Source organism: Oncorhynchus mykiss, chromosome 8 (genome assembly GCF_013265735.2).
Source record: "Oncorhynchus mykiss isolate Arlee chromosome 8, USDA_OmykA_1.1, whole genome shotgun sequence".
NCBI classification, from domain to species: Eukaryota; Metazoa; Chordata; class Actinopteri; order Salmoniformes; family Salmonidae; genus Oncorhynchus; species Oncorhynchus mykiss.
In genome coordinates, this window is record NC_048572.1 from 70,661,084 (window position 1) to 70,805,262 (window position 144,179).

Below are 144,179 nucleotides of genomic sequence, written 5' to 3' on the forward strand. Positions count from 1 at the left end.
AACTCAAATTACCCCTGCACCTGTCTAATGTAAACTGAAATTACCCCTACACCTGTCTACTGTAAACTTAAATTAACCCTACATCTGATGTCCAATACAATCTCGTTTACCCCTTCACCTATCTTCTGTAAACTCAAATTACCCCTAAACCAGTCTACTGTTAACTCAAATTACCCCTGCACCTGTCTACTGTTAACTCAAATTAACCCTGCACCTGTCTACTGTTAACTCAAATTACCCCTGCACCTGTCTACTGTAACCTCAAATTACCACTGCACCTGATGTCTACTGTAACCTCAAATTTCCCCTACACCTTTCTAATGTAAACTTAAATTACCCCTACATCTGATGTCCAATACAATCTCGTTTACCCCTTCACCTATCTTCTGTAAACTCAAATTACCCCTAAACCAGTCTACTGTAACCTCAAATTACCACTGCACCTGATGTCTACTGTAACCTCACATTTCCCCTACACCTGTCCACTGTAACCTGAAATTACCCCTGCACCTGATGTCTACAGTAACCTCAAATTCCCCCTGCCCCTGATGTCTACTGTAAACTCAAAATACCCCTGCACCTGTCTACTGTTAAATCAAATTACCCCTGCGCATGTCTACTATAAACTCAAATTACCTCTGCACCTGATTCCTACTGTAAACCCAAATTACCCATGCACCTGTCTACTGTAAACTCAAATTACCTCTGCACCTGATTCCTACTGTAAACTGAAATTACCCATGCACCTGTCTACTGTAAACTGAAATTACCCCTGCACCTGTCTACTGTAATCTCAAATTACACCTGCACTTGTCTACTGTAACCTCAAATTTCCCCTGCACCTTTGTCTACTGTAAACTATAATTACCCCTGCAACTGTCTACTGTAACCTGCAATTACCCCTGCACCTGATGTCTACTGTAACCTCAAATTACCCCTGCACCTGTCTACTGTAAACTCACATAATACCTTCACCTGTCTACTGCAAACTCAATTTACCCCTGCACCTGTCTACTGTAAACTCAAATTACCCCTGCACCTGATGTCTACTGTAACCTCAAATTACCCCTGCACCTGTCTAACATACACTCAAATTTCCCCTGCACCTGATGTCTACTGTAACCTCAAATTACCCCTGCACCTGTCTAACATACACTCAAATTTCCCCTGCACCTGATGTCTACTGTAACCTCAAATTACCCCTGCACCTGATGTCTACTGTAACCTCAAATTACCCCTGCACCTGATGTCTACTGTAACCTCAAATTACCCCTGCACCTGTCTAACATACACTCAAATTTCCCCTGCACCTGTTAACTGTAAACTCAATTTACACCTGCACCTGAAATATACTGTATCCTCAAATTACCCCTGCACCTGATGTCTACTGTAATCTCTAATCACCACTGCACCTGTCTACTGTAAACTCACATAATACCTGCACCTGTCTACTGTAAACTCAAATTCCCCCTGCACCTGATGTCTTCTGGAACCTCAAAATACTCCTGCACCTGATGTCTTCTGGAACCTCAAAATACTCCTGCACCTGATGTCTACTGGACCCTGAAAAAAACCCTGCAACTTTCTACTGTTAACTCAAATAACCCCTGCACCTGATGTCTACTGTAAAATCAAATTACCCCTGCACCTGTCTACTGTAACCTCAAATTACCCCTGCACCTGCCTACTGTAACCTCAAATTACCCCTGCACCTGATGTCTACTGTAAACTCAATTTACCCCTGCACATGTCTACTGTAAACTCAAATTACCTCTGCACCTGATTCCTACTGTAAAGCAAAATTTCCCCTGCACATGACTACTGTAAACACAAATTACCTCTGCACCTGATTCCTACTGTAAACTCAAATGACCTCTGCACCGCTAAACTGTAAACTCAAATTACCCCTGCACCTGATGTCTACTGTAAACTTAAAATAACCCTGCACCTGTCTACTGTAAACTGAAATTACCCCTGCACCTGTCCACTGTAACCTGAAATTACCCCTGCACCTGATGTCTACTGTAACCTCAAATTCCCCCTGCCCCTGATGTCTACTGTAAACTCAAATGACCCCACAACCTGTGTACTGTAAACTCAAATTACCCCTACGTCTGATGTCTAATGTAATCTCAAATTTACCCCTGCACATGTCTACTGTTAACTCAAATTACCCCTGCACCTGTTTACTGTTAACTCAAATTACCCCTGAACCTGTCTACTGTTAACTCAAATTACCCCTGAACCTGTCTACTGTTAACTCAAATTACCCCTGAACCTGTCTACTGTTAACTCAAATTACCCCTGAACCTGTCTACTGTTAACTCAAGTTACCCCTGAACCTGTCGACTGTTAACTCAAATTACCCCTGCACCTGTCTACTGTTAACTCAAATTACCCCTGAACCTGTCTACTGTTAACTCAAGCTCTTTACCTTTTCGTTTAATCTCTCACTGTATGTGTTCATTAAATCTGATAAGAGCTTCACAACTGGAGTTATATTGTTAGTGTGAATTTAGAAACTTGAAGATGTAGTGGGGTACAAATCCAGTTCACTGCTCCAGAACCCTATTCATTGTTAACTGTCTCAGACACTAGTTTACCAGTTGAATCATCTGTCCTCTGCACAGTCTAGTCATAAAGCAGGTGGAGTTTGCTGGAGATAAAATCAGTCCATTTATAAAATTCAGTTTATCGATAAGGCCCGTTATTTGCCTGAACTGTTAACCATAGGAAGGAGATTCATTGTTTATAGAGTGAAAGGTGCTGTTGTCTGTATAGCACCAGTTGCTAATTATTCACTGTAAGGAGAACTAAAACGGTGCACTAAATGACATGATAATGTCCTCTACCATGTAGACCATAACCCTTGTGAATTATCAACATGTCTACAGTACAGCTTCCCTTCAACTTCCCTTCAGTTTCCCTTCAGTTCAAAGTTAGTGTTAGTACTCATCCAAAGTCTACTTTGTATTAATTATTGTGCTCTTATTGGTTGCTGTTTGAAACCACCAGATCTTCACACATGACGTAGTGTAGGCACCACATACACATGACGTAGTGTAGGCACCACAGACACATGACGTAGTGTAGGCACCACAGACACATGACGTAGTGTAGGCACCACAGACACATGACGTAGTCTAGGTACCACAGACACATGGAGTAGTGTAGGCACCACAGACACATGACGTAGTGTAGGCACCACAGACACATGACATAGTGTAGGCACCACAGACACATGACGTAGTGTAGGCACCACAGACACATGACTTGGTGTAGGCACCACAGACACATGACGTAGTGTAGGCACCACAGACACATGACGTAGTGTAGGCACCACAGACACATGGCGTAGTCTAGGCACCACAGACACATGGCGTAGTCTAGGCACCACAGACACATGATGTAGTGTAGGCACCACAGACACATGACGTAGTGTAGGCACCACAGACACATGACGTAGTGTAGGCACCACAGACACATGACGTAGTGTAGGTACCACAGACACATGGTGTAGTGTAGGCACCACATACACATGGCGTAGTCTAGGCACCACAGACACATGGCGTAGTGTAGGCACCACAGACACATGGCGTAGTGTAGGCACCACAGACACATGGCGTAGTCTAGGCACCACAGACACATGGCGTAGTGTAGGCACCACAGACACACAGCGTAGTGTAGGCACCACAGACACATTACGTAGTGTAGGCACCACAGACACATGGCGTAGTGTAGGCACCACAGAACCATGGCGTAATGTATGCACCACAGACACATGGCGTAGTGTAGGCACCACAGAACCATGTCTCTGTGGTGCCTACACTACGCCATGTCTCTGTGGTGCCTACACTACGCCATGTCTCTGTGGTGCCTACAATACGCCACGTGTCTGTGGTGCCTACATTACGCTATGTGTCTATGGTGCCTACATTACGCCCTGTGTCCATGTCTGTGGTGCCTACACTACGTCATGTGTCTGTGGTGCCTACATTACGCCATGGTTCTGTGGTGCCTACACTACGCCACGTAGTGTAGGCACCACAGACACAGACAAGGCTCACAGAGTCAGCCAGCAGCCGGGAGGAGAGCAGAGGGATGAACAGGCGGTGTCCCCTCCAGACTGAGCACAGAAGCATACGTGTGTGTGTGTGTGTGTGTGTGACTGAGGCATTCTATTCTCAAATGACAAAGGAGAGTGGATGAGCAATAGAGGAGGGAGAGAGGGAGGGAACAGGGAAAGTTGTACGGAGGGAGAGAAGACTCACCTTGGGAGTGGCTAGCTGGACTTCTGGGACAGGAAGAGGTGTTGGGGAGACTGGAGAGGACACCAAGGTGTGGAGGACTGGGCACAGGGGGGCAAGCCAAACCATGGTGGTAGTAGTCTAGAGTGGAGAACTGTGTGGGGGCTGGGGGGAGTAAGGGGGTGCCGATGTCTCCCCAGCGTGATGCATCTACCTTCAGGGTGGCAGCAGGCGTGGAGTGGGGTGCGGTGGAGCGAGCACAGGCTCACTGGCGCGGTCACCTAGGGATGCTGGAGCTGCTGTTGCATGACTGATAGTTATTCCTTGGGAGAATTGGGAGATGAGCCCCATTGTATTACCATCTCCCCCCCACTACCACAACCCAAATTGTATCAATGCTGTTGAGCCTTGAAAGTGTGATTGTTTTAGATGTCCAAAGAAATTGTGGTATCAACAAAGCAAATGGTGTATTCCATTTTTCTTTAAATTATGCATACTTTTTAACCATATTATATAATCAATAATTTAATTTACAGTATGAATGTCAATGAAAACCATAGTAGTATGAACGGGGATGTATCGCATAATTTGGTATCTCAAAGCCGACTGAGTTAGGCTGAGATACAGCATAGAACTGGTGTATTCATGTAAAATATAACTCCCATAGTAAATTCCCTTGGCAACAAGGACCTACCAAGCCTTTGAATTTTTGCCACTACTTTTGTTTCTGACTCTCGCAGTCGTATCTTCTAGAAAATTCTCTGTGTTTAATATGGTCAGCACTCCCAATTATTCACTCCACTGACAAGTGAAACAAACAGGGGCTAACCAGTGCATTCTGTATTATCGACTCCCCTTGGATTCCTATGACAATAATTAATACAATGGCAAGCCGCTGTTACCGAACCCGGCGACATGAGCTCAAGAACATAAGCTCTCCCATTTACAACAATTGTCGAGAGGAAGGAAACTACTACCTCCAGCTACACGTGAGGTTATAACTAATGATGTAGTCACCACACAGTCCGTGAGGTCCTCATAGCTAATGATGTAGTCACCACACAGTCCGTGAGGTCCTCATAGCTAATGATGTAGTCACCACACAGTCCGTGAGGTCATCATAGCTAATGATGTAGTCACCACACAGTCCGTGAGATCCTCATAGCTAATGATGTAGTCACCACACAGTCCGTGAGGTCCTCATAGCTAATGATGTAGTCACCACACAGTCCGTGAGGTCATCATAGCTAATGATGTAGTCACCACACAGTCCGTGAGGTCATCATAGCTAATGATGTAGTCACCACACAGTCCGTGAGGTCCTCATAGCTAATGATGTAGTCACCACACAGTCCGTGAGGTCCTCATAGCTAATGATGTAGTCACCACACAGTCTGTGAGGTCCTCATAGCTAATGATGTAGTCACCACACAGTCCGTGAGGTCCTCATAGCTAATGATGTAGTCACCACACAGTCCGTGAGGTCCTCATAGCTAATGATGTAGTCACCACACAGTCCGTGAGGTCCTCATAGCTAATGATGTAGTCACCACACAGTCCGTGAGGTCATCATAGCTAATGATGTAGTCACCACACAGTCCGTGAGGTCATCATAGCTAATGATGTAGTCACCACACAGTCCGTGAGGTCATCATAGCTAATGATGTAGTCACCACACAGTCCGTGAGGTCATCATAGCTAATGATGTAGTCACCACACAGTCCGTGAGGTCATCATAGCTAATGATGTAGTCACCACACAGTCCGTGAGGTCATCATAGCTAATGATGTAGTCACCACACAGTCCGTGAGGTCCTCATAGCTAATGATGTAGTCACCACACAGTCTGTGAGGTCATCATAGCTAATGATGTAGTCACCACACAGTCCGTGAGGTCCTCATAGCTAATGATGTAGTCACCACACAGTCCGTGAGGTCATCATAGCTAATGATGTAGTCACCACACAGTCCGTGAGGTCATCATAGCTAATGATGTAGTCACCACACAGTCCGTGAGGTCATCATAGCTAATGATGTAGTCACCACACAGTCCGTGAGGTCATCATAGCTAATGATGTAGTCACCACACAGTCTGTGAGGTCATCATAGCTAATGATGTAGTCACCACACAGTCCGTGAGGTCATCATAGCTAATGATGTAGTCACCACACAGTTGGTGAGGTCATCATAGCTGATGATGTAGTCAGCCGTCTGTGAGGTCATCATAGTTGATGATGCACAGTCCACACCATGGACAGACATGCCTGTGCAGTCTGGTTTCCAGTCCATAGAATGGATATAAATCCCATTACAAGAGCTCATTAATAACATCAGGTTATTACCAGATTATTACTCACACCATTACATAGCTAATGCTGTGGCTCTGGTGGATGGCAGGAACATATGAATACAGCCTGACCATAAATATACAGTACAGTACATACAATTTCCAGCAACTCAAGCAGGGTCACCACTGACCATCACAGAGGCATGGTGCTGTACATACAGGCGCATAGGTAGCACAATCACACATAAGAGCACAGCATAGACAGACACAACACAGAAATATAGGACATAAATATAACACACGCTCAAAGTACAAGCACACAATCACAATATCAACACACAAGACATAAAGTTTGAGGGGTTGTGGTAAGAGTTGCCATTACACTTCATGCAGATAAAGCCTTTCCTATATAAAATCAAAGGATTACTTGTAACGTGTTCATCAGCCAACCAATATCGGCATGCAGTTTTACCATGGGACATTTTGAAAGGTTTATTAAAAAAATGGTTGTGGATCACTTTTTGTCCTTCCAACATCCATTAAAAGAATGTCACACCATGTTTAAATCCTCACAGCAGGACTTGGCATCAACAGAAAGAGTGGATGGGTTTCTCTTTAACAGCTGTAATTTGTGTTTTCCAATCACCATGCTGATTTCTGCTCATTATACTCTGGGTTCACATCGGTAAGTGAGCAAAGTTTGGATTGATTGACTCTAATTAACTAAAAAATGTTCCGAGCCATGGATTTATTATCATGCTAGCTAGCCACAATGTCACAGACATTCACAAATTACTATCCTGTTAAGATAAATGTCTTGGAAATCAAAGGAGTGTGTAAACACAGGGAACAGTAGTATTATTTCCGTGATCATTTTTATTTGGCGTGTTTTCCATGTGGTTACCACACAATGAAAAAAGTAGCCTACAAAGCTTGTATGCAGATTTCACATTTATTCTCAAAATATGAATATATTGGTAGTCATACAAGATTGGTATTAGTATCAATGAATGGAAACTTGTGTACTATCCAAACTTCAGTTGTCTAAGTCGTACAGTGTTTCCCAACTCCGGTCCTAGAGTACCCCCAACAGTGCGTAATTTTGTTGTGGCCCCAGGCAAGCACACCAGATTCTACTTGTCAACTAATCATCAAGCCCTTGACAAGTTGATTCAGGTATTTTTGTCCGGGGATACAACAAAAAGGTGTGCTATTGGGGGAACTCGAGGACCGGAGTTGGGAAACACTGGTCTAAGAAACAACAAATTACAATTTGTAAATGGTTTCCCACTGAGACGATGGGAAGACAGAAACGGACAACCCTGCTTAGCTCAACTGTCTGCACGACTAAAAGTTTGAAACAGTTCATCTAGGAACCTTCACAGTACTATTTGGCCGTCTCTTTGTCAAGTCCAGGCCCTATCCTTGTTGTGTCCACTAAAAGAAAGCAGTGTCTCCCTCATTGATATGTTAGACACAGTAGTACCTCTCTCTATTATTACTTTGCCCCCATGGCTCAAATCTCTACTCTTAGAAAAAAGGGTTCCAAAAGTGTTCTTCAGCTGTCCCCATAGGATAACCCATTTTGGTTCCACATAGAACCCTTTTGGCTCCCAACTCTGGCCATTTTGAAAAGTACATAAATCCATATTGTGCTCTTTCTGTAAATAACCTGATGAAGGCTTGCACTGAAACACGTTGGCTTTAACAATAAATACATACTTTTTTAAGCAACATTCAAATGTACATTGTATATATTTACTGTACTTTGTATGGAAGTGGTGTTGGAGGGCCAGTAGGAGGCACTCTTTCCTCTTGTCTAAAAATTATAATAACCCAATGCCCCAGGGCAGTGATTGGGGACATTGCCCTGTGTAACGTATTGTCTTTCACACCCAGTAATAGATAACCTGTAAATCAGGTCCTACCACAATATCTGTACAACCTGTCTGTGTGCTATAGTGAAAGCCCCTTCACTGACTGGCATGTCACAAATGATTACAATGAAATACCAGAGGTACTGTTCAGTGTATGCCCGCTGTGTTGTTTGTGACACATGTTCTGAATTTTGTTTACTCATCATAGACTTTACATAATAACACCCGTGTGTATAACATGTAATAAACATAAAATACTGTACAGTAGGCCTAGCAATTTTTACATCAATATCTCCACACACTACAGTAGTACACACACACACCCACACACACACACACACACACACACACACACACACATACACGTACACATCAGTACACCCACTAACAAGTAGCAACATTCAGGTGTGTGTACCTAGTCTTGTCTCCAGACAAATGTGATGACAGCCAGCTCTGGTTCTGTGTCATTTATTATGGGGGATTGATTTGATGCAAGGAAATTAGATTAATGTTTTGGGAAGTATCCTAAATTTGGATATTGCTATAATGTTTAAGAGATACAGATGTAGGATCTTGATTTGATCACCCTGTTGCAGAATAACTTTAAAACGTGTAGTGTATTTGACGTTTAAAAAGGCTTTTGAAGCAAACAGGCTCAAATTAGGATCATACATCTGTAGCAGAGTCAGTGCATTTTTCTAAATACTCCTATTTCCTCAAGGTGTTTTGGGGGAAAGAGCTGGATCCCAGCTTAGTAAGGCACTGATCTGAAAGACTGTGTTAGATCCATTAACCTGCATGGCCATCTTAGACAACAGCCCTGTTGAGGAATCACACAACACAACAAGTAAACTAAATTGCTACCCTTGACATGTGATGAAAAGAACACAACTCAGTAGTAGTGTGTCCAAGATGGCTAACGCCACTGCCACGAAGCTAGCACCAGTTAGCCGTGAGCCAGGCGCATCTCCCGGCCAGCAAACAAAATTCTACAATACCTCTTTCGCCATCTGGCTTGGATTCTCTGTTGACACGGCGCCCCGCCGCACCACCACGACTGGTCTGCCGACGAATACTCCATCCGCTGTGCCTTCAACCGGCCTCCGTCGGAGGGCTACTAACCTTGTCGCCTGCTAGCGTAGTGGCGGGTTCCCTGTTCCATCTACTGCTGCCCCCTGGACACTATGATCACTTGGCTACATAGCTGATGCCTGCTGGACTGTCCATTAATCACGGTACTCCATTCTGTTTATTTATTTTTTATCTGTCGGCCCCAGTCGCAAACTCAGGCTCTGTGTGTAGTTAATCCGACCCTCTCTGCCTAGTCATCGCCATTTTACCTGCTGTTGTTGTGTTAGCTGATTAGCTGTTGTTGTCTCACCTGTTGTTTTAGCTAGCTCTCCCAATCAACACCTGTGATTACTTTATTCCTCGCTGTATGTCTCTCTCAAATGTCAATATGCCTTGCGTACTGTTGTTCAGGTTAGTTATCATTGTTTTAGTTTACAATGGAGCCCTTAGTTCCACTCTTCATACCTCTGATACCTCCTTTGTCCCACCTCCCACACATGCGGTGACCTCACCCATTACAACCAGCATGTCCAGAGATACAACCTCTCTTATCATCACCCAGTGCCTGGGCTTACCTCCGTTGTACCCGCACCCCACCATACCCCTGTCTGCACATTATGCCCTGAATATATTCTACCATGCCCAGAACTCTGCTCCTTTTATTCTTTGTCCCCAACGCTCTAGGCGACCAGTTTTGATAGCCTTTAGCCGCACCCTCATACTACTCCTCCTCTGTCCCCAGGCACCCTCATTTGTTGACTTCTGTGATCGAAAAAGCCTTGGCTTCATGCATGTCAACATCAGAAGCCTCCTCCCTAAGTTTGTTTTACTCACTGCTTTAGCACACTCAGACAACCCTGATGTCCTTGCCGTGTCTGAATCCTGGCTTAGGAAGGCCACCAAAAATTCTGAGATTTCCATACCCAACTACAACATTTTCTGTCAAGATAGAACTGCCAAAGGGGGAGGAGTTGCAGTCTACTGCAGAGATAGCCTGCAAAGTAATGTCATACTTTCCAGGTCCATACCCAAACAGTTCGAACTACTAATTTTAAAAGTGACTCTCTCCAGAAATAAGTCTCTCACTGTTGCCGCCTGCTACCGACCCCCCTCAGCTCCCAGCTGTGCCCTGGACACCATTTGTGAATTGATCACCCCCCATCTAGCTTCAGAGTTTGTTCTGTTAGGTGACCTAAACTGGGATATGCTTAACACCCCGGCAGTCCTACAATCTAAGCTAGATGCGCTCAATCTCACACAAATCATCCCACCAGGTACAACCCTAAATCTGTAAACAAGGGCACCCTCATAGACGTTATCCTGACCAACTGGCCCTCCAAATATACCTCCACTGTCTTCAACCAGGATCTCAGCGACCACTGCCTCATTACCTGTATCTGCTACGGGTCCGCAGTCAAACGACCACCCCTCATCACTGTCAAACGCTCCCTAAAACACTTCTACGAGCAGGCCTTTCTAATCGACCTGGCCCGGGTATCCTGGGAGGATATTGACCTCATCCCGTCAGTTGAGGATGCTTGGCCATTCTTTAAAAGTAACTTCCTCACCATCTTAGATAAGCATGCTCAGTTCAAAAAATGCAGAACTAAGAACAGATATAGCCCTTGGTTCACTCCAGACCTGACTGCCCTCGACCGGCACAAAAACATCCTGTGGCGGACTGCAATAGCATCGAATAGTCCCCGCGATATGCAACTGTTCAGGGAAGTCAGGAACCAATACACGCAGTCAGTCAGGAAAACAAAGGCCAGCTTTTTTCAAGCAGAAATGTGCATCCTGTAGCTCTAACTCCAAAACGTTCCGGGACACTGTAAAGTCCATGGAGAACAAGAGCATCTCCTCCCAGCTGCCCACTGCACTGAGGCTAGGTAACACGGTCACCACCGATAAATCCATGATAATCGAAAACTTCAACAAGAATTTCTCAACGACTGGCCATGCCTTCCTCCTGGCTACTCCAACCTCGGCCAACAGCTCCGCCCCCCCCCCCCCCCCCCCCCCATTGTCGCAACCCCTATTACCAGCCTGTTCAACCTCTCTTTCATATCGTCTGAGATCCCCAAGGATTGGAAAGCTGCCGCAGTCATCCCCCTCTTCAAAGGGAGAGACACCCTGGACCCAAACTGTTACAGACCAATATCCATCCTGCCCTGCCTATCTAAGATCTTCGAAAGCCAAGTCAACAAACAGATCACTGACCATCTCAAATCCCACCGTACCTTCTCCTCAGCCACGCTCAAGGTACTAAACGATATCATAACCGCCATCGATAAAAGACAGTACTGTGCAGCCGTCTTCATCGACCTGGCCAAGGCTTTTGACTCTGTCAATCACCATATTCTTATCGGCAGATTCAGTAGCCTCGGTTTTTCTAATGACTGCCTTGCCTGGTTCACCAACTACTTTGCAGACAGAGTTCAGTGTGTCAAATCGGAGGGCATGTTGTCCGGCCCTCTGGCAGTCTCTATGGGGGTGCCACAGGGTTCAATTCTCGGGCCGACTCTTTTCTCTGTATATATCAATGATGTTGCTCTTGCTGCGGGTGATTCCCTGATCCACCTCTACGCAGACGACACCATTCTGTATACTTCTGGCCCTTCCTTGGACACCGTGCTATCTAACCTCCAAACGAGCTTCAATGCCATACAACACTCCTTCCGTGGCCTCCAACTGCTCTTAAACGCTAGTAAAACCAAATGCATGCTTTTCAACCGTTCGCTGCCTGCACCCGCACGCCCGACTAGCATCACCACCCTGGATGGTTCCGACCTAGAATATGTGGACATCTATAAGTACCTAGGTGTCTGGCTAGACTGTAAACTCTCCTTCCAGACTCATATCAAACATCTCCAATCTAAAATCAAATCTAGAGTCGGCTTTCTATTCCGCAACAAATCCTCCTTCACTCCGCCAAACTTACCCTAGTAAAACTGACTATTCTACCGATCCTCGACTTTGGCGATGTCATCTACAAAATAGCTTCCAATACTCTACTCAGCAAACTGGATGCTGTTTATCACTGTGCCATCTGTTTTGTTACTAAAGCACCTATACCACCCACCACTGCGACCTGTAAGCTCTAGTCGGCTGGCCCTCGCTACATATTCGTCGCCAGACCCACTGGCTCCAGGTCATCTACAAGTACATAATAGGTAAAGCTCCGCCTTATCTCAGTTCACTGGTCACGATGGCAACATCCACCCGTAGCACGCGCTCCAGCAGGTGTATCTCACTGATCATCCCTAAAGCCAACACCTCATTTGGCCGTCTTTCCTTCCAGTTCCCTGCTGCCTGTGACTGGAACGAATTGCAAAAATCGCTGAAGTTGGAGACTTTTTATCTTCCTCACCAACTTTAAACAGCTGCTATCTGAGCAGCTAACCAATCGCTGCAGCTGTACATAGTCCATCGGTAAATAGCCCACCCAATTTACCTACCCAATCCCCAATTGTTTTTATTTATTTACTTTTCTGCTCTTTTGCACACCAGTATCTCTACCTGCACATGACCATCTGATAATTTATCACTCCAGTGTTAATCTGCAAAATTGTAATTATTCGCCTACCTCCTCATGCCTTTTGCACACAATGTATATAGACTCCTTTTTTTTCTACTGTGTTATTGACTTGTTTATTGTTTACTCCATGTGTAACTCTGTGTTGTTGTCTGTTCACACTGCTAAGCTTTATCTTGGCCAGGTCGCAGTTGTAAATGAGAACTTGTTCTCAACTGGCCTACCTGGTTAAATAAAGGTGAAATAAAACATTTAAAAAAATTAAGTGCACCTAGAGTGCCTTATTTCCCAAACAGGAACATCTTTAAACTACTGGTCTTTATAGTCAAAAGGTCAAAATGATCATAGTAAACACACACTTTCATAAGGCCAACTTGACTACCAGGTGATTCAATAAGATGCTATTCTATGGCATGGCAGTGGAAATGGAGCATGTGTTGCTAAAGTCAATGGTGATTTCAATAACCACATTTCCATCCATAGTTTTTATGTGAGTAAAGTCATACTGTATTTTTTTTTTTAAACACAGCTGTGATAGAAACAGGAAGTTTCTGTACAATTTTATAAATGGCAACAGATAATTCCTTTGTTTTACATCTTTTTATCTGTAAAATTAATTATGCGAGAAATGGACGTGGAAATGCCTTTACGCACAAATATTGATATAATAATCATCATATCGAAGTAAACTTGGGAGTCATGCAATATGTTGTGTGGTTCAAACACTAGGACTTGGGAAACCAAGCAGTTTATTAGGCTACAGATTCAATAATTTATGACTTCACAGGGTGGTGAAAGTGCACGGTAATCTTGATGCTCATTTTCAATAAATATCGATGGTCTGATTCTGGTGACATGATGATGCCGTTTGACAAATAAAAATATTCTGTCTCTTATCCATAATAATCTCGTCATGTAGGCCTAGACCACCTGTTTCTGCGAGTTGACTAGAGAGCAAGTGCTTACTTAGACCAGAGCAGGCAAATGTTCTATTTTAATGCAACAGAGTTGAAAATGTGAAGGAAACTGATTGAACTTTTGAACATATTTTCTTTATGCAGATTTTTGAAAATTCGCATGAAAATCTTTCGCCAATTGGATGGAAACCGAGATACTGTCTCCCTCTCTCAGCTTGTTGTTTCATACTGCCCCCCTCTGCCCTGGAAGGGAGGGAATAGGCCTCGGTGTCATCAACATACAAACGTCTCTATCAACCAGAAGACTGCAGACCCGGACCAACAATATCTATCACCTGGCTGAGTGACCTGATAGGAAATCACTGTCACTACTTGAGGTGAGTTCAAGAACATCTTGTCGAGAACAGATCTTACATGAATCCAATGGCCATCTCCATAGCTTAATAGTCCATTTCAGCCATAGTCTGAAATTGTCCCATCACAATAATCAAAATATAAACAATGCTGTGGTAATAATACTTGTATCACTAATATTTATGAAAGAGGAAAATAAAAACTTTTGAAGTGTGTTTAATAAATATTAATGTGCCACATCATTATTGGGCCTATGAAGCAATGCTTAATGTTTGATGAATGCTTGATGAAATAATAAACATTTGTTTTCTCTTCCAAATAAATACTACGTGTGATTCAGGTGAGATGTGGCAAATTGAAAGCAGCGTTACCTGGGGGTTCTTCCGTTAGAAAGCCAGTTGGCTACTGCACCCCGCTACACAACATCCTTTTGTAATGTGCACACTATTTACCCCTGGAATGCTCCAGGCTAATGTCTCAATAATGTTCACTCCTTTCTCAGGTCCTTCCCACAAAGGACTTAACTAATGATCCATGGACAAAATGAAGCATTTAAATTTATTCATTAATCATTCATCTCCAGCTCATTGAAAATGCTAAACTTCCACAAAATTAAGATTGAATATTGAAAAGTGATTGAGGGAGACAGCTTTCTAGAAGAGGGAGAGAGAAAATGAGAGAGGGATAAAAAAAAAATGAAACAACAACAACAACAAGTGTGCTTGTCTCCTGAGAGGAAGTGTTTTGCTCGGACATTGGTCCGGGTGGTCGAGGTAGTGTACTAAGTGGTAGTTAAGGTCACGGTGGGTTTTAGTAGTCCTGATTAGATCTCCAAATCTGGAGAAGCTTAGAATTTCTGTCAACACTGCCTGTAATTATTCTCTTTTCCAATTAATGGTGACATAGATTAATTATCTGATGAGGCAAAGCCAATTGCAATCATTCACCCTGCTAAAATTAGATCAGTCCTGGCAGCAGCATGAAAGTCACCTGTTTCATTGTTATGGATCTGCTGCTGGTGAGAGAGAGAGAGAGAGAGCGAGAGAGAGAGAGAGGGGGGGGGGGGATAGTGAGTGAGTGAAGCGTGCTGGGGTAAGTAAGTTGTCTGGCACCAGGTGAATGTCCAATTACACTGTTATCTGAACTGTAGGCATCTTCTTCTTGTTCAACCCAATGGCATCCAGACCCACTTGTTTGTTCCCTGCTGCTGTCTCCATCGTCGGAGCATCCTCACTGGTTGTTGAGTCATCTGCCAGAGAGTGCAGAAAGGCAGAAATGCGCCGGATTGCTTCTGACAACTCCTCCTGTTTGAATAAGAGAGCAAATAGAATCAATGAATACATTCTAATTAAGAAAACAGAGTGACGACAGTAGTCAGACGACGTTGAGTCGGGAGATTAGAGAGGGAGAACAGCAGCTTTGACGACAGACATACAGTAGACAAAGACAACTCTAGTGTTGATGTGATGCTTTCTCCGTTCTCTGTCTGTTTCACTACTTGCTGCTTGCTCGACGTACTGTCTAGAGATAGTGAGAGTAAGTTACGCCCAGGGTCTTGTTCTTTATTTTGTGGAAGGAGAGAGCGAGAACAAGTACAAGAGAGAGAGGCTCCTGGTTGAACCATGGTCCAGGTTCAGTGCGCCTGTGTTTTAAAAATCTCAGCATCCAGTTTTTCTATTAAACTGCCTTGCACTGTCAACCAACTTGGGAATCTGAACCGGCCTAGCCATGCAGAAATTCTCTGACTAACAATTATATCAGAAACAGGATCTTGGATTACTGTCCCTGGAGACTGGGGCTAGTGGGCGTCTGCTACTATCATTACTGGCCATTCAACAAGCACTCTGCACTGTGAGCCTCGCCGCTGTTAGCCATTGTCAATTATGCCATCCCTGGTGTAAACTGGCAGAACACAAAAACTCAACTGCCAGTTCTGGCAGCGGTGTTACAGGATGACAGCGCCCCCACCACCACACACACCCACCATCCCACATCGCCCATTGCCTCCTCCTCTGGAGCTACTGCAAAGCAAGAAAATAAGTTACATTTGGCTTCATAATGCTAGTGTGGTGGAAGTGCAGACCTGATGCCTTGGTGGTGGAAGTGCAGACCTGACGCCTTGGTGGTAGAAGTGCAGACCTGACTTTTCTGATCTTCTGCCAAATAGGTGGATGGATTAGTATAGTACCCAGCAGGATTCAGTCCATGAAGAGTCCATTTTGGTACATTTGTTTCATTATGTTTTGTTCTGTTGGTGCGAAGTGGGAACTGCTATGAGGCCATCACCATCAGTATGTAAAATATGCAGTGCATCACTGAGGGGCTTTGGTTTTAACATGAACGTTACTCAGAGGGGCTTTCTGTTAAAAGTATGCACTGCTTTATTTGTAAGTGTGCACTACTTAGAGGGTCTTTGATTTTTAAGTGTGTACTACTCTAAGGGGTCTTTCTAAGGGGTGTGCACTAGTCTAAGGACCCTGAGTAAGGAAGCTTAGTAAGGAAGCTGTGCGTAGTGCGTAGTAAAGCCTGCTTTAGTCTGCAGGAGCCGGGTTGGGGGTTTAATGTGAGTAGCTGCTCTGCTCTGAGGGACCCTGTGCTGGGCTGTGACGGGTGACGGTGCGCTGCGCTTCAATACACCAGCTCTTTTGTCCTTCACACTCTGCAGCTCCCTGATAGCTCCTCCCTCCTCCTCCTCCTTTTCCTCCTCCTCCATGCTCCACTCCTCCCTGCTCTGCTCTACCCTCTGCTCTGTGTTCAGCTGCCTAGGGCCTCCCCTCCTCTCTTCGGGGCTAGACCTGGGAGACATGACTGCTCCCTCCCGCCGCTGACTGACTGGCTGTAATGTCTGGCTGGATAAGACCAATCAAAAAGCATGTCGGAAATACAAAGGGGGAAGGAATGGATGGATAGGGAAATAATGACTGAATGTGTTATTGCTCACTGTGTAGAGAAGACTAGACACAGAGGGTCTGAAATGATGTCAAATCAATTCTATCTGGGAAGAAGTCTGATCGAATCAAATCAGTTGAATTATCATTTGAATTGCAATGAAGACCTAGACAAAACTTGTATTGTCTAAGTCTGTGGGACTGTGACATAGGTAATGGTAGTGCTAGCTTGGGAAAAGCCGATAGACGTGGCTGGCTGTCACACCTGGATAGAAAGCAGGGGCAAGGAAAAAATGCTGAATGTAAACACCTCTGTATAAAAAATATAATGGGTGAGAGAATGTGAATGGTTCCATGGTTGAATGGCACCTGCCTGCTACACTATGATGTTTGGTGAGGGTGCTACAGGACAGGACATTTGATAAAGATTCATCACTCTCCTTCTGTCCGCTTTGACCTCCTCTCACATCTCACCACATATTAGCCACCCATTATCCAGTAATTGAAGATCTCCACTTCTCCATGCACCCCTGCAGATTCAGAATTACGTGCCTACTACTTTTTCAGGAAAACATGAGAAAGGTAGCTCGGGGTTATTCAACCTAGGAACACAGGAGGGTTTGTAGTTGTACCATAGATAGTTATCCAGTAGTAACAACACAATAAACATAAGGCAGCCACACAGCCAAACGTAATGTAGTGAATAAATATGCACCCTAACAGAGTGAATGTATAGTTCTCTGGAGAGGAGAAAGGGCTAGCTTCAGATGCCGGGTCGCAGCATGTCATAGGCACTCGCACCGAAACATCGTCAATCACGTCACTGTGCCGGCGTTGTGACGACTGGATATATGGAGGAAGGGTGATGGTGGCGTGTTTAATAACTGTAATGTGATGACGCTACAGACGGCTGTGGTGACTGGTGAATGTTTTACTGTGGGTTAGTGGACTGGTTAGTTCCCTGCCAATGGAGGCATGACGCTCAGCTCAACATGTTTTAACTTTGGGATGCTACACATGCTCAGCATTACATGAAGGCATTACATGAAGTCATTATGCTGTCATAAATTATTATACTCCCATTAAATTAATAAAATCTACTCATCCCATGAATCTTCCCAACACTTAAAAAAATGATTGTGATATACTGCAGGACTAGGCAGGCGGATTGGAGAATTGAAGAAAACCCCATCGAACTGGAATGGTTGTAATGTTGTATGTGTGTGGATTCATCCTGTGAAACATACATACCTGGACAGTTTTTATTTTCTGGTTGTTCTCATTAGAGAGGGTCTGGAAGCGGGCCAGTTCAGCCTGGCTATAGAGGCTGCGTTGTCTGAAGTATTTCACCACAGCTTTGTGCATCCTCTTCTGCAACAAAGAAATCTAGGAGGGGGCAGACAGGGAGAAAGAAGGAAGGGAAGAGAGAAGAGAGAAAAAGGAATTGGTAAGGCAGGAGAGGAAATTAATGGCAGTGTTCAAGAAGAATGATGGAGGGGAATAGAGAAAGCAGTCAATAGCCCATTCTGCAGTACACAGGCCTGACAGGAATTTCACAGTCTCTTGGTTTCTCTGCCCACTCGTGTGCAGTCATCAGAATCCAGTCACATCTGGCTGCCAGGATGGGGGGTTAATTTTCTCTAAATGCTTCAGCAGTTTTGTTCTAGCTGAGGCAAACTCTGTGACTGCAAAGCTGATGAGTAAAATATTTCTACTTCACCCAGTTTAACTTTATATCAATCCCCTCAAGACATATTTTACACATACACACAGAGTCATGAACCCCCCGCCGAAACTAGAAATTATTCCTAGTCTATTGGAAAGACATGATGCTCGCTCGCTTTATTATTTGAACACAGTTTCAAGCAAAGGGGTTTCTTTCAATTCTGATAGATGCCATTGCTTTTTCTCCCTCCATCTCTGTTTTCTTCCTGCAAAGCTTATCATTGCTTGGCAATGTGTTCCCCAGTGCATAGAGAAACTAAAGCGAATTAGCTCAGCCATCTACTGCTGAAGGACAGACAATAACAGGAATTCTCTTCATAGCGTGCCCTGTTAAAAACCTCTGCTGAGAGCTCCATCCACATAAACAAAACAATGCTTACATGCAGTGATGAGGCCACTTATATGAACCATAAGGTAACTGATGCTACTGGAGGAGAAATAACACATCGCAATTGAAAACCACTTTTAGGTTAGTTCTATCCTAGTAGATGGGGGTAGGTATGGTAGGTAACCATTATACAAAAAAAAGGTATTTTGATATTGCCTAAAATTTGAGGAAAGTGTTGGGTTGGAGCATTGAAGCATTCAGCTATGTGCAGGTGATTAAAAAATGTACCAATTGTAACATTGTAACTTACTGTATAATGTCAACTAATAACAAATGCAATACATTCAGAATGTATCTTTGTGTACAATGTCTTATTACTATGGTGCTAACTACGTTTGTATTATAACAGGCAAAAGACTATAAACCTTGGCTTGATGAGTCAGGCCAGTAGAGCGCCTTAGCAGGAGCTTCCATTGGCTCCCTCTGCTGAATATCAAACATTTTACAGGCTCTTCAAACAACTGAGAGCTTCTTCCATGTTTGGAGTGAACCAAGTCATTCCAGTACACAGTATTGCTATGGGCTGTCAAAACATGTGTGCTATGATATGATCCCACCAGTGTGCTGGGTCCTTTGAAGCTAGTCTTTCTTCTCTGGGACAGAAGCAGGTTAGTTAGCCACTATGAATAAAACCCTGTAACATTGGGTATTGAGAATAACAATTGATAGAAATGAGATTGTCAGAGGGATATACAAATCAGAAACCAAAAAACTAAAAGGAATTACATGACATTAAATCTGTTTCTATTTAGAATGAGAAAATGAGAGATGTTGGTAGGTGGTTCTGTACTAAATGTCTATGTCTAGAGCTGAAACAAACAGAAATGGTTAAGGAAGGCTAAATACAGAGTAAAAGAAAATCAGGCTTTGATCACAAGCGTGGAGAATCCTGCCCACAGGATTTTATTTCTGCATTTTTTTACTTGATAACATTCATTCAGTCAGATGAGGAATTGCTCAAGTAAAGGTATTAGTCATTTTGGAGAAACAAATAATGTCTATTGCTTATTGCCTGAAGCAGTGCATGTTTTATTTCCTGTTTAGGCTATAGAATATGGTCTTCATCTGCAATTCCTTTTAAGATCAAAGTTAAATTGCGTCCCGGACCATAAAAACCGAAACGGTTGAAATGTTGTTTTCTGTAGCTTCTCTCACAACTATTCAACACCTTTAGGAGTATACGTTGTTCTGTAGTTTTCATTCAACACCTTTAGGAGTATACGTTGTTCTGTAGTTTTCATTCAACACCTTTAGGAGTATACGTTGTTCTGTAGTTTTCATTCAACACCTTTAGGAGTATACGTTGTTCTGTAGTTTCCATTCAACACCTTTAGGAGTATACGTTGTTCTGTAGTTTTCATTCAACACCTTTAGGAGTATACGTTGTTCTGTAGTTTTCATTCAACACCTTTAGGAGTATACGTTGTTCTGTAGTTTTCATTCAACACCTTTAGGAGTATACGTTGTTCTGTAGTTTTCATTCAACACCTTTAGGAGTATACGTTGTTCTGTAGTTTTCATTCAACACCTTTAGGAGTATACGTTGTTCTGTAGTTTTCATTCAACACCTTTAGGAGTATACGTTGTTCTGTAGTTTTCATTCAACACCTTTAGGAGTATACGTTGTTCTGTAGTTTTCATTCAACACCTTTAGGAGTATACGTTGTTCTGTAGTTTTCATTCAACACCTTTAGGAGTATACGTTGTTCTGTAGTTTCCATTCAACACCTTTAGGAGTATACGTTGTTCTGTAGTTTTCATTCAACACCTTTAGGAGTATACGTTGTTCTGCAGTTTTCATTCAACACCTTTAGGAGTATACGTTGTTCTGTAGTTTTCATTCAACACCTTTAGGAGTATACGTTGTTCTGTAGTTTTCATTCAACACCTTTAGGAGTATACGTTGTTCTGTAGTTTTCATTCAACACCTTTAGGAGTATACGTTGTTCTGTAGTTTTCATTCAACACCTTTAGGAGTATACGTTGTTCTGTAGTTTTCATTCAACACCTTTAGGAGTATACGTTGTTCTGTAGTTTTCATTCAACACCTTTAGGAGTATACGTTGTTCTGTAGTTTTCATTCAACACCTTTAGGAGTATACGTTGTTCTGTAGTTTTCATTTAAGACCTTTGGGAGTATTAGCATTGAGAGTGTATTCTTTTTTTCTATTATTGACAATGTGCCTGCTATGTGTCTCCCTCCCATTGGCCAACCTAGCCCATTGGCCAACCTAGCCCATTGGCCAAACTAGCCCATTGGCCAACCTAGCCCATTGGCTAACCTAGCCCATTGGCCAACCTAGCCCATTGGACACCTAGTGAACAGAAGCAAACATAATGAAACATGTCACCTTGGAACACCTGTATAGTGAGCTTAGTCTTTATGCGTTTGCATGAATTACATCCACCTATCCTCTCTCTAATCTCCCCCTGGGCAGAAATACTACTATATCACATCCATCATCCTCCTACACTAAGGTTATCTCATCAAGATCAGATTACTGCAGTCATCTCATTGGTTACCCAACTAAAACAATCTGAAAATTACTGACCATGCTAAGAAACATTTCAATCAAACGGCAAACTGGATATAATATAATTTAACATAATATCATATCATATAATGATTTAAATGTATGATTCAATGATAGTGATTATGATTCAATATGTAAAGCTCTATCACTTTATAACATTAGGAAGTAGACACGTTCAGTAGAGAGCCTACCTGTTTGTGATCATAAAAAGATGCCTCTGCTCGATTCCTCTCGTCAAACACCCCAACAGCCCCCTGCTTGACGATCATCAGGACTTTCTGAAGGGCTCTGTACTCATGGGCCAACTCAACGTTCTCTCTTAGGGCTACCTTTAGGTCGGACTACAACACATACACATACAAACACATGTTCAGTTACAAGGTTTCACATATATTGATAACAAGGTGTCCTGACAATTTTAAGCACTTGACAGGACTTATGAGTGTGGTCCACAGTCATAAAATATTGAGGAGACATGGCAGGTTGCAGCACAGTATGACTGAGGAGGTCCATCATGGTGGTTAGTTCCATCAACCCCTAGTGGAGGATAGCTGCTACAGTCCTACCAAGGAACAATGCATGCTGAAGCAGCAGTTATACTGCACTGTATACAGTACATGTTGAATGTCAGCTACTGTATGAGCGATCAAAGACATGGATCACTGTCCCAGGCAAGGCTATAGAAAGGAGAGATAAACATTGTAGGGCACACAGGGACAAGTAGAGACAAACACTGACTGGACACTATTCTGGAAATCAAAAAAATAACAATGACTGAGTAACTGTCTCTCTCTCTGCCTGCCCTCTTCTCATGTCTCAACCCAATTCATTCCCAGAGTATTTGATCATTGTGCTGCTGTATCCTGGTGGTCTCGACTGTACTGTGCTGTACCTGCAGAACGAAGGAACATAATGAAGTGTGTCTCTGCAGTAAAACACAACAGCAGCAGCACTAAGGTGATGAGTTTAACCCAGCAGAAAGAGGGGAGGGGGGGGCTGTAAACATGACAAATGCTTTCTATTGATTCCAGTTTTAATTACAGCAGGCAAGGCATGCAGCACTTCTGACTAAGCCCATCTGATGGCTGCTGTTATCTGAAGTGTAAATGGAACGAATTACACTTCATTGCCCATAAGAAGTCTGTAGTTTGGTTGCGTTGTTTACTTTATCCACGGTGACAACTACACAGAACACCAGCTAGCTGCTTGATTACATTAATGAAGGAAGACACTATGTTGATGGTGGAAACGCTTTGGAAACGTTTGGGTTTGGAGATCATGACAGACATTTACAGTGCCTTCCGAAAGTATTCATACCCATTGACTTATTCCACATTTTGTCATGTTGCAGCCTGAATTCAAAATGGATTAAATAAATAAAAACATTCTCATCCATCTGCACACAATACCCCATAATGACAAAGTGAAAACATGTTTTTAGAATTTTAGCTAATTTATTGAAAAATAAATACAGATATATCTAATTTAGAGTATTCACACCAAAGTCCATATATGTTAGAAATACTTTTGGCACTGATTATAGCTGTGTCTTTCTGGATAAGTCTCTAAGAGCTTTGCACACCGGGATTGTACAATATTTGCTCATTATTATTTTCAAAATTCTTAAAGTTCTGTCAAATTGGTTGTTGATCATTGCTAGAGTCTTGGCATAATATAACGACACAAGGCCAGACCCAGATGCAGACACAAGAGGCAGATGGTTTGAGTTCTGATATTTATTATAGTCCAAGGGGTAGGCAAAAGGGAGGTCGGGGACAGGCAAGAGTTCATAACCAGGTCAGAGTCCAAAACGGTACAGGGCGGCAGGCAGACTCGAGGTCAGGGGCAGGCAGAATGGTCAGGCAGGCAGACTCAGAGTCAGGACAGGCAAAGGTCAGAACCAGGAGGATGAGAAAAACAGACTGGTAAAAAAAACAGGAGCTAGTAGAAAAACGCTGGTTGACTTGGCAAACAAGACGAACTGGCACAAACAGACAGAAAACACAGGTATAAATACACAGGGGATAATGTGGAAGATGGGCGACACCTGGAGGGGGGGGGGGGGGGGGGGTGGAGACAAGCGCAAGGTCAGGTGAAACAGACCAGGTTGTGTCAGGTATAAATACACAGGGGATAATGTGGAAGATGGGCGACACCTAGAGGGGGGAGACAAGCCAAGCACAAGGTCAGGTGAAACAGACCAAGTTGTGACAATAGATGTCAAAGCAGATTTATGTCAAAACTGTAACTCAGCTATAAAATTGCAAAATTACAGATAGATTGTGGATTCTATCAATGTAATTGTCTGCATAATTTCCAATCCCCCATATATACTGTATATATTTTTTTATTTACTGTCTTCTTGGCAAGCAACTCCAGTGTAGATTTGGCCTTGCAGTTAATGTCCTGCTGTGTCTGTTGGAAAGCAGACAAACCAGGGTTTCCTCTTGGATTTTGCCTGTGCTTAGCTCCATTCTGTATTTGTTTTTATCCTGAAAAACTCCCCAGTCCTTGATTACAAGCATACCGGATGACATGATGCAGCCACCACTATGCTTGAAAACATGGAGAGTGGTACTCAGTAATGTGTTGTATTGAATTTGCTCCAAACACAACACTTTGTAGTTAGGACAAAAAGTGAATTGCTTTGCCACATTTTTGCAGTATTACTTTAGTGTCTTGTTGTAAACAGAGTGCATGTTCTGGAATATTTGTATTCTGCACAGGCTTCTTTCTTTTCACTCTGTTAATTAGGTTAGTACTGTGGAGTAAATACAATGTTGTTAATCTGTTCTCAGTTTTCTCCTATCACAGCCCTTAAACTCTGTAACTGTTTTATAGTCACCATTGGCCTCCTGGTGAAATCCCTAAGAGGTTTCCTTCCTCTCCGGCAACTAAGTTAGGAAGGACGCCTGTATCTTTGTAGTGACTGGGTGTATTGATACACCATCTAAAGTGTAATTAATAACTTCATCATCAGGCCTCCCGGGTGGCGCAGTGGTTAAGGGTGCTGTACTGCAGCGCCAGCTGTGCCATCAGAGACTCTGGGTTCTGGGGGGGCGACGCACAATTGGCCTAGCGTCGTCCGGGTTAGGGAGGGCTTGGTCGGTAGGGATGTCCTTGTCTCATCGCACACCAGCAACTCCTGTGTCGGGCCGGGCGAAGTGCGCGCTAACCAAGGTTGCCAGGTGCACGGTGTTTCCTCCGACACATTGGTGCAGCTGGCTTCCGGGTTGGATGCGCGCTGTGTTAAGAAGCAGTGCGGCTAGGTTGGGTTGTGTATCGGAGGACGCATGACTTTCAACCTTCGTCTCTCCCGAGCCCGTACGGGAGTCGTAGCGATGAGACAATATAGTAGCTACTACAACAATTGGACACCACGAAATTGGGGATAAATAAATAAATAACTTCATCATCCTCAAAGCAATATTCAATGTCTGCTTTTTAAAATGTTTACACATCTACCAATAGGTGCCTTTCTTTGTGAGGCATTGGAAAACCTTCCTGGTCTTTATGGTTGAATCTGTGTTCGAAATTCACTGCTCGACTGAGGGACCTTACTGTCACGTCTGCTCCCGCTCCCCCTCTCTGGCGCTCGAAGACGCCAGGCTGCCCATCATTATGCACACCTGTCACCATCATTACGCACATCAGCGTTTCATTGGACTCACCTGGACTCCTTCACTTTGTCGATTGCCCCCTCTATATCTGTCTGTTCCTCAGTTTGATCCCGTCAGCATTAATGTTGTTTTGTTTCCCCTGTCCAGACGCTGTCCGTGTTCTGTTTCATGTCCGTTATTTATTAAATGTTCACTCCCTGTACTTGCTTCTAGTCTCCCAGCGTCTTTCCTTACACTTACAGGTAATTGTATGTGTGGGGTACAGAGATGAGATAATGTTAAACACTATTATTGTAAACAGAGTGAGTCCATGCTACTTATTATGTGACTTGTTAAGCACATTTTTACTCCTGAACTTATTTAGGCTTGCCATAAGAAAGGTGTTGAATACTTATTGACTCAAGACATTTCATCTTTTCATTTTTAATTCATTTGTAACAATTTTGAAAACCATAATTCCACATTGCATTATGCGGTATTGTGTGTAGGCCAGTGACACAAAATCTAAATTAAATCTATTTTAAATTCAGGCTGTAACACAACAAAATGTGAAGAAAATGAATACTTTCTGAAGGCACTGTACCTGATGAATAACTGATTTTGATTAATTTAATTTCAATTGACTCAGTGTATGGGGCGACTTCATGAGTTGAATGGAACTGTTTGTGGATACACAACAGTGTTTTGGTGAAAATTAGGTTAAGATTAGGGTTAAGGGTTTTGTTAAGGTTAGTGTTAAGGTAAGGGTTAGTTATAGATTTTGGCTAGTTGGGCTGTCAATGGGATGCAGGTCAAAAAGTCCCCTTAGTGTCTCCCCACACACAAACACAAGCCTCCTCTGAGCTGTTAGCAATACTAATGTGCTCTACCTGACAGTTAACATCCCAACAGTCAACATCCATGGTGACCTCTGGGGCCTTCCAATGATAATATGAGGTCAGCATCTTTCTCCTGTGTAATTTGATATCTCAATGTGTCCAGTCATTACTGTGTTTCTCTGAGTCACGCACGGCAGTTTCCAAATGCTTAGTGTGCTTATTACGTTATGCTAATGTGGACATTATGTGTGTGCTGTATATTCAAATCGAAGTGTATTGGTTGCGTATACATATTTGCAGATGTTATTGCAGGTGCTATTTGCAGCTTGTGTTTCTAGCTCCAACAGTGCAGTAATAATGCCTAGCAATACAAAACGATTACGCACATAATCCAAAAAGTAAAAAGAAAGAAGTTAATACATTTCAGAACGCGTATAGAAAGTGTGGACAGTATATGAATAGAAACTGTGTACAGCAGTAGTTATATAGGACCTAATGAACATAATGATCAAATTAACCAATTTCCTTCTAACTTAACAGTCGCTCTAACTCTTGATCTTTTTATTTGGTGAGAGGGGCGATAGGCCTATTGTTGTTTCCATTACATTTTTTCAAGTGAAAAAGGCTAAAGCTATTTTTGCATGATTGCTTTTTATCAGGCTAATGGGACTTGTGTCTATGAGGAAGACTTCCTAATTCTTAAATTGTCTCACGCCAACAACTTCTTTAAAGTTGCTGCGCTCGCGGATGCATGGCGGCCTAGCTCCATTGCCTTTTCTTGTTTTGAACTAATGCATTCTTGATCACCGTTTAATGAAACTCTATACCACATGGCGATTTCACATTAGATAAGCCATGTGAGACTCCCATCAGCCACGAGGCGGTGGCTGGGCTGATAATCCTGCATGCTGCAGATGAAAACCTTACAATAAATTGGGCTCTCCCATTAAAGGGGCAATCTGCAGTTGCTACATCCATTTTTGGATTCATAAATTAGTGATATATACCTATAAGTTTCTTGAAGAATATAACTGATAAATGCCTCATGAGCTTAATTCAACTGTCTTACCCCATCAGAACCCAAAATATAAGCTTGTTAAACTGCAATGTTTGTAAACAAAGTAAATGTAAACAAACTCTATAGCCTCTAAACATGGTTAAAACTATAATGTTGATCTCAGTGATGGTCACTCCTTGCATCCATAGCTCTGTCTATGAATTTGAGAGTGGTAACATTTCTCCAGTCCCATTCCTCACCTTTTTACCGAAACAGGAGCGGGGACACCCTTGGTTATTCTTCCAACTGCTGATTGCCACATTAAAACAAGGCTTAAATATAAAATAATGTACACCACAGACATTTTTTACACTCATTTTGAGGTGAATACAAAAAACATTACATTGGTAAAAATGTGTTTTGTCAATGGTGTGAGGTTGGGAAGAATAGGCTTGTGTTTAAATTAATATGATGATTAAACATACAGGTAACTGAATACAGCAAATGTCCAACCAAGAAAGATTCACCAATACAGGAGAGGCCTTCCCACTGGGCACAAACTGGGTGAATCAACGTTGTTTTCAAGTCATTTCAATGAAATTCCATTGAACCAACGTGGGATACATTAATTGAAGTCTGTATTCAGTTGGTTTTCAGTTTGGAAAAATACTTTCCAACAGTTAGTTGTCACTTCTTTAAAAAACACAACACGATTGACCTTGGCTTGTAATTCTAATTGCTTAGGATGCTGTTGTGGTCTTCTCACAACGGATTGTAGCGAGTAATTCTAGTGACACTAATCCACAAATAACTACACAATAAGCTGAGGACCCTTTCAGACTTTCTCTTGTGTTTGTTACCAATATACCACTTTGAAGACAATTGCCATGTTTGAAAACTAACAAATATTTTTAGCCTACCTGCTTTTAGCCTACCTAAATGTTACTGTACATGGTCTCAATTCCAGTAAGATTAGCTGTATGAGGAATAGCAGTAACACTAACATCCAATAAAATGAGTACAACATAAACCAAACCACCTTGTATTAACCAAATGACCCAGTGTTTTACCTTGGTTTCCTCCATTTTTTGCTGTCTGGTTGTGAATAGAGTAGTGTGAGTTTGCACTGCTTGCTCAATCCGTTGTTGACAGTTGGTGATATCACGTTCCAAGGTGTTCATGATCAACGTAGCTGTTTGGTTTTTGAACTCTACGGCATCAAAGACGGACCTGATAAATACAGGTGAACGGCAATCAATTGATTTGGAATAATACCAAGCTGATTCCTGTGCTAATATCAATGATGGAAAAGCCAAGGCTTCAAAGTTAATGGTGACGCTTCACGCTCTGAGAACAGCATGAATCAAACTAATAAATTCAAGCTTTCCGGGGTCTCTGGTGCAGCAGGCTTACAATGATAATACATTCTAAATACTCTAGATAGGGTAGAAGGCCTATTATATTATATTGGCAGAACAGAGGGTGGTTGTGAGGAGAGGAGAGATTCTTACTGTAGTTCTTCAATGACATCTGGCATTGTGGCTGCTGTTTCCTCCATCCTGTCAGACCCTGTTCTGTACTCTTTGGACTTAGCAGTGAGGACTGTGATTCTGCTCAAGGCGTGGTCAAACCTCTTGGTAACATCTTGGTGTAATTCCTGTCAACAATAAACAAGATTGAAATGAATGAACCATGCGCCACAATGAAACTTGGCAGCATGATTTCAACATCAATAACTTTTATTAAGTCCCACCACCCACCTTGTGAGTTCAAATACATTACACTATCACTTGTAAATCATGCGTGTGTATTAGGTGTATTACATTATATCATGAAATGTGTTGTGCTAATATCAATTACATTTCTCACATTTAAAAAAAAAAATATGGTGACTGTGTGTAAATCCTTGCTTTATCTTACCTTGACTGTATTTAGATGGTCAAGTTTCAGGTTCCTTTCCTTTTCCAGACAATTTGTAGTGTTTTTGTGTTCTGTTAGAATATCACAGAGTTTCTCCCTTAAACGTTCAATTTTCTGAAACAGAGAAATGAATAATCAATTGAATTTAAAACACTCAACATATCTCACTAAAATGTTTGAAATACAGTCAACTGAACATAAAATGTTAGATTACCTCAGATTTATCATTGTAAACCTTTCTCAGTTTTTCCATTTCAATTTCCAGTTGTTTTGTAGCTGATGACACCTCTTCAAATTCCTTATGAAGTTCCCATCTGGCGTTTTCTGTGTTGGTTTGCTCCTGGTGTAATTCTGCTTTAAATGTTGTTAATGTATCCTAAAATACAGTTTAAAAATTTAACAAAACTGTTGTACACAAGGAATCATATCACCTTCCAAGATCAGTTTTACGAGATTACTGGTTTTAGAACACAGCTGATTGTAAAAAGCTGCTTGGCAGAACCAACCAAAAACTCTACAGAAGACAGACAGAAGAGATTTACCTTCAGAATGGCCATGGCTTTCATCTCGCTCATCATGTCTTTCTTCAGATTCTCAATCACTTTCTGAAGAGATATGTATATGTGTTGCATCAGTAACACTAGTAAAGAAGCCCACTTCATCATGGTACATGAATCTACTAGTACATATCTGAATGTCTATCTGCAAGGGCTCTTTTCACAAACCCACCTTGATAGAGACTCCAAGCATGGATGAATCTCTAAAAGCATGTGCTTCTCTCACCGACAACTAATGCAGATTATGTGATTGACAATATCTAACGGAATTTGAATCTAAACATCAAACACTTGTGTCAATGAGGATATGCAACCTCATGTAGGATTCATTTATAAATCAGTGTCTCTCTAACTTACCCTCATAAATTCTGATAAAATGGATCTCTACGTGTTATGAGCATGTTACTACAGGTAAGAGTGCATGGATCTCTACAGATGTAAGATCTTCATTTGAGCCAGTTTGCTACAGCAGGAAATTAATCCTGCAGCGACAAGAAATGTAAATGATTCTGTGGATTATAATTCATTGAAATTTTTGTAGTGGTTGATACATTTTTCATAAGGCCTTTTTAAACCTCAAATACACCACAAGTTTTAAATGTCCTGCATTGCAAATTAAGATCTTAACATCTGTAGCCTTGATCATACTACAGTTAAAAGTGTGTGGATGTCGAGATGTCGAGTTAAGTGCATGTCTCTTTCCACACGGACCCTCATCCTCTGCTCCTCCATGAAGGTCTGCTGCTCCAGCTCCTCCAGGTTGACCTTGGTGTTAGCGTGCATTGCTGCCACCTGGGACAACTCCTCCTTGGCCTCTTCTCTCTGTTCCTCATTCACACTGATCTTCTGTAGCATGCGCTTCCTCTCCTTCTGAAGCTGCTTCACTGCCTGCTCACTGATGGATGGACACACACACACACACACACACACACACCCACGTAAGTATGCACACACACACAGCTATGTAAGTATGCATACACCCACACACATACGTAAGTATGCACACACACACAAATTACATACAGTACCTCTCATAGATCGTGTTACTGTAGTCCTCAGTCTCTAGTTCATACTCTTTGTTTTCCTCATGGAGAGCCAAGATGTCCTGATGCTTCTTACAGAACACCTCCTCGGAGTGAGAGACCGCCGCTTCACCTGCAAGTCTCTGGAATATGCCCCGGATGCAACGTTAGGAAGCAATAAATATGTAATAAGTCGTATGCAATAAATAAAGTATTGTGAGAATTATTCAACGTCAACAATAACTATCATCACTTACAGTTGCATGGATTTCTTTCTGCAGCTCTGAAATCTCTTCCTTTAATTGTGCAATTTTTCTACCTTCAACCTCAATAAATATGTTCAACTCCACAACCTGTGACCAAAAAATAACTATACATTGTATTCTCAATATGTAAGGAACATTGGTGCATGTTTCAGCATATTCCTTAAGTAAAATTCCTCATTCATTTGTTCATTCATTAATTATGATAAATGCAGTTGTTCACAGTGGTGAAAATCATTTAAGTTAAAGACTGGCTCACATGTGCTGACGTAACATACAGTACACAGTTAGCACAGTACAGTACTCACCAGATCATTGACTGCAGTCTCCTGCACCTCTAGCACAGGGATATGTTGTGACATGTCTCCCCACTCCTCCTCCTTCAAAGCTACCCTCTCCTCTGTCTCCTTCAATGTAATGCAGTAGCCATCCCAATAATCTATCAGCTGCTGGAACTCAGTTCTGGACAAAATAATACAATCATCTTTTGAAGTGAAATTATTCATAAACTTTACATGTATGTCTAATTGCGCAAACTGCAAGCATGGCGCAACAGTTGTAAGTACTTTATAACAACACTGTCAGGTTAAGTTACCGCGTGATTACAGAGATATTTGAGATTTAACAGGACAGATTACTTGGACAATTATTCCTTGGTTCCTTCTGGTTCCTTTTAACCTAAAAAAAACCTTTGGGTAACTATCAGATACTGTATGTGAGGACAGACGCTGGGAGATGAGAAGAAGGTACAGGGAGTGAACATTTAATAAATAACAAACATGAAACAAAACACGGACAGCGTCTGGACAGGTGAAACATAACGACATTAATGCTGACACAGGGATCAAACTGAGGAACAGATACAGTTAAAGTTAGAAGTTTACATACAATTATGTTGGAGTCATTAAAACTTGTTTTTCAACCACTCCACAAATTAATTGGTAGCAAACTATAGCTTTGGCAAGTCGGTCAGGACATCTACTTTGTGCATGACACAAGTAATTTTTCGAACAATTGTTTACAGACAGATTAGGGTCAGAAGTTTACATACACTAAGTTGACTGTGCCTTTTATTAGGGCTAGGCCCCTTTTTTCTAAATTTCTGCCTGAATGACGTGCCCAAAGTAAACTGCCTGTTGCTCAGGCCCTGAAGCAAGGATATGCATATAATTGGTACCATTGGAAAGAAAACACTTTGAAGTTTGTAGAAATGTTAAAATAATGTAGGAGAATAACACAATAGATATGGTAGGAGAAAATCCAAAGAAAAACTAACAATAATGTTTTTGAGAGACCATCCTCTTACAATAACAAGAATAAGGTCATACTGACAATTAACCCCCTGGATGCAATTCCTATGGCTTGCACAGGGTGTCAGCAGTCTATGTTCAACGTTTCAGGCTTGTAACTTCAAAGACGAATAAGAAATATTAGTTTTAGGACAAGGACATACATAGTCTTGGAAATGTGTGTTTGGGCGCACCATGAAGACCTGCTAAAATTGGTTTCCTATTGAACATACTTCTTTCCGTATAAATATTATAGTTTGATTACATTTTAGGGTACATGAGGAGTAAATAGAAACGTATTTTGACTTGTTGAAACAAAGTTTAGGGGTAGATTTTCAGATTCCTTTCTCTGCATGTTGAACGAGTGGACTACTCAAATCGATGGTGCCAACTAACTGCCTTTTTGTGATATAAAGAAGGATTTCATCTAACAAAACGACACTACATGTTATAGCTAGGACCCTTTGGGTGACAAATCAGAGGAAGATTTTCAAAAAGTAAGTGAATATTTAATCGCTATTTGTGAATTTATGAAACCTGTGCCGGTGGAAAAATATTTTGAAATGGGGCGCCGTCCACAAACAATCGCATGGCATGTTTTCGTTGTAATAGCTACTGTAAATCGGACAGTGCAATTAGATTAACAAGAATTTAAGCTTTCAACCGATATAAGATATGTACCTAAATGTTTAATATCCATAATTTTTAGGATTATTTATTTGAAGTGCGCGCCCTCAAGTTTCACCGGAAGTAAAAGGGCCTTTAAACAGCTTGGAAAATTCCAGAAAATGGTGTCATGGCTTTAGAAGCTTCTGATAGGCTAATTGACATAATTTGAGTCAATTGGAGGAGTACCTGTGGATGTATTTCAAGGCCTACCTTCAAACTCAGTGCCTCTTTGCTTGACATTATGGGAAACTCAAAAGAAATCAGCCAAGACCTCAGAAAAACAAATTGTAGACCTCCACAAGTCTGGTTCATCCTTGGGAGCAATTTCCAAACGCCTGAAGGTACCACGTTCATCTGTACAAATAATAGTACGCAAGTATAAACACCATGGGACCACACAGCCGTCATACCACTCAGGAAGGAGACGCATTCTGTCTCCTAGAGATGAACGTACTTTGGTGTGAAAATCAATCCCAGAACAACAGCAAAGGACCCTGTGAAGATGATGGAGAAAACAGTTACAAAAGTATCTATATCCACAGTAAAATGTGTCCTATATCGACATAACCTGAAAGGCCGCTCAGCAAGGAAGAAGCCACTGCCCCAAAACCGCCATAAAAACAGACTACGGTTTGCAACTGCACATGGGGACAAAGATCGTACTTTTTAGAGAAATGTCCTCTGGTCTGATGAAACAACAATAGAACTGTTTGGCCATAATGACCATCGTTATGTTTGGAGGAAAAAGGGGGAGGCTTGCAAGCCGAAGAACAACATCCCAACCGTGAAGCACGGGGTTGGCAGCATCATGTTGTGGGGGTGTTTTGCTGCAGGAGGGACTGGTGCACTTCACAAAATAGATGGCATCATGAGGTAGGAAAATGATGTGGATATATTGAAGCAACATCTCAAGACATCAGTCAGGAAGTTAAAGCTTGGTCGCAAATGGATCTTCCAAATGGACAATGACCCCAAGGATACTTCCAAAGTTGTAGCAAAATGGCTTAAGGACAACAAAGTCAAGGTATTGAAGTGGTCATCACAAAGCCCTCAATCCTATAGAAAATCTGTGGACAGAACTGAAAAAGCGTGTGCGAGCAAGGAGGCCTATAAACCTGACTCAGTTACACCAGCTCTGTCAGGAGGAATGGGCCAAAATTCACCCAACTTATTGTGGGAAACTTGTGGAAGGCTTCCCAAAACGTTTGACCCAAGTTAAACAATTAAAGGCAATGCTACCAAATACTAATTGAGTGTATGTAAACTTGGGGATCTGATGGAAAAAATAAATGCTGAAATAAATCATTCTCTCTACTATTATTCTGACATTTCACATTCTTAAAATAAAGTGGTGATCATAACTGACCTAAGACAGGGAATTTTTACTAGGATTAAATGTCAGGAATTGTGAAAAACGGAGTTTAAATGTATTTGGCTAAGGTGTATGTAAACTTCCGACTTCGCCTGTAGATATAGAGGAAGCAATCAACAAAGTAAGGAGTCCAGGTGAGTCCAATGAAGCGCTGATGTGCGTAATGATGGTGATAGGTGTGCATAATGATGGGCAGCCTGGCGCCCTTGAGTGCCAGAGAGAGGGAGTGGGAGCAGGCGTGACACTGTAATACTATTTAATATGCTGTATACTGTACTCACAGTCTGTCATTTAGCAGATTCCTGATGCCCTTAAGTTCATTGAACATCAATCCTCTATCCTCATCTGCTTTCAGTTCTTCCTTTCTCATCTCTTCTTGAAAACTCTTCAGTTCACTGAAGGTCTTTGAAAATGTCTCAAGGGCCTAAAATAAAAATATATATAAATATATGCAATATATATGTGACAATAACAGTGTAGAAAAAAACTTGAACAAAATGAATTGTGAACAGTACCTTATGTTGAGCCGTATTAATTTGGATCATGAAATCGCTCTCCAGCTGCAGTTTTTCCTTCACCAGAGGCCCATTTTTCTTGATGAAATCAATGTCCTCATTTAACCGCCGATTCAGAACTTCTGTCTTGATCAATCTATCTGTCACTTGGTGAAGTTTATCTCTTCTCAATTTCAGATGCCATTTCAATTCACTGATGTCTCTGGTACAGGCCTCATGCTCTGGAGAGAAACAGCACATATCCAGGTTTCAAGTAAAGTTGCACTATAAGCAATATATAAAGAACTTACCAAACCTACTAGATTACAGTTTATTTTGTCTTCAACAACAAGTGTTGCAAAATAATACTCCTAATAAAAGAGTGATAACAACATGAATGACCTTTCTTTAAGGGATCTTTGTCTTTTGCCACTAACTGACCTTTCTGGACAGCTACAGGGAACTCCTGCTGCTTCCACAGTGAAATACTATACATTTTCCTCCCTAAAGTTCTCCTTCTTTTCTTCTCCGACTGTAGAGCCTCCTCTGCATCCTGGCGATCAGCTTCCAGACGTTCAATCAGATACACTACTTCTACCAGGACGTCCGTGGTTTCCTTACGCAGCGGAGACAACAGGTCACCCTCTGTATGAAGGAAGAGAGATGCTCGTATAGTATACCAGTAGCCTTATCTATTGAAAAATATTGGTAATTGTCAGATGACCTAAGCTAAAATAAAATAAACTACAAGTGGACTCATAGTACAGAAAGCGTCTGCAAACAATAGGGGCTGTACTGTATATGGTTGATTCAAAATAGTGCGCATGTTATAGATGCCATTATAGATAGATGCCACTGTATCCCTCTCATTTGAGAAAATAAATAAACACATAAAAAATATTCACCTCTCTCACCTCTTGCACTTAGTCCAATGCCTTCGATGTATAACTCTGTAGGTATCATTGAAGACACAGATTCACTGGAATTCAATCTGGAAAACATGGAACACATTTCTTCACAGACCTGAAGAAATAGGAACATTCATTGCTGTAAATGTAAAGCTTTAAATGAAGACTAATAACAATAAATGAATCAAACTGTATTCATCAGGTACACAGTTTAAAGAAGGTTTGAAAGGTGCAGCAAAATGCTTGTGTGCTAACTACCTCAACATTACAGTACAATAATCAATAATAAATATCAATAATAAGAGTCAAGTTAAAAATAACAAGTAATAGATCAGTATAGATCATGAATGTGCTATGTCCAGTACGACTGTATTTACAAATATTGTGTCTTGGTCACGCAGTTGACAATAGTATATAATAGAACACCAACGTTGACTGTGTTTGTGTGGGTGTGTGTGTATCTTTGTGTGTGAGTCAATGTGCATGTGTGTGCTTGTGTGGGTTTGTTAATGGGTTGTTGTGGACGTGTTAAACTATACCCCACAGGAATAGTAAACAAACAAAAATTTGACCAACAGTGGACATTTTTTTGGTCCCCACAAGGAAAAAGGCAATTTCTAGCGTGTTTAGGTTAGAATTAGTGCTGGGGTTAGAATTAGGGTTAGGGGTTAAATGTTAGGGTTAGGAGTTAGAGTTAAGTTTAGATTTTGGGGTTAGGGAAAATCGGACTTTGAATGGGTTGGAGGGTTGGAGTTGGAGGTGACACATAGGATATAACATAGGACCAAAAATATACATCTTACCTAAAAGTTTTGCTTTTTTGCTGTTTTTCATGAGACATCTGATGCTGAACATTTCCTGACTGGTAGAGGAGACAGGCAGACAAATTACAGAAATGTATTTTTTTTCTTCATATTTTTAACTCATAATAATGAACTCAAAAAGCTTTTTTTTGCATGATCACACTTTGAATCTTACCTGTTGACACCAGCTCTCCACTTTCCTCTTCAGCTCCTGAATATGGCAAACAGCTTTGTTGACGCACGGCGAGGGGGTGTTAACCAGGGCACAACTGCGACGTCTGCTGGGGCACACTGCTTGAAGATCTACCTGATCTTAAAAGATATCAGAAATGACCACCCGTAAATCAAATTCATGATAATTTGGGGATGGCTTGATGAAAAGCAAAAAACACATAACTGCTTTCCATAAATATGATACATACAAACAACAGTATGACAGTATAACATAACGAATAATTCATATGACATTTGTATCCCTTAAAATCTGACACAAGAATATAGTATATCGGACACATATTCCACTTTGTGTGAAAGAGACTTACTGTACACAGTGTTATGACAATAAGACAATGATCTTATGTCATTTCCACTATCACCCATAAATGTCCATATAACCAATCACTGTATTGTAAGCATCAGGGAATAGGCCAAGGGCCAGGGAAGCCTAATTTGAGCCTCCTGTGGCAGACTCAAGGACAATATAGGCTTAGCGGTGGAAGGGTGCCATCTGGCTGCAGTATGGCTCCTGGCCTAAATGCACAATATTGAAACAGATATCCTACTCAGTCTAACATACACTTTAGGCCAGTGCTTTCAAGGCACAACATAGCCTACTCTATGTAAGATGATGCTGCAGCTGGAGCGCTCATATGAAATATGATTAAGCAAGTGGGCGACTTTCACCTTTTGTCATGGACTGTAATGTGAGAGAACATTACCTGCTGTTGTGGCAATCTGTCTCAAGTGTCTCTTTAGAAGCAAGACAATGTGCGATGACAGACAGTATCCCCATTGTATAACAATGCTACCACCTGTATCTCTGTTCTGTTTCAATTGCCTTTCAAGTGTTAAGGTGTGTGAGGGGGTTATTATTTGTGCAAAATTTCATTCAAACCTTGTAAACTTGGCCCGTCCTCCCTTGATGGAAATCTGAGTGGTTCAACTTCAGGCATTGTCGCAATATGCAATCTCCACAATACTATGCAAAAAAACAAATTATTGTTAGTTAGATCAATGTTGGTGAAATTAAATCACTTATTTGCTACCTTTACATCTTGCCACTGTGCAAACTAATGGCAAAGCTGTGTGTCATGTCTTATGTTATGGCATGGAAGAAAGTCGAAGCGTGAGCGAGTTGGCTATCAACTTACTTGTTCCCAGAATGGATAGGCCTTCGTTCTTTTAAAATTTTAACATCCTGATTCAGGCGCTACTGTAACTACCACCGATACGTTATCTGGAAACAATATATCCGATGAAATTTTCAACTAACTTTATTTTATGACCAGAAAGTTACAAGAAAGGAGTTGTAATGTCCCGTGTGATTCTATTCAGCGTTGAATGGCTGCATAAACTTCCCGTGTCACATGGTTGCTAAGCAACAAGCAAAGGGCTGCATTCAAGAGCAGTAGTAGAGGTTTGTTCACTGTACTTTATAATATGACAAATAATAACCCCTCACGGCTTCTCGAGGCCCCTTTATAATATGACAAATAATAACCCCTCGCGGCTTCTCGAGGCCCTTTGCATGGCACAGGCATTGCTCGTCTGCCATCTAAGTTAGTGGGACATATTATGCGTTGTATTAATTCAGAGGAACGTTTTCACCAAGGTTAGGCTAAAGTCTAGACATTTTGAGACACTATAACAGCATTTTAGGATGATAAGTTGCATGAAGTTTCCCAGTGAAACTGTTTGGCTGACTAGAGGAATAACAAATGTAATTATACTAGGGTAAGTAAGGCTTGTTGTAGAAATGAGTCGTAAAGCAAGTTAGCCTATGAATGAAAGGACAATGGGGCATCACATTTGTGCTTAAGCAGCAATTGCACATGCATTTATTAAAAGTACAACATACTAATTATCTGTTTGTTGATCATTAATTGATGAGATACCAACACAATACATGTTTATTTTAATTTTATTTTATTTCACCTTTATTTAACCAGGTAGGCAAGTTGAGAACAAGTTCTCATTTACAATTGCGACCTGGCCAAGATAAAGCAAAGCAGTTCGACACATACAACGACACAGAGTTACACATGGAGTAAAACAAACATACAGTCAATAATACAGTATAAACAAGTCTATATACGATGTGAGCAAATGAGGTGAGATAAGGGAGGTAAAAGGCAAAAAAAGGCCATGGTGGCAAAGTAAATACAATATAGCAAGTAAAACACTGGAATGGTAGATTTGCAGTGGAAGAATGTGCAAAGTAGAAATAAAAATAATGGGGTGCAAAGGAGCAAAATAAATAAATAAATAAAATAAATACAGTAGGGAAGGAGGTAGTTGTTTGGGCTAAATTATAGGTGGGCTATGTACAGGTGCAGTAATCTGTGAGCTGCTCTGACAGTTGGTGCTTAAAGCTAGTGAGGGAGATAAGTGTTTCCAGTTTCAGAGATTTTTGTAGTTCGTTCCAGTCATTGGCAGCAGAGAACTGGAAGGAGAGGCGGCCAAAGAAAGAATTGGTTTTGGGGGTGACTAGAGAGATATACCTGCTGGAGCGTGTGCTACAGGTGGGAGATGCAATGGTGACCAGCGAGCTGAGATAAGGGGGGACTTTACCTAGCAGGGTCTTGTAGATGACATGGAGCCAGTGGGTTTGGCGACGAGTATGAAGCGAGGGCCAGCCAACGAGAGCGTACAGGTCGCAATGGTGGGTAGTATATGGGGCTTTGGTGACAAAACGGATTGCACTGTGATAGACTGCATCCAATTTGTTGAGTAGGGTATTGGAGGCTATTTTGTAAATGACATCGCCAAAGTCGAGGATTGGTAGGATGGTCAGTTTTACAAGGGTATGTTTGGCAGCATGAGTGAAGGATGCTTTGTTGCGAAATAGGAAGCCAATTCTAGATTTAACTTTGGATTGGAGATGTTTGATATGGGTCTGGAAGGAGAGTTTACAGTCTAACCAGACACCTAAGTATTTGTAGTTGTCCACGTATTTTAAGTCAGAGCCGTCCAGAGTAGTAATGTTGGACAGGCGGGTAGGTACAGGTAGCGATCGGTTGAAGAGCATGCATTTAGTTTTACTTGTATTTAAGAGCAATTGGAGGCCACGGAAGGAGAGTTGTATGGCATTGAAGCTTGCCTGGAGGGTTGTTAACACAGTGTCCAAAGAAGGGCCAGAAGTATACAGAATGGTGTCGTCTGCGTAGAGGTGGATCAGAGACTCACCAGCAGCAAGAGCGACCTCATTGATGTATACAGAGAAGAGAGTCGGTCCAAGAATTGAACCCTGTGGCACCCCCATAGAGACTGCCAGAGGTCCGGACAGCAGACCCTCCGATTTGACACACTGAACTCTATCAGAGAAGTAGTTGGTGAACCAGGCGAGGCAATCATTTGAGAAACCAAGACTGTCGAGTCTGCCGATGAGGATGTGGTGATTGACAGAGTCGAAAGCCTTGGCCAGATCAATGAATACGGTTGCACAGTAATGTTTCTTATCGATGGCGGTTAAGATATAATTTAGGACCTTGAGCGTGGCTGAGGTGCACCCATGACCAGCTCTGAAACCAGATTGCATAGCAGAGAAGGTATGGTGAGATTCGAAATAGTCGGTAATCTGTTTGTTGACTTGGCTTTCGAAGACCTTAGAAAGGCATGGTAGGATAGATATAGGTCTGTAGCAGTTTGGGTCAAGAGTGTCACCCCCTTTGAAGAGGGGGATGACCGCAGCTGCTTTCCAATCTTTGGGAATCTCAGACGACACGAAAGAGAGGTTGAACAGGCTAGTAATAGGGGTGGCAACAATTTTGGCAGATAATTTTAGAAAGAAAGAGTCCAGATTGTCTAGCTATTTAGACAATCTAGTCTATTGTCTAGATTTTGCAGCTCTTTCGGAACATCAGCTGACTGGATTTGGGAGAAGGAGAAATGGGGAAGGTTACTGGCAATCAATGCCATTTCCACTTAAAGCACAATTGAATGCTCTAGAAGTTAAACAAAATAAGGAGCAGACATTATATGCCTACCATTCTTAGATCTGTGAGACAGGTTCTAAGATAGGGCAGGGTCAATAAGACCTTAACTGGATACTGATATGGAAGCATGCAAGACAGGACTATCACAAAATATATAGATTGTATTACAAATATAGTAAAGTACGCCAGTTTACTGGGCAGGCGTAATTTGATGTCACCAAAGGTAATTTACAGTTTTACAAAGGCCTGAAACAAAACACAGCAAATTTTATGTGGAAGCACAGCAAACTGATTTTCAGTGCAACACAGCAAACACAATATTCAACAGGGATTCAATATCAAAGGTCTAACGGACTAAAGTGTTACGTGAATAAAACTGCACGCTCTCTCAATCCCCCCCCCCCCCCGCAAAAAAAAACAGTAAGCTATTAAACACAATACATACCTGCTGCCTCAGCTGTCTCAAGTCCACTCCACTCGACACAGCCACCATTTATTTTTTAGGTTGTTTTTTAACCTTAATTTAAGCAGGGAGTCATGCTGAGACCGCGGTCTCTTTCGCACATGAGCTCTGCATGAACACACCAATAAACAACAATTACACTATACATATCTATAAACACATCAATTACACCCCACTGGCACAGACGTCAATTCAACGTCTATTCCAGTTGGTTCAACGTAATTTCCTTGAAATTACGTGGAAACAACGTTGATTCAACCAGTGTGTGCCCAGTAGGACAAAAGATGAAAAGCAAAACAACCATATGAAACAAACACATTCTTAAGTAAAGTTTCAAGTTGTAATGTCACGTGCACAAGTACAGTGAAATGTCTTTCTTAACCCAACAATGCAGTAATCAATATCAATGTAGTACTAAAAATAACATAAGGCAGAACAAAAACACACACATACAAAGAATTAAGAAGAACACAAGTAAGTAAGCTATATACAGGGTCAGTTCCAATTCCATATTTACAATGTGCAGGGATATTGCAGTAATAGACATCAGGATATATGATAAACAAAGTAGCAGCAGCGTTTATGATTATTGTATGTGAGTGTGTGTGTGTGAGCAAATTAAGTGTGTGTGTGTGTGTGTGTGTGTGTGTGTGTGTGTGTGTGTGTGTGTGTGTGTGTGTGTGTGTGTGTGTGTGTGTGTGTGTGTGTGTGTGTGTGTGTGTGTTGGAGTGTCAGTGTTCATGAGTGTGTAGAGTCCTGTGAGTGTGCATAGAGACTAAAATATAAAATACAAGGGTCAACAATCCCATGTGTAACTCTGTTGTGTGTCGCACTGCTTTGCTTTATCTTGGCCAGGTCGCAGTTGTAAATGAGAACTTGTTCTCAATTGTCCTACCTGGTTAAATAAAGGTGAAATAAATCAAATAAAAAACTCAGTTTGTGTAGCCATTTTGTTAGCTATTTAGCAGTCTTATGGCTTGGGGATAGAAGCTGTTCAGGAGCCTGTTGGTGATTTGATGCACCGGTTGCTGTGCTGAAGCAGAGGCCCTCTGACATCAAAGCAGAGGCCCTCTAACATCTGCCTAAATTGGAAACCTGATCTCAGAGCATTTTGTGTTATTCTGTACGTAAATCTGAGACATTTGGCTAAGTTTAGGAGTTAGGTTAAAGGGTTAGGGTTAGCTAAAAGGTTAAGGTTAGGGTTAGGGGAAGGATTCGCTTAAAGGATTAAGGCTATCTGGATATTTATGCTATCTGGCTATCACTTTTTTTGGTTACTCCCTGATTCCATATGTGTTATTTCATAGTGTTGATGTCTTCACTATTATTCTACAATGTAGAAAATAGTAAAAATAATAAAAATAATAAGTAGGTGTGTCCAAACTTTTGACTGGTACTGTATATATATTTATATATATACTCACTACCGTTCAAAAGTTTGGGGTCTCCTAGAAATGTCCTTGTTTTTGAAAGAAAAGCACATTTGTTGTCCAATAAAATAACATCAAATTGATCAGAAATACAGTGTAGACATCATTAATGTTGTAAATGACTATTGTAGCTGGAAACGGCAGATTTTTTATGGAATATCTACATAGGTGTACAGAGGCCCATTATCAGCAACCATCACTCCTGTGTTCCAATGGCACATTGTGTTAGCTAATCCAAGTTTATCATTTTAAAAGGTTAATTGATCATTAGAAATCCCTTTTGCAATTATGTTAGCACAGCTGAAAACTGTTGTTCTGATTAAAGAAGCAATAAGTGGGAGGCCCCAGTGCACAACTGAACAAGAGGACAAGTACATTAGAGTGTCTAGTTTGAGAAACAGACACCTCACAAGTCCTCAACTGGCAACTTCATTAAACAGTATCCGCAAAACACAAGTCTCAACGTCAACAGTGAAGAGGCGACTCCGGGATGCTGGCCTTCTAGGCAGAGTTCCCCTGTCCAGTGTCTGTGTTATTTTGCCCATCTTAATCTTTTATTTTTATTGGTCAGTCAGAGATATGGATTTTTCTTTGCAACTCTGCCTAGAAGGCCAGCATCCCAGAGTCGCCTCATCCCTGTTGACGTTGAGACTGGTGTTTTGCGGGTGCTATTTAATGAAGCTGCCAGTTGAGAACTGTTTCTCAAACTAGACACTCTAATGTACTTGTCTTCTTGCTCAGTTGTGCACCGGGGCCTCCCACTCCTCTTTCTATTCTGGTTAGAGACAGTTTGCGCTGTTCTGTGAAGGGAGTAGTACACAGCGTTGTTCGAGATCTTCAGTTTCTTGGCAATTTCTCGCATGTAATAGCCTTCATTTCTCAGAACAAGAATAGACTGACTAGGTTCAGAAGAAAGGTCTTTGCTTCTTTAATCAGAACAGCTGTGCTAACATAATTGCAAAAGGGTTTTCAAATGATCAATTAGCCTTTTAAAATTATAAACTTGGATTAGCTAACACAATGTGCCATTGGAACACAAGAGTGATGGTTGCTGATAATGGGCCTCTGTAAGCATGTATATATTCCATAAAAAATCTGCCGTTTCCGGCTACAATAGTCATTTACAACATTAACAATGTCTGTATTTCTGATCAATTTGATGTTATTTTAATGGACAAAAAATGCGCTTCCATTTCAAAAACAAGGACATTTCTGTGTCCCCAAACTTTTGAATAATGATAATAATAAAACAATCTGATGGGGATTGTTTCCAGACACGGCACGTATACTTCCTGTGCATTGTAGTCATGGTGGGTTGAATCATTATGTGTTTATATGTTTCTTTTGTCAACTTCAATATTTGTACACTGGCGCAAGTTAAGAGATTCCGCATTACGTCATCGGCAGAGGCCACATACTCGAAGCAAATGTTGGGTAGTGCTAACGTTACGCGAACATTTCGAATACAGCACCATTGCAAAAAGCGTTAGTAATAACAGGATTAGCAGCGTTCTAGGTGTAATGGTGAATTGGTCTAAATGAATCGTAATCATATATATGGATACGGCTGACACTTCAATTCCTGGAGGTAAACAATGCAGTTTTATGACCATGCCTCGATGTCCTGGTAAGTATAGACAGCACAAATGCACTGCAACATCGGTAGTGAAACGAGAATTATCACTAAGTTACTGTGTAGTGGGAACTAGTGAGATCGAGAAAAAAAATGTATCACGAGGCAAAATGCATGTCAATTAATAGGGTTAAACTATTGACTATTTGGATGTTGTAAAAATGACACCGTTATGTCGCTCATTTGTAGGGATGCTTCTGTCGTTACAGGGATACGGGTTATTTTGCAATCGATGTGCATATAAATCTGTCATCTGCTGCCTGTTGCCTTTCTTCACTCATCATGTGTGTTTGACAAAAACATTGAAATATCTTACTGTTTCTCAATTCTTTCTGAAATACACTAGAGCTGAGCATGATCCATTCTAGATAAAATAATCTAGTCATTGACATGGCCATCATGGCTGGTTGTAAAACTGTAATGGCATCATTAACCAACAGTTTGGTATATAGCTCATACATTTCCTACCCATCCAGTTGTTTCTGTTGCAGAGATTACCTGAAGCAGCTTCACTAATCACCAGTATAAAGTTGCCAGTATCAGTTTTTTTTCCTCCATCAAGGAGTTCACGTTGGAACACAGTGTCAGTTCAGGAACCACACAGTTCTATTCAGGAACAACAACCATAAACACGTCAAGAACACTCGTGAGTTTTTGTCTTGTGGAGCAATGACCCATGGCCTCTTTGCAATGTCTCTGAGTTGTACCAGTTCAGTGCTGTCTGCCCAGGCCAGAGGCCCCACGAGCAGATAACTGACTGGGGCAACTCAGAGACATGCAGTGTCCAGTGTAATAGACTCCCAGACAGACAACATAAGACTGTTTAGACGTCTTATTAACTGACTATATAGGCTGCTATAAATACACCATTTCAATATGTGATGGGCGTTTTTGTTGGTGATTTCTGTACAGTTAACTTCATAACTGAACAAAGTAGACAGCTCTACACCCAGCTCTACACTGTGGTTGGAAATCAGGTGCCAACATCAATTATATTCTAATGATGTAAAAATAACACTGGGCAATCAGTGGATGAAAGTAAATACATGAACAGCTGCAATATGTAGCTTATGACTCAGTCTGCTATGGGCATATGCAGGGCCACAACTCAAGCAACTGCTCGTGTCCCGGAAATACTGTATGACAACCTGATCCAAGTAGTTTAAGAATATACATGAAAAACACCACAGTCTCCTGTGCTTTTCTTTCTTCGCCTGTGGTAAAAATAGAGCCATAATATAAATAAGGGACTTATAAGGGAATGGTTCAGCGGGCCTGGAACTCAGTTAATAACTGGGCAAGAGAGTATATATCCCCTGCAGCAATAAATGTGATCATTTTAATAACGCTGAGAGAAACTGACTTTATAGCCTCAGTTTGATTCTGGCAGAGGTGGAGAGTTACAAGTCATCTGCAATGTTTAGTTTATGGTGTACGATGATTTGCTCGTTTCAGGGCAGTTATTTTCTAATACTGCAAGTGTATTTGACACTGGCACAGAGCAAGAGTAATGCTTGCTGGGCAGGCGCCAAGCGAGAGGTTGGAAGGGACTGCAACTGGAGAGCCAGCAAATCTGTACAAGAATGTGGAGCCTGCTCATTTGAAGTTAAAGATAGAGGCAGCAGCACAAGCTGTGTCCTGACAGTTTCTAATTTCAGATATCTGACTGTAGCTAAGCAAACCACCGTCCAACTGAGGCTGGCTGCTTTTGTTGTCATGCTTGCCTGGTAGAGAGGGATTTATACTCTGTACAGTTGTTAAGAAAGACAAACCTTTGGAGTAGCACACAGACAGACAAGGAGAAGGAGAAGGAAACAGAGGAACATGGTACATTCTGAAGGGTACGTTCAACATTGACAAGTTTGTAATCTCCTGATTTGTGTTGCTTGTAGTTTTCAATCTTCACCAGGGGAATAGTAGTTTGTGTCAATCTTAGCTATTTATTTCACAGTTTAAAAATAGCCTTTGTAAGGTCAAATACTTAGCACAAGAACTTGTCTCTGTTACTTTTGTGATATGAAAAGGGAGTTTGAGTATGTTAACATGTTATTATTAGTTAGTTATGTGTTTCTGTACTACTGTATACGAGACATCTACCGTAGATTGCTCTTGGATGATTCATGAATTATTAACTAAAAAGTGTTTTACATTGTTGTTACTTACTTCAACTAAAACTTTACATTACAGACAGATAGTTTTTGTTTACAGTCATCTTTATGGTATAAATACCGTGTCTAATGATTTCAGTATTTTTTTTAACCAATTTTACCCAGTGTTACCACAGAGGGCGTAACTCTGCAGAAAAGGATCTGTGTGCAGAAAAATTGTTGTCATCTTTGTTTATGTGTACAGTACCTTGAATTAGAATTTGTAATGAAACATTTGGAAGTTCCTGCATAATATTAGCATATTTATCACTTTCAATTATATAAATTCTAAAGTCTTATTTGTTGAAAATTGGCCAGTCTTAGTAGAACGAGTGTAATGAGTCAAAGTTGTTTATCATTTCTGTTCTCATTGTATAATTGACAAGTTCTATCCTAGTTTTATTCTATTTGTAATTACAATGTATTCAAATCCTGATTCAAACATGAATGGTGTCTGTTAGATCTTCAAGAGAAGATGTATGACGAGAGGGTGGTGAAAACCCTTGCTCCACAAACTTGGACCACTCTAAGGGGATACGAAGACATTGCACCCTATTTTTTTTTTAAATGGACAATGGAGTGACAAGATTCTTTCTTACAATCGGCCTCGACCGGGAGGTCCGTGGGGCGACGCACAATTGGCCTAGCGTCGTCCGGGTTAGGGAGGGATTGGTCGGTAGGGATCTCCTTGTCTCATCGCGCACCAGCGTCTCCTGTGGCGGGCCGGGCGCAGTGCGCGCTAGCCAAGGTTGCCAGGTGCACGGTGTAGCCTCCGACACATTGGTGCGGCTGGCTTCCGGGTTGGATGCGCGCTGTGTTAAGAAGCAGTACGGCTGGTTGGGTTGTGTATCAGAGGACGCATGACATTCAGCCTTCGTCTCTCCCGAGCCCGTACGGGAGTTGTAGCAATGAGACAAGATAGTAGCTACTACAACAATTGGATACCACGAAATTGGGGAGAAAAAAGGGGTAAAATTCAAAAAATAAAAATAAAACAAAAAAAGATTATTTGTTACTATGGCAACTTAGCACATGACTATGTGTATTAGACAGCCTTGGACAGTGCAGCGAAGCATGGTGTGAGCGTTCGCTCGCTCTGCCACTCTGCCCCCTGTGAAACACTCTTCCTTGTTTCACTCAAGTTTTTCAATGCCCTGACTTTTGTTTGCATGTGTCCTGAAGGTCAACCGGTAAGAACATATCTGTCATCAGTGTTTCCCCTAGGATTTTAGAGTCCCTCTTGGCTGCACAGACTGGTTTTTGCTGTTTTAAAGCTAATTTCCTGCAATTCTACACATTTTACCATGGGGCAGAGATAATATTTTACAGTTTTAAAGCTAGTTTCCTGTAATTCTACAACAACAAAAAATCATGGTGCTGAGAGAACATGTTCAATTAAAGCTAATTTCCTGCAATTCTACACATTTGGACTTTTGAAGTAACTGTCCAGTGAAAATCTAACTTTTAAAAGTTCATATTCTGTTAACTAATACCCAAATAATATTGTTGACTCAACCTATACTCGCATTTGTGGCCAAAGCATAAATTGGAGACGAACCCCATCTCAAACTTGCATCTTAAACAGACCAAGGCTATAGAATATGATGTCATACTACTGAGAAAGATGAGCTGGCCAATCAGTGGTCTTGGGGAGAATGAGCTGGCCAATCAGTGGTCTACTGTATTAATATTTTTAATCACTGGTATATGCCCACACCATTCTGTTGTTGGGGTACACCTATACCATTCTGTTGTTGGGGTACACCCACACCATTCTGTTGTTGGGGTACACCCATACCATTCTGTTGTTGGGGTACACCCATACCATTCTGTTGTTGGGGTACACCCATACCATTCTTTTGTTGGGGTACACCCATACCATTCTGTTGTTGGGGTACACCCATACCATTCTGTTGTTGGGATACACCCATACCATTCTGTTGTTGGGGTACACCCATACCATTCTGTTGTTTGGGGTACACCCATACCATTCTGTTGTTGGGGTACACCCATACCATTCTGTTGTTGGGGTACACCCATACCATTCTGTTGTTGGGGTACACCCATACCATTCTGTTGTTGGGGTACACCCATACCATTCTGTTGTTGGGGTACACCCATACCATTCTGTTGTTGGGGTACACCCATACCATTCTGTTGTTGGGGTACACCCATACCATTCTGTTGTTGGGGTACACTCACACCATTCCGACATAGAACATCTGCTTTTTAACATACTTAGCTACCAGTTTTTGGAAGGAAAACTATTTCATTCATATTGTAGGTAATTATAGGTCATATTTCATAGGAACCTGGAAACACTGGACAGTTTGGTTAGTTCTCAAATATTACCTTATTTAAAATGCATAGCTCCATTATCTTTTCTACATACTGTACAGTATATTTAGTTTTAGTCATTTAAGTTTACAATGAAAACATTTTACATCGTATTATTTGGAGTGGCTGCCACAATTTAAATAAATATAGAGGAAACACTGGTCATGCATGCCACCATTTATTCAAGTGAAGATGGGCAGTGTGAGGAGGTAAAAAATGCTCAGCATTGATGAAAAAAAATGACCCTAAGTGTCAATAATTTTACAGATGATGTTTAGTGATGGCCTCTTGGAACTACTAATACAGTATCTTGTGCGGATTCAGGCAATGAAGTGAATTTAGAAAATAGTGTGTGGATAGTGACATCAAGTGGATGATGATACAGTATGTAGAGTGTAATGGTGGTGATAGCCAAGGGGATAGTGTTGCGCTTGTTGAATAGTGTGTTTAACTCTGTACTGAGGGCTTGCTAAATGCATCGAGTCAGTAGGACCGTAGGACATACAGTACATGATAGAAGTTACAGCTGAGCAGTAGCACTACTATGTGAATAATACTACAACTACTAACAAGCTGTTGAGTTAGTAGTGTTACATTCATGTATTCAAATGGCAAAATGATTACCTGGGAAGCACTATATTTTGCTGCACACATTCATCCATTACAAAGGTATCACTATTAGAAAGTAAACTGTCATATCCAGTGGTGTAATCCTGCTAAGTCATTACTAATGAATAGTCACTCAGTTTTCCTCTCCTTCTGATCAGAATGATTGAAGATCGTGGGAGGAGTGGCGACATCATGGCGGAGAGACGACAACTGTTCGCAGAGATGCGTAAGTGTCCAGGGCCATCTCTAAAGAGAGACACACATTCCAAGTATTATAACTATAGTATACATAATAATGTTATTAATGACATTTACCAAGTCATTTACTAGGTTACTTCTACAAAATATTAATATAATTAGCATCCAGTATAGGCCTACACAGAAGAACAGCGTTCATTCGGAAAACTAGACACACATCTAGTGTTAATGTCCACATGAATAGCCTATGAGCAACACTTTTCTCCCAAGAGCTCCGCACAGTCTATCCTCAGCAGCATTCCTGTGTTACTGTCTTTCACATTGCCTTTCACAATTAATGTATTTTTCCTACAGGGGCACAAGAGTTGGATTCCATAAGATTGTCCACATATAGAACTGCTTGCAAACTCAGATTCGTTCAGAAGAAATGCAATCGTGAGTATGGTGTGATATCCTGCGTTTGATAGTAATAGTTGTGAGTATGGTGTGATATCCTGTGTTTGATAGTAATAGTCGTGAGTATGGTGTGATATCCTGTGTTTGATAGTAATAGTCGTGAGTATGGTGTGATATCCTGTGTTTGATAGTAATAGTCGTGAGTATGGTGTGATATCCTGTGTTTGATAGTAATAGTCGTGAGTATGGTGTGATATCCTGTGTTTGATAGTAATGGTTGTGAGTATGGTGTGATATCCTGTGTTTGATAGTAATAGTCGTGAGTATGGTGTGATATCCTGTGTTTGATAGTAATAGTCGTGAGAATGGTGTGATATCCTGTGTTTGATAGTAATAGTCGTGAGTATGGTGTGATATCCTGTGTTTGATAGTAATAGTCGTGAGTATGGTGTGATATCCTGTGTTTGATAGTAATAGTCGTGAGTATGGTGTGATATCCTGTGTTTGATAGTAATAGTTGTGAGTATGGTGTGATATCCTGTGTTTGATAGTAATAGTCGTGAGTATGGTGTGATATCCTGTGTTTGATAGTAATAGTCGTGAGTATGGTGTGATATCCTGTGTTTGATAGTAATAGTCGGGAGTATGGTGTGATATCCTGCGTTTCATAGTAATGGTCGTGAGTATGGTGTGATATCCTGCGTTTGATAGTAATAGTTGTGAGTATGGTGTGATATCCTGTGTTTGATAGTAATAGTCGTGAGAATGGTGTGATATCCTGTGTTTGATAGTAATAGTCGTGAGTATGGTGTGATATCCTGTGTTTGATAGTAATAGTCGTGAGTATGGTGTGATATCCTGTGTTTGATAGTAATAGTCGTGAGTATGGTGTGATATCCTGTGTTTGATAGTAATAGTCGTGAGAATGGTGTGATATCCTGCGTTTGATAGTAATAGTTGTGAGTATGGTGTGATATCCTGTGTTTGATAGTAATGGTCGTGAGTATTGTGTGATATCCTGTGTTTGATAGTAATAGTCGTGAGTATGGTGTGATATCCTGTGTTTGATAGTAATAGTCGTGAGTATGGTGTGATATCCTGTGTTTGATAGTAATAGTCGTGAGTATGGTGTGATATCCTGCGTTTGATAGTAATAGTCGTGAGTATGGTGTGATATCCTGTGTTTGATAGTAATAGTCGTGAGTATGGTGTGATATCCTGTATTTGATAGTAATAGTTGTGAGTATGGTGTGATATCCTGTGTTTGATAGTAATAGTCGTGAGTATGGTGTGATATCCTGTGTTTGATAGTAATAGTCGTGAGTATGGTGTGATATCCTGTGTTTGATAGTAATAGTCGTGAGTATGGTGTGATATCCTGTGTTTGATAGTAATAGTCGTGAGTATGGTGTGATATCCTGTGTTTGATAGTAATAGTCGTGAGTATGGTGTGATATCCTCTGTTTGATAGTAATAGTCGTGAGTATGGTGTGATATCCTGTGTTTGATAGTAATAGTCGTGAGTATGGTGTGATATCCTGTGTTTGATAGTATAGTCATGAGTATGGTGTGATATCCTGTGTTTGATAGTAATAGTCGTGAGTATGGTGTGATATCCTGTGTTTGATAGTAATAGTCGTGAGTATGGTGTGATATCCTGTGTTTGATAGTAATAGTCGTGAGAATGGTGTGATATCCTGTGTTTGATAGTAATAGTCGTGAGTATGGTGTGATATCCTGTGTTTGATAGTAATAGTCGTGAGTATGGTGTGATATCCTGTGTTTGAAAGTAATAGTCGTGAGTATGGTGTGATATCCTGTGTTTGATAGTAATATTCGTGAGTATGGTGTGATATCCTGTGTTTGATAGTAATAGTCGTGAGTATGGTGTGATATCCTGCGTTTGATAGTAATAGTTGTGAGTATGGTGTGATATCCTGTGTTTGATAGTAATAGTTGTGAGTATGGTGTGATATCCTGTATTTGATAGTAATAGTCGTGAGTATGGTGTGATATCCTGCGTTTGATAGTAATAGTTGTGAGTATGGTGTGATATCCTGCGTTTGATAGTAATGGTCGTGAGTATGGTGTGATATCCTGTGTTTGATAGTAATAGTCGTGAGTATGGTGTGATATCCTGTGTTTGATAGTACTAGTCGTGAGTATGGTGTGATATCCTGTGTTTGATAGTAATAGTTGTAAAGTTGTCTCTAAAAAATGACTGCTAAAAGAGAACAGTGTACATGCATTTCTATTGGATTCTATTCCATTCTGTTCTTTTACAGTCCATTTGGTGGACATCTGGAACGTGATCGAGGCGTTCAGAGAGAACGGCCTGAACACCATGGACCTCAACACAGAGTTCACTGTGGCTCGCCTGGAAGCAATACTATCGACCATCTTCTACCAGCTCAACAAGCGCATGCCCACCACACACCAGATCAATGTGGAACAGTCCATCAGTCTGCTACTCAACTTTCTCCTGGCTGCCTATGACCCGTGAGTATCCACCATCACCTCATTACTGTGGGACGTTCACTGAGCATGATGACGCGCTGTTTTTTTCTGTGTGTGTGTGTGTGTGTGTGTGTGTGTGTGTGTGTGTATGTGTGTGTGTGTGTGCGTGCGTGTGTGTGCGTGTGTCATTTAATTGAAGGGAAGTGTTGATAGGTGATAAATCTGTTCACAGTACACAAGGTCTTTCATGGGAGGATGGAAGTCCAGACTGAATGTAGTTATAACGATGCAATGGTCTCACAATGTTCTTGTGCCATTGATTCATCTTTACTTCTGATGAAAGACAAGAGAAAGTAAACAGTAAAAATTACATAGTGAAGATAAATGCAATTGGGCCCTTTTTGCTTGTTTTAAGCGTTATTTTTAATTTATTTAACTAGGCAAGTCAGTTAAGAACAAAGTCTTATTTACAGCCTAGGAACATTGGGCCATTTTTGCTTGTTTTAAGCGTTATTTTTAATTTATTTAACTAGGCAAGTCAGTTAAGAACAAAGTCTTATTTACAGCCTTGGTCAGGGGCAGAATGACAGATTTTTACCTTGTCAGCTCAGGGATTTGATGTAGCAACCTTTCGGTTACCGGCCCAACACTTTAACCACTAGGCTACCGTTCCAGGCAGGTTGCACAGGTATAAGAGCAACTTAAAGGGATACTAAGGATTTTGGCAATGAAGTCCTTTATTTACTTCCCCAGAGTCAGATGAACTCATGGATACCATTTTTAGGTTTCTGAATCCAGTATGAAGGAAGTTAAACATAGTTTTGTGAACAAATGCTAACTACGGTTAGTGCAATGACTGGAATTCTATGGTATTTACTAGCATGCTAGCAGTTACCATAGATATCCAGTCATTTCTCTAATGCTACACTACATGACCAAAAGTTTGTGGACACCAGCTCGTCGAATATCTCATTCCAAAATTATGGGAATTAATATGGAGTTGGTCCCACCGTTGCTGCTATAACAGCCTCCACTCTTCTGGGAAGGCTTTCCACTAGATGTTGGAACATTGCTGTAGAGACTTGCTTCCATTTAGCCACAAGAGCATTAGTGAGGTCAGGCACTGATGTTGGGTGATTAGGCCTGGCTCGCAATCGGCATTCCAATTCATCCCAAAGGTATTCGATGGGGTTGAGTTCAGGGCTCTGTGCAGGCCAGTCAAGTTCTTCCACACCGATCTCGACAAACCATTTCTGTATGGACCTCGCTTTGTGCACGGGGGCATTGTCATGCTGAAACAGGAAAGGGCCTTTCCCAAACTGTTGCCACAAAGTTGGAAGCACAGAATCATCTAGAATATCATTTTATGCTGTAGCGTTAAGATTTCCCTTCACTGGAACTAAGGGGCCTAGCCCAAACCATGAAAAACATCCCCAGGTCATTATTCCTCCTCCCACCAAATGTTACAGTTGGCACTATGCATTGGGGCAGGTAGCGTTCTCCTGGCTTCTGCCTAACCCAGATTTGTCATCGGACTGTCAGATTGTGAAGCGTAATTCATCACTTCATAGAGCGCGTTTCCACTGCTCCAGAGTCCAATGGCGGCGAACTTTACACCACTCCAGCCCTTCACTTGGCATTGCGCATGGTGATCTTAGGCTTGTGTGGGGTGCTCTGCCATGGAAACCCATTTCATGAAGCTCTCGACGAACAGTTCTTGTGCTGATGTTGCTTCCAGAGGAAGTTTGGAACCGAGGACAGACGATTTTTAAATAAAATGTTTTTAAAAAATCCTAATACTGTGCCAAGTTGAAAGTCACTGCGCTCTTCAGTATGTTTGTCTATAGATATTGCATGGCTGTGTGCTCAATTTTATACACCTGTCAGCAACAGGTGTGGCTGATATAGCTGAATCCACTAAATTGAAGGGTTGTCCATGTACTTTTGTATATATATTGTAGTTAGCAGTTATGCTTACGCTAGTTAGCAGTTATGCTAACGCTAGTTAGCAACTTCCTCCAAACTGCACGCAGGGACATAAAAATGGTATTGACGAGTTCATCTGACTCTGGAGTATCCTTTTAATGTTAAAGTGTTTAAATCATTGCAAGTATTATTCTTAAACTGTATATTCTTGACCTGTTCAAATTATACAAGTACACAAATACTAAACACATTTCCTCTTTTAGGGAAGGCCTCGGAAAAATGTCTGTCTTTGTTGTGAAGATGGCCCTAGCAACCATCTGCGGAGGAAAGATTTTGGATAAATTAAGATGTAAGCTCACCCGTTCATCTTTGTTAAGAATAATACATTAGAGAGAGAATTAACTATTTGCAGAGAATGAATTGTCAATGTTAGCTTTTTTGTTAACTTATTAATAGTTATCCTGAGCAATTTAAAATGTGTTTAGTCAGTGAAGTCTCTCTATTGAGGAATTTAGTAATACAACAACATTTGGTTCCAGTGGGTTTTTCCCTTGAAGTCTGTATGCGTGCACTATTGTTCCTAGATGAAAAAGAGAACAGTGGCCCTTAACTCTCCACGGCTGGGAGAAGTCATTATTTATAATCTGAAGGATAGGGTTTATTACATAATCCACCAAATCTAGTGCATCAGACAGCCGCAGCAACTCATGGGGAAAGTAAATGGAAGGTTAGGGTATTTTAGCTTATGTTTTGTGGTAATTACTATGTATTGCTACACAGCTTTAATTTGTTTTTGTTCTTTGTAAATGCAATACACAGCATGATTGCACTGTCTAATGCTGCAATTAGCTAACAATGGTGACAGCTGACAATTAATTTGATAAATTATTTATATATATTTTGCAGTAATGCCTCCCCTCCCATTTTCTTCACAGATATTTTTTCACAGATATCAGACCCTGGTGGCATAATGGTGTACTCCCAATTCGACCAGTTTCTGAGGGAGGTTCTCAAATTGCCAATGACTGTTTTTGAGGGGCCTTCCTTTGGCTATACTGAGCAAGCCACAAGAACCTGCTTTGCACAGCAGGTAAGAGTCCCCATCTACACTGAAAATTAACATACATTTTCAAGTAAATCAATAAATGAATGAATGAATAACACACTATAGGTATAGAGACTGGATGGATGTTGTAATTGTGTATAAAACATCCTTAATAAAACTACATTTTCTTTGTAGTACTAGCTACCCCATATGCATAACCTGTATGTGATGTGTAACTCTGTCCTCTCTACTGCATGTCGACAGAAAAAGGTCTCCCTCAACACATTCCTGGACACGATGATGTCAGATCCTCCTCCTCAGTGTCTGGTGTGGTTACCACTCATGCATCGCTTGGCTAATGTGGAGAATGGTGAGCCATCACCGCCACCACGGCATATTTAACACGTTCCTGGGTAGCACTGGGTATGAATTTTGTCTCACACCATCACATTGAGTCACCACATAGTAGACACACTTGCGCAAACACACACACACATACACACCCTTCCACCATCACATCACCCTGCCCAATCCCTCGTGATTGACAAGGTACAAAATGAGTCATTAGTCTCACACACACACTGATGTTCACAGAACACACTCCTTTATTTGAAGAACGCTGTCTGAGAAACCTGCAAAACATCCCAGTGCTGTTGTCTTATATAAAGATATCAGTTGCAAACCAATTTGTGTTTGTATTAACAACGTTTGGGGTGTGTGTGTATATGTACGCCCGTGTGTGTATGTGGACTTGAATGCACATGTTGGTGTGTGTGCCCCCCCACCTTGCCCCCTCCGCCCCTGCAGTGTTTCACCCGGTCGAGTGCTCCTACTGCCACAGTGAGAGTATAATGGGCTTCCGCTACCGCTGCCAACAATGTCATAATTACCAGCTCTGTCAGGACTGCTTCTGGAGGGGGCATGCCAGTGGTTCCCATAGCAACCAGCACCAAATGAAGGAGTACACGTCATGGGTAAGGGGGGTGACGGGGTGGGGAGAGGAGGGGGACGCCAGCCAGCGATTTCTGCTCAGCTTCACCCAACACATTACAGTGCTATAGGGATGGATGATGAAAGTGTGATTTGATTCCCTCACCTGTGGCAAGGAATATTACATGCAGTGTATTTCCCTTGATCTCTGATGTTCTACATGTGGCCAGATACATTTAAATGATATGGATAGGCAGTGGAGAAATGCATTTTATATATGGATTGTACTGTATGTGCTGTGACATTTTGGTCAGTGGCATCTAATCCTATATGCTATTTTGAAAGTAATTACTCTGTTTTAAGTACCTCTTCTTGCCCTCTGAAATCATATGTTTGTGTTTCTCCCAGAAATCGCCTGCTAAGAAGTTATCTAATGCTCTCAGCAAATCACTGAGCTGTGCATCTAGCAGAGAACCTTTACACCCCATGTTTCCTGACATGCCAGAAAAACCTCTGAACCTAGCCCACATTGTGTAAGTATGGAGCTATTCTATTCATACAGTATCACTTGTATTCAAGACCACAGTCATCCTATTAAATTCCTGTCAATTTCAGATCCATCCCATAATCCCATACTACAGCCCTGTATCCCCAAAGTAATAACCACAATTGGTAAAAACAGATGTTTCATCTTTGCTCCATTTTTCTTTGTGTGTGTTCTGGAAATGAACAATGACAATATGAAGCCACGGTCTTGTAGTGCTACAGTATATATTTGATGCATTACTTTTCCAACCCTTAACAGCTAAGCCAAGTCAAATGTAGGGTTGCTATATTCCGGGAACTTTCAATAAATATCCTGGTTTTCCCGAAATACCTGTTGGAAGATACCCGGAATCAGGAGAAAATAAGCAGGAAATGTAAGCCTCCAACCAGGATTTCTGGAAAACCAGGGAATTTATTGAAAGTTCCCAAAATTTAGCAACCCTAGTTAGATGTCTAAGCTGTAGTGTGGAAAAGAGTGGCAATGCATTCTAAGGGCTGAGAATCTGAGACAAATGTTGATTTTGACACCTACGTAGATTATTTTCATGTGAAAGTGAATTCAGTTGTACAACTCACTGTGGCCGTTGTAGTGCATGCATGGGTGATTGTAACATATCTCTTTGTTCTTTTCTTGCTGCAAAATAGAGACACTTGGTAAGTTTGCTTTGAATACTTGCTAGAATATGTAGAATATGCTGCTATTCCTTTTAATTAGATCAAGTGCTATAGAAGGTAGTGTATTATATTACTAGTAGCTAGTGCCATATTCTTTTGTCTGTTGTTTAATCGGATCATGTTGATCCTCCAGGGTCAATCCTTATATACTATGCCCTGTAGTTCCTCAAAGTGGCACCTTCATTTTAGCACAACAAACTTGTGTGCAGTTCACTACAGGTTTCTGCATCAATTATTCTGTCCCTCCTTTGCGCCACATGTGAATACCTTTTTAGGTCATGTAAACAATAAGATTATGAGGAGTTAATGACCTTCGGATGAGTGAGGAGGAAATCCACACGCACACATTCTTTATGTGATGTGTCACAATCAAAAACTGCAGCTATTGTGTTCCGACTCCCCAGCCCCATTCAATGCTCGTTCGGCCCTCTGAGATCTCGATGCGCACACACACGCACGCACGCACGCACAAACACACACACACACACACACACACACACACACACACACACACACAAACACACACAGTTATTCGACAGTTGCTTCCCTTCCATTTGATGATGACTGTTTGAACATGATCATGTTTGTCTCCTGCACTACAGGCCTCCCAGACCAATGAATAGCACCAATGACTTCATGCTCTCCCACTCCATGCCCACGTCAGGGAACCCTTACTCCACTAAGAAGTGAGTATCTGATATATCAGTCAGAAAGACTGCAATAATGCCGGGTATACAGAATTTTCAAAGACAGAATCAAGTTAGGTTACCTAACTGTACATATTAGTCATGAAAATGAACACCTCTAAGCCCCCTTAAAATCCACACGTCAGTATGAATCCTACTAACCAATCTTTATTTTTCTAAACATTTTTGGATATATGCAGCTAATTTGTGGAGGTTTGTGTCGTCTCACTCTTTTGTCTGGTGTAAATAGCTGCCTTATAGTACCAAGAATAATAATAATAAAAAAACGTTGGCTAGGGCTGCTTCAGATCTGTTGAAAGGAAGGGGGTAAGTGACCCAAGCGGGCGTACTGCCTTGGAGAATGGTTTGGTGGTAACAGGGATCAAGGTAAGACCAAGTGCAGACTGTGTGAAGTAATAATGTTTATTGTAACAACCAACAAGCAGGCAAACGACAGGTCAAGGCAGGCAAGGGTCGATAATCCAGAGTAGGAGCAAAGGTACAGGACGGCAGGCAGGCTCAGGGACAGGCAGAGTGGTCAGGCGGGTGGGTACAGGGTCAGGACAGGCAAGGGTCAACAACCAGGAGGACGAGAAAAAAATAGGCTGGGAAAGACAGGAGCTGACAGGACAAACGCCGGTAAGCTTGACAAACAAGATGAACTGGCACAGACAGACAGAAAACACAGGTATAAATACCCAGAGATAAGTGGGGAAGATGGGTGACACCTGGAGGAGTTGGAGACAAGCACAATGACAGGTGAAACAGATCAGGGCGTGACAGGTGGCGCAAATGCGTACGTGAACTAATTCAAATGGATTGAGGCTGGGTCCGAAATGACATGCTATTCCCTACAGTATATAGTGCACTACTTTTGATCACGGCCAGGACTGGTCTAAAGTAGTGCTCTATTGTAGGGAATATGGTGCTTCTTCAGATGCGAGCGAGCCAGGTAGAACCAAGGAAAGTTACAGGAGAAGTTACACACATAGTTTTCTGGCGTCAGTGAGTCATCCATCTCTACATATAGGAACTGCACCTGCGCTTGATGAGACAAAGGCTGCATTGGTTTAAACACGGACCCCATTCATAGAGCCAGGTTTGTAAAGATATGAACCTTCTAGGGATGGGCATTTGACATTGTTTGACTATTTACATTTAAAAAATGATATATTTTTAGAACTCACGGCCTGCACTGGAAGAAATATGTCCGCATTTATCTATATATAGGCCTAAGCCAATAGAGCTCGACGATGCCAAATTTATCATGACCATTACAAATATCAAATCCTTATTGCTAAATTGCTCCATAAATATTCAGTCAATAAAAAAGCAAGTGCCATTTAAGATACATTTATTGAATCCTTGATATCAACTAGTTATATTATATCGTTGAACACAATCTTCAAAAAGGCAGTAACCTCAGCAGTTGCTCTTGCTTGTAGAAACCTGTGACCGTGCAATGGCATAGCCTTGCTTTTTTAATTTAGCAGACACTCTTATTTCCCGAGCCCTTATCACAGTCAAGACACCTATTTTATAGTAAAAAAAAACTTGATGTAATAGAACAGAATATTTTTCAAAAGTAAAAAAAGATGCCACTACGAAGTGATGCGCATCTACCGTCTGGATAGGTTATTCTCAAAGAGTGATCATTTATTATCACAGGCAAACTACATTTTCTTCATATGATGTTTCTTTAGACCTCTCTAAAATAAATAATAGATTTATTGTGATGGTGTAGGCTATATTACATGGATTTTTTTTTACTTTTAAAAATGTAGATGTTCCAAAGGTCAGCATCAGTAGCTTGTAGGCTATGCGTGGAAGACAGAAGATGCTAAATGTGTTTATGTTAATTAACGGTCAATTACCATGAGACTGACAGTTATTTGCTTGACAATCACCGGCTGACAAAATGTCATGACCTCCACAGCCCTACTCATGCTGATCCATAGTACCTTGCGTGGATGTGATGATTAGTAGAGGTTGAATGGGGGCATGTTCTCTTCTTCTGGCATTTCATGGCTGTTGACAACGTGGTTAACGTTGGGTTTTGGTCTTGCGAGTGTAGTAAGCAAACAGTACTTAGCAAAAATCACTCATTCAATCTTGAAATGCTTATTGAAATCATTAGCGTTATTAGACAGAGTGGTAGTTCGTGCATGACTAGGCTTTGCATCTTGGAGCTATAGGTTACTTGTGAATTTTTCTAAATGTCAAACCAATGACATATTAAAGTTTTGACATTCATTTACATACAATACTTTGACTGTTGAAAACCCAAACACTGACTATTTAGATCAAATTCCCATAAGGAGATTATGATACAAGATATAAATGCCTATGTCTGTGTACTGTAGATTATTTGAAAATGCAGTACAGGTTCAGTATCACATTCATATCTATAGTAATTGTTTCACAGGAGAATTCAACAGATGTATCCCAAAGGGATAGCTTTGTTTTCATCTTTTGACTCATTCAATGATGGAGACAAGACATATTGCTCTCTCCAGACCTGTCCTTGCCCAGTACTCTCTTCCCCTCCCTGTTCTCATCATGTGTGTCATTTGTGTTCTGAAACCCTACACTGTTCCAGGTTAAACTACAGCCTTGATGTGCCCAATAGACTGGCTGATGAATATGTTCTCATTGGGCTGTATGTGAATCTCATGCAAAACAACCCCACGTCATGATTAGTGTGTATTCCTCTGTCTGTAAAGTAAACACAGTGGGGAACTACTAGCTACAGTATTCACACAGTATTTACACCACCCCTGGCACTGTTCTCCCTTTTTTTATTTAGCTACAAGCCTTAATACTGCATACACTCCTCACATCAAACTGAATAAAGGAAGTACAGTGCCTTGCAAAAGTATTCATTCCCCTTGGCGTTTTTCCTATTTTGTTGCATTACAACCTGCAATTTAAATAGGTTTTTATTTGGATTTCATGTAATGAACATACACAAAATAGTCCAAATTAGTGAGGTGAAATGTAAAAAATAACTTGTTTTAAAAAAAAAAAAAACGTGAAGTTGTTCGTGCATATGTATTCATCCCCTCTGCTATGAAGCCCCTAAATAAGATCTGGTGCAACCAATTACTTTCAGAAGTCACATAATTAGTGGAAAGAATGGAAAGTATATGGAAAGAATATGGCACCACAACAAACCTTCCAAGACAGGGCCGCCCAACAAAACTCACGGACCAGACATGGAGGGCATTAATCAGCGAGGCAAAAAAGAGACCAAACATAACCCTGAAGGAGCTGCAAAGGTCTACAGCGGAGATTGGAGTATCTGTCCATAGGACCACTTTAAGCTGTACACTCCACAGAGCTGGGCTTTACAGAAAAGTGGCCAGAAAAAAGCCATAGCTTTTTTGAGAAAAAAATAAGCAAACATGTTTGGTGTTCACCAAAAGGCGTGTGGCAGACTCCCCAAACATATAGAAGAAGGTACTCTGGTCGATAAGACAGAAATGTAGCTTTTTGGCCATCAAGGAAAACGCTATGTCTGGTTCAAACCCAATACCTCTCATCACCCCGAGATACCATCCCCACAGTGAAGCATGGTGGTGGCAGCATCATGCTGTTGGGATGTTTTTCCATAGGCAGGGACTGGGAAACTGTCCAGAATTGAAGAAATTATGGATGTTGCTAAATACAGGAAAATTCTTGAGGGAAACCTGTTTCAGTCTTCCAGAGATTTGAGACTGGGACAGAGGTTCACCATCCAGCAGGATAATGACCCTAAGCATACTGCTAAAGCAACACTCGGGTGGTTTAAGGGGAAACATTAAAATGTCTTGGAATGGCCAAGGGGGGTGAATAATGCCAAGGGGGGTGAATACTTTCGCAAGCCACTGTCTCTCATCAGCCACCCGGTGGAAGGGACTTAGTGGATCTGAGGCTCTTTCTCCTGTTGACTCTGTCATCCTCCGAATCCCACCAACATCAGCTGCCTCAGAGCGCAACTTGTTCTTGTTTGGGAACACACACACATCAAAGCATGCAACAGGCTGACCAATACAAGGGTTGAAAAATTAGTGGCCATTAGGGCAAATTTGAGGCTTTTTGAGCCTGACAACAAACCATCCTCAACAAGGTCGGAAAGTGAAAGTGAAGATGAGGCCTCAGAGTCTGACATTCAAGAGGTGGATATTGAGGAGATCCAGGGAGAAGACATGGAAGCCTGAGAGGAAGACAACCAAAGCTTTAGTTCCTAGACTGTCATTGTACAGATGTACAGTGCCTTGCGAAAGTATTCGGCCCCCTTGAACTTTGCGACCTTTTGCCACATTTCAGGTTTCAAACATAAAGATATAAAACTGTATTTTTTTTGTGAAGAATCAACAACAATTGGGACACAATCATGAAGTGGAACGACATTTATTGGATATTTCAAACCTTTTTAACAAATCAAAAACTGAAAAATTGGGCATGCAAAATTATTCAGCCCCTTTACTTTCAGTGCAGCAAACTCTCTCCAGAAGTTCAGTGAGGATCTCTGAATGATCCAATGTTGACCTAAATGACTAATGATGATAAATACAATCCACCTGTGTGTAATCAAGTCTCCGTATAAATGCACCTGCACTGTGATAGTCTCAGAGGTCCGTTAAAAGCGCAGAGAGCATCATGAAGAACAAGGAACACACCAGGCAGGTCCGAAATACTGTTGTGAAGAAGTTTAAAGCCGGATTTGGATACAAAAAGATTTCCCAAGCTTTAAACATCCCAAGGAGCACTGTGCAAGCGATAATATTGAAATGGAAGGAGTATCAGACCACTGCAAATCTACCAAGACCTGGCCGTCCCTCTAAACTTTCAGCTCATACAAGGAGAAGACTGATCAGAGATGCAGCCAAGAGGCCCATGATCACTCTGGATGAACTGCAGAGATCTACAGCTGAGGTGGGAGACTCTGTCCATAGGACAACAATCAGTCAGTATATTGCACAAATCTGGCCTTTATGGAAGAGTGGCAAGAAGAAAGCCATTTCTTAAAGATATCCATAAAAAGTGTTGTTTAAAATTTGCCACAAGCCACCTGGGAGACACACCAAACATGTGGAAGAAGGTGCTCTGGTCAGATGAAACCAAAATTGAACTTTTTGGCAACAATGCAAAACGTTATGTTTGGCGTAAAAGCAACACAGCTCATCCCAGCTGAACACACCATCCCCACTGTCAAACATGGTGGTGGCAGCATCATGGTTTGGGCCTGCTTTTCTTCAGCAGGGACAGGGAAGATGGTTAAAATTGATGGGAAGATGGATGGAGCCAAATACAGGACCATTCTGGAAGAAAACCTGATGGAGTCTGCAAAAGACCTGAGACTGGGACGGAGATTTGTCTTCCAACAAGACAATGATCCAAAACATAAAGCAAAATCTACAATGGAATGGTTCAAAAATAAACATATCCAGGTGTTAGAATGGCCAAGTCAAAGTCCAGCCCTGAATCCAATCGAGAATCTGTGGAAAGAACTGAAAACTGCTGTTCACAAATGCTCTCCATCCAACCTCACTGAGCTCGAGCTGTTTTGCAAGGAGGAATGGGAAAAAATTGCAGTCTCTCGATGTGCAAAACTGATAGAGACATACCCCAAGCGACTTACAGCTGTAATCGCAGCAAAAGGTGGCGCTACAAAGTATTAATTTAAGGGGGCTGAATAATTTTGCACGCCCAATTTTTCAGTTTTTGATTTGTTAAAAAAGTTTGAAATATCCAATAAATGTCGTTCCACTTCATGATTGTGTCCCACTTGTTGTTGATTCTTCACAAAAAAAATACAGTTTTATATCTTTATGTTTGAAGCCTGAAATGTGGCAAAAGGTCGCAAAGTTCAAGGGGGCCGAATACTTTCGCAAGGCACTGTATGTTGGTAATGTTTTTGGAAGATGCGATGCATCATTGGGGATCATTCAATATTCCCTTTCTTTTGTTGTTCAGTGAAATCATCCCATGTGAAGAGTCAACTCATTTAATTAAAGTTTAATTCGTAACTAAATCGTTTTTTTAAAATTATATGGGAAGGATTGACTCATTTGCAATATATCTACTTATGATAAGGTAAAGTGTTTATGTTTCTGTCTCCATATGATATGGTAAATATATCCAATGCAAAAAAACATTTACATTTAAATTATATCAATATAATTTGCATATATTCCCCTTAATTCCCGTTAATTACCACGGAAAGTATCCACCTATGAATTTCCCCCAAAATGTGCAACCCTAATGGCTCGGCATCTGACCGTAAAGCACTACAGAGGGTAGTGCGTAAGGCCCAGTATATCACTGGGGGGCAAGCTTCCTGCCATCCAGTACCTTTTAACTAGTCTGTGTCAGAGGAAGACACAAAAAAATTGTTGCCCAAGTCATAGACTGTTCTCTCTGCTTCCTCACGGCAAGAGGTACCGGAGTGCCAAGTCTAGGACCAAAAGACTCCTTAAGAGCTTCTACCCCCAAGCCATAAGACTGCTGAACAATTAATCAAGTGGCCACCGGACTATTTACATTGACCCCCCCCCCCGCCATTTGTTTTTACACTGCTGCTATGCGCTGTCTATTATCTATGCATAGTCACTTTACCCATACCTACATGTACAAATGACCTTGACTAACCGCAGGACGCTGGCACCACCATGCTTCACTGTGGGGATGTTTTTCATCGACAGGGACTGGGAAACTGGTCAGAAATGAAGGAATGATGGATGGAGCTAAATACAAGGAAAATCTTGAGGGAAACCTGTTTCAGTTTTCCAGAGATTTGAGACTGGGACAGAGGTTCACCTTCCAGCAGGACAATGGCCCTAAACATACGGCGAAAGCAACACTTGAGTGATTTAAGGGGAAACATTTAAATGTCTTGGAATGGCCTAGTCAAAGCCCAGACCTCAATCCAATTAAGAATCTGTGGTATGACTTGAAGATTGCTGTACACCAGCCGAACCCATCCAACTTGAAGGAGCTGGAGCAGTTTTGCCTTGAAGAATGGGCAAAAATCCCAGTGGCTAGATATGCCAAGCTTATAGAGACATACCCCAAGACACTTGCAGTGTCTTGCACTTGCAGTGAGTGGTTGGGCTGACTGGGAACACGGCGATTCAGACAGTTAGCAGGCCGGTGCTAACACGCTAACAGTTAGTAGGCCGGGGCTAAACAAGCCAGCAGTTAGCAGACTGGGGCTGGCAAGTTAGCAGTTAGCAGACCGGGTTAGAAGGCAAGCAGTTAGCAGGGGCCAGCAGTTAGCAGATCGGGGCAGGCAAGCTAGCAGTTAGTTGAACGGGGCTAGCAAGTTGGTCCTTTGGGGGACGTCGCAATGGGGGTAAGTCTGTTTTTGCCTCATTGTGCGGTGACATCGATAGACCAGTCGTGGAGTTAGGAGGGTTCCAAGTAGCTCTAGGTAGCTAGCAGGCCTAGCAGGTTAGCAGAATGGGCCTTCAGCGGGCGTCGCGCCTGAGGGGCCTGTTGGAATCCTTGGGCAGATTATGTCGGTATTCCAGTCGTAGAGGATTGGCGGGGTTCCATGCCCCGTCGCAGTAGAAGGGGTCCGGATATTGTAGCCCAGGAGTGAGCTGGGAGATGGGTCTAGCATGGGCTAGCCCCAGGCTAGTTGGTGACGGAAACGTTAGCCAGGAGTAGTCAACCGTTGCGATTAGCTAGCTGTGATGATCCAGATGAAAAGGTTCAGAGTTTGTGGTAGGAATTTGGGGATATGGAGAGAAAAATAGGTCCGGTATGCTCTGGTTTGAAATGCGTTGTACGAACTGGAGAGAGATTTCCGAGCTAAAGGTTAGCTGATGACTGTTAGCAGTGGTTAGCTGACTGATAGCTGGTAGCTAGTTAGCTAGCTGGCTTCAGTTGAGGTATTCCAGTTCGGAGGTAAATAGAAATACTTTAGGAAAAAAAAAAACTGATCCACACCACATTGGGTGAGGCAGGTTGCAGGAGAGTATTTTGAAGTTGAGGTTTAGGAAAAATATTAAAAAGAACGCAAAGAAAAATATATATACACAGGGGACGAGACAAGACAAAGACGTCTGACTGCTACGCCATCTTGGATTGCAAGATGTTTGTTTCACAATAAATAATATTTTGCATCTTCAAAGTGGTAGGCATGTTGTATAAATCAAATGATACAAACCCCCAACATGTTCATTTTAATTCCATGTTGTAAGGCAACAAAATAGGAACAATGCCAAGGGGGTGAATACTTTCGCAAGCCATTGTATGTGCATTCACAATCCATTGACTTGTCTTTTAAAAGTTGGCATACAGTAATGTAGCTAAACACTTTTCATAAACCATACTGCTTTCGCCAGCTGTTACTAAGCAATAGGTGTTGGAAGGCTAAATCAATGCTATTTTGCTCATGAAGTTGTTACAGGGCTGTACAAAGTTGCATTTGTTTTGCTCTTCATATAGTGAAAACCTAGTTTCTTGCCCTAGAATTGTCATTTTAATGTGCTTATGATGACAGATTAGACTTTGCTGCGTTTCCTTCTTTGCTGTGGCAGTAATCAGTTATTTGTAGAGAATATCTGTGTTTATGTTTGTCCTTTATTATAACATCTTGGACTGTTACAGTAAATACATTGATTGGATTTTTTTCTTGGACTTTAATGCGTCTTTATGAGTTTCAACAAATGCTGTATGATAAATCTCAACTATTTCTACCCGAAATGTTGTTCATTTCTCTGAAAGGAAACTCAGACCTTTACAAAATTATCCAATGGAAGCTACTGACCGTTTACTGAAGTATCCATCTGAAAGGACTATTTTGTGAGGGTGCTAAGATTAGTAGGAATCATCTGCTTGCGTCCGTGCTGCTCTTCTCTCCTGCTTTGCTCCGCCTCTGTGGACTCTGTAGTAGCATCATCTTAGAGATCTTTCTGCAGATGGAAAATACTTACAGATTCAACTGCATGTAACTTTCCTTAGCATTTGTATAAGCTGAATGTTGTTCCTTAGTGCTTATAGTGTGTGTGCGTGTGTGCGTGCGTGGCTTTAGCAACATGGCTGTGATTTTGGCCCAAAAATGTGCAGCCGAGAACCTTTTTATAGTTTTATCTGTAAATAGCATCAACAATTGACATGGGAGTCAATACAAACTACTCTCCAGTTTGCATGTAAATACATTATAATTAACTAACCAATGATACAGATACTGTTCCAATTATCATTTGAAATTGATGTACAGTAATGTAAGTAAGTGCAGAACTACTCTTTATATTTGGCAGCAATATTTTGTGTCTGTGTGTCTAGTTACCTCACTGCAGTAAATATGTAGATGACAGATGACTGTCTCCCCTCCTCTCTCCACCTGTTGATTAGTTTGCTGGAGAGCAGTTCCCACCAGGAGGAAGAGCACAGTCTCATCGCCCGCTACACTTCTAGACTGGCCTCTGACGCAGCCGCCGCGGTGAGACACACATGCCATCTGAGGTCATAGTGGGAGAAAATACCATGAATAGCATCCTGACATGTGCCCAGCACAAATACACATTTGTTCCAAATGCCTGTTTTCCGTAGTCAGGTTACCCATTCAGGAAGCGCTTGTGCCTGTAATCTTGACCCATCAGTGTTCACTGTGGCTGCTTATGTCACTGCTATGTAGTAGTGTATAAGGAAATAACATCAGCCAGATGACCTCAGTACTGTAGATAATGTAATGTGTCTCTGTGTGTAATGATAATGTCATGTCTCTGTGCGTACTGATAGTGTCATACATCTCTGTGTGTAATGATAATGTCATGTCTCTGTGGGTAATGATGGTGTCATGTGTCCCTGTGTGTAATGATGATGTCATAATGTCCCCATTTGTAATGATAATGGTATGTGTCCCTGTGTGTAATGATAATATAATGTGTCCCCGTGTTTATTGATTATGTCATGTGTCTTACAGCAACAGCAGCAGAGGGTCCCCAACGACATATCTTTCTCTCTGGATGCCAACAAGCAGCAGAGGCAGCTTATTGCTGAGCTAGAGAGCAAAAACAGGTCAGGGATGGTTTCCATCTGGATTTGCTTTTCTCTCTCTGTTCACCTATTCTTTCCAGCCCTGCCATCGTGACAAATTACATGAAAGGAATGTGATAGATTATTTAATGTGGTACTCAATGTGCTTCCCACACAAACTGTGGTTGATAGTTATTCAAATGGGCTGTAGCCCTGTTTGCATGGTAGTACCAGAAAAATACAAAAGCAACTCAAGACTTAATGTCGTCGAGCTAGCTGTAATCCATCACACCATCTAAATCACACAAACAAAACTACTTCAGAAAGCCTACATAGGTGACATACTAGCTTCAACTGGCCTGTGTTTGTGTGTGTCACAGAGAGATCTTGCAGGAGATCCAGCGTCTGAGAGTGCAGCACGAGCAGGCCTCACAGCCTCCCACATGCACGTCCCAACAGAACCCCACTCTGCTGGCCGAGCTACGGCTTCTCAGGTAGACCCATCTCAAATTCTTCTAAAAAACAATCTGTGACCATATAAATGGACAATTACATTTGTATATAGACTCAGCAAAAAAAGAAACGTCCTCTCACTGTCAACTGTGCTTATTTTCAGCAAACTTAACGTGTTATTATTTGTATGAACATAACAAGATTCAACAACTGAGACACAAACTGACACAAAGTTCCACAGACATGTGATTAACAAAAATTTTATAATGTGTCCCTGAACAAAGGGAGGGTCAAAATCAAAAGTAACAGTCAGTATCTGATGTGGCCACCAGCTACATTAAGTACTGCAGTGCATCTCCTCCCCATGGACTGCACCATATTTGCTAGGTCGTGCTGTGAGATGTTACCCCACTCTTCCACCGAGGTATCTGCAAGTTCCCGGACATTTCTGGGGGGAATGGCCCTAGCCCTCACCCTCCGATCCCACAGGTCCCAGATGTGCTCAATGGGATTGAGATCTCCGCTCTTCACTAGCCATGGCAGAACACTGACATTCCTGTCTTGCAGGAAATCATGCACAGAACAAGCAGTATGACTGGAGGCATTGTCATGCTGGGGGTTCATGTCTGCAAGAAGGGTACCACATGAGGGAGGAGGATGTCTTCCCTGTAACGCACAGCGTTGAGATTGCCTACAATGACAACAAGCTCAGTCCGATGATGCTGTGACACACCGCCCCAGACCATGACAGACCCTCCACCTCCAAATCGATCCCGCTCCAGACTACAGGCCTCGGTGTAACGCTCATTCCTTCGACGATAAACGCGAATCCGACCATCACCCCTGGTGAGACAAAACCGTGAGTTGTCAGTGAAGAGCACTTTTTGCCAGTCCTGTCTGGTCCAGCGACGGTGGGTTTGTGCCCATAGGCGACGTTGTTGCCGGTGATGTCTGGTGAGGACCTGTCTCACAACAGGCCTACAAGCCCTCAGTCCAGCCTCTCTCAGCCTGTAGACAGTCTGACAGTCTTGTAGACAGTCTGAACACTGATGGGGGGGTTGTGCGTTCCTGGTGTAACTCGGGCAGTTGTTGTTGCCATCTTGTACCTGTCTCACAGGTGTGATGTTCGGATGTACCGATGCTGTGCAGGTGACCTTAATTGCCTACCGTCTGTAAGCTGTTAGTGTCTTAATGACCGTTCCACGGGTGCATGTTCATTAATTGTTTATGGTTCATTGAACAAGCATGGGAAACGGTGTTTAAACCCTTTACAATGAAGATCTGTGAAGTTATTTGGATTTTTACAAATTATCTTTGAAAGACAGGGTCCTGAAAAAGGGACGTTTCTTTTTTTGCTGAGTTTATTATGTTTTTTTTCCCTCTACCAGGCAACGCAAAGATGAGCTGGAGCAGAGGATGTCTGCTCTGCAGGAGAGTCGCAGGGAACTCATGGTACAGCTGGAGCAGCTGATGCTGCTGCTGAAGGTGTGTGAGAAAGCCACACAGTTTCAAGCCATACCGTTTCATTTCTACTGTAATGTTGGCCTGCTAATGAGAAGGGTAGAAAATCCAACACACTTTTCATTATCCCACCACTAGAGAGAGCACTTCTTCAAATGTCACTGGGGCTTCATCATAAGGAAGTTTCCATATCTTAAGTAAATCCTGAGTTGCTCTGGTTTGACAAGTATTCCTTTCTCATCTTCTTACCATAATCCATACGTCTCTTTACAGAAAATGTGTTTGTGTTCCCCAGTTTCTTCATGTTAAAATGTTTGAGATATAACCTTTTCCAGACCTTCTACTGGTCATTCTGCTAAGGACAGTGTTTTGATCATATGTACTGACAACATACAAACAACATAACTCACAAAATAAAACTGGATATAGGATACAATTTAGTCAGTCAGACACAACAACAGTCAATGGAGAAAGGGTTTAAGAAGCATTACATAAACTGCTTACTGTACTGACCTAAATGGTAAGGCTATCAATCTAATCACTCCAATGAAGGGATCAATGCTAAACCAGTTAGCCCCATCTAGCATAACCATGCTAGCATCAGACTTGCTAAAGCCTACTATATGGGAGAAAATCCCAATAAGTTTTTACATATGAAAGAAATTGTCTTCATTGATTGATTTTACTATTGTGTGCTTTTGGGACAGTACATGAATAACGTTTCTCTCAACAGGAGGAGGAAAGGAAGCAAGCTGTAAGTTTGTCAGTGAAACCTAAAATAACTAATGCTTCTTACAAAAAAACTTCTGAATGTGATGTTTGTGGTTTTGCTGACAATATTTGATCAGTTCTCATGGGAACTGAAAATGCGGCAGTCAGATGAACTAACAGCATGTTAGATATTTAAATAATTTTGACTTAATATAAAGTGCTGTTAAATGGACCTAAAATGCATTATGGCACGTGCTCAATGTTTGTTGCTCACCAACCATGGATGTGTTTTTGGATAAACATGCTTAACATAACAGCTTTTTCAGCAGAAAATTCTATTGGCCTGAACTTTAGCAATTTTTGCTCCATTACTGGGTCTTATAATATTATAATTAACAATTTTGGAATTATGCTATTACTGACACAACTCTTAGAGGTTTCACGCAGTGATGAGGAGTAGGGCCCTGAGGTTTTCCTGACCAAAACTACAATCCCTACTTTATGTTCCCCATACAGACCTATGGAGATTCATAACTTCATGAATTCCACCCACCCAGCTACCCCCCATGCTAACAGGACAACACCCCAATCACAAGAGACCAACAGTCCAGCAAGAAAGCTATGCAGTAGCAACACAAAGAATAGAGCACCCTGCTGCAGCCGAGCTAAACCAGACGAGGCATCTGCTGAACAGAATCTGCAAACAAATCCATGAATTCCTTCTTTCTTATTATCAGAAATAGAATAATAAAAAATACAACCTATTATCATTATGAGTTTTGCATAAGATACCCAGGAAAGGGTTAAAGTTACCTCTTATGTAACCTCATAAACAAAGTTCATGACATTAGTAATTTGCTAATAATATAATATGAATATATTAGCAATTTCTGAGACCCTCTTATAACACACCTTTGATACAGCAGTAGGAGTACAAGGATATAACATCTATAGAAAATACAGGAATCTCTATAGGGGGAGCTCAGAGAGGATCTCATGACAAGTGAAGTAGAAGTGCTGTGGTTGAAGGTTCACCTGCCTCATCTGAAGCCTCTTCTTTTAGGGTGCTACTAGAGGTCACCAAGTGGAAACTGTCAGTATCTGGAGAATGTGTGTGATGTTAGATAAGAACCCTGATGCTATCAGAGAAATTTATTTTATTGGTGACCTGAACATTGACTGGTAATCATCTAGTTGTCCTCTCAAGAGGAAGCTTCTTACTGTGAGTAATGACTGTAACATGACTCAGGTTATCACTCAACCAACTAGAGTGTTGTCCAATAGTGGTGGATCTGTGACATCCACTTGCATTGATTATATCTTCACCAATGCTGCAGAGATTTGCTCCAAAGCAATATCAGTTCCCATTGGCTGTAGTGACCATAATATTGTGGCAATAACAAGGAAGGGCCTAAAGTTATTTCTAAGAGATCATACAAAATGTTTTCTCAGGAGGAACTGCCTAGAAGGCCAGCATCTCTTCACTATTGACATTGAGACTGGGGTTTTGCGGGTACTTTTTTTTACCCCCTTTTCCTCCTCAATTTCGTGGTATCCAATTGTTAGTAGCTACTATCTTGTCTCATTGCTACAACTCCCGTACAGGCTCGGGAGAGACGAAGGTTGAAAGTCATGCGTCCTCCGAAACACAACCCAACCAAGCCGCACTGCTTCTTAACACAGCGCACATCCAACCCGGAAGCCAGCCGCACCAATGTGTTGGAGGAAACACTGTGCGCCCGGCCCGCCACAGGAGTCGCTGGTGCGCAATAAGACAATGATATCCCTACCGGCCAAACCCTCCCTAACCCAGACGACGCTAGGCCAATTGTGTGTCGCCCCACAGACCTCCCGGTCGCGGCTGGTTGCGACAGAGCCTGGGCGCAAACCCAGAGTCTCTGGTGGCACAGCTAGCGCTGCAGTACAGCGCCCTTAACCACTGCGCCACCCGGGAGGCCTTGCGGGTATTTTTTAATGAAGCTGCCAGTTGAAGACTTGTGAGGCGTCTGTTTCTCAATCTAGGCACTCTAATATACTTGCCCTCTTGCTCAATTGTGCACCGGGGCCTCCCACTCCTCTTTCTATTCAGGTTAGAGCCAGTTTGCGCTGTTCTGTGAAGGTACACAGCATTGTATGAGATCTTCAGTTTCTTGTCAATTTCTCGCATGGAAGCCTTAATTTCTAGCCTTAATTTCTCAGAACAAGAATAGACTGACTAGGTTCAGAAGAAAGGCCATTTTGAGCCTGTAATTGTACCTACAAATGCTGATGCTCCAGATTCTCAACTAGTCTAAAGAAGGCCAGTTTTTCAGCGGTGCTAACATAATCGCAAAAGGGTTATCTAATGATCAATTAGCCTTTTAAAATGATAAACTTGGATTAGCTAACATAGCGTGCCATTGGAACACAGGAGTGATGGTTGCTGAATATGGGCCTCTGTACACCTATGTAGATATTCCATAAAAAATCAGCAGTTTCCAGTTCCAATAGTCATTTACAACATTAACAATGTCTACACTGCATGCCTGATCAATTTGATGTTATTTTACTTGGCAAAAAAATTTGCTTTTCTTTCAAAAACAAAGACATTTCTATGTGACCCCAAATTTTTGAACGGTAGTGTATGTTGGTATGTTGGTCTGATGTGTATAAGGAAGAGAATCCAGATAAAACACTTGGAGTATTTGTGATATTATTCTTGCCAATTGTTGACAAACATGCAACTGTTAAGAAACTAACTGAGAACTGTTAGAGCCCTCTGGAAAGATTGTGAATTGAAAATGTCATGGTTCAAAGAAAGTATGCAAAAAAGGTGGCAAATAAGTCTGGCTGCTCAGCTGATTGGTTCATATACTGTCAATTGAGAAATGTTGTGACTAAATATGTACAGTTGAAGTCGGAAGTTTACATACACCTTAGCCAAATACATTTCAACTGAGTTTTTCACAATTCCTGACATTTAATCCTAGGAAAAATGTCCTGTCTAGGTCAGTCAGGATCACCACTTTATTTTAAGAATGTGAAATGTCAGAATAATAGTAGAGAGAATGATTTATTTCAGTGGGTCAGAAGTTTACATACACTCAATTAGTATTTGGTAGCATTGCCTGTAAATTGTTTAACTTGGGACAAATGTTTCGGGTAGCCTTCCACAAGCTTCCCACAATAAGTTGGGTGCATTTTGGCCCATTCCTCCTGACAGAGCTGGTATAACTGAGTCAGGTTTGTAGGCCCCCTTGCTCGCACATGCTTTTTCAGTTCTTCCCACAAATGTTCTATACGATTGAGGTCAGGGCTTTGTGATGGCCACTCCAATAACTTGACTTTGTTGTCCTTAAGCCATTTTGCCACAACTTTGGAAGTATCCTTGGGGTCATTGTCCATTTGGAAGATCCATTTGCGACCAAGCTTTAACTTCCTGACTGATGTCTTGAGATGTTGCTTCAATATATCCACATAATTTTCCTACCTCATGATGCCATCTATTTTGTGAAGTGCACCAGTCCCTCCTACAGCAAAGCACCCCCACAACATGATGCTGCCACCCCGGTACTCCACGTTTGGGATGGTGTTCTTCGGCTTGCAAGCCTCGCCCTTTTTCCTCCAAACATATTGATGGTCATTATGGCCAAATAGTTATATTTTTGTTTCATCAGACCAGTGGATATTTCTCCAAAAAGTACAATCTTTGTCCCCATGTGCAGTTGCAAACCATAGTGTGGCTTTTTTATGGCGGTTTTGGAGCAGTGGCTTCTTCCTTGCTGAGCGGCCTTTCAGGTTATGACGATATACAGTGCCTTGCGAAAGTATTCGGCCCCCTTGAACTTTGCGACCTTTTGCCACATTTCAGGCTTCAAACATAAAGATATAAAACTGTATTTTTTTGTGAAGAATCAACAACAAGTGGGACACAATCATTTATTGGATATTTCAAACTTTTTTAACAAATCAAAAACTGGAAAATTGGGCGTGCAAAATTATTCAGCCCCCTTAAGTTAATACTTTGTAGCGCCACCTTTTGCTGCGATTACAGCTGTAAGTCGCTTGGGGTATGTCTCTATCAGTTTTGCACATCGAGAGACGGAAATTTTTTCCCTTTCCTCCTTGCAAAACAGCTCGAGCTCAGTGAGGTTGGATGGAGAGCATTTGTGAACTGCAGTTTTCAGTTCTTTCCACAGATTCTCGATTGGATTCAGGTCTGGACTTTGTCTTTGCCATTCTAACACCTGGATATGTTTATTTTTTAACCATTCCATTGTAGATTTTGCTTTATGTTTTGGATCATTGTCTTGTTGGAAGACAAATCTCCGTCCCAGTCTCAGGTCTTTTGCAGACTCCATCAGGTTTTCTTCCAGAATGGTCCTGTATTTGGCTCCATCCATCTTCCCATCAATTTTAACCATCTTCCCTGTCCCTGCTGAAGAAAGCAGGCCCAAACCATGATGCTGCCACCACCATGTTTGACAGTGGGGATGGTGTGTTCAGCTGTGTTGCTTTTACGCCAAACATAACGTTTTGCATTGTTGCCAAAAAGTTCAATTTTGGGTTTCATCTGACCAGAGCACCTTCTTCCACATGTTTGGTGTGTCTCCCAGGTGGCTTGTGGCAAACTTTAAACAACACTTTTTATGGATATCTTTAAGAAATGGCTTTCTTCTTGCCACTCTTCCATAAAGGCAATATACTGACTGATTGTTGTCCTATGGACAGAGTCTCCCACCTCAGCTGTAGATCTCTGCAGTTCATCCAGAGTGATCATGGGCCTCTTGGCTGCATCTCTGATCAGTCTTCTCCTTGTATGAGCTGAAAGTTTAGAGGGACGGCCAGGTCTTGGTAGATTTGCAGTGGTCTGATACTCCTTCCATTTCAATATTATCGCTTGCACAGTGCTCCTTGGGATGTTTAAAGCTTGGGAAATCTTTTTGTATCCAAATCCGGCTTTAAACTTCTTCACAACAGTATCTCGGACCTGCCTGGTGTGTTCCTTGTTCTTCATGATGCTCTCTGCGCTTTTAACGGACCTCTGAGATTATCACAGTGCAGGTGCATTTATACGGAGACTTGATTACACACAGGTGGATTGTATTTATACTCATTAGTCATTTAGGTCAACATTGGATCATTCAGAGATCCTCACTGAACTTCTGGAGAGAGTTTGCTGCACTGAAAGTAAAGGGGCTGAATAATTGTGCACGCCCAATTTTTCAGTTTTTGATTTGTTAAAAAGGTTTGAAATATCCAATAAATGTCGTTCCACTTCATGATTGTGTCCCACTTGTTGTTGATTCTTCACAAAAAAATACAGTTTTATACCTTTATGTTTGAAGCCTGAAATGTGGCAAAAGGTTGCAAAGTTCAAGGGGGCCGAATACTTTCGCAAGGCACTGTATGACTCGTTTTACTGTAGATATAGATACTTCTGTACCTGTTTCCTCCATCATCTTCACAAGGTGCTTTGCTGTTGTTGATTTGCACTTTTTGCACCAAAGTACGTTCATTTCTAGGCGACAGAACGCGTCTCCTTCCTGAGCGGTATGATGGCTGCGTTGTCCCATGGTGTTTATACTTGCATACTATTGTTTGTACAGATGAACGTGATACCTTCTGCCGTTTTGTAATTGCTCCCAAGGATGAATCAGACTTGTGGAGGTCTACCATTTTTTTCTGAGGTCTTGGCTGATTTCTTTTGATTTTCCCATGATGTCAAGCAAAGATGCACTGAGTTTGAAGGTAGGCCTTGAAATACCGGTACAGGTTCACCTCCAATTGACTCAAATGATGTCAATTAGCCTAACAGAAGCTTCAGAGGACGCAAGTCCGTGAGGGAGTTGCAGCCATGGGACAAGATTGTAACTACCACGAAATTGGGGAGGAAAGGGGTAAAAAAAATGGACACACCTACTCATTCAAGTTATTCTACGTTGTAGAGTAATAGTATTTTCTACGTTGTAGAGTAATAGTGAAGACATGAAAACTATGAAATTAGGGTTAGGGTTAAACACCAAAAAAGTGTTAAACAAATCTAAATATATTTTAGATTCTATATATTTAGCTGCCTTGATGGCAGCTTTGCACAATCTTGGCATTCTCTCAACCAGCTTCATGAGGTAGTCACCAGGAATGCATTTCAATTAGCAAGTGTGCCTTGTTAAAAGTTTATTCGTTAACACTTAATGTGTTTGAGCCAATCAGTTGTGTTGTGACAAGGTAGGGGTGGTATACAGAAGATAACCCTATTTTGTAAAGGACCAAGGCCACAAGAACAGCTCAAATAAGCAAAAGGAAACGACAGCCAGTCATTACTTTAAGACATGAAGGTCAGTCATTGAACTTTGAAAGTGCAGTCGCAAAAACCAATGCAGCACTATGATGAAACTGGCCCTCATGAGGACCGCCACAGGAAAGGAAGACCCAGAGTTACCTCTGCTGCAGAGGATAAGTTCATTAGAGTTACCAGCCTTAGAAATTGTAGGCCAAATAAATGCTTCACAGAGTTCAAGTAACAGACACAACTCAACATCAACTGTTCAGAGGAGACTGTGTGAATTAGACCTTCATGGTTGAATTGCTGCAAAGAAACCACTACTAAAGAACACCAATAAGAAGAAGAGACTTGCTTGGGCCAAGAAACACGAGCAATGGACATTAGACCGGTGGAAATCTGTCCTTTGGTCTGATGAGTCCAAATGTTAGATTTTTGGTTCCAACCGCCGTGTCTTTGTGAGACGCAGAGTAGGTGAATGGATGATCTCCGCATGTGTGGTTCCCACCGTGAAGCATGGAGCAGGAGGTGTGATGGTGTGGGGGTGCTTTGCTGGTGAGATTGTATGTAATTTATTTAGAATTCAAGGCACATTTAACCAGCATGGCTTCCACAGCATTCTGAAGCAATATGCCATCCCATCCCAGCATTCCAGGTGAAGCTGGTTGAGAGAATGTCAAGAGTGTGCAAAGCTGTCATCAAGGCAAAGGGTGGCTACTTTGAAGAATCTAAAATCTAATTTGTTTTACATTTTTTTGGTTACTACATGAGTCGATATGTGTAATTTCATAGTTTTCATTTATTCACTATCATTCTACAATGTAGAAAATAGTAAAGAATACAGAAAAACACTTAAATTTGTAGCTGTGTTCAAACTTTTGACTGGTACTGTATATTTTACCAAAACAAAATACATGATAAAAATAATGACATTATGGGCAGAAAACCCAAATAATCGTTCATTGAAGCTGATGGGTCATTTATCACAAAACCTTTTTATATAGACAATCATTTAAATTACTATTTCACCGGTAAAGTGGACAAACTGAGAAGTGAAATGACAAAATTGAACAGTGAATCATCATATTTGTGTATTGATGATCTAATAATGAAAGAGAATGATTGCTGTTTTGAATTTGGTCAATTTTGTGCAAAAGAGGAGGAAAAACAGTTGTTATCCATCAATAATGATAAGCCACCAGGTATAAATAACCTAAATGGTGAAATATTAAGAATGGTAGCAGACTGTATTACCACCCCTTTTGCCAAAGCCTAAAGGAGTGTGTGCCCACAGGCATGGAAGGAAGCTAGAGTAATTTCACTGCCTAAAAATAATAAAGCACCCTTTGCTGTCTCTTACAGCCGCCCAATCAGTTTGCTGCTTGTTCTTAGTAAACAGGTGGAGAGAATTGTGTTTGAACAAATACAGTGCTATTTTTTTGTTAAGTTAACTACTGACTTTCAACATGCATATAAGGTAGTGCACTCAACTTGTACTGCACTGACTCTGATAATAAGATTATAGTTGGAGCTGTAGTGTAACATTTCAGTGCAGCCTTTGATGTTATTGATCATAATTTCTTATTGAAAAAGTTAACTTGTTATGGCTTTACTTCACCTGCCATCACATGGTTGGAGAGTTACTTATCCAACAGAACTCCGAGAGTATTCTTCAATGGAAGCTTCTCGAACGTCAGATATGTACAGTGTGGTATCCCTCAGGGCAGTTCCCTTGGGCCGTTACTCTACTCTATTTTTTACAAATGATTTGCCACTTGTCTTACAAGAAGCCACAATTACTATATATGCTGATGATTGCACACTCCACACATCAGCACCTACAGCCAGTGAGTTCAATGCTTCTTAACACCCGCTCGCTTAACCCAGAAGCCAGCTGCACCAATGTGTCGGAGGAAACACCGTTCAACCGATGACCGAGGTCAGCTCGCAGTAGCCCGGCCTGCCACAAGGAGTCGCTAGAGTACGATGAGCCAAGTAAAGCCCCCCCGGCCAAACCCTCTTCTAACCCGGACGACACTGGGCCAATTGTGTGCCGCCCTATAGGAATCACAACACTGAGATGTAGTGCCTTAGACCACTGCACCACTCGGGATGCCCCTATTTTATATTTAATGTAATATCTTATGTTCTTCTTATCAATTACTGTTCTGTACTTCGTCATGTATGTGTACCCCAGGAAGAGTAGCTGATGTAGCTAATGAGAATCCTAATAACTGAGTCATTCAGTATAGAAATAGCTCCACAAACATTAGACAGATCAATGTGGATGATCACTGGTTGTTACTGCACTGGTGTACTACTGCTACTACTGAAACAGTGACATGAAGTGACACCTAGAGTCACGCTAACCCATGCTTCCTGTTTCCTGTTTCAGACTCAGGGACCTGGCTCCCCCCGCTCGTCTCCCAGCCACACAGTCAGTCGGTCCATCCCCATGCCAACCCAGTCAGAGTCTGCCGGCACCACACCCACTCACACCCCTCAGGACTCACTCATGGGTGTGGGAGGGGACGTGCAGGAGGCCTTCGCTCAGGGTAATACACACACTCACACACCTTTACAGTTAGGAGTGCAGTAGCCTCCTCAGGTTCTGGAATGCCAGTGTGTGTACCAGCCTCGGTTCTATCTCCAGGCCCCAGGAGGAACTTGAGAAATGACCTCCTTGTTGCAGCTGACTCCATCACCAACACCATGTCTTCATTGGTTAAAGAGCTCAATTCAGGTGATACTATGGTCTCACTGTGTCTCTGACTTTTGAAAATATACCTTTCATATCCTCTGAGCATTTTAAAGCAGCGTGTGTTTTGTCTTCTCCAGAGGCTGGAAGTCAATCAGAGAGCAACATGGACTCTCAAACAGATGAACTGTTCTCCTCTCCCACTTCCGATCCTCTAGCACAGATGACCACTAAACCACGGTAACTACAGTATGAAGTATGCACAGTGTGTAGATATGCTGTATGAATCTCTATAAAAGCTCAAAATTATATACAGAAGATTGCAGTATGGTAATGTTGGATTTACCTCCATAGTCTTGGTGGCAGGAACCCTGGTGGAGTTGAGGAGGAGTGCTATGAGAACGACTTGGTTCAGGTGCTGGAGGATGAGCTGAAGATGGGGGAACTACTAAAACACAGACGGGAGCAAGAGAAACCCCATATGGTGACCTATGGTTTGAGTTATTATTATGGAAAATAAGTGCATTTCAAAACACATTCCTTATAAATTCCTTGAATTCTTCTCTCTTCATTTTGGTTGTTTTCTTGGTGTGGTACAGGTGACTTTGCAGCAATGACCTTGTCATATTCCTGGTAAGAAGACTAATTCATTTTTTGACATGTTCTTACCATTTGATGTTCACTGCACAAAAATAATAACTATTCATCTTCTGTGTCTATTTCATTCACTGCCTGGAATATATTTTTTCTCACTACGCTATATTCCAGTACAAATGGGCAGAGTATTTAACTCCCTGTCCTCTCAACAGGTAAGCAATATGAAAAGCCACAAAAGTAGAAAAACACTGGAAGATGGATGAGAAGAGCAGGCATATAGAGAAGGCTGTGGAGAGATGATGGTCCACATGCATGCAAGTCAAACTAAAAAAGAAGTGACAAGGAGGAAGGATCAAAGTTATGACACTGCTAAATCCAACATATTATGTAAAGATCTATTTTTTAAACCAACAGCATTTTTAAGTGAATACTGTGAACCGATATGGAGGGATTATTAAACAAAACAGCTGTCTATTATACCACCGGTGCCATAAAATTGAATAACTTTGTTGAGAATTATTTGATTTTTAATCATATTATTTTTGGGTATGAGTTGTTGAAGAATTGTGCAAGTATATGCTGTAGTTCATTTTTCCCTGGGGCCACATTCGGTCTTCAACGAGGTCCGGAGGGTCGCACTGAATTGTTTAAAATATTTCCTTGCTGTCAAAATTTGCAAAAAATTGTCCACTTATCCATCATTTTGGGAATTTTCTATGCTCTCTGACTGTTTAGAGTTTATTAGCGAGCTGGACTGTCAAGAAACTATGAGTATAGGTCCAATATCATTTCTACACAGTTGTGATTAGATTTTAGTCTTTTTTTTTTTCATTTTAAAGTATATTTTTACTCCAACCACCCACGGGCCAGATTGGACACCCTCCGACCTGCGGGCCGTGCCGTATGTTTGACACCCCTGCTGTAGGTGTATTGCTGGTGAGATTGCTTTTTAAACCAAATAGTAAACTTGGTATATGTGTAAACTGAGGCACAACTGTCTATAACCCAGAGGGTAGCTACAGTATGTCTGACGCTATGACCTGGTTGGCCCATCAGTCGAATGATACTGGTGTTGTATCGCTTTTGTATTTGTTGTTTGACTGTTTAGCTTTTTGATTGAGTGGCTTGTCAGATAGTTTATTTTATTTGCCTTAGCTGGTTAGCTTAGCTCACATTTGGATGGGGTACAGTCAGACCTTCAATGCAGCATGTACTGTAGCTAACATTGTTCCAGCCACTGATACATTTATATTCACTGTCAAAATCACGTTGTTTATTTCACCCACAAGTATTGCCTAGTAGTTAATAGTACTGTATTACGTAATACAACTGCAGAAGAGGAACAATGTTATTTGCCCTCTTCTGCATGTTGTGTTTGCCACATTGCAAATTTTATTTAATTCCACCTGGAGTATTAAGCCGTTAGGTGATACTAAGAGAATCAGACAGTATAAGACAAAGAAGCTGAACCTATGATACATCTAATGCTGGAAAGTGATATTGTCTACTGAAGGATTTTGTTAACTAATAGCTATACTTTGATTAAGAGTTATAGTTTATTTTATTTTATTAATAGCTGCTTGAGGTTTGAAGATGTGACGACATAAATGAAATTGGAGTAGGGAATACAGTACGTAGACAGTACATAGTAGATAGAATGGACAGTACAGTACATATAACGGACAACATTGTTTATAACACTCCAGATTCTAAGGTTTACACTTGCAAGAACAGAGGACATTGTTTGTTTACCATGTATTAGAATCAACATCTTCTGTTTTACCATAGATTTTGAAGTTTAAATGTTCTGACCAAATTATTAGCGTTCTTATACTCACTCACACACACATCTCTCACAAACATACACTCACAGTCACACACTTGGTAACCAAGCTCATTGTGTGTAAATGTTACCCAGTCACTTTACAATATGTGGTGCAAGCCAATAAATGTGTGAAATATATCTAGTATGATTTTCAAGCTAGTTCGTATAAGTGATTTTGCATGGTGGTGATGATGCATAATAAAGAATTGACACAACATGATAATGTTGTTGCCTATGAGCTCTTTCTCTTCTTTTTATCCATCGCTTATAAAAGGCATCTATGTAGCCTGGAATCCAAACTGATATCTGTTTGAAACAATGATGAAACTGAGAATATCAGTTTGGATTCCAGGATAGCACTATGAATTCCCATAGGTTTGCTTTACTGCCCCACAATTTATTATCTGTCACTAGTTCAATGCTCCCAGCTCACTGCATTTAATTCATCACACACCCTCCCAGTTAGAACAAAAGAGCAGACAACCATTGCTAGATAAGATCACTTCTTGTGTTCTCACTCCTCCTCACACAAACTGTAGGTGTATCCCTTGGCTACTGTCAATAAGATAGGGTCTCTGTCGAATTCAGAAGTAGCCTTCAAGTTGACATGATTCCCTAAGAATGTATATCAGTAGAAAAATTGCACGCAGCAGCTGGGTACTGAACGTCTGAAAGTATGTCAAATAACCCCTTGGGCCAAAGAAAAGGCCTTTGCCGAAGCATTTTAGCCAAGGTAATCTTAAATGCTAATGACATTTCATGCTTTCTTGCTCCTAACTTATTTATGAAACTTGACACCATCGTTTCATTGCTTTGCCTGCTCTGTCCTCTGTTTCTGCTCTCCTGCTCTTGCTTGACATGCCACTCCATTGTTCTGTCTTCCTCCCTCTAGGTAGGACTTGAGTGCCCCCTGCTGTTCAACAAGTATCTTCTTCTTCTTTGGTGTTATGGCGGTCCGCAAACAAATGTTATAGGTGCATCACTCCTCCTGCTTTCTTGGCTGTATATCAGCCTACTATTCTGGAGAATGAATTCATTACACTTTGTGAAAAAGTTGCCCTACCAACTAACCCTACACCCATTAAAACCTCATCCCTATTCCACTACGTTGGCTCTATCTGATCCTACATCAGACCAACAGCCTGGGAGGACGGGACACTATCATTCAAAACACCTTGTAACTCTTCTGCAGTAAAATCTCATACACCCAAGTACTTCTCCGCAGCTGCCATCACAACATCTATCCTCTGATTGGCCATGAACGCCAAAAATACCAACCTTACTGTAGCATATTTGCTTCCTATCACTCTCTATTGACATCGGCCTACTCACAGGAGATCCTCTTAGGATCTCTCACCCTGGACCAATCTTCCTCGACTACTCTCATCACTGCCTCAGCATACCACACCTTCTGCACTACTTTGATCCTGGTAACCTCAACATGTCTTTGTCTCATCGGACACCTCTGATCTCCAACACCATGCGTAAACCCTACAGTTTACACACACAACTTTTTCCACCGTTACTACAAATTCCTTTGCCTCATGTCCTCCTACACACTTCTCACATCTAGAAATCTCCCTCCTACAGACTGCTGCCAACACCATAAGCTTGACATCTAAAACACCGTAATGGGTTTGGGACAAAATTTCTCACGGGATAACTCGCACATCCTAACTTGACTTTATCTGGTAAAAAACTCTGCATCAAAATTCAGTAGTACAGGCAGTCTTCTCTCTTTCACCATACTCTCCACCGGTCTGTGTCACACCAAACTGTGGTTGTCACAGACACCGGGAATCTTCAACTTCATCATCAACTTCACCAAACCCTCCTCAACACTTAATGCCAGTCCAGTTATCACTCCTTTCAACAGAGCCACAGGAGAGAAAAACATGTCACAGTTCTTGTCCCCAGTCAATTTTGCTGTGACTCTTACATGGATGATGTTAAAAATATTTGTTGGTCTGTATGGTGGAAAGAGATGTTAAAAATATTTGTTGGTCTAATGTGATTAATAAGGATCATCCAGACGCTGCACTTGATGAGTTTATGAAATTGCTTCTTCCAATTATTGATAAACATGCACCTATTAAGAAATTGACTGCTAGAACTGTTAAGGCACCGTGGATTGATGAGGAATTGAAAAACTGTATGGTGGAAAGAGAGGGGGTAAGAAGAGTGGCTAATAAGTCTGGCTGCACATCTGACTAGCTGACTTACTGCAAATTGAGAAATTATGTGACTAAACTCAACAAAAAGAACAAGAAACTCTATTATGAAGCCAAGATCAATGATATAAAGAATGCTGGGAAAAAAACTTTGTAGTATTTCAATTAAATCATGATCAGAAAGACAAATTCAACTCCATCTTTCATCGAATCAGATGGCTTATTCATCACAAAACCATTTGATGTTGCCAATTATTTGAATGATTACTTCAAGTGGGCAAACTTAGGCAAGAAATTCCAACAATGAACAGTGAGCCTTCGTATTCATGCATCGAAAAACAATTAAGAAAGAAAAGCAGTTCAAGTTTGACTTTTGTAAAGTTAGTGTGGGAGAGGTAGAAAAAGTATCATTATCGAACAATAATGACAAACCTCCTGGCATTGAAAATGTAGATGTTTATTATTATTCGCTCCAAGATGGCATAGCAGTTCAGACGTCTTTTGTCCTCGTCTTGTCGTGTCCCGTATATATATATATTTACAACTGTCTTCGCATACCTTTTTATATATATATATATTTTTCCATAAACTCATCTTCAAAACACTCTCCTGCAACCCGCCTCACCAATTTATATTTAAAAAAGAAAGAAAGTATTATTTACCTCAAATCTGTAATCCTCCATAGAAGCTAACCAGAAGCTAGCCAGAAGCTAATCCAGAAGCTAGCCAGAAGCTAGCCTGAAGCTAGTTAGCTTCTTTACTGGCTAATCGTTAGTATTCAGCTAACCACGGTTTGTGGTCATCAGCTTTCCTTTAGCTCAAAAATCTATCACCAGTTTTGCGCGGCTCGGACCAGAACATACCGGACCTATTTTTCTCTCCATGTCCCCGGATTTCAATCGCTAACTCTGGACATTTATACCTGGATCTCACAGCTAGCTAGCTGCTATCCGTGTGACTATCGGCTTATGTCGATTCCGGAGCAAACATCAATTATTCTGGAGCTAGCCAGCTGAAGAGTTCCATCAGTCACTCCTGGGCTACAATCACCTATCCGGACCCGTTTTACTGCCAACGCGGAGCCCCACCGGGCCTTCACAACTGGACTACCGACGTTATCTACCCGAGGGAGTTATCCGGCTGGCTCCTCCGTCGCGACGTTACTTGAACGCCCATCTGCGGTCCGCTAACCGTTAGCTGTCTTATCGGCTGCTATCTGAATAGACCTATCGGACAATTATTATTTTCTTTTTTTCTTGGGCCTCTATAACTATATCTATTGGGTTTTTTTTGCGAATTGGATTCATCCTCTCTACCACACGGAACCCCACTAATCCTACCGACGGAAACGCATGAGGTGGCTAATAACAGACCTCCATCCTATGCTAGCTTGCTACCAATGGCCCGGCTAGCTGTCTAAATCGCCGTGACACCAACCAACCTCACTACTCACTGGACCCTTTTGATCACTCGACTAAGCATGCCTCACCTTAATGTCAATATGCCTTGTCCATTGCTGTTCTGGTTAGTGTTTATTGGCTTATTTCACTGTAGAGCCTCTAGTCCTGCTCACTATACCTTATCCAACCTATTAGTTCCACCACCCACACATGCGATGACATCTCCTGGTTTCAATGATGTTTCTAGAGACAATATCTCTCTCATCATCACTCAATACCTAGGTTTACCTCCACTGTATTCACATCCTACCATGCCTTTGTCTGTACATTATACCTTGAAGCTATTTTATCGCCCCCAGAAACCTCCTTTTACTCTCCAGACATTCTAGACGACCAATTCTTATTGCTTTTAGCCGTACCCTTATCCTACTCCTCCTCTGTTCCTCTGGCGATGTAGAGGTGAATCCAGGCCCTGCAGTGCCTAGCTCCACTCCTATTCCCCAGGCGCTCTCTTTTGATGACTTCTGTAACCGTTATAGCCTTGGTTTCATGCATGTTAACATTAGAAGCCTCCTCCCTAAGTTTGTTTTATTCACTGCTTTAGCACACTCTGCCAACCCGGATGTTCTAGCTGTGTCTGAATCCTGGCTTAGGAAGACCACCAAAAATTCTGAAATTTTCATCCCAAACTACAACATTTTCAGACAAGATAGAACTGCCAAAAGGGGCGGTGTTGCAATCTACTGCAAATAAAGCCTGTAGAGTTCTGTCCTACTATCCAGGTCTGTACCCAAACAATTTGAACTTCTACTTTTAAAAATCCACCTCTCTAAAAATAAGTATTTCACCGTTGCCGCCTGCTATTGACCACCCTCTGCCCCCAGCTGTGCTCTGGACACCATTTGTGAACTGATTTCCCCCCATCTATCTCATTGCCTGCATCCGTAATGGGTCAGCAGTCAAATGACCTCCACTCATCACTGTCAAATGCTCCCTGAAACACTTCAGCGAGCAGCCCTTTCTAATCGACCTGGCCGGGGTATCCTGGAAGGATATTGATCTCATCCTGTCAGTAGAGGATGCCTGGTTATTTTTAAAAAATGCCTTCCTAACCATCTTAAATAAGCATGCCCCATTCAAGAAATTTAGAACCAGGAACAGATATAGCCCTTGGTTCTCCCCAGACCTGACTGCCCTTAACCAACACAAAAACATCCTATGGCGTTCTGCATTAGCATCGAACAGCCCCCGTGATATGCAGCTCTTCAGGGAAGCTAGAAACCATTATACACAGGCAGTTAGAAAAGCCAAGGCTAGCTTTTTCAAGCAGAAATTTGCTTCCTGCAACACTAACTCTAAAATGTTCTGGGACACTGTAAAGTCCATTGAGAATAAGAACACCTCCTCCCAGCTGCCCACTGCACTGAAGAAACATTGTCACCACTGATAAATCCACTATAATTGAGAATTTGAATAAGCATTTTTCTACGGCTGGCCATGCTTTCCACCTGGCTACTCCTACCCCGGTCAACAGCACTACACCCCCCACAGCAACTCGCCCAAGCCTTCCCCATTTCTCCTTCTCCCAAATCCAGTCAGCTGATGTTCCGAAAGAGCTGCAAAATCTGGACCCCTACAAATCAGCTGGGCTAGATAATCTGGACCCTTTCTTTCTAAAATTATCTGCCTAAATTGTTGCCACCCCTATTACTAGCCTGTTCAACCTCTCTTTCGTGTCGTCTGAGATTCCCAAAGACTGGAAAGCAGCTGCGGTCATCCCCCTCTTCAAAGGGGGGACACTCTTGACCCAAACTGCTACAAACCTATATCTATCCTAGCCTGCCTTTCTAAGGTCTTCGAAAGCCAGGTCAACAAACAGATTACCGACCATTTCGAATCTCACCATACCTTCTCTGCTTTGCAATCTGGTTTCAGAGCTGGTCATGGGTGCACCTCAGCCACGCTCAAGGTCCTAAACGATGTCTTAACCGCCATCGATAAGAAACATTACTGTGCAACCGTATTCATTGATCTGGCCAAGGCTTTCGACTCTGTCAATCACCACATCCTCATCGGCAGACTCGACAGCCTTGGTTTCTCAAATGACTGCCTCGCCTGGTTCACCAACTACTTCTCTGATAGAGTTCAGTGTGTCAAATCGGAGGGTCTGCTGTCCGGACCTCTGGCAGTCTCTATGGGGGTGCCACAGGGTTCAATTCTTGGACCGACTCTCTTCTCTGTATACATCAATGATGTCGCTCTTGCTGCTGGTGAGTCTCTGATCCACCTCTACGCAGACGACACCATTCTGTATACTTCTGGCCCTTCTTTGGACACTGTGTTAACAACCCTCCAGGCAAGATTCAATGCCATACAACTCTCCTTAAGTGGCCTCCAATTGCTCTTAAATACAAGTAAAACTAAATGCATGCTCTTCAACCGATCGCTGCCTGCAGCTGCCCGCCTTTCCAACATCACTACTCTGGACGGCTCTGACTTAGAATACGTGGACAACTACAAATACCTAGGTGTCTGGTTAGACTGTAAACTCCCCTTCCAGACCCACATCAAACATCTCCAATCCAAAGATAAATCTAGAATTGGCTTCCTACTTCGCAACAAAGCATCCTTCACTCATGCTGCCAAACATACTCTTGTAAAACTGACCATCCTACCAATCCTCGACTTCGGCAATGTCATTTACAAAATAGCCTCCAATACCCTACTCAACAAATTGGATGCAGTCTATCACAGTGCAATCCGTTTTGTCACCAAAGCCCCATATACTACCCACCATTACGACCTGTACGCTCTCATTGGCTGGCCCTCGCTTCATACTCGTCGCCAAACCCACTGGCTCCATGTCATCTACAAGACCCTGCTAGGTAAAGTCCCCCCTTATCTCAACTCGCTGGTCACCATAGCATCACCCACCTGTAGCACGCGCTCCAGCAGGTATATCTTTCTGGTCACCCCCAAAACCAATTCTTTCTTTGGCCGCCTCTCCTTCCAGTTCTCTGCTGCCAATGACTGGAATGAACTACAAAAATCTCTGAAACTGGAAACACTTATCTCCCTCACTAGCTTTAAGCACCAACTCTCAGAGAAGCTCACAGATTACTGCACCTGTACATAGCCCACCTATAATTTAGCCCAAACAACTACCTCCTTCCCTACTGTATTTATTTTATTTATTTATTTATTTTGCTCCTTTGCACCCCATTATTTTTATTTCTACTTTGCACATTCTTCCACTGCAAATCTACCATTCCAGTGTTTTACTTGCTATATTGTATTTACTTTGCCAACATGGCCTTTTTTTGCCTTTACCTCCCTTATCTCACCTCATTTGCTCACATCGTATATAGACTTGTTTATACTGTATTATTGACTGTATGTTTGTTTTACTCCATGTGTAACTCTGTGTCGTTGTATGTGTCGAACTGCTTTGCTTTATCTTGGCCAGGTCGCAATTGTAAATGAGAACTTGTTCTCAACTTGCCTACCTGGTTAAATAAAGGTGAAATAAATAAAAGATGGAAAGCTACTGAGGATGGTAGCTGACTCTATAGCCACTCTTATCTGTCATATCTTTAATCTCAGCCTAGAGGAAAGTTTTTGTCCTCAGCCCTGGAGGGAGCCTGTCACATTTCACTTTGTTATTTTGTATTTGTGTAGTGTTCAGTTTGTCTTATTAAAATGGACACATACCACGCTGCAAATTGGTCCGACCTCTCTTACTCCTCATCAGAGGAAGATGACGAACGTTACAGAGCCAACGTAATTCCTGCCCAAGAGTGGTAAAGATGTACAAGATCGAACCAATGCGCAGCATGGTATGTGTCCATGTTAATATTTAATAAATCAACTGAACACTGAATAAAAAAACTATAAAGTGAAAGAACGAAACGACAACGAAACAGTCCTGTCTGGTAAAGACACAAAACAGAAAACAATCACTCACAACTAAAATGGGGAAAACAGGCTACCTAAGTATGATTCTCAATCAGAGACAACAAACGACACCTGCCTCTGATTGAGAACCATACTAGGCCAAACACGTAGAAAATATAACATAGAAAAAAGAACATAGACAACCCACCCCAACTCACGCCCTGACCAACCTAAAACAAAGACATAAAAAATTAACTAAGGTCAGAACGACAGTTATGGCCTTTCAACTTCTGCCATATTGTGGATTCAGAGCTATCTATCTAATAGAATTCAAAGGGTTTATTTAATGGAAGCTTCTCGAATGTCAAACATGTAAAGTGTGGAGTACCACAGGGCAACTCTCTAGGCCCTCTACTCTTTTCTATTTTTGTCAATGACTTGCCACTGGAATTGAACAAAGCATGTGTGTCCATGTATGCTGGTGATTTAACCAAATACGCATCAGCAACCACAACGAATAAAATTGCTGAAACCCTTCACAAAGAGTTGCGGTCTGTTTTGGAAAGGGTGGCCAGTAATAAACTGGTCCTGAACATCTCTAAAACTAAGATAATTATATTTGGTACAAATCATTCCCTAAGTTCTAGACCTCAGCTGAATCTGGTAATGAATGGTGTGGCTGTTGAACAAATTAAAGAGACTTAATTACTTGTTACCTTAGATTGTAAACTGTCATGGTCAAAACATATAGATTCAATGGATGTAAAGATGGGGAGTGGTCTATCCTAGTTAAGCTGCAGCTGGCCCGAACAGAGCAGCATGTCTTGCTCTTCATTGTAATCAGAGAGCTGATATAAATACAATTTGTGCCAGTCTCTCTTGGCTAAGAGTTGAGGAGAGACTGACTGCATCACTTCTTCTTTTTATAAGAAGCATTGTGTAGAAAATCCCACATTTGTTGCTCCCTCTGGATGGCAGAAATGCAAAAATTCTACACGATTCAACTTCGAGTCACTTTCACTGACCCAACATTGCCCAACCTCTTACACAACACAAGCCATTACACAACACAACACTGAACAATACATTAATTGCATTATAATAGTGACAAATATGCCCACAAACTGTTAGGGCCTACATAAAGCTGCCCCAACAGCAGAGCTTTCTTTTCAGCACCTTTGAACTAATCCTTACCACTTCTTCACCTGACTATCAGCAGAGCCATGTCTGGCAGCGAAACAGTTAATTCAGCCTAATTTACTGCCTTTTGAAAAAAACATAGCTGATATGGCTGACGTGCTTAAACAAATGTGGTTTCTACTGACAATTGAGATGTAAAAACTATAGCATAAGGGGAGGACGAGCGAATAAGAGGTAATCTGTCATTTCCATTAAGACATTAATGAGCGAGCTAGGATGGACATAGTCAATAACTATACGTTCAGCACTTTTGAAATGTACAGCGGCAGAATTCAAATCAAATCAAATTTTATTAGTCACATGCGCCGAATGTAACAGATGTAGACCTTACAGTGAAATACTTACTTACAAGCCATTAACCAGCAATGCAGTTAAAAAATATGAATAAGAATAAGAAATAAAAGGAACAAGTAATTAAAGAGCAGCAGTGAAATAACAATAGCGAGACTATATACAGGGGGTACTGGTACAGAGTCAATGTGCGGGGGCACTGGTTAGTCCAGGTAGTTGAGGTAATATGTACATGTAGGTAGAGTTATTAAAGTGACTATGCATAGATAATAACAGAGAGTAGCAGCGGTGTAAAAGAAGGGGGGGTAATGCAAGTAGTCTGGGTAGCAATTTGATTAGATGTTCATGAGTCTTATGGCTTAGGGATAGAAGCTGTTTAGAAGCCTCTTGGACCTAGACTTGGAGCTCCGGCACTGCTTGCCGTGCAGTAGCAGAGAGAGCAGTCTATGACTACGGTGACTGGGGTCTTTGACAATTTTTAGGGCCTTACTCTGACCCCGTCTGGTATAGAGGTCATGGATAGCAGGAAGCTAGACCCCAGTGATGAACTGGGCCGTACGCACTACCTTCTGTAGTGCCTTGCGGTTGGAGGCTGAGCAGTTATCATACCAGGCAGTGATGAAACCAGTCAGGATATTCTCAATGGTGCAGCTATAGAACCTTTTGAGGATCTGAGGACCCATGCCAAATCTTTTCAGTCTCCCGAGGGGGAATAGGTTGTGTCATGCCCTCTTCACGACTGTCTTTGTGTGGTGGGACCATGTTAGTTTGTTGGTGATGTGGACGCCAAGGAACTTGAAGCTCTCAACCTGCTCCACTACAGCCCTGTCGATGAGAATAGGGGTGTGCTCGGTCCTCCTTTTCTTGTAGTCCACAATAATCTCCTTTGTCTTGATCAGGTTGAGGGAGAGGCTGTTGTCCTGGCACCACACAGCCAGGTCTCTGACCTCCTCCCTATAGGCTGTTTCATCGCTGTAGTTGATCAGGCCTACCACTGTTGCATCATTGGAAAACTTAATGATGGTGTTGGAGTCGTGCCTGGCCATGCAGTCATGAGTGAACAGGGAGTACAGAAGGGGACTGAGCACACACCCCTGAGCGGCCTCTGTGTTGAGGATCAGCGTGGCGGATGTGTTGTTATCTGCCCTCAGCTACTGGGGGCGGCCCATCAGGCAGTCCAGGATCCAGTTGCAGAGGGAGGTGTTTAGTCACAGGGTCCTTAGCTCATTGATGAGCTTTGAAGGCACTATGGTGTTGAACGCTGAGCTCTAATGAATGAATAGCATCCTCACATATGTGTTCCTTTTGTCCAGGTGGGAAAGGGCAGTGTGGAGTGCAATAGAGATTGCATCATCTGTAGATCTGCAAATTGGAGTGGGTCTAATGTTTCTGGGATAATGGTGTTGATGTGAGCCATACCAGCCTTTCAAAGCACTTCATGGCTACAGACGTGAGTGCTACTGGTCGGTAGTCATTTAGGCAGGTTACCTTAGTGTTCCTGGGCACATGGACTATGTTGGTCTACTTAAAACATGTTGATATTACAGACTCGGACAGGGAGAGGTTGAAAATGTCAGCAAAGACATTTGCCAGTTGGTCAGCACATGCTCGCAGTACACGTCCTGGTAATCTGTCTGGCCCTGCGGCCTTGTGAATGTTGACCTGTTTAGGGTTCAACTCACATCGACTGTGGAGAGCGTGATCACACAGCTCTCCGGAACAGCTGGCGCTCTCATGCATGTTTCAGTGTTATTTGCCTCGATGCGAGCATAGAAGTAGTTTAGCTCGTCTGGTATGCTCATGTTACTGGGCAGCTCTCTGCTGTGCTTCCCTTTGTAGTCTGTAATGGTTTGCAAGCCCTGCCACATCCAGTGAGCGTCGAAGCCGGTGTAGTATGATTCGATCTTACTCCTGTATTGACGCTTTGCCTGTTTGATGATTTGTCGGAGGCCATAGCGGGATTATTTATAAGATTCCGGGTTAGAGTCCCGCTCCTTGAAAGCGGCAGCTATAGCCTTTAGCTCAGTGTAGATGTTGCCTGTAATCCATGGCTTCTTGTTGGGGTATGTACGTACGTTCACTTTGGGGGCGACATCATCGATGCACTTACTTCTAAAGCCAATGACATATACGGTGTACTCCTCAATGCCATCGGAAGAATCCCAGAACATATTCCACTCTGTGTTAGCAAATCAGTCCTGTAGCTTAGCATTTGCTTCATCTGACCACTTTTTTATTGACCGAGTCACTGGTGCCTCCTGCTTTAATTTTTGCTTGTAAACAGGAATTGGGAGGATAGAATTAAGGTCAGATTTGCCAAATGGAGGGCGGGGGGGAGTTTTTTTTATGCATATCTCTGTGTGGAGTAAAGGTGGTCTAGAGTTTTTTCCCTCCGGTTGCACATTTAACATGCTGATAGAAATTTGGTAAATCTGATTTCAGAACATGGGAACATGGGCCATTCTTACAGTATTCTGCCTGAACACCAAGTCAGACCTGTAGGATAAATAAAGGGGGAATATAAGAAAACAATGCACGGTCTTATAATATTAGATGATGACATTTCTCTAGAACAGGCTATAGACTACAGGTGCACCACCAAGTCAGAACAGTAGGCTAAGTGACGAGGGGGAAATGGACTTCAATTGGTATGTGTTACGTTTCATATCAAATCAAATGTATTTATATTGCCCTTCTTACGTCAGCTGATTTATCAAAGTGCTGTACAGAAACCCAGCCTAAAACCCCAAACAGCAAGTAATGCAGGTGTAGAAGCACGGTGGCTAGGAAAAACCTAGGAAGAAACCTAGAGAGGAACCAGGCTATGAGGGGTGGCCAGTACTCTTCTGGCTGTGCCGGGTGGAGATTATAACAGAACATGGCCAAGATGTTCAAATGTTCATAAATGACCAGCATGGTCATATAATAGTAATCACAGTGAACAGGTCAGGGTTCCATAGCCGCAGGCAGAAACAGTTGAAACTGGAGCAGCACGGCCAGGTGGACTGAGAACAACAAGGAGTGATCATGCCAGGTCATCATGCCAGGTAGTCCTGAGGCATGGTCCTAGGACTCAGGTCCTCTGAGATAGAGAAAGAAAGAGAGAAAGAGAGAATTATAGAGAGCCTACTTAAATTCACACAGGACACAGGATAAGACAGGAGAAATACTCTTAACAGACTGACCCTAGCCCCCCGACACATAAACTACCTCAGCATAAATACTGGAGCTGAGACAGGAGGGGTCAGGAGACACTGTGGCCCCATCCGATGATACCCCCGGACAGGGCCAAACAGGCAGGATACACCATATGGTATGTATTAATTTGTGGGTGTCCATCATTCATTTCATATGATATATTATGAATTACAATTTGTATATGTTTACAAAAATTACAATTCACATATGTTACGAATTGCAATTCATACAACATATTTCAAATTGCAGTTTGCACAATGTGTTATGAATTTGCTAAATGTATGATTTGTTACAAATTCCAATATGGTGTTGCTAACATTAGCTAGGTGCCTAGGTTCTGCTTAAGGTTATAGGGTTAGGAGTTAGGTTAAAGGGTTAGCTAACATGCTAAGTAAACTCAGCAAAAAAAGAAACGTCCTCCCACTGTCAACTGCGTTTCTTTTCAGCAAACTTAACATGTGTAAATATTTGTATGAACATAACAAGATTCAACAACTGAGACATAAACTGAACAAGTTCCACAGACATGTGACTAACAGAAATTAAATAATGTGTCCCTGAACAAAGGAGGGGGGGGGTGTCAAATTCAAAAGTAACAATCTGGTGTGGCCACCAGATGCATTAAGTACTGCAGTGCATTTCCTCCTCATGGACTGCACCAGATTTGCCAGTTCTTGGTGTGAGATGTTACCTCACTCTTCCACCAGGCACCTGCAAATTGCCGGACATTTCTGGGGGGAATGGTCCTAGCCCTCACCCTCCGATCCAACAGGTCCCAGATGTGCTCAATGGGATTGAGATCTGGGCTCTTCGCTGGCCATGGCAGAACACTGACATTCCTGTCTTGCAGGAAATCATGCACAGAATGAGCAGTATGGCTGGTGGCATTGTCATGCTGGAGGAACATGTCAGGCTGAGCCTGCAGGAAAGGTACCACGTGAGGGAGGAGGATGTCGTTCCTGTACGCACAGCGTTGAGATTGCCTACAATGACAACAAGCTCAGTCCGATGATGCTGTGACACACCGCCCCAGACCATGACGGACCTTTGACCTCCAAATCGATTCCACTCCAGAATACAGGCCTCTGTGTCAACACTCATTCCTTGGACGATAAACGCATATCTGACCATCACCCCTGGTGAGACAAAACCACGACTGGTCGCTGAAAACCCCTTTTTCCTGTCCTGTCTGGTCCTGCAACGGTGGGTTTGTGCCCATAGGCGACGTTGTTGCCGGTGATGTCTGGTGAGGACCTGCCTTACAACAGGCCTACAAGAACTCAGTCCAGGCTTTCTCAGCCTATTGTGGACAGTTTAAGCACTGAGGAGGGATTGTGCGTTCCTGGTGTAACTCGGGCAGTTGTTGTTGCCATCCTGTACCTGTCCCGCAGGTGAGATGTTCGGATGTACTGATCCTGTGCAGGTGTTGTTACTTGTGGTCTGCCACTGCGAGGATGATCAGCTGTCTGTCCTGTCTCCCTGTAGCGCTGTCTTAGGCGTCTCACAGTACGGACATTGCAATTTATTGACCTGGCCACATCTGCAGTCCTCATGCCTCCTTCCAGCACACCTAAGGCACGTTCACGCAGATGAGCAGGGACCCTGGGCATCTTTCTTTTGGTGTTTTTCAGAGTTAGTAGAAAGGGCTCTTTAGTATCCTAAGTTTTCATGGTTCATTGAACAAGCATGGGAAACAGTGTTTAAACCCTTTACAACGAAGATCTGTGACGTTATTTGGATTTTTACTAATTATCTTTGAAAGACAGGGTCCTGAGTTTAGTTGCAAAATAGCAAGTAGTTCCATAATTACCCAACATTTTTGTTTTTGCCTTATCCTTCTGTCTTATGTAACTATACCAAACATAACAAATCTTACTAATTTGAGTGTCCTGGATTTACATGTACTATGTTACATCTAGTCTTGAAACCAGGCTGTTCCTACAAGCAGTGGTCCAACCAGTTGGGTACAATACAAATTCTAAAAATGACTAAAAAGCATTCTTAATGGAGATGATTCATTGAGCTTAATTTGTACCTAGGAACTGGCACCAAGACTACATCATTTTGATAATGATACATCATGACTTGCCAAATATATGAGATATATTTTTAGTGCCCCTTATATAATTGCTGTGTGCTAAGGGAAATGCTAAGGGGAAATCTGATCTGCTAAACTGTTAACTTCTTACAAACAAATCAAGGAGCTCAGTATGCAGACCACTTATTGCAGTCAAGCACATTTTGCACATTTGGAAACAAGATAAGTCTTGTCATATCCAATGTGGTATAGGAATCTTGAAGGTGAAACCCTTCATTTGAAGTACAAAAGTACAAGTTGGATAATTTAAAAGAAAAATGAAATAAATAAAAAATAAGAATTAGAAATTCAATGACATACTGCATTTTCTCTGTATACATTGCATATTGTCTTATTGTGTAATACTAAAAGGAATGCATTATCATGTTACTAAAAAAGGAGAGTGCAGAGGCAACTCCAATGCACGCGTACATTAGCTGTCAGTTGTACACAATGAGCAACGCATCAAGTTATGACTGGTCGAAATCACACCAGATGTTACAATCAAGCCAATCGGCTTCAGCAACGCTGGTTCTTTGTCGAATGAAACATGTGTACGTTATCGGCGTCATCAGCTCCTACAATGAGTGGAAAGAGGGTGGGGTGACTCAGGAAAATAGCAGCTTTTGAACACCGAATAACCTGAAATCTGAGTTCACTGGTGAGTCAAAAAATCTACGGTTGCAATGTGATTTTTTTTGTCAAACTTGTTGAACATGTTTTATGACATGTATGGCGGGCTGTACACCTCAGTATATTGTTGAATTGTACTCGATGTAATGTGGTTAATACTGTATATGTTGGCTACCGGTTTCTGTCAAAGTGGGCTTGTAATTATTGCTAGCTTGCTAGTCCAGCAGTGTACGTTACCGTGGTAGTGCTAGCTACCGGTATACATTGATTAGCCAGCTAGCTAGCATGCTAACTATGTTTGGTTTGACAGCTAGCCACCTACTAGTTTGGAAGTTTCACTCACTACTCCACTTTCACTTTGGTTTGTGTGTGTCTTTTTAGTATGTGACACTTTGCACATTTGATCCACTTCCCGCGAGAAAGGGGACTGCAAATTGTAACCAAAACTCTCTACAACAACGTGGATATCAAAAAACAAGATAATGCTTGTAAAAAAAAAAGAAGATATTCAGCTATGAAGTCCTTTGACAAGTCTCAGCCACCAGAGATAAACTTCTTCATTTGTACACTGTGCTGACTGCTGCTCTGGTTTAACACAACATTGAACAGCATGGCACCACAATGGTACAGTGCAAATCAATACAGTAATTCAGTACCAGTCAGCTAGGTGTCCAAGACAGCTGATGCCCCTAAGCAGCTGCAAAAGAGATCTGAAATGGCCAATTCAACTTGGCATTTTTTCCTTATGTTATGATTTCTGCAGTCATCATTATCCATATTTGCCCGGTGTTAATTTGAGATGGAGAACAGCTATGTGTTTAATCATCAGAACGTTTTCATGTTGTGTCTTTGGCAATGTTTTCATTCCTGCTTTTCTTGAGCGCATATGTACACTGACTGAATATTTCTTCAGTCAGTGCGCAGAGGAGTACACTGTGTTCTAGTTGTACCAATAATAAATAGCGTTTGCACTGTCAGAGGATTACTACTCAGGCTGGCTTATATTTCATTCATATACAATACCAGTCAAAAGTTTGGACACTTGTTCATTCAAGGGTTTTCTTTATTTTTACTATTTTCTACATTGTACAATAATAGTGAAGACATCAAAACTATGAAATAACACACATGGAATCATGTAGTAACCAATATATTTTAGATTCTTCAAAGTAGCCCCCCCTTTGCCTTGGTGACTGCCAAGCGTGTGCAAAGCTTTCTCCCAACCAGTTTCACATGGAATGCTTTTCCATCAGTCTTGAAGGAGTTACCACATATGCTGAGAATTTGTTGGCTGCTTTTCCTTCAGTCTGCAGTCCAACTCATCCCAAACATCTCAATTGGGTTGAGGCCAGGTGACTGTGGAGGCCAGGTCATCTAATGCAGCACTTCATCACTCTCCTTGGTCAAATAGCACTTACAGAGCCTGGAGGTGTCATGGTAGCCATGCTGGTTAAGTGTCCCTTGAATTCTAAATAAATTACATGATGTCACCAGCAAAGCACCCCCACACCATCACATCTCCTCCATGCTTCAATGTGGGAACTACACATGTATAGATCATCCGTTCACCTACTCTGCGTCTCACAAACACAAGGTGGATGGAACCAATTTTTTTAATTTGGATTCATCAGACCAAAGGACAGATTCAATTCAATTTCTGAAGCTAGTAACTCTAATGAACTTATCTGCAGCAGAGGTAACTCTGGTTCTTCCTTTCCTTCCTCTCATCATAGCACTTGATGGTTTTTGCGACTGCACTTGAATGAACTTTAAAAGTTCTTAATGTTCCACGTTGACTGACCTTCATGTCTTAAAGAAATTGACTGTTGTTTGTCTTTGCTTATTTGAGCTGTTCTTGCCATAATATGGACTTGTTCTTTTACCAAATAAGGCTATATTCTGTATACCACCCCTACCTTGTCACAACACAACTGATTGGCTCAAATGCATGAAGAAGGAATGAAATTCCACAAATTTTACTTTTAACAAGGCACACCTGTTAATTGAAATGCATTCCAGGTGACTACCTCATGAAGCTGGTTGAGAGAATGCCAAGAGTGTGCAAAGCTGTCATCGAGGCAAAGGGTGGCTACTTTGAAGAATCTCTAACACTTTTTTTGGTTACTACATGATTCCAAATGTGTTATTTAGTAGTTTTGATGTCTTCACTTTTATTCTACAATGTAGAAAATGTAGAAAATAGTACAAATAAAGAAACCCTTGAATGAGTACGTGTCCAAACTTTTGACTGGTACTGTATACTAAAATAAAAAGGTCTATTGTTCCCTGAGGTATATAAATTCTGCATGACTGTAACAGTGTGTTTCTGTCATGGAGACTCAAGGCAGCAGGCTTTTGTTCTAGCCCAGCACTAACACCTGAGGGTTTGGCAGGGTGGCAGTTAGAGAATGACTGGTAATCTGAGGGTTGCAATCATGGCTTACGTCTGACACTGAAAGAATCTTGCGGGATTCACAGTAATCAGTCAACTGGCAACCAGAGGTTTCTGGCATCACTATCTCTGATACAACCTACAACCGTTGTGCCCTAGAGCAAGGTATATCTTAAACCAGGCTGAAAATGTGCCGGTTTCCACTTCAAGTCGATTTAATGGGCCACCAGCTTAAAAAAACAGGAAAATATGCGTTCTGTCTTAAAACACTATTTCCACCACCGTGTTAGTGGTTAATGCTGCTTCCGGATGTTGTGTACTGCATTCAGCAATCTGTTTACCCCTGGCTGAACAGTGTACGCAACATCAGGAAGTGGCATTAGCCACTAGTATGGTGGTGGGAAAAGGGGTTTTATTAAGAGTGTATGTATATTTTCCCAGTTTTGTTTTTAGACAGGCGCACCATTTAAATCAAGTCAAGAAGGAAACCAAGTAACCGACACATTTGCAAACTGAATGGAGGATGTTTTCTGAACGAACTGGTCGCCGGGGGACACAAGTGTCTCACCGTCTCGGCAGATTACAGTAGGACACCAACTTGACAAATGACGTAAGAATTAGAGGCATCTGGCGGAAGTAGGGGTACAGCCTGCCATGTGGTGTGTTAGTGGGACAGTGCAGCCCTCATATATATATATATATATATATATATATATATATATATATATATATATATATATATATATATATATATATATATATATATATACAGTGCCTTGCGAAAGTATTCGGCCCCCTTGAACTTTGCGACCTTTTGCCACATTTCAGGCTTCAAACATAAAGATATAAAACTGTATTTTTTTGTGAAGAATCAACAACAAGTGGGACACAATCATGAAGTGGAATGACATTTATTGGATATTTCAAACTTTTTTTAACAAATCAAAAACTGAAAAATTGGGCGTGCAAAATTATTCAGCCCCCTTAAGTTAATACTTTGTAGCGCCACCTTTTGCTGCGATTACAGCTGTAAGTCGCTTGGGGTATGTCTCTATCAGTTTTGCACATCGAGAGACTGACATTTTTTCCCATTCCTCCTTGCAAAACAGCTCGAGCTCAGTGAGGTTGGATGGAGAGCATTTGTGAACAGCAGTTTTCAGTTCTTTCCACAGATTCTCGATTGGATTCAGGTCTGGACTTTGACTTGGCCATTCTAACAACTGGATATGTTTATTTTTGAACCATTCCATTGTAGATTTTGCTTTATGTTTTGGATCATTGTCTTGTTGGAAGACAAATTTCTGTCCCAGTCTCAGGTCTTTTGCAGACTCCATCAGGTTTTCTTCCAGAATGGTCCTGTATTTGGCTCCATCCATCTTCCCATCAATTTTAACCATCTTCCCTGTCCCTGCTGAATAAAAGCAGGCCCAAACCATGATGATGTGTTCAGGGTGTTGCTTTTACGCCAAACATAACGTTTTGCATTGTTGCCAAAAAGTTACATTTTGGTTTCATCTGACCAGAGCACCTTCTTCCACATGTTTGGTGTGTCTCCCAGGTGGCTTGTGGCAAACTTTAAACAACACTTTTTATGGATATCTTTAAGAAATGGCTTTCTTCTTGCCACTCTTCCATAAAGGCCAGATTTGTGCAATATACGACTGATTGCTGTCCTATGGACAGAGTCTCCCACCTCAGCTGTAGATCTCTGCAGTTCATCCAGAGTGATCATGGGCCTCTTGGCTGCATCTCTGATCAGTCTTCTCCTTGTATGAGTTGAAAGTTTAGAGGGACTGCCAGGTCTTGGTAGATTTGCAGTGGTCTGATACTCCTTCCATTTCAATATTATCGCTTGTACAGTGCTCCTTGGGATGTTTAAAGCTTGGGAAATCTTTTTTTATCCAAATCCGGCTCTAAACTTCTTCACAACAGTATCTCGGACCTGCCTGGTGTGTTCCTTGTTCTTCATGATGCTCTCTGCGCTTTTAACGGACCTCTGAGACTATCACAGTGCATGTGCATTTATACGGAGACTTGATTACACACAGGTGGATTGTATTTATCATCATTAGTCATTTAGGTCAACATTGGATCATTCAGAGATCCTCACTGAACTTCTGGAGAGAGTTTGCTGCACTGAAAGTAAAGGGGCTGAATAATTTTGCACGCCCAATTTTTCAGTTTTTGATTTGTTAAAAAAGTTTGAAATATCCAATAAATGTCGTTCCACTTCATGATTGTGTCCCACTTGTTGTTGATTCTTCACAAAAAATACAGTTTTATATCTTTATGTTTGAAGCCTGAAATGTGGCAAAAGGTCGCAAAGTTCAAGGGGGCCGAATAATTTCGCAAGGCAGGGTAGCCTAGTGGTTAGAGCGTTGGACTAGTAACTGGAAGGTTGCAAGTTCAAACCCCCGAGCTGACAAGGTACAAATCTGTCGTTCTGCCCCTGAACAGGCAGTTAACCCACTGTTCCTAGGCCGTCATTGAAAATAAGAATTTGTTCTTAACTGACTTGCCTAGTAAAATAAAGGTAAAATAAATAAAATAAATATACACACACATACACACACACACAGACAGAGTGCCTTGCGAAAGTATTCGGCCCCCTTGAACTTTGCGACCTTTTGCCACATTTCAGGCTTCAAACATAAAGATATAAACCTGTATTTTTTTGTGAAGAATCAACAAGTGGGACACAATCATGAAGTGGAACGGCATTTATTGGATATTTCAAACTTTTTTAACAAATCAAAAACTGAAAAATTGGGCGTGCAAAATTATTCAGCCCCTTTACTTTCAGTGCAGCAAACTCTCTCCAGAAGTTCAGTGAGGATCTCTGAATTATCCAATGTTGACCTAAATGACTAATGATGATAAATACAATCCACCTGTGTGTAATAAAGTCTCCGTATAAATGCACATGCAGATATCCATAAAAAGTGTCGTTTAAAGTTTGCCACAAGCCACCTGGGAGACACACCAAACGTGGAAGAAGGTGCTCTGGTCACATGAAACCAAAATGGAACTTTTTGGCAACAATGCAAAACGTTATGTTTGGCGTAAAAGCAACACAGCTGAACACACCATCCCCACTGTCAAACATGGTGGTGGCAGCATCATGGTTTGGTCCTGCTTTTTTTCAGCAGGGACAGGGAAGATGGTTAAAATTGATGGGAAGATGGATGGAGCCAAATACAGGACCATTCTGGAAGAACCTGATGGAGTCTGCAAAAGACCTGAGACTGGGATGGAGATTTGTCTTCCAACAAGACAATGATCCAAAACATAAAGCAAAATCTACAATGGAATGGTTCAAAAATAAACATATCCAGGTGTTAGAATGGCCAAGTCAAAGTCCAGACCTGAATCCAATCGAGAATCTGTGGAAAAAACTGAAAACTGCTGTTCACAAATGCTCTCCATCCAACCTCACTGAGCTCAAGCTGTTTTGCAAGGAGGAATGGGAAAAAATGTCAGTCTCTCGATGTGCAAAACTGATAGAGACATACCCCAAGCGACTTACAGCTGTAATCGCAGCAAAAGGTGGCGCTACAAAGTATTAACTTAAGTGGGCTGAATAATTTTGCACGCCCAATTTTTCATTCATTCAGATCTAGGATGTGTTATTTTAGTGTTCCCTTTATTTTTTTGAGCAGTGTGTATGTGTGTGTGTGTGTGTATATATATATATATATATTAGTTGTGGTAGGTACTGTCTCAGCAAAATGACAAGTTTCAGTTGAGCTAATTGATAAACTGGCCTATATACAGGTATTCTGTTTCAACTAATCTATTTATTACCAGTAGATGAATCAGAGTTAGTGCTGGGTTGGAACGGAAGCCAGCATACGCTCAGTAGCTCTCCAGGACCAAGGTTGGTCCTGTACCTTATAGTATGGCTAACAACAACAGGCTTTTGTTCTGCTACTTGTGATTGTAGTACAGCACTTTAGAAGGCAATCCTTTTAAGCCATAGTGCGGAGCGATTAGTCCTTTTTTGAGGTCAGTTCGATTATCAACATTTTTAAAAATCAGGTTTTTGGTTTCTATTTTCTTTTGCGTGAAATGCCCTATGCATTATGTGGTTGAATGCTGTAACAACACAGAATAAAACAATTAAAAGTCCCATTACTGCTTATCACTTATTCACCATAATTTATTCACATGACTTTTATAAAATATTTCAGTTCTGCATATTGCATTTGTTTTTGTCAATTACTTTATTTTATTGTAAGTCATCTCATCTCTATAGAGCTACTGCCTATGCTGTCTGACAACACTATTTTAGTAGTTCAAAGTAAATAAGGCATACTTTTATAACTGCTGAATACCAACTATCAAATACTTGGATAATGTATTTTTAGGGAGAGAGACCTCGTGAAACAACTGCTCACTATACCTCTCCATTGCACATTTTTCTCTATTCTAAGTGTCTGTCCCACTTAATGTAGCAGGCATAAAATAAACAGACTGGACAAGTAGGTATGCAATAGATGATGGTTATTGTAGTTAATTACCACAGCTAAACTATGTAGACTGTTGGCCTGTTATTTAAAGCATTGAGCTCACAGAAAAATAGAACAAAATTGAATTTAAGTAATTGAACCAACATCAATCAATTAGTTGTTTTTGGAAACTAAAAATAAATAAATTGGTTAATACTCAGTGCTAGCCATCAGAGGGTTGGTTTTCAGTGCAACATTAATGAAACTGCTTACCAGTATGCAAAATAAAAAAAATAACTAGAATTGGTCCCATATGTCCCAGTCACAGATCCACTATTATTCTTCTGCATTTCAGCAATATAATAACCATTAATATTGTTATGTAAATTAAATCCAACAAGCAATTGAATTCTCACTCGCCCAAATAATGAGAATATAGAAAACCAAGAAGCACAATAGATGCATAATTTTATTATAAAGGCCTGGCATTTAAATGTCTTCAAGTAGGCCACCTATTGCTATTAACTCCGAGGCACGAAATAAACAAAACATTTTGCGTTTGAGTGAGAAAGGGTCCCTATGTCCCTTCGTTTATATTAGTGGAATTCGCCGTCCACCTTCCAAGAAGCGCACCGCCACCCCATCAGTCACGTGGTTGGTTAGGGTGCAGTGACGTCACCAGAGACAGATTTGTGAAGAATAAGCAGACTAGAGAACGAGCCCGAGGTGCGTCACTTTATATTGCATCGTCCTTTCATAGAGAGAGAGAGCAGATAATCTGTTCAATATTTTAGAGACCCAATGCCTGGTCCCACCCAAGCACTGTCCCCAAATGGAGAGAATAACAACGACATCATCCCAACGGACGGATCCAACTGCATTCCTTACAGAAAAAATACAGTGCGAGGAGAGCGCGCCTACAGGTAAATCAGTGCAAATGCCGCAGTTGGCGTGGTTTCATAGCAAGGCTTTGAGCACAAGGTTGCTGCAAAACCCTGAACATTTGTTTCACGAGCATTGAATGTTTTCCATGCCACGGTCTAGTGCTATTTCGATTCCGTTACAATGAATCGGCTCGTGCAATAGTGCATGTATTGCCTTCTTGGTGACTTGTCATTATCAAATCCAACATGTACGTGCTGTTTCTTAATCATGGGTTAAATCGTTTTCAGGAGGCCTCTGCAAGTTAACAATTCTGCCAAAGCGAAATACGTGACATTTACAGTGATAAAACGGCACAAATTATGTGGCGAGTTGGAAATAAGACCGTTGTCAGAAAGACTACCCCGTTAGCTTGCTCCATTATCACATACACAGTCACTGTCTTGACTATAACGTTAATGATTGCAAGTAGCTGCTATACTATTTTTGTTGGTCCAAACCCTACCTAATCGTGTGTTCTGGGAAAAGGGGCACCTTTACTGTCTTAGTTATTCCTTGTATTATATGACATGGTTATAAAACCAGTCTGTTCAAATGATAAGCTCTTCTGTCTGGGTCAAGTATAGCCAATGAGCTAACTGGCTAACAAAGCTAGCAGTACATCCGCTTTGTTGACACGAGAACGGCTGTCCTTTTTATCATTGCGAAATCAATGAAATAGGATAGTTCGAAACCGAAACTCCAGTCCAAATTTGGTCAGTTTGGGTCATTGGAATAAATTATGCGCTTGATGTAATTGTAGCCTAACGTTAGCTGTTACCGTAATGGAAATGCATTGTCCGTCTGCCGCTAAGTGGCCAGCCCTTCTTGTTATCTGTGACAGTGGGATGTAAGATTATTAGCTAAGTGTTTGGTATGGTGGAGCGATAGAACACTAGACATTAGTAGGCCCGTTTTTTATTTCTGATACTCATCTGAGAATATGAAATGGTGCAATAACAACTCGGGTCTTACATTTTGACATTATGGGTTCCAGCCTCATCATTTAGAATGAAATAATACCAAAGCGGTGAAAAGCGCTATTTTGTTGCACTTTTACAATGTTCTTGCATAATGTAGGCTACACTCGTCAAAGACCATGTTTGAAGTTACTGTGATCACTATGGTTATCAACAGTTTCACACATTATACTATTCATGCTATTTGTTTGCACTGTGAGAGCTTACACCATGTTAATTTCACTTTGCTCCATTGATGTTTCTTAAAACTCACAATAGCCAGCTTCATTATGAAGATACGTTTTTTTATATCCTCATGCAATGTCTCCTCATCACATGTAGATTTGTAGTACAACTATACTCAAACTTCACTCAAATTCAATACTCTTCTGAATGCTTTTTCCGTATTTGTTTGAGCCCTCTCCTGTTATGAGTGTATTTGCATGTTTAGTGTTGATAGTGTTTGTATCCATTGCTGTTTTAATTGGACATCCTTTATTTTTATATATGTGTTACTAACATGTTATCACATTACTAGACCTTGGCTTAATTTCGTACAGTATCTAGTAGCTGTGGTTATATGACTATGTTTACTTGCTTGCTGTCAAATCAGTGAGTTTCCCCTTGATGGTTTGTATTGTTGTTGTCTGCCTTGCTTAATCTTTTAATGGCAGTAGTTGAAAATGATATGCAGGCTTTTATCTGTTGGTCAACAATTGTGTGTACAGAATGTTGGCTAACCATTATGTAAAGGGGATACAATTTTTTTTCCTTATTTTGAGATGGTAATGTTTTGTAGAAAGTGAATTATAACTGACAGAGATGCCTTCCTGTCTTTTGCAGTTGGGGGATGGCGGTCAACGTATATTCTACCTCAATAACCCAGGAGACTATGAGCAGGCATGATATCACTGCCTGGGTTAATGATCTTCTCGGTCTGAACTACACTAAAGTGGAGCAGCTTTCCTCAGGTACGAATAATTACCCTCTTAACTCTGCTGCAAACTGTGCTTCCTCCCAGAACCAAGGACCTCAGGATATAGGCCTAGCATAAGAAGGGAGATGCAGGATGATACTATAGGTATTGGATGAGAAACAGATGGCCATTCTTTTCCTCTCTTATATGCCCAACTTCTGCTGATAACCCTCTAATAGGCATAGTAATATGTATAATCAAAGAAACCTGGTGTAACCCCAACCTTGCTCCTAACCTAACCTTGCTCTTGACAGAGAAGACGGACTGTGCTATTAATAAAACTAGTTTGCGCACTTGCTGTGCCTACCATGCCATGGCTACCCCAAGTAATCCAATCTCTCCTGAACCACACACAGTCCTGTCGCAAGGTGTGCTAATGGTACTAATTCCATGGTCTCTAGTCTGTGTCTTTTAATTGAAAGGATGTGTTGTGCACAGGTTTGCTAATGGCAGTACAGTGACACATTTCCATCAAGCATGTGCCTGAAAAATATAATTTGTTTGCACTTGTATCAGAAGAGAAACAAGCAGTAATTTTTGTCACACATCTCAATTCCCTTCTAGGAGCAGCCTACTGCCAGTTCATGGATTTGCTGTTCCCTGGTTGCGTCCATCTTAAGAAGGTTAAGTTCCAGGCTAAATTCGAGCATGAGTACATTCATAACTTCAAGCTGCTGCAGGCCTCTTTCAAGAGAATGAATGTGGACAAGGTGAGAGGATGAGGCCAAGTAGTGTCCTGACGTGACCTACCGTAGCTGCTAATGACAGTTAGTTGCATTGGCAAGGCTATATTAGATAGAACACACACAAAGTTCCTTCATTTTTTTCCCTTCTAATTTGTCAAGTCACATGAGGTCCAGATTATTAAAATAATTGGGGTAATTGTTTATCTTGATAATTTATTTCCACTTCTCCTCTTTAAAGATTATTCCTGTGGAGAAGCTTGTGAAAGCCAGATTTCAGGACAACCTTGACTTCATCCAGTGGTTTAAGAGGTTCTTTGATGCCAACTATGACGGTAAGGATTACGACCCACTTCAGGCCAGACAGGGTCAGGATGCCATCCCCCCACCTGACCCCGGTGAGCAGATCTTCAACCTGCCAAAAAAGTCCCAACACCACGCAGCCAGCTCCCCCACTGCAGGTAAGACCAGCTACCTGAGGGGTCTAACTAATAGAAAGCAGGATCAATGTGTTAGCCAGATAACTTGCCTAAATATTAGGAAATAATGTTGTTGTTTTTTAAAGATGTGCTTGAAATGAGCATGGTCTAACTGACTCAACAACCAAAAACACATAAGTTTAGCTTTCTTAATGAACCAGAACATTTGTTTAATTCTGGTTGTTTATCAAAGTTAGCCTGCTAACTCATTGATCCTGTTTTGTAGGACACCCCTCTGGACAACAGACATTGTTTATGTAGTTTATGTTCATATAGTCCTCTTTAATGAACCTATATCAGTCCTCTTTACTCTGGGGTAAAAAGAAAAGGCAAAATAACTGTTATTTTTGTATTCACACTGCCCATGCCTTTGAATAAGAACTCAACTCTTTTGCCAGTTGATTTTATGCTTAGTGCTATCGAGGCTCTTTGGGACGTTCCTACCCTAAATCCTAACCTTAACCCTTACCTTTCCTTAACCCTTAACTATTTTAAATGTTAACTTCCATGGGGTAACGTCAGAGTTGGGACGTCCCAACGATCCCGGATAGCACGTCTCTTGATTTTGTATCCTATGTTGTGATTATTGCCAAGTATGTTGTCTTCTCACATTATTCAAACCCCACAAACGAAATAAACAGCGTATGAAGCTTTCTTAGCATATAGATCACATAGTGCAAACAAATAATCTGAACGTCGTGTCAGTACAAAACTCCACACATAATTTGGAATTTCTCTGCGTTCTTGACAATCGCTAATCAATATCCAAAAACGGCACACGTTTTTTTCCACTAACCTTATCTTTTCTCTTTTGTAGCACCAATGTGAGGGATTATGGCAGGGGAAACGGTGTTGCATTATTGTAGTGCAGTAATAATGACAAGCGAACCTGGGAAGCTTTGGGTTCGCATTGCCCTAAAAACGGGAACCGGACCACGGAATTCAAGCGAACCGAACTCAGACCACCCCTTGATGGTCTCAGTTTGGTTCACTTCAGGGGCTCTTTTGAGGGTCTGAGTTCCTTTTTTAAATTTTACCTTTATTTAACTAGGCAAGTCAGTGTTCACACTGAATGAAAAATTAACAAACCGAGGTGAGTTCACAGAAATTGGCTGGAAGGGACCAAGTGTGAACACCCTGACATGACCAGATTATTTACATTTTCTGACATATCTTTGTGTTCAGGAGCCACCAGGGCAAGTGCAACAACTCCGAAACAAAACCCCTGCAGCCCCCATCCATCCTCCAGACCCTCTTCAGCGAAAAGAATCCCAGTTGCAACTCCAACGACAACTCCGGCCAAAGGAGAGCGGGAACTGGAAGCACAGGTCACAGGGCTCAACGACCAGGTATAAAGTCACTACTACAGAATAATTACAACGTAATATATGTTACTACAACAGCGTCATTACAATTTAATATATCTAAGTTGGACTCACTGTTTAGATTTGTAAGAAGGATATGTATGTATTGTTTTTGACAAAACCAATATGACAAGTAATTACAAACTGCATTGAATGATCATTCCATAATCCTGATTTTCCAAGGATTAGATTACTGTTAAACCCTAAACATGAAAACGATCCAAGTAATAAGCGGTTGGGGATCAGAGGAACAGTGGTGTATTACAGCTAGATTTTTAAGATGGTGCGCTGTCCAACTTTGTGACCATTTTGTATTTTATTGACAAGGGAAAAATCATTAATACTGCACATCATTATACAAAACAGTTTCCACACAAAGAAAATTGTGGTGTGTGAAGTAAAACAAATAGATGATAGTAATATCAACTTGTCTGTATGATACTAATACTACTTTTCCTCATTTTGTGTACAGGTGAACACATTAAAACTTGCACTTGAGGGTGTGGAGAAGGAGAGGGACTTTTACTTTGGAAAGCTGCGGGATGTGGAAGTCCTGGCACAGGAACAAGGTCAGGAGAGCGCCCAGTTCGTGGAGCGGCTAATGGAGATTCTGTACTCTGCAGACGAACAGGTCAGTCGGCTGTATTTGATTGGCTCTTCATTGATTGATCATTCATAGGAATTTCCCAGAGGCGATTGGGTGTGGGTTGCTGTTGTGCAACGTTTGTTTTAGGTTCTAGAAGGTTGGTACTGGATTGGATAGCAAAGGTTTTGCTAATTGTTCAAGGACCTCATTTTCTTTGTAATCACAGGCCTTTGTTTGATTGATCAATTGATTTAGGTTGCTGGTGCTGTTAATTACTTGAAAAGACCTATGGTGGCTCTGGCCCTGACATTTTGTTATGACTGCTTGTGTCCCTTCAGGAAGGTGCAGGAGAGGTGGATGGAGAAGATGTGGATCCAGGGGTCCATGAAGAGGATGTTCCTGATGATCAGCAGGATGAGTACTGACTGCCATCACTCCTTGTTCTTGCCCCGGGCCCCACCACAACGCCATGCCCTTTTGTTTTGTGAGAATTTTGTTACAGGTTTTATTTTTTATTATTTTTTTCTCATTTGTATTTTCTTCCCCTCGTGGTTTGTTTATTTTTTTTGTTCTCCTGAAGACTGAGCACATGAAACAACCTCATGCAAAGAAACATGACCCTAGTTTATTTTATATATATATATATATATATATATATATATATATATACAGTGCCTTGCGAAAGTATTCGGCCCCCTTGAACTTTGCGACCTTTTGCCACATTTCAGGCTTCAAACAAAGATATAAAACTGTATTTTTTTGTGAAGAATCAACAACAAGTGGGACACAATCATGAAGTGGAACGACATTTATTGGATATTTCAAACTTTTTTAACAAATAAAAAACAGAAAAATTGGGCGTGCAAAATTATTCAGCCCCCTTAAGTTAATACTTTGTAGCGCCACCTTTTGCTGCGATTACAGCTGTAAGTCGCTTGGGGTATGTCTATCAGTTTTGCACATCGAGAGACTGACATTTTTTCCCATTCCTCCTTGCAAAACAGCTCGAGCTCAGTGAGGTTGGATGGAGAGCATTTGTGAACAGCAGTTTTCAGTTCTTTCCACAGATTCTCGATTGGATTCAGGTCTGGACTTTGACTTGGCCATTCTAACACCTGGATATGTTTATTTTTGTACCATTCCATTGTAGATTTTGCTTTATGTTTTGGATCATTGTCTTGTTGGAAGACAAATCTCCATCCCAGTCTCAGGTCTTTTGCAGACTCCATCAGGTTTTCTTCCAGAATGGTCCTGTATTTGGCTCCATCCATCTTCCCATCAATTTTAACCATCTTCCCTGTCCCTGCTGAAGAAAAGCAGGCCCAAACCATGATGCTGCCACCACCATGTTTGACAGTGGGATGGTGTGTTCATGGTGATGAGCTGTGTTGCTTTTACGCCAAACATAACGTTTTGCATTGTTGCCAAAAAGTTCAATTTTGGTTTCATCTGACCAGAGCACCTTCTTCCACATGTTTGGTGTGTCTCCCAGGTGGCTTGTGGCAAACTTTAAACAACACTTTTTATGGATATCTTTAAGAAATGGCTTTCTTTTTACCACTCTTCCATAAAGGCCAGATTTGTGCAATATACGACTGATTGTTGTCCTATGGACAGAGTCTCCCACCTCAGCTGTAGATCTCTGCAGTTCATCCAGAGTGATCATGGGCCTCTTGGCTGCATCTCTGATCAGTCTTTTCCTTGTATGAGTTGAAAGTTTAGAGGGACGGCCAGGTCTTGGTAGATTTGCAATGGTCTGATACTCCTTCCATTTCAATATTATCGCTTGCACAGTGCTCCTTGGGATGTTTAAAGCTTGGGAAATCTTTTTGTATCCAAATCCGGCTTTAAACTTCTTCACAACAGTATCTCGGACCTGCCTGGTGTGTTCCTTGTTCTTCATGATGCTCTCTGCGCTTTTAACGGACCTCTGAGACTATCACAGTGCAGGTGCATTTATACGGAGACTTGATTACACACAGGTGGATTGTATTTATCATCATTAGTCATTTAGGTCAACATTGGATCATTCAGAGATCCTCACTGAACTTCTGGAGAGAGTTTGCTGCACTGAAAGTAAAGGGGCTGAATAATTTTGCACGCCCAATTTTTCAGTTTTTGATTTGTTAAAAAAGTTTGAAATATCCAATAAATGTCGTTCCACTTCATGATTGTGTCCCACTTGTTGTTGATTCTTCACAAAAAAAATACAGTTTTATATCTTTGTTTGAAGCCTGAAATGTGGCAAAAGGTCGCAAAGTTCAAGGGGGCCGAATACTTTCGCAAGGCACTGTATATATATATATATATATATTCCTCTGCTGTTCTACATTCTGTGTGTTATTGTGACTGTTGTGAAATGCTGTAGGCAGGTGGCTGTTATTACATACTGCCACATGCAGACAAGCTCAGAACATCACAGAAGTTTCCAAGGACAGTGACAAAGGGTGAAAAAAATAAGTCATCCAAAATTCTAGATGTGACAAAATGTTGTAGTATGGAGTGGACAGATAGTGTTTTTATCTGTCAGCAAGCGTTATGTATGTTGCCAGCTTCGGTCGGTCCCATGATCCTTCCATTATGTACGTTGTTTCAAAGTTATTGTTTATTTGATTTTTTTATTACATATCAACCATATTAATCATGAGAATGCAATAAGAAAATGCCCTGAAGGGCTCGTAGTATCTCCTAAATAACCTTCCTCCATATGTTGCACTGACATTTGACTCTGGAATGGATAATACTGTATGTCCATATACTCACAATTCACACAATTACAAATTAATTACAAAAACAATAATTAAAGCTTAGAAGACTCGATATTGCCTTTCTACATGAAGTGAGGCAGTATGGTCCATGAGAATCATGAATGAAAAGCAGTAGTGAGTTAGTCACATACTAGTCACAATTTGTCTATCTTCATGAATTCTAAGAATTCTGATAAATTAATCAGTGTACTCAAAAATGCCTATTTTGCACCAGATTTGGTGCATCAGTGACAGAAACAAGTTTGTTTCGGTATGGCTTCATCATAAGGGAAGGGAGCTCATTTTAGTGTAGACTAGTATGACCACAATGACATTTATTTTCAACTTTAGTTTTAACAGCAACTAACCATCTTCGTATTCAGTGGAAGTCAGGTATATTTCAGATGTTTTCATATGACTTTTGAACCACATGTCTTAGGGAAAGTTGTGAGTCAGTTCACTGAGTAATTTGACATACTATATTCCAAGTACGTACATTGTATACCTTTTTTAATGTTGCATTTATTCTTATTGAACTTGGCAGTGCACCATAATGCTTTAGTCATATATTGTGTAAATGAAAAGGAATGTAAACATGTGCTGTCAATAATTATATATTTTTTTTCTGATGTCCCACTCATTATGCATTCCCCAAAACTTGTTGCATGTTTGCATTTTATTTGTGAATAACTTGACCTGCTTTTTAAATATTTAATAATAAAAAATAACTATGTTAAGTGAGATGTGTTTTTGTATGTTTAACTTGCGTTTTGAAAGCTGTTGAGATTTGAATGGATTTACTGTAATAAAACCTTTCACCTTTTCAGTCAAAGTGAGTTTTTCATTATGTTGTATCATCCATCAAATATCCAACCTTCAATATTATTCACTGCGACAGTTGATATTTAAAAAAAATGTAAGGAACGAAAACTGTTCATTTGGATTTGGCAGTGCAGTGGTCAATGAGGTATTGATGCCCAAAACAGGCTCTGTCTATTTGATGTGTTTACTGAAGGAACCGACTCCATTTGGGTTTGCTTTGCACCAAAATAGTACACTTTGTCTAGTGTTTCTGTTCCAGTCTATTTATTTTTTATTTATTTAACCTTTATTTAACTAGGCAAGTCAGTTAAGAACACATTCTTATTTACAATGATGTATTGCAGTAACAGTAAGGCACTGTAGAGTTGATTGAAGTCATTAAAATTAAATTTCCTCAATGAATCCTCTAACATTTGTCAGCTTAGAACCAAGTTCTCTGCTGCAAACTCAGAGGCCTGACAAGTGGTAGATATATAGCCTCTTGCTATTTACCTACTAAGTCATTAAACCTAAATAAATCAACAAATAATGGAGTTTTTCAGTGTCGAACTGCTTCCAGCATTTTCTATTTAATGAACGTAAGCACTGTTCAACAAGCAAATGACTGTAGTACAAGGTGCGTCACCAACCTTTAGTACTACATTTCCCAGAAGTCAACAATAAGTCAATATCGTAAAAATTAATGAAAACAAAATTGTGCTTATTGGTCTTCATTTAAGGTTAGGCATAAAGTTACGAGTGTGTTTAAGGTTAGGTTTAAAATCTGATTTTAAGAAGAGAAACTATAATTGCCAGGGTTTTTGACTTCGTGGTTGTGGGACAACAAACAGAAGGGGTAAGACATGTCACAGGGGCTATAAAGCTGACGCATCTGTTCAGAACGTTTTTCTCACCACCAAATGTGGTAGTGAGAGGAAGTCTGTGAATTTTCTCATCGATGAAACATCTGATCTTAATAAATGTTTATATTTACAGCACAGTGCACAATGTTTTATAGACTTAACGCTTGGCCACCGTTTTTTTTTAAATTGCGCGGTTTTTGATAGACAGCAAGGTCGAATTGAGTTTGTGCACACGCGCACTTCACCGAGGAGGCGTTCCCTAACGGAAAAATGCAAAGACAGCATGTGTCTGGCATAACGTGCCAATAGGTTCTCACAAGCTTGCCATGCTTCATTTGCTCCCACTGTAAACGACACAGATGAACTGTCTTGGGTTAGTTATAAATATATTTGATGGGACGTTAGAAAATGTAACCACTTCCTGAAAACGGTGCGCCAATAAGAAAAATTGTGGACAGCCAGCTGGTAATTTCATATTAGTGCTGGGCGATTAACTGAATTGTCGGTTATTTTGGGGTTTTTAAACAACTAATTGACCGATGTCGGTTCAATTATTTGAATTCCGTTTCGTTCGTTTGTTTAATGTAAGTTTAATGCGCAATATTGCACAGTTTGGTTTCTCGAGAGAAAAATCTAATTCCATCATGAACTCTGCGATTTAGTGGGGAGTTGTAGTTTCCAACAGACCAATATTGTACATAGTTTAGAGCAGTAAACGTAGTTATTAACTACAATGACCTTAATCCATTGCGCATCTACTTGTTCTGTTTTTATTTTATGCCAGCTAAGGAAGAGCCAGAAGAATGCGCTATCATGAGGGAACAGCTGTTGCTTTGCGAGGTATCCCCACAAATCTCGTCGTTTTTTTCTTTGTATCCCTACCTAAAAATACATTATCTAAGTGATTGATAGTTGGTATTCAGCAATCATAAAAATATGCCTTATTTACTTAGAAAAACGACAAAATGGTGATTTAGTCAGAAATCATAAGCAGTAGCTCAGTAGATATGATATGACTTGGAATGAAATAACGAAGTCATCAATAAAACAAATGCAATATACACAACGACAGAAATGTTTTATTAAATAGTGTGAATAAATAATGGTTAATAAGTAATAAGCAGTAATGGGCAGTCACAATCGTGAATCGTAATGGGCAGTCACCATCATGGGACTTTTTACTAATTGTTTTATTCTGTGTTACAGCATTCAACTCAAATAATTGATACGGAAATCTTTATTTTTTAAATAAACTAACCGAAACCGAACCGGCCTCAAAAAGCATTAATCGCTCAGCACTATTTCATATAGTTCTACTGGCTAAACTATCATATCTCACAAAATTGAGGTATGATTAGACCTATCATGTCCTATATCACTCACACAAAACGTCATATAGCTATTTGCCAATATTACTTTTCAAGGAAAGGTAATTTTCTCTGACTAGTCTGCTTTCTTTCTAGCTAACTGTTAGCTAACTCTATCTTGCTCTGGTTCCATTGCGCGGCGACAACAATGCTCCATTGATTCTTTCATAGATAATCAATTTTGTTTAGTGACATTATATCACCAAAGTGAAGAAGTGTCTAAAGTGTTAGTCAAGGTAATTGAGGTAATGTGTACATGTAGGTAGAGTTCAAGTGACTATGCATAGATAATAAACAGCAGTGTTGAAGAGGGGGGAGAGGGCAATGCAAATAGTCTGGGTAGACATTTGATTAGCTGTTCAGGAGTCTTATGGCTTGGGGGTAGAAGCTGTTAAGAAGCCTTTTGGAACTAGACTTGGCGCTCCGGTACCGTTTGCCATGCGGTAGCAGAGAGAACAGTTTATGACTAGGGTGGCTGGAGTCTTTGAAAACACCACCTGGTATAGAGGTCCTGGATGGCAGGAAGTTTGGCCCCAGTGATGTACTGGGCCGTACGCACTACACTCTGTAGTGCCTTGTGGTCGAAGGCCGAGCAGTTGCCATACCAGGCAGTGATGCAACCAGTCAGGATGCTCTCGATGGTGCAGCTGTGGAACCTTTTGAGGATCTGAGAACTCATGCCAAATCTTATCAGTCACCTGAGGGGGATAAGGTTTTGTCGTGCCTGCTTCATGACTAACTCTATGTGCTTGGACCATGTTAGTTGTTGGCGATGTGGACATGGAGGAACGTGAAGCTCTCAACCTGCTCCACACAGCCCTGTCGATGAGAATGGAGGCGTGCTCTGTCCTTTTTTTCCTGTAGTCTACAATCATCTCCTTTGTCTTTATCACGTTGAAGGAGAGGCTGTTGTCCTGGCACCACATGGCCAGGTCTCTGACCTCCTCCCTATAGGCTGTCTCGTCGTTGTCGGTGATCAGGCCTACAACTTTTGTGTCATCGGCAAACTTAAGGATGGTGTTGGAGTCGTGCCTTGCCGTGCAGTCATGAGTGAACAGGGAGAACAGGAGGGGACTGAGCACACACCGCTGGGGGGCACGCACCGCTGGGGGGCTCCTGTTGGCGGATTTGTTGTTACCCAACCTTACGACCTGGGGCGGCCCGTCAGGCAGTCCAGGATCCAGTTGCAGAGGGAGATGTTTATTCCCAGGGTCCTTAGCTTATTGATGAGCTTTGAGGGCACTATGGTGTTGAGCTGTAGTCAATGAATAGCATTCTCACATACACTACCGTTCAAAAGTTTGGGGTCACTTACAAATGTCGTTGTTATTGAAAGAAAAGCAAATTTTGTCCATTAAAATAACATAAAATTGATCAGAAATACAGTGTAGACATTGTTAATGTTGTTTATGACTATTGTAGCTGGAAACAGCAGATTTTTTATGGAATATCTACATAGGTGTACATAGCCCATTATCAGCAGCCATCATTCCTGTGTTCCAATGACAAGTTGTGTTAGCTAATCCAAGTGTATCATTTTAAAAGGCTAATTGATCATTAGAAAACCCTTTTGCAATTATGTTAGCACATCTGAAAACTGTTGGTCTGATTAAAGAAGCAATAAAACTGGCCTTCTTTAGACTAGTTGAGTATCTGGAGCATCAGCATTTGTGCGTTCAATTACAGGCTCAAAATGGCCATAAACAAATAACCTTCTGAAACTTGTCAGTTTAATCTTGTTCTGAGAAATGAAGGCAATTCCATGCGAGAAATTGGCAAGAAACTGAAGATCTGGTACAACGCTGTGTACTACTCCCTTCACAGAAAAGGCGCAAACTGGCTCTAATCAGAATAGAAAGATGAGTGGGAGGCCCCGGTGAACAAGAGGACAAGTACATTAGAGTGTCTAGTTTAAGAAACAGATGCCTCACAAGTCCTCAACTGGCAACTTCATTAAATAGTACCCGCAAAACACCAGTCTTATCATCAACAGTGATGCTTGCCTGTCAGGAGGATGGATTATCTTGGCAAAGGAGAAATGCTCACTAACAGAGATGTGAACAAATTTGAGAGAAATACGCTTTTTGTCTGTATGGACAATTTCTTATATCTTTTATTTTAGCTCATGAAACATGGGGCCAACACTTTATATGTTGCATTTATATTTTTTCAGTGTAGTTGGTTGGTTTAGTTATATACTTTGCAGTATTTTACAAAGGAGGTAATTTATTTTTCAGAGCAAAATGGAGGTGCAAAATATATTACAAGGACATCAATTGTATGTTCTGTGGTTAGTGTCAGAAAAGTGAGGAGAGATCCTTCAATCACTGCCACGTCTGCTACCAAGTCCCGGGAAAGAGCTTTTTGGACACTCCTGTGATATACGGTTGAAGTCGGAAGTTTACATACACCTTAGCCAAACACATTTAAACTCAGTTATTCATAATTCCTGACATTTAATCCTAGTAAAAATTACTTGATTTAGGTCAGTATGGTTCACCACTTTATTTTAAGAATGTGAAATGTCTGAATAATAGTAGAGATAATTATTTATTTCAGCTTTTATTTATTTGATCACATTCCAAGTGGGTCAGAAGTTTACATGCACTCAATTAGTGTTTGGTAGCATTGCCTTAATTTTTAAAAACTTGGGTCAAATGTTTCAGGTAGCCTTCTACAAGCTTCCCACAATAAGCTGGGTGAATTTTGGCCCATTCTTCCTGACAGAACTTGTGTAACTGAGTCAGGTTTGTAGGCCTTGCTCGCACACGCTTTTTCAGTTCTGCCCACAAATGTTCTATAGGTTTGAGGTCAGGGCTTTGTGATGGACATTCCAATACCTTGACTTTGTTGTCCTTGAGCCATTTTGCCACAACTTTGGAAGTATGCTTGGTGTCATTGTCCATTTGGAAGACCCATTTGCAACCAAGCTTTAACTTCCTGACTGATGTCTTGAGATGTTGCTTCAATACATCCACATAATGTTCCTTCCTTATGATGCCATCTATTTTGTGAAGTGCACCAGGCATGCTGCCACCCCCGTGCTTCACGGTTGGGATGGTGTTTGTCGGCTTGCAAGCCTCCTTCTTTTTCCTCCAAACATAAAAATTGTCATTATGGCCAAACAGTTCTATTTTTGTTTCATCAGACCAGAGGACATTTCTCCAAAAAGTACGATCTTTGTCCCCATGTGCAGTTGCAAACTGTAGTCTGGCCTTTATAGCGTTTTTGGACCAGTGGCTTCTTCCTTGCTGAGCAGCCTTTCAGGTTATGTCGATATAGGACTCTTTTTACTGTGGATATAGATACTTTTGTACCTGTTTCCTCCATCATCTTCACAAGGTCCTTTGCTGTTGTTCTGGGATTGATTTTCGCACCAAAGTACGTTCAACTCTAGGAGACAGAACACGTCTCCTTCCTGAGTGGTATGACGGCTGCGTTGTCCCATGGTGTTTATACTTGCTTACTATCCATTTGTTTTGAAAATGCATCATTATTATCCATTATTCATGAAAATCCATTATCGCTCTGTATCGCTTGAGACTGACCGTCTTTCACCTTGTCCAACCCTGTGTGTGTCCAATGTAGTGCTGTGTGATGAGGACCCATTGCACATCGCCTGGAGCTCCAGTGAGTGAGCTGTCTGACAGTGAAGCCCAGGCCCAACAGCCTTCACTGTCCCCAGCAGCAATGTGGCTCAGGACACAGCCGGACCCTGAGACATGCAGCCCCCATTCAGTTCTACAGCAGAGCCCTATGCATGCTCAGCACTGGAACAGGCACTTAAGACGTGGGTGCAATGTTTATAGTGCTCTGTTTGCATTCAGCTTGCATCACTTGCAAGGCTTTATTCATCATATGACACAATCTGTGGTTGGTATTTTGTTTTCAATATGTATTTGTCTTTGAATGATATTCAGAGAACATTCATCACTGCTCCTTCATCAGTGCAAGTACTGCAGTGAAGAAAGTTTGTAAATAAGAATAGAATATACTGCGTATGTTCATCATTTCATCAGCCGCACATGATAATGTTTTAAATTGTATTTTTAGATGAGCTTCCGACAATAGACATAGATAGTGATGAGGCTGAAGATAAAGATGAGAAGGATGGTGTGGGGAAAATTTCTGTCCTACGCTGAGTCCTACGCTGAGGAACCAAAATAATCATCACCTAAACCTATGACGGTGAGTAAACTAGAGCTTTACTCAAAAAACAATGCTACATAAAACAGTAAGACAAAATATATATAAACACATCTAGATTTTAAAAAAATAATGTTTATTTAAATAAATAAAACACAGACATTTCACATAGTGGTTTAAGACAAATATACTATTTTAAACAATCCATAATGATACACAAACAATACAGTACACAAACTTTACAGTACACAAACTTTACAGTACAGACTACAAAAATATACAGAGGTGAATGAAGAGGCATGGCATTCTAAGTTTCAGTCATGTTTAATGACACTAGGTGGTGCTATGCACCTTCCAGTGCATTGTTTTCTTCCTTCTGTGTTTATATAACAGTGTGACAGTGCTGGATTTATCATCTATCCCAGTTGAATCTATTTGTAAATATCCTTCCTTCACTCAGTATGAGCATAATGGTAAACATGTGCACGTGTATAGCAACATGTAATTAGTGTCATGGTGGTTTCCGTAACACATGTTAGATGTCAGCAGGGCCACATGGTTTCCCCATTAGGCTATAACTGATACATTTTTGGCATATGCCCTATGCAGCTCATATCAAGACACATGTAAACAGGGATGTACACAACACCACAACACTGTTATATACCTTTAAGGAAACATGACTTTGCATTTATACATTTAAGACAACATGACTATTTCATCTTAACATCAACAGGGTCTAGGTAGATATGTTAGACCTTTTTAGACATTCCACCATTGGGAGGATTATTCAAAAACAAACTGACAGTCTAAGTCTGGCAGGCCAATACCAACACAGTACAACATAGTGCATTTTCCTTTGTAGCTTAGTTGGGAGTGCATGGCTCTTGCAACACCAGGATAGTTGGTTCAACTCCCCGGACCACCTGTACGTAAAATGTATGCACGCATGACTATATGTAGCTTTGGATAAAAACATCTGCTAAATGGCATACTGTATATTATATCTTCAGGTCATGCTCTAAATTGTCCCAGTGGTGTTGCTGAATGGAGCACTGTTTATGTGGGGAGAGGGTAGGGCACATTCCAAAATAGCAATCAGCCACTTAACCCTTTACACTCATGGGAATTGGCCTATATGGATAGGGCTACATTGAAATGTTCCTTAAATAATAATTAAGATAAGCATATGCATAACCATGGTAGCAATTGAAAGGGAACAGTTTGGAGATAATGTGAAAATTATTAGACCAAAGGTGAGGACACAAAAGTTCACCTGACACAAGACTGAATCCAAACATTACACTGTACATTTTATGTGCATTTTACATTTACTGTACTTTCTGTCGCATTTGTTGATAACGAAATCTGAAAATACTCTGGATACATTCAGTAGCATGATAAGACTATTCCTGGAAAATGTGGGGTAGGTGCAAAATAACAAATAATGTTTTCTTTAAAGTACTAACTTTCAAGACAAATCATGTTCTATTTGTGTGAAAGGACTAACAGGTGTCTCCAAGTGGACACACCTCTCCAAAGTGTTCACAGTTCCTAAGACATTTCAATGCATTTTTATGACTCAAACAACAATCTTCAACTATAAGGTGCTTTTTGAGCTCTCCTAGCTGTGCCGTTGAGGAACTAGAGCAAGCACACTTGCAGTTGTTTCCTTTGGAACACAACCCTGCATCCCCGCCCTCACACAATTACTGTTGGTGTTTACGCAATCCAAAAAACAGTCCATTATAAATTGCTATCTGGTTCAGGTGGGCATGATTTGAAAGTGTGTTCTATTGCCAATATGACTAGTTAAGTTATAAAATACGATCTTACAGTGTTAGGCCTCCACAAGGCATTTCAGAGAAACATATTGTCATTTTGGTGTGCATAGAAAGGAGTCATGTGCATTCAGGTGTGTGTGGCCCGACACATGTTCTTCACAATAAACAAAAATAGGCTAATTCTGTTCAGAACAACCCAGGTACATTCAATTCATTGGACATTTTGGAAAAGCTCACAACTGTTTATATAAGGTCCCACAGTTGACAGTGCATGTCAGAGCAAAAACCAAGCCATGAGGTTGAAGGAATTGTCCGTAGAGCTCTGAGACAGGATTGTGTTGAGGCACAGATCTGGGGAACGGTACCAAAACATTTCTGCAGTATTGAAGGTCCCCAAGAACACAGTGTCCTCCATCATTCTTAAATGGAAGAAGTTTGGAACCACCAAGACTCTTCCTAGAGTTGGCTGCCTGGCCAAACTGAGCAATCGGGGGAGAAGGTGACCAAAAACCCGATGGTCACGCTGACAGAGCTCCAGAGTTCCTCTGTGGAGATAGGAGAACCTTCCAGAAGGACAACCATCTCTGCAGCACTCCACCAATCAGGCCTTTATGGTAGAGTGGCCAGACGGAAGCCATTCCTCAGTAAAAGGCACATGACAGTCCACTTGGAGTTTGCCAAACGGCACCTAAAGGACTTTCAGACCATGAGAAACAAGATTCTTTGGTCTAATGAAACCAAGATTGAACTCTTTGGCCTGAATACCAAGCTTCATGTCTGGAGGAAACCTGGCACCATCCCAACAGTGAAGCATGGTGGTGGCAGTATCATGCTGTGGGGATGTTTTTCAACAGGCAGGGACTGGGAGACTAGTCAGGATTGAGGAAAAGATGTATGGGGCAAAGTACAGAGAGATCCTTGATGAAAACCTGCTCCAGAGCGCTCAGGATGTCAGACTGGGGCAAAGGTTCACCTTCCAACTGGACAACGACTCTAAGCACACAGCCAAGACAACGCTTCAGTGGCTTTGGGACAAGTCTCTGAATGTCCTTGAGTGGCCCAGCCAGACCCTGGACTTGAACCTGATCTAAAATCTCCGGAGTGACCTGAAAATAGCTGTGCAGCGATGCTCCCCATCCAACCTGACAGAGTTTGAGAGGATCTGCAGAGAAGAATTGGAGAAACTCCCTGAATACAGGTGTGCCAAGCTTGTAGCGAACCCAAGAAGACTCGAGGCTGTAATCGCTGCAAAATGTGCTTCAACAACGTACAGAGTAAAGGGTCTGAATAGTTATGTAAATGTGATATTTCCATTTATTTTATTTTATAAATGATTAACAATTTCTAATACCCTGTTTTTTTGTCGTTATGGGGTATTATGTGTAGATTGGTGATGAATATAATGTAACAAAATGTGGAAAAAGTCAACAGTCTGAATATTTTCCAAATGCACTGTATACTGTGTTTTCAAAATACCCCTCCATATACCCCTCATATACCCCCCCTCTACCATGTGAAGAACTGCATTCGGGTACCCCTCATCCCCCAAAATACCCCTCCATATACCCCTCATATACCCCCCATATACCCCCATACCCCTCATGTGCAGCCTGGCAGTGTCAATTATGAGTGTGGGTTGAATTGATGGCGACTTTGTGTAAAGTAAATAAGATAGGCTAAAGACTTCCAACAACCTGTTTGGATAATATGCTGTTTTATTTTTTTTGCCAAAATGCTGCTATGCTTGTTTTGTATTTTGTGAAATTGCATTAGTGTGACATTGGGGGGTTAACTTTGTAATTTCCCGGGTCTTGACATTTCATTTTTTGGGAAAATGTGAAGAATGGGCCTGGGACAGGATGGTTACCGGTGTTAATCCCTAATCCATTGTTTTCTAAAGTTCCAGAATATTCTACTATTTGGCTTTGGGTATGTTCAGTTACAGTGTTGACAAGTCAAAATGTGCCAAGCCTCTTGAGGCGCTCTCTGTAAGTATACTGAAGAAAATGTAAATGCAATAATTTCAAAGATTCTACTAATTTACAGTTAATTTAAGGAAATCAGTCAATTCAAATAAATTCATTAAACCCTAATCTATGGATTTCACATGACTGGGAATACAGATATGCATCTGTTGGTTACAGATACCTTAAAAACATGTAGGGGCTTGGATCAGAAAACCGTCTTGGTAAGCAAATTCAGTGTATATTTGGCCTTGTGTTGTAGGTTATTGTCCTGCTGAAAGGTGAATTTGTCTCCCAGTGTCTGTTGGATAGCAGACTGAACCAGATTTTCCTCTAGGATTTTGCCTGTGCTTAAGCTTGATTCTGTTTCTTTTTATCCTAAAAAACTCCATAATCTTTGCCGATGACAAGCACACCCATAACATGAAGCGGCCACCACCATCCTTGAATATATGAAGAGTGTTACTCAGTAAAGTGTTGTGTTGGATTTGCCCCAAACATAATACTTTGTATTCAGTACATTAAGTTGATTTCTTTACCACATGTTTTGCAGTTTTGTGCCTTATTGCAAACAGGATGCATGTTTTGGAATATTTGTATTATGTACAGGCTTCCTTCTTTTCACTCTGTCATTTAGGTTAGTATTGTGGAGTAACTTCAATGTTGTTGTTCCATCCTCAATTTTCTCCTATCACAGCCATTAAACTCTGAAACTGTTTTAAAGTCACCATTGGCCTCATGGTGAAATCCCTAAGTGCTTTCCTTCCTCTCTGGCAACTGAGTTAGGAAGGACACCTGTATCTTTGTAATGTCTGGGTGTTTTGATACACCATCCCCCAGGGGTATGCACAATGCCATCGGGGGTAAACCAAATAAAAATGTGATTCACATTTAAAAAAAAATCTATTTATATTTTCCAACGGGGCTATACATTTGGGTGAGTTGTTCTCTCTCGACTGAGTAGCCTCGTTTCACTGCCAAAAATAAAATTAAACCATCTAGTGTTCAGCGAAATAACAACACAATGTCAAATACAGGTAGCCTTGTCAAATATTTAACATCCAATCACATTAACCGTTACTCCACTAACGGTCCGTATGTAGCCAAACGTAGCTGCAGCTCATGTTGGTATCTGTACTGATGGCGCAAAAGCCATGACAGGCAGTTGCTCCCGACACCACTTGGGTCCACTGCAGCATCCACCGAGAGGCTCTTGCTGCCAAGGGAATGCCTGAAAGCTTGAAAGACGTTTTGGACACTACAGTGAAAATGATTAACTTTGTTAAGGCAAGGCCCCTGAACTGCTGTGTATTTTCTGCACTATGCAATGATATGGGCAGCGACCATGTAATGCTTTTACAACATACAACATAAACAGAAGTGTGCTGGTTATCAAGGGGTGTCACGTTCTGACCTCTATTTCTGTTGTTTTGTATTTATTTAGTATGGTCAGGGCGTGAGTTGGGTGGGCAGTCTATGTTTGTTTTTCTATGTTTTGGGGCATTTCTATGTTTTCGGCCTAGTATGGTTCTCAATCAGAGGCAGGTGTCATTAGTTGTCTCTGATTGAGAATCATACTTAGGTAGCCTGGGTTTCACTGTGTGTTTGTGGGTGATTGTTCCTGTCACTGTGTTTGTTGTCACAGGATAGGACTGTTTTGCGGTTTCACATTTCTTGTTTTTGTTAGTTTGTTCATGTGTAGTGATTTATTAAAACATGAATAACCACCACGCTGCGCTTTGGTCCGCTTCTCTTCCTCCTACAGACGAACGCCCTTACAGAATCACCCACCTACCAAGGACCAAGCGGCGTGGTAAACAGAGGCAGCAGCAACAGCAGCAGCAGGAGAAGCGACTGGTGCAGCAGGAGCAACAGCAGCAGCAGCAAAAGCAGCAGCAGGAGGAGCAACAGCAGCAGCAGCAAAATCAGCAGTGGGAGAGGCTGCACTACTTGGAGAGATGGACTTGGGAGGAGATTCTAGACGGGAAAGGACCCTGGGCAGAGCCAGGAGAATATTGCCGCCCCAAGGCCGAGCTGGAGGCAGCAAAAGCAGAGAGGCGGCATTATGAGGAACTAGCACGGCAGAGCGGATGGAAGCCCGAGAGTCACCCCCAAAAATTTCTTGGGGGGGGGCACAGGGGGAGTGTGGCAGAGTCAGGAGTCAGACCTGAGCCAACTCCCCCCGTTTATCGTGAGGAGCCAAGGAGGAGCTCAGAACCAGAGCTGGTGTTGGAGGTGAGCGAAGCAGAGACTGTGAAGGAGTTAATGGGGAAATTGGAGGAGAGTGATATGAGGGACTTGCTGGTTTGGTGCATGAGGCACGACATTCGCCCGACGGAGCGTGTCAGGGATTTAATGGCACCGGGGTCAGCTTTCCATACTCATCCTGAGGTGCGTGCGAGGGGTCTGGTAAAGACTGTGCCAGCCTCACGCACCAGGCCTCCTGTGCATCTCCCTAGCCTTGCACGTCCTGTGCCATCTCAGCACTACAGTGCTCCTAGCAGTGCTAACTGTGGCGGGCGTGGTGCTGGTCAGGCACCGTGTTATGCAGTTGTGCGCACGGTGTCCCCAGTACGCGTGCTTAGCCCAGTGCGCTACATCCCAGCTCCCCACATCTGCCGGGCTAGGGTGAGGATCCAGCCAGGGCGGTTGGTGCCAGCCCCGCTCTCAAGATCTCCAGTACGCCTTCACGGTCCGGTCTATCCGTCACCACCTCCACGCACCAACCCTCCGGTGGCAGCCCCCCGTACCAGGCTGTCTCTCCGGCCCATCCTTACAGGGCCTTCCTCCTCTCCAGCGCTGCCGGAGCCTCCCACCTGTCCGGCGCCTCTGCCGGAGCCTCCCGCCTGTCCGGCGCCTCTGCCGGAGCCTCCCGCCTGTCCGGCGCCTCTGCCGGAGCCTCCCGCCTGTCCGGCGCCTCTGCCGGAGCCTCGCGCCTGTCCGGCGCCTCTGCCGGAGCCTCCCGCCTGTCCGGCGCCGCTGCCGGAGTCTACCGCCTCTCCGGTGCCGCTGACGGAGTCTCCCGCCTCTCCGGCGCTACCAGGGCCTTCCTCTTCTCCAGCGTTGCCGGAGCTTCCCGTCTGCCCAGCGCCAGCTGAGCTTCCCGTCTGCCCAGCGCCAGCTGAGCTTCCCGTCTGCCCAGCGCCAGCTGAGCTTCCCGTCTGCCCAGCGCCAGCTGAGCTTCCCGTCTGCCCAGCGCCAGCTGAGCTTCCCGTCTGTCCCGAGCAGCTGTCGCCCCTCTGTCCCGAGCAGCTGCCGCCCCTCTGTCCCGAGCAGCTGCCGCCCCTCTGTCCCGAGCAGCTGCCGCCCCTCTGTCCCGAGCAGCTGCCGCCCCTCTGTCCCGAGCTGCTATCGCCCCTCTGTCCCGAGCAGTTGTCCCTCTGTCCCGAGCAGTTGTCCCTCTGTCCCGAGCAGCTGCTTCACCTCTGTCCCGAGCTGCCCCTCTGTCCCGAGCAGCCCCTCTGTCCAGTGGGGTCATTGAGAGGGGTGGCCATGGTGAGTAAGCCAGGGAGGCGGACAATAAGGCGGACTAAGACAATGGTGAAGTGGGGTCCGCGTCCTGCGCCAGAGCCGCCACCGCGGACAGACGCCCACCCAGACCCTCCCCTATAGGTCAAGGTTTTGCGGCCGGAGTCCGCACCTTTGGGGGGGGGGGTACTGTCACGTTCTGACCTCTATTTCTGTTGTTTTGTATTTATTTAGTATGGTCAGGGTGTGAGTTGGGTGGGCAGTCTGTTTGTTTTTCTATGTTTTGGGGCATTTCTATGTTTTCGGCCTAGTATGGTTCTCAATCAGAGGCAGGTGTCATTAGTTGTCTCTGATTGAGAATCATACTTAGGTAGCCTGGGTTTCACTGTGTGTTTGTGGGTGATTGTTCCTGTCACTGTGTTTGTCACAGGATAGGACTGTTTTGCGTTTTCACATTTCTTGTTTTTGTTTGTTCATGTGTAGTGATTTATTAAAACATTAATAACCACCACGCTGCGCTTTGGTCCGCTTCTCTTCCTCCTACAGACGAACGCCCTTACAAGGGGCAAAGTATTGACACGTTTTTTGAATTGAGAGACAAGCTTAAAGTTTTCTTTACCGACCATCATTTTCACTTGTCTGACCGCTGCATGATGACGAGTTTCTCACGCGACTGTCCTATCTGGGTGATGTTTTTCACTTGTCTGACCGCTGCATGATGACGAGTTTCTCACCCGACTGGCCTATCTGGGTGATGTTTTTTCTCGCTGAATGATCTGAATCTAGGATTACAGGGACTCTCCGTAAATATATTCAGTGTGCGGGACAGAATTGAGGCTCTGATTAATAAGTTGGAGCTCTTCTCTGTTTGCATTAACAAGGACAACACACAGGTCTTTCCATAATTGTATGATTTTTTTGTGTGCAAATGAACTCAAGCTTACTGACAATGTCAACTGTGATATAGCGAGTGAGTTGGGTGCGCAATTACGCAGGTACTTGGGACTATAAAAAGTTTGGGAACTGCTGCTCTAAGAGATATTCAATGTCAGATGTTTTCATTTTTACCCACGAATGGGTACGACTGTGTGCCATTCTTTGAGTCATTGGAAAACCTCCCTGGTCTTTGTGGTTGAATCTGTGTTTGAAATTCACTGCTTGACTGAGGGACCTTACAAATAATTTTATGTGTGGGGTACAGAGATGAGGTAGTCATTAAAAATCATGTTAAACACTATTGTTGCACACTGAGTGAGTCCATGCAACTTATTATGTGACTTGTTAATCAAATGTTTACTCCTGAACTTATTTAGGCTTGCCCATAACAAAGTGGTTGAATACTTATTGACTCAAGACATTTCAGCTTTTCATTTTTAAATAATTGGTAAACAATATCTAAAAACACAATTCCACTTTTACATTATGGGTTATTGTGTGTGTGTTGGCCAGTGACACAAATCTCAATTTAAATTCAGGCTGTAACAAAACAAAATGTGTAAAAAGTCAAGGGGTGTAAATACTTTCTGAAGGCACTCTATTAGTGTGAAAACTACTACTTTTGACATGAATGGATGCAGACGTAACGATGGCCATTATTTATCAACTAAAAGCGAGTGTTTCTACATCCTATTCTACTCAGTGGCTATCAGTTTCCCTTTCCTTTGAATACAGTTTGGGTCAGTAGGGTAAGAGTTAGTCGTTTTCTACTCTCTGCGGTGGATGGAATGGTTAATGCCGATAGTAAATCAAATTGGATCTAACAGGATACAGATTTTGAGATCTCAAATGCATTGTTTCATTTCAAGCTGAAACAAAACACACGGCTCGGCTGACTCACTTTATCTGTGTTTGCCATGTCAGTGTAGTGCTCTTTAATTTGTATTATTGTTCTAGAACTCTGTGGTGGGTAGATAAAAGGAGCATGCATGGTGACAATGTATTTCAAGGCCAGAGAGTTAGCCATTTGCCAGATGAAGGCAAATCCACACCCAAGCATAATCTTCCAAAGCCAAGACCTAGGTTCAAAAACAATTTGAGATAATTTCAAATAACTGCACTTGATTGAGCTTACCGGTTGCAATGGAACCAAAAAGGTCCCAAAAGTACAAGCCCCGCCCACCTGGCACTCCAGGCGGGCACTAAAGCAATCACTCAAACTGTTTGAAAGAGAGAGTTCAAATAGCATTTGAACCCAGGTCCGCCGCAGCCTTTTTGCACCCAACAGGGTTAATAAGTTCATCAGTACCACATCTAGGCGGTGCCAGCAGGGTTGTAAAGCAGCCTTTTACTACTGTTGGTTCAGCAACAACATGCTAGCTAGGAGGCAGGTCCTGGCCCTCATAGGTCGAGAGACAGGGAGAGCTGTGTGAGCTGTGTACTTACTTCCAATGCATTCAGTGCAGACAGGGTAAATGAACACATTTTTTAGGACAAGCCAGGAACATCGTGTTCCTGCTTTCTGTAGCTAGTTAGAGTGTGACGTCTGCTGGCACTCTGCCTAGCAGGGCCAAGTTGATTCAAATAAGAAAGCTTGCTGCTGGGCTGCTGCTGCGTGGGCTAGGGTGGGTGGCTGACAGGGTAGGGGGCTGGTAGGCTGCACTGGGGTTGGGTTAGTGGCTGACAGGGAAGGGGGCTGGTAGACTGGGGTGGGTGGCTGACAGGGAAGGGGGCTGGTAGGCTGCGCTGGGGAGGGGTGAGTGGCTGACAGGGAAGGGGGCTGGTAGACTGGTGTGGGTGGCTAACAGGGAAGGGGGCTGGTAGGCTGCACTGGGGTGGGGTGAGTGGCTGACAGGGAAGGGGGCTGGTAGGCTGCGCTGGGGAGGGGTGAGTGGCTGACAGGGAAGGGGGCTGGTAGACTGGTGTGGGTGGCTAACAGGGAAGGGGGCTGGTAGGCTGCACTGGGGTGGGGTGAGTGGCTGACAGGGAAGGGGACTGGGGGGGGGGGGGGGTGGCTGACAGGGAAGGGGGCTGGTATGCTGGTCTTGTCTGCACATGACAGGGTGGAGAGAGAGTGTCGTGGATTTTTCCACATGGGAACCTATATCCAGGTGTGCTGTGTGTGCCCAACAAAACAGTAGTAAAACACAGTGTTCTGTTATTGTTAGTGTAACAGCATGTTCCTTTGTGCCCACCCTTTATAATTCCACGTAAGTTCCTTAATCCTCATTGATGACAGTTTAAGAGAGGTTTTTGATCCTATTGTACATAATACTTGATTTGCGATAATATGGCACATAAAGGCATCCAAGTGTTGGATCAAATATTTGAATGAAGGAAAAGACCTGCCAAAACAATGACAGTTGGAATGAACATATTACATTGATATCATGGCATGATGTGTAAAGCTCTTAATAATAGACTAATGGCAGACACTGACATCTCCAACTACCCGTCTGATGGGGAGGGAGAAGGAAAGATAATGACACCCTGACCCAGAGCAGACTGGAAGCTGGGGTTGTTCTTGAGTGTTCTATGCAGACTGGAGGCTGGGGTTGTTGCTGAGTGTCCTATGCAGACTGGAGGCTGGGGTTGTTGCTGAGTGTCCTATGCAGACTGGAGGCTGGGCTTGTTGCTGAGTGTCCTATGCAGACTGGAAGCTGGGGTTGTTGCTGAGTGTCCTATGCAGACTGGAGGCTGGGGTTGTTGCTGAGTGTCCTATGCAGACTGGAAGCTTGGGTTGTTGCTGAGTGTACTATGCAGACTGGAGGCTGGGGTTGTTGCTGAGTGTCCTATGCAGACTGGAGGCTGGGGTTGTTGCTGAGTGTCCTATGCAGACTGGAGGCTGGGGTTGTTGCTGAGTGTCCTATGCAGACTGGAAGCTGGGGTTGTTGCTGAGTGTCCTATGCAGACTGGAAGCTGGGGTTGTTGCTGAGTGTCCTATGCAGACTGGAAACTGGGGTTGTTGCTATGTGTCCTATGCAGACTGGAGGCTGGGGTTGTTGCTGAGTGTCCTATGCAGACTGGAAGCTGGGGTTGTTGCTGAGTGTCCTATGCAGACTGGAAGCTGGAGTTGTTGCTGAGTGTCCTATGCAGACTGGAAGCTGGGGTTGTTGCTAAGTGTCCTATGCAGACTGGAGGCTGGGGTTGTTGCTGAGTGTCCTATGCAGACTAGAAGCTGGGGTTGTTCCTGAGTGTCCTCTGCAGACTGGAAGCTAGGGTTGTTGCTGAGAGTCCTATGCAGACTGGAAGCTGGGGTTGTTGCTGAGTGTCCTCTGCAGACCGGAGGCTGAGGTTATGGCTGAGTGTCCTCTGCAGACTGGGGAGGGAGAGGGCAGTAGATGGTCGGTCACTGACTGGGTCAGGTCCACTCAGGCAGTGCGGCAGACGCCCCAGAAACATACCGACAGGAACTCCAAGGACCCATAGGACTCCAACAAAAAGAAAAGGACATTTCAAAGGTTTGAAGACTAAAGACAAAATTAACATTTTCCATACATACACTTAGGTTGGAGTCATTGAAACTCGTTTTTCAACCACTCAACAAACTAAGTCATTTTTCCAACAATTGTTTATAGACAGATTATTTCACTTATAATTCACTGTATCACAATTCCGTAGGTCAGAAGTTTACATACACTACGTTGACTGTGTCTTTAAACAGCTTGGAAAATTCCAGAAAATGATGTCATGGTTTAGAAGCTTCTGATAGGTTAATTGACATAATTTGAGTCAATTGGAGGTGCACCTGTGGATGTATTTCAAGGTCTACCTTCAAACTCGGTGCCTCTGTACTTGACATCATGGGAAAATCAAAAGAAATCAGCCAAGACCTCAGAAAAACAAATTGTAGACCTCCACAAGTCTGGTTCATCCTTGGGAGCAATTTCCAAATGACTGAAGGTACCATGTTCATCTGTACAAACAATAGTACGCAAGTATAAACGCCATGGGACCACACAGCTGTCAATCCGCTCAGGAAGGAGACGCATTCTATCACCTAAAGATGAACGTACTTTGGTGCGAAAAGTGCAAATCAATCCCAGAACAACAGCAAAGGACCTTGTGAAGATGCTGGAGGAAACAGGTACAAAAGTATCTATATCCACAGTAAAACGAGTCCAATATCAGCATAACCTGAAAGGCCGCTCAGCAAGGAAGAAGCCACTGCTCCAAAACCGCCATAAAAATACCCAGACTACAGTTTCCAACTGCACATGGAGACAAAGATCTTACTTTTTGGAGAAATGTCCTCTGGTCTGATGAAACAAAAATAGAACTGTTTGGCCATAATGACCATCAATATGTTTGGAGGAAAAAGAAGGAGGCTTGCAAGCCGAAGAACACCATCCCAACCGTGAAGCACGGGGGAGGCAGCATCATGTTGTAGGGGTGATTTGCTGCAGGAAGGACTGGTGCACTTCAAAAAATAGATGGCATCATGAGGTAGGAACATTATGTGGATAAATTGAAGCAACATCTCAAGACATCAGTCAAAGCTTGGTCGCAAATGAGTCTTCCAAATGGACAATGACCCCAAGCATACTTCCAAAGTTGTGGCAAAATGGCTTAAGGACAACAAAGTCAAGGTACTAGAGTGGCCATCACAAAGCCCTGACCTCAATCCTATAGAACATTTGTGGGCAGAACTGAAACGGCGTGTGCGAGCAAGGAGGCCTACATCCCGGACTCAGTTACACCAGCTCTGTCAAGAGGAATGGGCCAAAATTCACCCAACTTATTGTGGGAAGCTTGTGGAAGGCTACCCGAAACGTTGGACCAAAGTTCAACAATTAAAGGCAAAGCTACCAAATACTAATTGAGTGTATGTAAACTTCTGAGCAACTGGGAGTGTGATGAAAGACATTAAAAGCTGAAATAAATCCTTCTCTCTATTATTCTGACATTTCACATTCTTAAAATACTATGATTAAATGTCAGGAATTGTGAAAAACTGAGTTTAAATGTATTTGGCTAAGGTGTGTGTAAACTTCCGACTTCAACTGTATGATCTCTCTCATAATAAGCTAGATCTTGGATATTGAGAAACAATGCAAGGGAAATAATCATCGTTGCATGGCACGCACACAAACATACACAAGGTCTGCAGATGTTTCCAGGACGATGCTGCTGGTCAAACGGCTACCTGGGTGACATCATGTGGGTACCACATGTCACTATCATAGTTAAGACCCTTAGATAAGACATCCTTTCTCCACAGAGTGTAACTACTAGCCTAGCTACTTACTTTCTTTTGAAATTCTACAGTTCCATGTACAGAATCATGTATGTGGACTTTTCACAAATCCATTTAAAGTACCTCAACCTGAATTGAGTGCTATTTATACAGTATTGTTGAGGATACTGAAGGTGTGTGATGCTGTGTGTCGTTTCCTGCAGGGGCGGCCTGGCGGAGTGACTGAACAGGCTCCAGTGCAGACAGAGGTCAACCATCAGCTTCTGGAGGCACCAGTCCATCTCTGACATTACTACAACAGCCAAAGGTAATACAGACAACAAATGTACAAACAACCAACCAAACGCACCAGTCCCTCTGACTTTACTGTAACCACATGTAATATAGAGAAACACCAAAATATTTGTTGGCCTTTAGTATGCATGTAAAAACAAGGAAACACCATACATACTGAAGTCAAATGAAACTGTTGTAGCCACTTGCATGATCACAGAAATTGGTTATTAGAACAGCACAAACATTAGCATTTGCATTACAAAACATAATTGTGCAGGGTGGGGAAAGAAGCCTAGTGGTGCTTATTTATGAAAGGGTCCTCATTCTTACCACACGTTCCTACATACGCTAACTACTCTCCGTTTAGGGTTCAAAATTAACTTTGATTTTATGCTCTCTCTCAAGCGGGCATGATTTTATGCTCTGATCTGTGGTCTCGTGAAGACTGAGGGCGCATGGAGGAAATGCTGGTTGCGGCAACAGTGAACTTGGTCGCGGCCAGTATGTAGGTGACAGGAAACGCTCTGCTTGCTGACTTGCTTTTTGTCTTTCCATTGTGTAACCGGAGCACAAGTTTGTCACCCAATGTCATTGGCTCTTAGATAATTAGGTTGAACAACTATTGTAACGTGACAGTTGATCGTGGAAAAAGACAACACGAAAAACGGCCACCTTTTCCAACTCACGTTCAGTCAGTACGGATGACTTGGTTTTCTTTTGACGGAGTGAGAGAAGAACATGAATATAGAATGTTCAGGCAAAGAGTTAGCACACATTTCGCAGAGTTTTAGCAGGGCTGGAAGTTGCCAGGGATTTCACGATACAATATTATCATGATACTTAGGTGCCAATATGTGTATTGCGATTCTCACGATTCTATATGTATTGGGATTTGATACTTCAATTTTATTGCATTTTGATGTTCCAAACATATTGCTCACTATACAGTGCATTCGGAAAGAATTCAGACCCCTTGACTTTTACCACATTTTGTTAAGTTACAGCCTTAGTCTAAAATTGATTAAATACATTTTTTCCATCAATCTACACACAATACCCCATAATGACAAAGCGAAAGAGGGTTTTAGAAATGTTTGCAAATTTATAGAAAAAACTAAAACAGAAGTACCTTATTTACTTTCAGACCCTTTGCTATGAGACTCGAAATTGTGCACAGGTGCATCCTGTTCTCATTGATCATCCTTGAGATGTTTCTACAACTTGATTGGAGTCCACCTGTGGTAAATTCAATTGATTAGACATGATTTGGAAAGGCACACAACTGTCTATTTAAGTTCCCACAGTTGACAGTGTAGGTCAGAGCAAAAACCAAGCCATGAGTTCGAAGAAATTGTCCGTAGAGCTCGGAGACAGGATTGTGTCGAGGCACAGATCTGGGGAAGGGTACCAACAAATTTCTGCAGCATTGAAGGTCCCCAACAACACAGTGTCCTCCATCATTCTTAAATGGTAGAAGTTTGGAACCACCAATACTCTTCCTAAAGCTGGCCGCAAGGCCAAACTGAGCAATCGGGGGAGGAGGGCCTTTGTCAGGGAGGTGACCAAGAACCCGATGATCACTCTGACAGAGCTCCAGAGTTTCTCTGTGGAGATGGAAGAATCTTCCAGAAGGACAACCATTTCCGCAGCATTCCACACTTTTTAAAAACATTTTTGAATTGATCCTTTATTTAACTAGGCAAGTCAGTTAAGAACAAATTCTTATTTACAATGATGGCCTACTCTCCCCTAACCCGGACGATGCTGAGCCAATTGTGCTTCCCTATGAGCCTTTACGGTAGAGTGGCCAGACGGAAGCCACTCCTCAGTAAAAGGCACATGACAGCCCGCTTGGAGTTTGCCAAAAGGCACCTAAAGATTCTCAGACCATGAGAAACAAGATTCTCTGGTCTGATGAAACCAAGATTGAACTTTTTGGCATGAATGCCTAGCATGACGTCTGGAGAAAACCTGGCACCATCCCTGCGGTGAAGCATGGTGGTGGCAGCATCATGCTGTGGGAATGTTGTCATGGTTTACCTTCCAACAGGACAACGACCCTCAGCACACAACCAAGACAACCCAGTAGCGGCTTCGAGACAAGTCTCTGAATGTACTTGAATGGCCCAGCCAGACCCCGTACTTGAACCCAATCGAACATCTCTGGAGAGACTTGAAAATATCTGTGCAGCGATGCACCCCATCCAATTTGGTATTTTATTAGGATCCCCATTGGCTGTTGCAAAAGCAGCAGCTACTCTTCCTGGGGTCCATACAAAACATGAAACATGACATAATACAGAACATTAATAGACAAGAACAACTCGCTCAAGGACAGAATTACATCAATTAAAAAATATTTTCAAAAGGCACACGTAGCCTACATATCAATACCAATACATACACACAAACTATCTAGTTCAAATAGGAGAGAGGCGTTGTGCCGTGAGGTGTTGCTTTATCTGTTTTTTTAATCCAGGTTTTCTGTTCATTTGAGCAATATGAGATGGAATGGAGTTCCATGCAATAATGGCTCTATATAATACTGTACACTTTCTTGAATTTGTTCTGCATTTGGGGACTGTGAAAATACCCCTGGTGACATGACAGAGCTTGAGAGGATCTGCAGAGAAGAATGGGAGAAACTCCCCAAATACAGGTGTGCCAAGCTTGTAGCATCATACCCAAGAAGAGTCGAGGCTGTAATCGCTGCCAAAGGTGCTTCAACAAAGTACAGAGTAAAGGGTCTGAATACTTATGTAAATGTGATATTTCTGTTTTTTATTTTTTATACATTTGCAAAAAAAACACAACAAATTTTTGCTTTGTCGTTATGGGGTATTTTGTGTAGATTGATGAGGGGGAAAAAAGGGTTCTGAATACTTTCAGAATTCACTGTATATCTGTTGCAGATAGACAAAAGAGAGCCTGAGAAAACGATCAGTAATAATGGTGCTGAAAACATTTTGGCTCACTATTTAAAAAGAAGATGGAGACCAAGCTATTGCGCTAGCTAACGCTATCTATAATTGTTTTGTACAAATCGATACTTGGAGTCATATCAATGTAATATTGAACAAAAATAATGAAGCAAAATGTAACTGTATTGATTTTATTCTCCCCCCATCACTGGTTTTTAGAGTCATGTAACATCTAGTGAGTATTTGGTTTTCCTGGATCTTGCTATACTACTGTTGGCACTTGTTTGTTGACTTTCTCGCGTTGATTTACGAGCAACTTCTCATAAACAATAATAACGGTAGTTATTGGAACATGACTAGCTTGAGCTATAAGACCCCTGTTTGTGTTCATTCTCACAGGAATTAACTGTATGTGTGTGTCTGTCATTTATGTTATTTCTTCACACACACTTGATTAGATTGATTCATTAGTTTATTACAGAAAGAGGACTCAGTTCACTCTTTCCTGTATTCACCTGCTGTCTAATAAAGCAGGGGTTCCCAAACTTTTTCACTCGGGGCACACCTTCCAAAATTGGGGAATGGCAGAGTTCCAAAGAAAAAGTCATATCTCAGACTGGCCAATAATAATAAAATATTAAGAAGGGCAAAAGAACACAGACACTGGACAGAGGAACTCTGCCTAGAGGGCCAGCATCCCGGAGTCGCCTCATCACTGTTGACGTTGAGACTGGTGTTTTGTGGGTACTATTTAATTAAGTTGCCAGTTGAGGTCTTGTGAGGCGTCTGTTTCTCAAACTAGACACTAATGTACTTGTCCTCTTGCTCAGTTGTGCACCGGGGCCTCCCACTTCTGGTTAGAGCCAGTTTGCGCTGTTCCGTGAAGGGAGTAGTACACAGTGTAGTACCAGATCTTCAGTTTCTTGGCAATTTCTCACATGGAATAGCCTTCATTCCCCAGAACAAGAATAAACTGACAAGTTGCAGAAGACAGTTGTTTTTTTCTAGACGTTTTGAGCTAGTAATTGAACCCACAAATGCTTATGCTCCAGATATTCAACTAGTCTAAAGAAGGCCAGTTGTATTCCTGTAACGATTCTCTTCTTATGAAGTAGAGGCGGACCAAAGCGCAGCGTGGTGGTTGTTCATTGTATTTTATTCACGACACTATACATGAACAAACTAACGAAAAAACAAGAAACGTGAGAACTCAAAACCTAATACAGCCTATCTGGTGAATACTACACAAAGACAGGAACAATCACCCACAAACACACAGTGAAACCCAGGCTACCTAAGTATGATTCTCAATCAGAGACAACTAATGACACCTGCCTCTGATTGAGAACCATACTAGGCCGAAAACATAGAACTGCCCCAAAACATAGAAAAACAAACATAGACTGCCCACCCAACTCACGCCCTGACCATACTAAATAAATACAAAAACAAAGGAAATAGAGGTCAGAACGTGACAATTCCTTCTTTTAATTAGAACAACAGTTTCAGCTGTGCTAAAATAACTGCAAAAGGGTTTTCTAATGATCAATAGTCTTTTAAAATTATAAACTTGGATTAGCTAACACAATGTGCCATTGGAACACAGGAATGATGGTTGCTGATAATGGGCCTCTGTACGCCTATGTAGATATTCCATAAAAAATGTGTTTCCAGCTACAATAGTCATTTACAACATTAACAATGTCTACACAGTATTTCTGATAAATTTTATGTTATTTTAATGGACAAAAAATGTGCTTTTCTTTCAGAAACAAGGACATTTCTAAGTGGCCCCAAACTTTTGAACGGTAGTGTACTTTATTCATTCACAACATCTCTCGCCATAAGAGATATTACATCACGAGTGACACTGACAGTGAAACTGTTATGAATTGATTTTTCTGATTCAGAAATTGGAATTGCTATTCAACTTCCTCAGTTGAAAACTGAATTGACCCCAACCCTGCAATACGAGGTGCCCCACACAGACACTGACACCATCTGTGCTGTTCTTGTCCTCCCTCCATTGCCTGGGATTCTGGAGGTCCTGACAGTCCAGGTGGCGAGCTGCATGCAGCTGGCCCTGTGTGAGCAGCACTACCCCCCTGCTACGGACCAGCGCAGACCCCCTCTCACCACTAGAGCTAACCAGAAACACTCCCCCACTACAGACCACAACAGACCCCCTCTCACCACCAGAGCTAACCAGAACCACTCCCCCACTACGGACCACCACAGACCCCCTCTCACCACCAGAGCTAACCAGAACCACTCCCCCACTACGGACCACCACAGACCCCCTCCCTCCACCTTCACCACTCCCAGCAGCAGAGCCCGGATCCTGGTACTGTTTATTAAGGAGACAGCTGCCCAGCTCATGCCTGAACCTAGAGACATCATCGATGTGTACCCACCATGGTGAGAGTGCACCAGTCTGCAGTAGTTACTGTATTGGTAATGCACAGCTATGGTGTCATGTTATAATTTTAATGGCACGGGAAATGCCAGAGTCATTATCTCATCTATCATCGAGCACGTATCCTCCTCATGCAGTAAAGCTATGGTCATATCTCACGTTGAACCCAGTTTATATGTTTTTATAAAGGCCTACCAGTACTTTTCTGTTTTAAAATGTGTCGTAACGGGAAGCACTATTCGGCTAGTGAGAGGCCAAATAGCCCTCTGGTGCGGTGCAGTAGTGTTATACACACAGAGTAGTTGGGGCGTGTGAGGTTGTTTTGGAACAGGAGAAAGGCAGAGGCTGGTTCCAGCTGTTGAGGGTTTACTTTGGGAGTCCAGCGGTCACCTCTGGAATATCCAGGCTGGGGCCTGGCCTGGTGGAAGCCCAGGGGCCTATTGTCAGCATTGGAATATCCCGACTGGGGACTGGCCTGTTGGAAGCCCAGGGGCCTACTCTAAGCTCTGACGTCACCAGCTGCTCCAGGGAATGATGCTTCACATTCCTCTTCCTGGCAGTAGAGTAGTTAGGTCATTTCCAGCAAGCCGGCCTGGGAAAAAACACACTGGGATTATTTTCTGGAGCATTTGGGAACTATGTGGAAGAAGCCAAAAGGACCGGATTGAAAACACATGCTGCTCTGCTGCACACACACACACAAATGTGCGCACATGCACACACACACACACACACACACACACACACACACACTGTGTAATGTATCATTGATTTAGAATTATTAGAGCAGTTTTATTTTCACCAGCAGTAGAGAACAGTAGTCTCCCGCTGACTGTTATTGAAAGCAAAATAATTTCAGCATTTATAAACAAATGTATTTATTTATTTGAATGCTCTTTCTACTCATGGTCCTTGCCATTGTCTTATTTCGTCAATTAAAATATAAGCCTACACATTTTCCTTAAATACCCCCCCCCCAACTTTACTCAAAATATCCTATTTGCTGGTATAGAGATTTTTAGAACGTCCAAAAGGGGAAAACGCACGTAATTAATAGAATCCTCGATGCTGGTTAAATTTCTATTTCTTATCTACCAGTTTCCTGTGTGACATGTGAATGGTTCCCACCCCCATACTCCTTCACTGATTGGGCCCCTCCATCCGCCTAGCCGCCTACCACTCCTTGTGAGACAGTGGAGCGGAAATACCTGCCAGCATTATTCACCTTTGCTCTGACGACAGCAGCCGCTCCTTAACCTAACTACCTGTCTGATGACACATGTACTAGCTCCCAACAGTCACCTGCACTGTGCAGGGTAACACTTTATGTACTGTTGTTCCTCCAAGAAAGCCTTTATCACTGATAGTTGAGCGATTTAGGTATAGATTCAGTTTAGAATATGGAGTCTTTAAAACCTTAAAACTGACACCGATTGAGTGTGATGAGGCACTCTATATACCCTTTATATTAAGAGGGTTTATTAACATTGAGAAATCGTAGGCTAAACTATAACTAAAACATTACACGTGTGTAGCTAGAGTGTGTGCACTTGTTCACTTCTGGCAAACATCTCAAACATTAGTCTATTCTTGATAATTTCCTGATGATTCGACACAACAGAAATGTACACCTTTTGAATAGCAGATAACATATTATTTTTTAAGTGAACTCGATTACATGAAATTGCTAATTTGTTATATTGACAGCACCTGTAACCTACATTTTTATGAAGTGTGATTAATTATCCTGCCTCCTCTATCATATCACCAGTCAGAGGCAGGCTGGAACATGTAGGCCTAGCTGGATCCACAGAGACTGTGGTTGTCTCTGAGTCAACTATAAGCCATGTTGTTATTACCTGTGCCACATCAACATAAAAAAATTGAGTCAGAACATTGCCTTATCCACATAATAGAGATTGCTTGTTTTTAAAGGCTGGATATTTCTTGGTATATTAATGTTCAGGAAAGCTTAAAGTGAATCCCCTTTACGAGCTGTAATACTTGACTGTTGATTTAAAAAAAGTTTATTTTCTCAGTATTTGTCCTCCTCGTATAAAAGAAACACCACATGTTTCTCCATGATTAGTCTCCCCCAAAAATATAATAATTTCATTTCACTGCAGCTATCATTGCACCTACTGTGCATTTGGAAAGTATTCAGACCCCTTGACCTTTTCCACATTTTGTTACGTTATAGCCTTATCCTAAAATTGATTAAATTAGTTGTTTTCCTCATTAATCTACACACAATACCCCATAACGACAAAGTGAAAACAGGTTTTTAGAAATGTTGGCAAATGTATTAAACAATAAAAACAGAAATACCTTATTTACATAAGTATGCAGACCCTTTGCTATTAGACTCGAAATTGAGCTCAGATGCATCATGTTTCCATGATCACCGTTGAGATGTTTCTACAACTTGATTGGAGTCCACCTGTGGTAAATTAAATTGATTGGACATTATTTGGAAAGGCACACACCTGTCCATATAAGGTGTCAGAGCAAAAACCAAGCCATGAGGTCGAAGGAATTGTCCATAGAGCTCCGAGACAGGATTGTGTAGATTGTGTCGAGCCCTGCTCAACATGCCTTATATAGCTCTTTTGTCCCACCCCCACACATACATGCGGAGACCACACCTGGCTTAACTGGTGCCTCCAGAGACACAATCTCTCTCATCGTCACTCAATGCCTAGGCCGCCACTGTACTCACATCCTACTATACCCTTGTGCCCCACATTATGCCCTGAATCTATACTACCACACCCAGATATCTGCTTATTTTATTCTCTGTTCCCAACGCACTAGACAACCAGTTCTTATAGTCTTTAGCCATACCCTTATCCTCCTCCTCCTCCTCTGGTGATGTAGAGGTTAACCCAGGCCCTTTAGCCCCAGCACTACCCAGGCACTCTCATTTGTTGAATTCTGTAACCGTAAATGCCTTGGTTTCATGCATGTTAACATCAGAAGCCTCCTCCCTAAGTTTGTTTTATTCACTGCGTTAGCACACTCCGCCAACCCTGATGTCCTAACCGTGTCTGAATCCTGTCTTAGGAAGGCCACTAAATATTCGGACATTTCCATCCCCAACTACAACATTTTCCGACAAGATAGAACTGCCAAAGGGGGCGGAGATGCAATCTACTGCAGAGATAGCCTGCAGAGTTCTGTCATAGTATCCAGGTCTGTGCCCAAACAGTTCACCTTTCCAGAAATGTCTCTCACCATTGCCGCCTGTTATAGACCCCCCTCAGCACCAGCTGTGCCCTGGACACCATATGTGAATTGATTGCCCCCCATCTATCTTCAGAGTTTGTACTGTTAGGTGACCTAAACTGGGACACCGCAGCCGTCCTACAATCTAAGCTAGATGCCCTCAAACTCACACAAATTATCAAGGAACCTACCAGGTACAACCCTAAATCCCTAAACATGGGTACCCTCATAGATATCATCATGAACAACTTCCCCTCTAAATACACCCACCTCCGCTGTCTTCAACCAGGATCTCAGCGATCACTGCCTCATTGCTTGCGTCCGTAATGGGTCCGCGGTCAAACGACCACCGCTCATCACTGTCAAACGCTCCCTAAAGCACTTCAGTGAGCAGGCCTTTCTAATCGACATGGCCCGGCTATCCTGGAAGGATATTGACCTCATCCCGTCCGTAGAGGATGCCTGGTTGCTCTTTAAAAGAGCTCTCCTCACCATCTTAAATAAGCATGCCCCATTCAAAAAATTTAGAACTAAGAACAGATATAGCCCCTGGTTCACCCTAGACTTGACTACCCTTGACCAGCACAAAAACATCCTGTGGCGTACTGCATTAGCATCGAATAGCCCCCGTGATATGCAACTTTTCAGGGAAGTCAGGAACCAATATACACAGTCAGTTAAGAAAGCTAAGGCTAGCTTTTTCAAACAGAAATTTGCATCCTGTAGAACTAATTCCAAAAGGTATTGGGACACTATAAAGTCCATGGAGAATAAGAGCACCTCCTCCCAGCTGCCTACTGCACTGAGGCTAGGAAGCACTGTCACCACCGATCAATCTACAATAATCAAGAATTTCAATAAGCATTTTTCTACAGCTGGCCATGATTTCTACCTGGCTACCCCTACCTCAGCCATCAACTCTGCACCCCCCGCAGAAACTTGCCCAAGCACCCCCCACTTCTCCTTCACCCAAATCCAGATAGCTGATGTTCTGAAAGAGCTGCAAAATCTGGACCCTCTCTTTCTAAAATTAACCGCTGAAATTGTTGCAACCCCAATTACTAGCCTGTTCAACCCTTCTTTTGTTTTGTCTGAGATCCCCAAAGATTGGAAAGCTGCCGCCGTCATCCACCTCTTCAAAGGGGAGACACTCTAGACCCAAACTGTTATAGACCTATATCCATCCTGCCCTACCTTTCTGAAGTCTTCGAAAGCCAAGTTAACAAACAGATCACCAACCATTTTGAATCCCACCGTATGAAATCTGGTTTCCGAGCTGGGCATAGGTGCACCTCAGACACGCTCAAGGTCCTAAACGATATCATAACCGCCATCGATAAAAGACAGTACTGTGCAGCCGTCTTCATCGACCTGGCCAAGGCTTTCGACTCTGTCAATCACCGCATTCTTATCGGCAGACTCAATAGCCTTGGTTTCTTAAATGTGCCTTGCCTGGTTCACCAACTACCTCTCTGATAGAGTTCAGTGTGTCAAATCGGAGGGCCTGTTGTCTGGACCTCTGGCAGTCTCTATGGGGGTCCCACAGGGTTAAATTCTCGGGCCGACTCTTTTCTCTGTATATATCAATGATGTCACTCTTGCTGCGGGTGATTCTCTGATCCACCTCTACGCAGACAACACCATTCTGTATACCTCTATTCCTTCTTTGGACACTGTGTTAACAAACCTCCAAACGAGCTTCAGTGCCACACAACACTCCTTCCGTGGCCTCCAACTGCTCTTAAATGTTAGTAAAAATAAATGCATGCTCTTCAACAGATTGCTGTCCACACCCGCCCGCCCGACTAGCATCACTACTCTGGACGGGTCTGACTTAGAATATGTGGACAACTACAAATACCTAAATGTCTGGTTAGACTGTAAACTCTCCTTCCAGACTCACATTAAACATCTCCAATCCAAAATGTAACCTAGAATCGGCTTCCTATTTCGCAACGAAGCCTCCTTCGCTCATGCTGCCAAACATACCCTTGTAAAACTGACGATCCTACCGATCCTTGGCTTCGGCGATGTAATTTACAAAAATAACCTCCAACACCAATACTCAGCAAATTGGATGTAGTGGATCACAGTGTCATCCGTTATGCCACCAAAGCCCCATATACTACCCACCACTGTGACCTGTATGCTCTCGTTGGTTGGCCCTCGCAACATATTCGTTGCCAAACCCACTGGCTCCAGGTCATCTATAACTCTTTGCTAGGTAAAGCCCC

The 144,179-nt window shown here is 41.9% G+C and overlaps 3 protein-coding genes across 13 annotated transcripts; 2 read left to right on the plus strand and 1 right to left on the minus strand.

Annotated features, from left to right (window-relative positions):
• Positions 1–14,836: 14,836 nt before the first annotated feature.
• On the minus strand, positions 14,837–38,128 carry LOC110530462 (coiled-coil domain-containing protein 178). 4 transcript variants are annotated; one of them, XM_036986087.1, is made up of 20 exons: positions 37,925–38,128; positions 37,669–37,752; positions 36,730–36,861; positions 36,555–36,613; positions 35,749–35,834; positions 35,285–35,488; positions 34,865–35,085; positions 34,631–34,773; positions 31,328–31,481; positions 31,014–31,109; positions 30,763–30,899; positions 30,446–30,629; positions 29,720–29,782; positions 29,392–29,553; positions 29,178–29,291; positions 28,769–28,914; positions 28,328–28,487; positions 22,014–22,163; positions 18,427–18,561; positions 14,837–15,591 (listed from the first exon to the last, which is right to left on the minus strand). In XM_036986087.1, exons 4-20 carry the CDS (start codon positions 36,590–36,592, stop codon positions 15,415–15,417), a joined length of 2,370 nt encoding a protein of 789 aa, XP_036841982.1. In that variant the 5' UTR covers positions 36,593–36,613; positions 36,730–36,861; positions 37,669–37,752; positions 37,925–38,128; the 3' UTR covers positions 14,837–15,414. The 4 variants fall into 4 exon arrangements, with proteins under 4 accessions (XP_036841982.1, XP_021469214.2, XP_021469213.2 ...); XM_021613539.2 differs by having other exon boundaries at positions 35,758–35,834; positions 36,730–36,866; XM_021613538.2 differs by having other exon boundaries at positions 36,730–36,866.
• A 5,862-nt stretch (positions 38,129–43,990) lies between these two features.
• On the plus strand, positions 43,991–82,400 carry LOC110530463 (dystrobrevin alpha). 7 transcript variants are annotated; one of them, XM_036986090.1, is made up of 22 exons: positions 43,991–44,228; positions 49,486–49,553; positions 49,880–49,960; positions 52,207–52,420; positions 54,568–54,653; positions 55,240–55,394; positions 55,614–55,719; positions 56,157–56,323; positions 56,688–56,812; positions 57,471–57,479; positions 58,103–58,186; positions 67,532–67,619; positions 68,103–68,197; positions 68,536–68,649; positions 69,997–70,093; positions 70,803–70,823; positions 79,438–79,597; positions 79,696–79,785; positions 79,881–79,980; positions 80,095–80,224; positions 80,340–80,373; positions 80,550–82,400. In XM_036986090.1, the coding sequence occupies exons 2-21, from the start codon at positions 49,487–49,489 to the stop codon at positions 80,355–80,357; spliced, it is 2,007 nt and encodes a 668-aa protein (XP_036841985.1). In that variant the 5' UTR covers positions 43,991–44,228; position 49,486; the 3' UTR covers positions 80,358–80,373; positions 80,550–82,400. The 7 variants fall into 7 exon arrangements, with proteins under 7 accessions (XP_036841985.1, XP_036841983.1, XP_036841986.1 ...); XM_036986088.1 differs by lacking the exon at positions 43,991–44,228 and adding an exon at positions 45,839–46,075; XM_036986091.1 differs by lacking the exons at positions 43,991–44,228; positions 70,803–70,823 and adding an exon at positions 45,839–46,075.
• Positions 82,401–96,920: 14,520 nt separating this feature from the next.
• On the plus strand, positions 96,921–110,477 carry LOC110530464 (microtubule-associated protein RP/EB family member 2). Of its 2 annotated transcripts, none has more exons than XM_021613542.2 (7): positions 96,921–97,054; positions 106,590–106,717; positions 107,287–107,432; positions 107,647–107,866; positions 109,070–109,233; positions 109,721–109,879; positions 110,173–110,477. In XM_021613542.2, exons 2-7 carry the CDS (start codon positions 106,597–106,599, stop codon positions 110,257–110,259), a joined length of 897 nt encoding a protein of 298 aa, XP_021469217.1. In that variant the 5' UTR covers positions 96,921–97,054; positions 106,590–106,596; the 3' UTR covers positions 110,260–110,477. The 2 variants fall into 2 exon arrangements, with proteins under 2 accessions (XP_021469217.1, XP_021469216.1); XM_021613541.2 differs by lacking the exon at positions 96,921–97,054 and adding an exon at positions 104,540–104,789.
• The last annotated feature ends 33,702 nt before the right edge of the window (positions 110,478–144,179 follow it).

Bases quoted from the DNA above. Each gene is read 5' to 3' on its own strand.
- LOC110530462 (XM_021613538.2), bottom strand. From the start codon at position 37,726: ATGCCTGAAGTTGAACCACTCAGATTTCCATCAAGGGAGGACGGGCCA. The intron at 30,630-30,762 runs GTACTGTATGTA...TCCATCCATCAG, and splicing joins AGTAACACGATCTATGAGAG to TGAGCAGGCAGTGAAGCAGC. The intron at 29,783-30,445 runs GTCCGTGTGGAA...ATATCTCTTCAG, and splicing joins TGGAGGAGCAGAGGATGAGG to AAAGTGATTGAGAATCTGAA.
- LOC110530463 (XM_036986088.1), top strand. The intron at 56,324-56,687 runs GTAAGGGGGGTG...TGTTTCTCCCAG, and splicing joins TGAAGGAGTACACGTCATGG to AAATCGCCTGCTAAGAAGTT. The intron at 79,981-80,094 runs GTAACTACAGTA...TTACCTCCATAG, and splicing joins CAGATGACCACTAAACCACG to TCTTGGTGGCAGGAACCCTG.
- LOC110530464 (XM_021613541.2), top strand. From the start codon at position 104,668: ATGCCTGGTCCCACCCAAGCACTGTCCCCAAATGGAGAGAATAACAAC. The intron at 106,718-107,286 runs GTACGAATAATT...ATTCCCTTCTAG, and splicing joins AGTGGAGCAGCTTTCCTCAG to GAGCAGCCTACTGCCAGTTC. The intron at 109,880-110,172 runs GTCAGTCGGCTG...GTGTCCCTTCAG, and splicing joins TGTACTCTGCAGACGAACAG to GAAGGTGCAGGAGAGGTGGA.